The following is a 144,179-nucleotide window of genomic DNA, read 5'->3' on the forward strand; positions in this document are numbered from 1 at the left end:
TTGCTGTAAACCTTAACTCTGGTTTGTGGTACATGGAAATGGATTTGTTTGTCGTTTGGTGGACTTGACCTGTGAAGATATCTGGATACCCCAAAAGGACGCTGGAGGTGGTGGTAGTGTTTGGGGCGGGGAGGTGGGAGAGGGGAGTGGAAAGGAAATTAGCATGAGTTCTTGGGTAATCATTTTCCTAGATGATGTTTATGAAGCCTTTGCTATGTGGTTGAAGTTTTAATGCTTTTCCCCCTATTTAATCCTCACTACGACTACCTGTCAGACACAGATGAGGAAAACAAGGACTGACAATCTGAACCCAGGTTGGTCGGCTTTCCAAAGCCCATGACCTTAACTGCAAGCTAACCTGCTGAAGTGGTGTGAGAATCTCTGGGCTTCCTCGAGCAGCTGAAACAATGTGGCCGCTCTTGTGAAACCTGGCTCGTTCCGACTGGCTGACGTTTGCCATGCTTGTCCTGAGCTTCTCCAGAGAAATGCTGTCTTCTGGCAGGAAAAGATAAAAACTGCTGATACAAATGAGTCACCACATTTGCTATAATTAACAGTGATGCAAGAGCCAGATGCAAACCAAGTGGGGCCTCAGGACCTGACTTTCAGGCGGCCCCAAACTTTGAGCTGCTCTTCAACACAGAAAAATCCCTGCGGTGAGCTGCTGTCTGTTCAAGATACATTTTAAATGAAGAAATGAAGCCTGGAATGCATGCAAGTTCCCAGATAATGGAGTGGAGAGGAGCGGCACCAAATTAATCTCCTTATTTACAACTGAAAAACTATCCACCAGAACCAGGAAGAGAGTTTATAGTTTATAGATAATGTAGATCTTTGCTTTCACACTCGGCTGCCCTGGAAAGCCTGAGCTGTCTCCAACCTGCTGAGCTACTTCATAGCAACTACAATTGCAAGTTCAGTTGTACTAGGTGTTCAGTTTATACCCTCCTAATTGCAGTGTGTACCTGTGAACTTAAAAAAAAAAAAAAAAAAGAACAGTTATTTGCATCTCTCTAGGCTTTTTTTTGCTGACATGGAATAAGAAGTGATGCAATGATAGCCTGATGAAAATGACTCGGAACACACAAGTCCCCCCATCCAGCCATGAGCCCTTGTGATCACAATTACTTTATGATGAGAGGAGGGGGCAGTGCTCTCTGGCTGCTTCTAGGGTCAGTAATTGCCTCCTGAGTTTCAACAGAGAGAAACAAAGAATGGTCAGGACCTGATTAGTCTTAAGTGGTCACTGATGTCAGTGTCAGCACCTTACCTGTGGAAAAGAGGCTCAACTCTCCCCAAGATGTGAACATAATACAGCTGATAGAATCTTACCACTTTCCTTTTGAATAGACTTTAATTGAGAGCAAAGTGAAAAATGCAGGTTACATTTTTAGTGTTATCATCAATATGTTGGAAGATCAACACCAAAACAGTGATACATCTAACATTTATACATATCCTAACTTTAGCTGTCAAAGAGCAAATCATTATCAGATATATATATTTACACAATAATTTCAAGCAACAGTAAATAATAAACTCCCTCCCTTAACAAATAAAAACAAAACACACACACATACACCCAACCACCTTTAAACAATGGATTTCCTCACACCATTAAGTCTCATTTTTTTTTTTTTTCACATATACTTGGAGACCCAAAGTTATTTAAGTTACTTAAGAACAGTCTTATCAGTGGAAATTCTGGACCAGCCCTTATGTTCTTTTAGAGTCATTTTAATTTTTACAACTTGAAGCCACATAACCAGCATGGTCTGTATACTCTAAGGACACCCCAAATGATAAAAATGAATTCCACTTCCTTTGTGTGAGGAGATATGTACATCTCTGAAGATGTATATGATTACAACTCAAAAGTCAAACAGAAACACAAAAACAAAATCTCAGATCCTCAAGCACGATTTCTTAAGAGCATTGTGCTAACATTAACAATGAATTAACTGAATGCTAAGATTCTTTTAGATATCTCTGCAGAGGTACTGGTTAGTTCTGATTCTTTTTTTTTTTTTTTTCAGCTGCTTGAAATGCTTGAGTTTTAAAAGTTGCCTGGTCCAGGTTAGCAGCCTGCCTAACCTCCGGAATGTCGGACAGGACTCACCCCCAGTGCCTTGCTCTCTGATTTATTTCTCGCTGTTGCTGTTAGTAAATGGAAACCATGACAAAGTTTACATTAGCAGACACATCCACATGCCTGGGCCCATAAATATTCTATGATGGAAAATGGTACAATGACTCCATTCCTCTTGAAAATGAGTGTAAAGTGAGAAGGGGCAGGGGAACATCACCAACAGTGGCTCTGCTTACAGTGGAAAATCCAGACCAAATGGTGACGGGCTTTTAACTAACCGGACACTGAGAGCCACTTCTCCAGGGCCTTACGAGTCAACTCAAAGTTGGCTAAGCAGAGACCAACCCCTTTGGGCAAACCTGGTAGAATCCAGTAGTACAGGCATCTTGTCTCAGACGTTGGATGAAGAAAGATCAACCGCCATTTCCTTCTCCGACAGGCGAGTGAGGAGGAATCTGAAAGTCAGCTTTGAGAGGAGCGCGCACTCGGGCCTGCCTGGGGCGCGGGACGGCGGCCGGTGGGGACCCCTCAGAGCGCCAGCTGCAGCTTGCTCATATTTCTCTGGTGCATGTTGTGATGGCGGACCAATTCGTCTGACCGGGCAAACTTTTTCTGACAACTGGGCCACCGACAGCTGAAGGGCTTCTCACCTGTTGACACAATGGCCAGTCAGAGACACTTGCCGTGGAGAGATGGAGCTGCAAGTTCAACTACCAGAGGCCTGAGTTAAATCATCACAAGGCACCCACTCCACATTCCCTCTAGCTTTTTCCCTAAGCTCACACATCTAGTTCATCTCACGAGGCGGCCTTGACGTGGCAGCACCTCTGGGGCCTCAAGGATTAAAATGCTGTGACAATTACGAAATGTCACTGAGTCAGAAGACTTGGGAAATGGGAGAGACGGAGCGAATCAAGGTAACGGAAATGTCTGGGCGCTTCATATTTAATCAAGGGGGGAAAACACTTGGTAAAACACAACCCCTGTCATTAGACGGTTTTGTGAATTGTGCAAACGCTTCCCGTTTGCTGTTTAAGGAGGGCACTGAGCTTAACTGGAAGGCAAGGGCCTTAGGATCATCACGCAGGATACTGTTAATGGACCGCCACCCAGTAGCACAGCTGCAACTAGAGCTTTAACATCTCTGTCTGTATACATATTCTGGACGGGCTGGGCGTGTCAAATAAATCACTGACCTCAGTACACATGGTATTTGCTTCTTTTACCTTAAAGGGTTATTTAGAGAGTAATACCCATTATATAGAAGATTGGAGGTGAGGCATGGTTTCAAGATTTTTTCAAAGCTTGCCAAAAAATCGAGGCTTCTCCATCTAAGGAGGCCTCAGAAGTTTCTTCCAAGTCTCATTTTGGATGGGAAAGATAATTAGCATTTCTGAATGCTTATCTATGTACTAAGCTCTGTGCTGGGTTATCATATATATATATATATATAAATTATACATAATATATATAATTTCATGTACTCTTTCCAACAACCTGTAAGGTAAGCATTATTATCCGCATTCTACAGATGAGGCTGGAACCTCAGGTGAGTGCAGACACAGGCAAGACTTCTTAAACCTGGGTCTGTCTGATTCCAAATCCAGGTCTGTCTGTAGGACACACTTCCTGGGCCTCGGCATAATGGAAATACAGCTGTGGCTTTATCCTAAGTAAAAACATCACAGGAGCCAATTCCTCCACCTGGGGAGGTTCTCAAGATATAGCTAGTCCTTCTCTGAGAAATACTGAAAGGGATAAGCACTGAGAAATATCCCAGGGGAGGCACTGTCCCCGGGTCAGAACTGGAGGCTAATCAACTATAGCTCCCAGTTAGATATTCAACAGTCTGCGAGTGACATAGGTCATTTTGTACATCGACAGATACGCATGAGGTGGGGCGCAGGGTACCTCTTCCCCACCAAATTATGAGCTCAGGACTAAGGCAAAGAAGTGACATTAAAGGTACTCGAGTCAGGAAATGAGCTGTCCATCCCACTGACTCTGGGCCACAGGTACTCTGACTGCCTACAAGTACAGCCTGCTGGGGCTGAGAATCCAGGACTGCACGGCGGATCACGCCTTATACTTCCCTCGCCTCCCACTCACTGTCCCTCGGCCCTTCCTGATCTGGCTCCTGTCCCCTGCTCCCACGGCCAACCGTGCTGTCAAAGGTCACCTCCTAATGGACAAATCCTAACCGCTTCTCCTGTCGGTCATCATCCTCCTCAAACTCTCGAGGGAACTCAACTCTGCTGACCAGGGGGTCTCCTCCTGATTCTCTCTCCTCCCTGGGCCACAAGGTGAACACAGACTCTTTCCCCAGTAAAGAAGCAGTGGGCAGGTGGGCTGGGAAGAGACAGATCTGGGGTTGCTACTTACTAGCTTTGGGATTTTAAACAAAGTTATTTCATCATTCTGTGCCTCAGTCTCCTCATCTGTAAAATGGGGATGAAATGTTACCTATCCTACTTATCTTCTAAGGATGTTGTGAAGATAAAATGAGATAAACTAAGCATTGGTCCTCCCTCTAAAGCTAGAAAATACACAACGAAGATGGTGCTATTTTCATTCTGAATCATACCAGCCTTGTGGAGAAGCAAAAACTTTCAGCAGCTGTGAATAAATGTCTTTTCTCTCTCTACTCCTTTTGTTTGTTTATTTTTACTTTTTGGCCATGCAGCATGTGGGATCTTAGTCCCCTGACCAGGGACTGAACCTGTGCTCCCTGCATTGAAAATGCTGAGTCTTAACCACTGGGCCAGAGGGAAGGAGGGGAAGTGCCTCCCTCTATTCTACTATGAAGGAAATAATACCCACACACCAATATGAGTCTGGCAGAAACCATGCCTGCTCCTGGGGCATTAACTTTTAGCAGAGCAAAGATTCAGGTCTCTGAAAACAGTGTTATAAAATGCAAACTTTCAGGAGTACAAGTGATTGGCTTGCTAGAATTTCTGCTATTTTCCTCCAAGGCTGATTATCCTATCAAACTGAGCGATAAAGATGTGATGCAACAAACTGGGAACAGCAGGGACTTAGCTTATCTCTTCACTTCATTCTGGACACTCCTGAAAGCAGTTCTTTTCACATCTCTTCTGCTCCATACCTCCCACCCCCATTCCTTCTTAAACAATGTTATTATTTAAAGACATCCATGCACTGTTCTTTCTCCTGAATCTAAAGCTGTTTAGAACTTTTCCACTCATCTTTTCCAATCTCTCGCATCACAAGCAACCCCATTCAACAGTAGTTTAAAAAAATAAAGAAAAATAAATGTGAAGAAAAGTTTACGCACTTGTTTTACCTGTATGAGTCCTGGTGTGGGTCTTCAGGTGGTCGGAACGGGAGAACTTTCGCTGACAAGTTTTACACTGGAATGGTTTCACACCTAAACGGACAGAGAAGGTCTAGCCGCGGCCCTAACCGTGTGGGGGCATAGCAAGGCCCACAAGGCCCGCTTCCCGGTGGCCTGAGGAGTTGGGCATTTCCAGCCATACCTGCAGTGTCTGGCTCGCCCTCAGATTTCCCCAACACCCCAGGCCCAGCAGGAGCCACCTAATACCGCACAGTAATCCTTGAAGACCTGTTGTCTTGGGAACAACTATTGCTTAACCACAAGTGTCCAGCTTCTCAGAGAAGTTTCAGCTGTGTCTGAGACTGAAAAAGTGAATCACACACTACAGATGGGACTTTGCTCTCCCCCCACCCGTGTTCTTTACTGACACTCAGTGTATCATCAGCAAATTGCTAGTGGGAATATCATGATTCTGTGGTTTTCAGGGGAAATGTGGGACGTTTCCTTTTCTTTTCTTTTTTTTTTTTTTTAAGAGAAGGTAAATCCCCAGCAATTAGGAGGGAAAATTATTGGAGAAACTTAAAAAATGGCTGACCCTCTCACACCCATATTGAACAATAAAAAGAATCACAAAATCAACAATGACCCAAGGGAACACACTGCCAGCAACGAGAAGGGAGCCTACAAACCTGTGTGTCTCCTTTGGTGTCTTTTGAGCTGGTCTGAACGAGAAAACCTTCGTTCACAGTCCTTGAAGTCACACTGGTATGGTTTCTCACCTTGGGGAAGATACGTATTCCATTGGAAAATGATATTGGAAATAAAGATCTCATTAGAGGCAACTTCTCTTATTGGGACTGAAAGGATCCCAAAATGCTGAAAGGCATTTGGGTGGAAGGTTTCAGGGATATGCTGTCAACCTTAGGGGGCTTCCCAGGTTGCTCTAGCAGTAAGAAACTGGCCTGCCAATGCAGGAGATGGTAAGAGACACAGGTTCAACCCTGGGTCAGGAAGACGCTCTGGAGAAGGGCATGGCAACCCACTCCAATGTCTTGCCTGGGGAATTCCCAAGGACAGAGGAGCTTGGCGGGCTATTTTCCTTAGGGTCACAGAGTCAGACACGACTGAAGTGACTTAGCATGCATGCATGCCAAACCACAGGGTTAGGAGGAAGTCCCACCTACATGTATATATTCATGGGCAGGAGGCATGGAATTAGGGGCTGGGTGAATAAGGCTGAGTTGGAAGCGAAGGGAACTCGGGTTCTGGAGTTTGACATGGTGGGGAATATCCAGCTCTTTCAATCTGCTGGGTGAGGTGTCGTTTCCTCACTGTGAAACGGGGCCAATAACCTGACAGCTTCCAAGGACTTGTAAACAGATTACAACAGACCATCCACAGAAGGGCTTAGCCTAGAGCCTAGCACAGAGGCAGTGCTCAAAAAATACTGGCAGCTAATATTTAAACAAATAATAAACCAAAGCGGTCGTAAGTCCAAGACTTGAGTTTGTGGCAGAATTCTGGGATGGATGTCCCCTAGAGCTGGCCCCGTGGAGTAAGTACTTTATGTTTTATGGCCTAAAGCTCTGGTATTCTCTGCTACTGACTTCCCAACCCTGAGTTAGGTATAAACAACTCCAGGGTTGTAAGATGTTCAAATTAAACCAGGAGCCAGAGCCTTAGAGTTCTGGGTATCCCTTTACTCGAGAGAAGACAGGAATGGGATTACACAACCTCCTGCCTCACAGTGAAGCCCTGCCCCTGTCTTTGCAGGAAAAGTTCAGCCAAATCCCAGGAACTGCGCCCCCTGAGTGCACTGAGCAACCCTGGACCGTCCCACCTTCTTATGAGAATTCTGAGTCACCAGCATTCTGGGATGGAGAGCAAGCGATCCCAGGATCAGCCGGTTCTTTCTGTTGTTGGGCAGTTCCTGGTTCCTTTCCAGCCTCAAGACCTCCTCTGCTTCCCTGATTCATCCATACTCCTGCTCTATAGAGCTCACCATTCCTGAACCCTGCCTTATACTTCGCTCACACTAAACATCCTCCATCCCCATCTCCAGATTCCTAACCCATCATAAACTCTATGGCACGTCCCTCTCAAATGCTGTTTCCTCTGTGATGCCTTCTTGGAAGCTTCCTGTTCACATAGAAAGCCTTTCCTTCCCTCATTACAGAATGGCTGACATGGGGCCTTGTCAGATCCACCGTCTGCCACAGACTGGAAAATCCTGAGAGCAGGAAACTTTCCTCAACTTTCTATTGATATCCAGCCTAGTGCCTTAACTTCAGCTCTTCAAGCTGGAAAAAGCAACACTTCTCTCCAGTCTCATGTCTTTTTTCTGCCTTTCTGCTTATGCTCATCCTTTACTTTCTCTGCCTGACCCTGCCTACCCTTTATTGGTTAATCCAAGCCCTTCCTTCTTCAAGAAACAAACGATGCTCACTCAGAAAAATACCCTCTGAATGAATCTTTACAGAGCCTCCAGATTCACTCAATCATCACACAGTCTCTTCTCCCTTTTCACTTTTGTATGTCTTGCCTCCAAAACAGACCATCGACTCTTTGAGCAAGGGGCTTGTGACTTGGAGTTAAAAGGCATGAGTTTGAGTCTTCCCTATATCCTACCCACCGGATAATTGTTTTGTTTGTGATAATAAAATGAAATAATGAATGTAGAGAATTTGGCCCATGGAAAGTATTTAATAAAAGGTTCTTAACATAATAGTAGAGAAGACTATATACATGGACATCACCTGATGGTCAACACCAAAATCAGATTGATTATATTCTTTGTAGCCAAAGACAGAGAAGCTCTATACAGTCAGCAAAAACAAGGCCAGGAGCTGACTGTGGCTCAGATCATGAACTTCTTATTGCCAAATTCAGACTTAAATTGAAGAAAGCAGGGAAAACCACTAGATCATTCAGGTATAACCTAAATCAAATCCCTTATAATTATACAGTCAAAGTGAGAAATAGATTTAAGGGCCTAGATCTGATAGATAGAGTGCCTGATGAACTATGGAATGAGGTTTGTGACATTGTACAGGAGACAGGGATCAAGACCATCCCCATGGAAAAGAAATGCAAAAAAGCAAAATGGCTGTCTGGGGAGGCCTTACAAATAGCTGTGAAAAGAAGAGAAGCGAAAAGCAAAGGAGAAAAGGAAACATATAAGCATCTGAATGCAAAGTTCCAAAGAATAGCAAGAAGAGATAAGAAAGCCTTCTTCAGCGATCAGTGCAAAGAAACAGAGGAAAGCAACAGAATGAGAAAGACTAGAGATCTCTTCAAGAAAATTAGAGATACCAAGGGAACATTTCATGCAAAGATGGGCTCGATAAAGGACAGAAATGGTATGGACCTAACAGAAGCAGAAGATATTAAGAAGAGATGGCAAGAATACACAGAAGAATTGTACAAAAAAGATCTTCATGACCCAGATAATCACGATGGTGTGATCACTGACCTAGAGCCAGACATCCTGGAATGTGAAGTCAAGTGGGCCTTAGAAAGCATCACTACGAATAAAGCTAGTGGAGGTGATGGAATTCCAGTCGAGCTATTTCAAATCCTGAAAGATGATGCTGTGAAAGTGCTGCACTCAATATGCCAGCAAATTTGGAAAACTCAGCAGTGGCCACAGGACTGGAAAAGGTCAGTTTTCATTCCAATCCCAAAGAAAGGCAATGCCAAAGAATGCTCAAATGACTGCACAATTGCACTCATCTCACATGCTAGTAAAGTAATGCTCAAAATTCTCCAAGCCAGGCTTCAGCAATATGTGAACCGTGAACTTCCTGATGTTCAAGCTGGTTTTAGAAAAGGCAGAGGAACCAGAGATCAAATTGCCAACATCCGCTGGATCATGGAAAAAGCAAGAGAGTTCCAGAAAAACATCTATTTCTGTTTTATTGACTATGCCAAAGCCTTTGACTGTGTGGATCACAATAAACTGTGGGAAATTCTGAAAGAGATGGGAATACCAGACCACCTGATCTGCCTCTTGAGAAATTTGTATGCAGGTCAGGAAGCAACAGTTAGAACTGAACATGGAACAACAGCCTGGTTCCAAATAGGAAAAGGAGTACGTCAAGGCTGGATATTGTCACCCTGCTTATTTAACTTATATGCAGAGGACATCATGAGAAACGCTGGACCGGAAGAAACACAAGCTGGAATCAAGATTGCTGGGAGAAATATCAATCACCTCAGATATACAGATGACACCACCCTTATGGCAGAAAGTGAAGAGGAACTAAAAAGCCTCTTGATGAAAGTGAAAGAGGAGAGTGAAAAAGTTGGCTTAAAGCTCAACATTCAGAAAATGAAGATAATGGCATCCGGTCCCATCACTTCATGGGAAATAGATGGGGAAATAATGGAAACTGTGTCAGACTTTATTTTTTTGGGCTCCAAAATCACTGCAGATGGTGACTGCAGCCATGAAATTCAAAGATGCTTACTCCTTGGAAGAAAAGTTATGACCAACCTAGATAGCATATTCAAAAGCAGAGACATTACTTTGCCAACAAAGGTCCGTCTAGTCAAGGCTATGGTTTTTCCTGTGGTCACGTATGGATGTGAGAGTTGGACTGTGAAGAAGGCTGAGTGCCAAAGAATTGATGCTTTTGAACTGTGGTGTTGGAGAAGACTCTTGAGAGTCCCTTGGACTGCAAGGAGATCCAACCAGTCCATTCTGAAGGAGATCAGCCCTGGGTGTTCTTTGGAGGGAATGATGCTAAAGCTGAAACTCCAGTACTTTGGCCACCTCATGCAAAGAGTTGACTCATTGGAAAAGACTCTGATGCTGGGAGGGATTGGGGGCAGGAGGAGAAGGGGATGATAGAGGATGAGATGGCTGGATGGCATCATTGACTTGATGGACATGAGTCTGAGTGAACTCCAGGAGTTGGTGATGGACAGGGAGGCCTGGCATGCTGTGATTCATGGGGTCGCAAAGAGTCGGACATGACTGAGCGACTGAACTGAACTATTATTGGGAATAGATACAAAAAGATGGCACTCTTTCAAGAAGGGGACTTCAGTGATGTTAAATACCCATCCCTCCTCGTCTTCTGCACGGAAGAGTTTCTTAAAGGCTCCGGCAGGTCTGAAGGTCATGGCTATCTTTCTTACTGCCTTCCCTTCCCACAGACATCTAACCCTTACTGTTTTCTAAGTGCCTCTTTTCCATTATAATTTCTACAACCATATTGCCTTCAGTGTATTCTCTTGTATTTATCTAGGCAGAATTTTACTTTATCATTTTCCTTATAATCAGATACGTTGCAAATGATCTCATTTGGGGAAATACATAACAACACAACATGCAACTTCTCATCTTCAGCTTAAAGCAGGCGGTCTGCTGCTGCTGCTGCTGCTAAAGTCGCTTCAGTCGTGTCCGACTCTGTGTGACCTCATAGACGGCAGCCCACCAGGCTCTGCCGTCCCTGGGATTCTCCAGGCAAGAACACTGGAGTGGGTTGCCATTTCCTTCTCCAATGCATAAAAGTGAAAGTGAGGTCTCTCAGTCGTGTCCGACTCTGTGCGACTCCATGGACTGCAGCCTCCCAGGCTCCTCCATCCATGGGATTTTCCAGGCAAGAGTACTGGAGTGGGGTGCCACTGCCTTCTCCGATAATCAGATACTTTTCAAATGATCTCATTTGGGGAAATACATAACAACACAACATGCAACTTCTCATTTTCAGCTTAAAGCAGGCGGTCTACTGAGTATAAACTCAGGTCTATGCCAGAACTGTAGCCTTCACTGTAGCCTTCAGACACAATGGCTTAGCAAAGACCAATGGTCTAAAGAGATCTGAACCCAGCTCATTTTCTTCTTCAGCTTCCCCAAAGAAAAGTCCGCAGTAACAATAAAACAATGAAAGTGAAAGTCATTCAGTTGTGTCTGACTCTTTGTGACCCCATGGACTATACAGTCCACAGAATTCTCCAGGCCAGAATACTGGAGTGGGTAGCCACTATTCTTCTCCAGGGGATCTTCCCAAGCCAGGGATTGAACCCAGGTCTCCCACATTGCAGGTGGATTCTTTACCAGCTGAGCCACAAGGGAAGCCCAAGAATACTGGAGTGGGTAGCCTATCCCTTCTCCACCGGATCTTCCCAAGCCAGGAGTCAAACCAGGGTCTCCTGCATTGCAAGCGGATTCTTTACCAACTGAGCTATGAGGGAAGCAATAATAAACAATAATGGTACTTAAAACGAAGAAGCTACCTTAAATCGTGGGAAAAAATGGTACCAGCTCCCCAGTAGGAAAGCCTGCGCTTTGCCCTGATTTCCTGTAGGAAAACTCAGTCACATTCCCATCTAGTGCCCACAAGGCCAACCAAGAACAGACATTTGTGAAACCGATGTTCACATTCCCTGTGGCCAACAACCAAACGTGGCCAGTTCTTTCCCAGAGGCAGACCCTGTAACCTGTGGGAAAATCCAGTTTTCTTTAAAACATCATCAAAAATCATCTTTTTCAGGGGGGTTGAAAACAAAAATTAAACCTAGAAGCCATTTCCCCACTCCTACCTGGTTGGTTATTACTAACCCAAGCAGTTAAGTTCTTCTTTGGACCATCTCATTCTAAGTCTCCAGAATAATCTTGCACATCAAGTTCCTAGAATCATCTAACTACCAAGCCCCAAGGCTAGCTCCTCTCCCGTAAGAGATGCTAATACTATTATAAAAGTTAGAGCGTTTATTCAGACTTACTGACACAGGGAACTGGAAGAGATGGTTCATATCTCTAATTCCTTTCATTCAATTTGATTTTAGAAGTTAATCTAGTCTCAACAATTGTATAAGGGAGGCTATCATCTCCATTTTCCATGTAAGGCAGATGAAGTTTGAAGCGTGGTTAGTAACTTGCTCAAGGTCACACCACCTGGTGGTGAAACCAGACTTCAAGCCAGGTCTCTTTAATTCTGTGAAATTCTCTCTCTACCTACTCTGCTCTTCCCTTTTTAAATAAAGGATAGAACTTCAGGATACATAATGGTCTGGCAGCCTTTTTCCATCCCCTGAAAGTAGTGTCTACTTTGCATTCCAGAAATCACCTGTGTCCTGGCAGTGACAGCAGGAAGCAGGGGCTGCCAAGCCGCCCCTGAGCCACCAGAACCAAGACTGGACGGTGAATGCACTTACCAGTGTGCTTCCGGCTGTGCATCTGTAAGTGGGACAGCTTAAAATATCTCTTATTGCAGCCTGGGTAAGCACACATGAAGGGGCGCTTCTCACTGGTCTCAGATGCCGACCGGACAAGAGTCGGGGCCACTCCAGGCACACGCCGCACATCCTGCAAGCAGAGTGTAAGATGAACAGAGGCTTTAAGCCACATGTGAACATTCACATTGGTCCCAAGGAAAGTGAGCTTTGAAGTATTCCCAAAGGAGGGATAGTGGATGTGATGCCTGAAACCACTCCCCCCAACATCTGAGGTGCCCAAAGCAGACATCGCTAGTGGATGACAGAGCAGCACATTCAACAGTGCATTGCCCTAAGATCATCACTGCTGATCAACCAGAACCGGGACCTGAGATGAAGTCAGTCTTAGGGCTGCTGATCCAGAGCATCTGGAAAAGAAATGCTGCACACTGGGAGAGTTCCCAATCTTTCCTGTCTCTCAGCTTCTCAATCTTGAAGCAGAGAGGTCTGGAAGTCAAAGCCCCAGGTTCTACTCTATTCCCTCCCTCTCGGACACCAGGCCACATGACCTCGGGCCCTATCTGCAATGGGTTGGGAAGTCCTTATTAGAGAAAAATGAGCCCCCAACTGAGCAACCTTCCACGTGTGAGTCAATGACAAGGAAGAAGAATACATCCTGGGAGGTGAGGGTTCTGTCTGTGAAGGGAGCTGAAACCACAGGAAGCCCACAGCGTTGCCAGCACGATACTTTACTAGAGACACCAGGAAGCACCGTGTGTGTGCCTTCTGCCCACTCTATGTCCATCACAGGGCATTCTGTGGATCACCTTTATCCTGTAGGAGTGTGTGTGCATGGTTTGGTCCTCCATGAGAAGAAGCTAGAGGGAAACAGTGAGGCAAATGCCCCTTAGGCTCCGGGGACCAGTGAGTCATAAGCAAAAGCAACGCAAGTGCCTGAGGGGCCACTGAACCCTCCTCGTCCTCACACAGATGTGCAGGTCAGGGCCCCTAGAGCACATCCATAGTTTGTCTTAAGACCCGGGACCACTTCTAAGCTTACCCACTCCTGCCCTGGGCACTTCCCCCACCACCCACAAGCATACGTTCAAGTTCCTATTTCACCTCTTGCTGCGCGATCTTTTTTGAAGTAAACATACAGTAGTACCATACGGCTGGAGAAGGCGATGGCACCCCACTCCAGGAGAAGGCGATGGCGCCCACTCCAGTGTTCCTGCCTGGAGAATCCCATGGACGGAGGGCCTGGTGGGCTGCAGTCCATGGGGTCGCACAGAGTCGGACACGACTGAGCGACTTCACTTTCAGTTTTCACTTTCATTCATTGGAGAAGGAAATGGCAACCCACTCCAGTGTTCTTGCCTGGAGAATCCCAGGGACGAGGGAGCCTGGTGGGCTGCAGTCCATGAGGTTGCTAAGAGTCAGACACGACTGAGCGACTTCCCTTTCACTTTTCACTTTCGTGCATTGGAGAAGGAAATGGCAACCCACTCCAGTGTTCTTGCCTGGAGAATCCCAGGGACGGGGGAGCCTGGTGGGCTGCCGTCTATGGGGTCGCACAGAGTCGGACACGACTGAAGCGACTTAGCAGCAGCAGCAGCAGCAGCAATACCATACGGCTGTACTACTGACGGGCCACAGTGTCTTAAGGCAAAAGATGGAATAAGTTTAAATGAGGAGGCAGCTGTGTCTGATTGGTCCGCTCTGGAGGAAAATTAACACAGACCACGACAGTAAGTCTGATAAACTGGGCTTGGTGAAAAGGAAGGGAAAAGGAGTTTCGTACAGGTCCTTTAATTCACCCCAGAGGCAGCGCACCGTGCAACAGGAAATAAAACAGAGTTGTCAGTGTCAGCCAGTCCTGGTGGAGAAGGCTGACATTACTTGTCTGACTTCCATCAGATGTCCATGTTTCTGTCACCCTCACTTTTATTCTCACCACTGGAAGGCTTGGGGATGAGGGAACACGCTGTTCTATCCCCATGATGCCTCTGGAAACATTCTTCAGAACATCTCAGAGCACTTGCTCCACACATCACATGGGAACTTGGCCCACACACAACTTATTTCTAATGTGCTGACTACTCTGGAGAAAGTATCTCAGCCGTTACTCATGTTGTTGCAACCACAGAGTCACACGCCAAAAGGCACAAACACAAACCCTTGGTAACTGTGCGTGGTTCTGAATGCCCAAAAGAGGCTCCGGGAGATGGCCTTCCGTCCAATTTCCATTTTACTTTCCTTTCCTCACTCTCCCTTAGCAAAGACGGAGTCTACCTTTGGGCACTTGACCGTGCAGAACAAGTCTTAGAAGTCCACAGTCCAGGTCATTAATTCAAGCTCATTTAGCCCCAACGTAAGATGTGCATAGCCTACCCTAGAGAAGGCGAATTAAACAGTGAAGGAGGAAAGAAGGGAATTCTGCAGAAAGCACCCTGGTCTGAGTGAGGCGGCTGCATGCACACCGGCCTCTGGAAAGGAGAAGACCCCCCCGCCTGCCCCAGTGGAAGAGGGGGATCCCTGCTGACACAGGAGCCTATGGTTAGGGACAGACTTGCCAGGGCCAAGCGGCCAGCAGCGAGGACATGAGAGGCTGTTGGGAAGGAAAGAGGCAGCCGGGGTCCCGTGTACTCACCTGAATGCCCCTGAAGACGCCGTGGGTGTGTATCCGGTACTGGGCGCCACAGAGGATGGGTGTGGTGTGGTTGTCACTCTCGTACCCCGTGCCGTGGCTGCAAACACAGAGAAGGGAGAACACGACTCAGGCTGCTTCACAGGCATCAGGGCAACGCACCTCTGCAGTGAGACGAATGTCCTTTCAGAGCCCTTGGCTTCTGCCTCCCTCCACTGGGGCTGCCCTGGAAGCAGTGCTTTGTGAAAGGCAGAGCTGCCCGATCCTTGGGTGACCCCCAGGCAGTCCCTTACCCCCGCACTCTCCAGGGCACACCATCTGGGTCCATGCCTCTCTCAGACAAGCCAGGGAAAAGTCACAGTGGCAGGAGTTCATTCCCAGCAAGTTGTTTACCATCAAGACAGCAGGGCTGACAGCTGTGAATATCTCAGGAATGAGCAGATGCCTCAAATTTCACATTGAATGCAAGGGATTTTTTGTCGGCACCTCATGACTCAGTTTTTACCAGATAGCACCAAGAAAGCGATGACGCTTACAAGAAGAGATGTCGCATCCTTAGAAGCGGGGATTACACATCTGGGGCTCTGCTCCACTTCAACTGCAGATCAGGTTTCCAGACCAACTTAACTCTTTACAGCCAAGCCAGATCCTAGGTGGACACTTCCTCCAGCATTAGACTGACCAGTCCCCGAGCCAGAGCTCAGTTAGCCTTGGACTACTAGCGAGAGCTGAGGGATGGAGAAGGTTGGAAAGAACACCTTGCAAGGGGTGGATGCTCTGCTCTAAAAATATTCTCTCCTTTGCGTAAAAGCTGATCTCTGTTCTTCAGTTGTTTTACTTTCAAATGAGGCCAAGTGGACTTCCCCAGGAGTCCAGTGCTTAAGATGAAGGAGGAGTGGGTTTGATCCCTGGTTGGGGATCTAAGCCCCCGCATGGCTGCAGGGTGCGGTCAAAGATTACGAAAACTACAACCACCACCACCAAATGAGGCAGGGTGAGAACTGCAACCCACAGGGCAGCACATTATAATCGCAGCTAGACTCACCATGGGGAGCTTTTATGAAATGCCTCTGTAAAATGGTGAAGCTGCTTTGAACCATGTCTGGCAGTTCCTCAAAAGCTTAGATGTAAAGTTACCATGTGACCCAGAAATTCCGTGTCCAGGTGTATTCCCAGGAGAAATGAAAATATATTTCCCCACAGAAATTTGTAGCCATTAGCAGCATTACTCGTAATAGCCAAAAATGAGAATCAGCCCAAACGCCTGTCATCTGATGGTGGATAAACAAAATATGGCATATTCCTAAAGTGGAATATTATTTGAGGATAAAAGGAATGAAATACGTGATGAAGTACGCGACAAACCTTGAAAACATTACGCTAAGAGAAAAGTCAGTCACAGAGGACCGCTTGCTATATGGTTCTCTTTACAAGAAACGTCCAGAAGAGGCAAATTAGAGATAGAAAGTAGATAGGTGGTTGATTGCTGAGGACTGAGGATTCTGAAGGGAAATGGAGGGTGACTGGTAACGTGAAACTGAAAGTCACTCAGTGGTGTCTAACTCTTATAGTCCACAGAATTCTCCAGGCCACAACACTGGAGTGGGTAGCCTTTCCCTTCTCCAGGGGATCTTCCCAAAGCCAGGGATCAAACCCAGGTCTCCTGCATTGCAGGCAGATTGTTTACCAACTAAGCTATCAGGGAAGCCCGTGATTGTTAAAAATGTCCTCCAATTGTGGTACTGCTCATACAAGTCTGTGAATACACTAAAACCCCCTGAATTGTACACTGCAAATGGGTGAAAGGTACACTGTGGAAATACATAAAGCTCTTAAAAAATTAAGGTGGGGGAAAGGCTAAACTGGGAGATGGACTGACATACACACATTACCAAATATAAAACAGATAATTAATAAGACCTACTAGGAGCTCTATATTCTGTAATGGCCTAATGGGAAAAGAATCTAAAAAGAGTAGATACATGTGTATGTATAACTGATACACTGCTATACAGCAGAAAGTAACATAACATTGTAAATCAACCATATGCTTAATAAAAATTAAAGTGTGCCAAAAAATTAAATCGCAAGTATTTATTTTTTTAAAAAATTACCTCTGGGGACTGGGGTCCATGCATTTTTTTAAGCCTCTGGGTGAAAGTTAACTGTCAGAACTGAGAACTCCCACGCTCTGCCTCTGTTACTCTAGAGAGTCCCAGGGGCCCGATATAGGAGGCAGGTAGCCCACTCCATCCAAGGCTGGCTCAACTCTCACTCACCCAGGGGAGAGAATTCCTGGAAGGGAAGAGTGTCAGGACGACGCACACGTCCACACACCCTGCGGCCACAGCAGCTGTGGCATTTCACCTCTGGTTCTGGCTCCAGGCTTTCAAGAAAGAACTGCCTGTCTCCTTCCTACAAAGCGATGAGAGCAGTTGGGGGCGGTGGGTGGCAATTCTGCTCCCTCTAACCTCCTATACCTCATCTCCACATCCTTCAGGTGATTTTTGACATATCTGGGGGGAAATGTCCCAAAGAGCTGACCCAGGGTCAGACGACACACAAAACTGGGAGGAAATGCCAAACTCAGGTAATGTCTGCCTTTTGGAACTTTAGAACGCGTTTGCCAAAAGAAAAAGGTCCCGTCTGGCCTCCTTACAACTGCATTCTATCGATGGTGGGGAAGGGAGAGCTGATGAGAATGGTGGCTCGGCAGCAAAAAGAAGACAGAACGAGAATGGTGCTACCAGAACATTCTGCCGCCCAGGCTGCCTTTGCTTGGTTCAGCCTTCTGCACGGAGCCCAAATGTGACATACATGTTTTTTAGGGCTCAGGGACCCAACAATAGAAGTCTGAATTATTTTCAAGTTCCAGTATCAAAAGGGAAGGTCTTCTCTGGTGGCTCAGTGGTGAAGAACCCACTTGCCAATGCAGAAGACCTGGGTTTGATCCCTGGGTTGGAAAGATCCCCCTGGAGGAGGAAATGGCAACCCACTCCAGTGTTCTTGCCTGGGAAATCCCATGGACAGAGGAGCCTGGCAGGCCACAGTCCGAGGGGTCGCAAAAGAGTCGGATACGACTGAGCAGCTAAACAACAATAACAAATCAAACGGGAAGAACCTGGAACCTCCAGTCTCAGCAGCTCATCTCTGGATGTCACCTGGATTCCTGGAGGTGAGAAATACGGGAAACCGACTTTTCTCAGCCTACTTGTCCCAGGAAATGAAATGTTGCCCCACTCAAATGGGATGCCATGATCCTCACAACCAGATGCAACCAACAAACAAAAGCAGCAAGACTGTACCCGCCAAATGTGCCACTAGATTCTTCTAGCAGGTCCGTGAACGAGAAAAACAGCCAGGTCCGTTCTCATTGGCCCCATAAAACACACACACCAATGCAATTCCACCTGGTGGAAACTATGCCACCTCACACTCTTTCCAGCACGGCCCACCCAGAACACTGAGTTCAACCCGTGGGCATTCAACTTGGCAACAACTCTCTCTGGTTAAGAAAAGCAAAGCCAATTGAGGGGCTTGAACCATAGATTAATAGAGGCAGAAAAGTCATCTACTCTGACTTCCTCCAGCTCCTCTTTACCAGGAGGACAACATGACTGGTGACTAGTTTTCAAGGCAGCCCACTCCACTTGTGTTCTTCCCGACCCAGGGACGGAACCTGGGTATCATGCGTTGCAGGCCGATTCTTTACTGTCTGAGCCACCAGGGAAGTCTAACTGTTGGGAAAGGCCTTTCTAAACTGGGCAGAAATCTGCCTCTTCATTTATGTCTCCTAGAGACCCAGAGTATCACTATTTTACAGCCATCTGTGTGTGTCTCCTCCACTGTACCATAAACACAGCCTTGAAAACAGAGACCAAGCTGCTCCTTTCTGCACCTCTCAACTTTAACTCAAGTAAGGTGCACAGTCTAAAACAGTTCCTTAAGATGGACCGAATCTAACTCCTCTTCCACATGACAATCCTTCAGGCATCTGAAGACAGCTCTCCAGACTACAGACCTGGGGCTCTCTCAACTATAACAACACGAACTGGCATCTAATTTCCATGCCATCCAGAATGTCCTCTTCTTCATCCCCTTCATTTTATTAAGTCCCTCTCAAAGAGTAGGCTTAGAGTGGACCTTAGTCCCGGAGAACTGTATTTATATAAGGGACTGAGAAGGGAGGATCACAGAAGTCTTGAGAATCACCGAAGTGACAAACACCTAACACTGGAGAGCAATGCCTCACCCAAAGAAATTTCATTCCAAAATTGTTTAAGTCAATATGCTAGTCAATATGATGCATTATGACCACCAGCTGCCAGGGCTCAATCCCTGGGTAGAGGGTCTGGGGCTTCCCTTCTCAACCTGGACAAAGCATTGCTGCTAACACACGTAAGAGCACATCCTCTCTTAGCACTCAGGTCACGGTGATCTTCTTAGTCAAATGAAATCTCCAACTCCCATCCTAGCATGTACCACAGTTAAGCCAGGTAGTCCAACCTTGAACCTGAAGGCATGATTTTTGTCTTTTATTGCAATTCAGGACCACACATTTATCCTTCAAATTCCATTCTATTTCCTTTAGAGAGTCATCCTCAACTGTTGAAATCTTTTTGCTTTGGCTTCCAAAGCATTTGCTTTCCATCTTGTTACACGTTATTTCAATATTTTAAAGGTACCTTTTCAGTGTTTTCATAAGAAGAAAGGCTCTTCCTTGTTGCTGCATATATTTACAGTATGTAAAACTGGTCTCTGATATTCAGGCAGTGAAAAGATTCTAAAAGGCCTCTCCATGAGACGACCTGAGGGAAGCTATCATAAAGAATCTAGTCATTTAGATGGGGTTAAGTCCAAGAGCGCAAAAGTCATCAGCAGGAATCAATCTGAGAAAGGGCTCAGGAAGACAGCAGCTGCCGCTGCATCAATAGCCATTGTTAAGAACCAGCTGCTAATTTAGATAGTCAAGTGAAACCAAGCTTTATCCCCAAAGAGATCAGCCAGTACAAGTTATAGTAAGTATGTTGTGGATGAACCAAACAGGAATGAGAGTAGGACTCCTGGAGGTCTGAAACCATTAAGCCTTTCAAGAAGGGCAAGGAGTTACCAGCCTAGAGAAGAGATTTCTGGGGCCAAAGATGCTCCTTTCAAGAAAGGAATCACAGAGCCCCAGAGGTGGGGTAAAAACTTGTCATGACCCAGAGACAAGGGTATTATTATTCATGGAGACAATCGGTATCAGAAGGCAGGTTCTAGAGACAGCATGAATTGCACCAGTCCCACATCTCCCTTGGGGTCGAAATGCACACACAGTGATTCCTTGCAAACCAAATAATGAGAGGAAGGTAAAGGAGCCCTGGCACTATGTACAGCGTGGCACGTGACCCAAGCCTGAGAGAGGCTGGACTTTCTTAGGAAAAAAAAAATGGTGCATAAAATGTTTTCATGCTTTGTTGCCTCGCGAAATACTCTTTGATAGATAAAACACTGGACTCGGCTGAATGGCAGAGAAAAAGGATTTGATGACTCTTTGGCCAAGATGAACAGGGGACGCACAGGGATGGACAGTGAGGTGTCACGAGGGCAGCCATGGGGCCAGCAGGTGAGAAGAGTCGGTGGGTCTGGTGCAGGCAGGGGACCATACGGAAAAGGAAGCTGAGAGTAACCCAACTGCTGCTTTCTTCCCACCCTGGAGCACTACACGAGAAATCACTCATCAGGCTGATAAAGACACTTAACTCCGCTCCTCAGGTTTTGTTGTTCAACTAGGCACAAATCACTCACTTAAGTACTTAGCTTATAACTATCCACCAAGACATCAAAAAATAACTATTGTGTCTTTTTGCAATAAAGATCAACTACATTAGTGAACTTCCACAGAGACTAGTAATTCTAGAAACAGACTTGAGCGTTGCCTTGTGCATGATTAACACATCTTTGTTCTAAACCCTTGTTTTCTTCCCTATGTACTTTCCAAAATCCAGCTTAATAGCTTTACCAACAACTCATGCTAATCTCACTGCTCTATGGTTTCCAGCATCTACTGCGGGGGCGGGGGGGGGGGGGGTTTCTTCCTATTTAAAAACTAAGATATTTGCCTCAGTTAAGCAAAAACTAAGGCAAAGTCTCAACTCTTCAGTCACCTCTCTCCATGAATTTCCATGATTATCAGCCAACGGTCAATGATTTCGCTAAACTGTTCAGAATATGGATTTGGTCTTTTTCCCTTAAAGCAAAGCCACAAACTCAGGTACCTACAGGGGCCAAGCAAGTGAGAAAAATAAATGACGAAGGTCCTGGAAAGAAAGATGGCATCAAACTGACAGGGACAGCCAGCCCAACCACCCCACCCCTGCCCAAAGGAGGCAGCGAGGAACCTGATCTACCAGCCAAGTACTATTGATAACATAACCCCAATGTTGCCAGATATTTCCATTCTCCAGAAAAGTCAGAAATCACAGCTTTTATGTGAGATCACTTGAGTTTTAAATTCTGGGAAATAACTGAAATTGTAAAGAATCACTGTCAGGTCAAACAAAATCTATCTCTGGCCTAAGGGCAATCAATTTGTAACCTCTGCTTTAAAGGTTGAGCAGTGAAGTTTAAACTGCAAGCTGGAAAACTCCCTCTGGATTCTGTTGCCTCCTCCTACCTGGCAACAGAATGGAGCTGGCGATGTGTCTGATTCTTTAAGTACTGAGTCATTAGAATCTTCCAAACCCTTGAAAGTTTGAAAGGATGCATACTTGAACAGCAGGAATGGTCAGTGCTCCTAGACCAAAATCCAGAAGTTATCATCTATAGGGGTCAGCGGTTTACCTCTAAACATCACTGGCCCATTTCAAAGTAGGCTTAAGCACTGACTTACAGACAGAAAACTGCAGTTCTTGCGCAGTAAGTTGAAGTATGGGGCTTCCCTGGTGGCTCAGACAATAAAGAATCTGCCTGCAATGCAGAAGACCCAGGTTCGATCCCTGAGTCGGGAAGATTCCCTGGAGAAAGGAATGGCAACCCAATCTAATATTCTTGCCTGGAAAATTCCACAGACAGAGGAGCCTGGCGGGCTACAGTCCTTAGGGTAGCAGATCTGGAACAACAGAGTTGACTAACACACATACACCCACATACACACAAGTTGAAGTGTATCTGTTTTCCACAGATGCTGTAACAAATTACCACAAATTTGGTGGCTTGAAAGGACACAAATTTGTGCTCTTACAATTCTGGAGACCAGAAGTCTAAAATAAGCTTCACTGCACTAAAGTTTATGTGTTGGCAGGGTTATTTTCTTCTGGAGAGTTCAGGGAGAATCGCTTTCCTTGTCTTTTTGAGCTTCCAGAACTCACCCGCATTCCTCGGCCCCTCCTTCACATCTCTACATCACTCTGACCTCCTGCCGCCTTCACCACATCCCCAGTCACTCTTCTGTAGTCCAATCTCCCTCTGCCTCCCTTTTATGAGGACACTCATTACAGTGAGGGCCCACTCAGGTATTCAGGACAGTCTCCCCATCTCCAGATCCCTAACTTAGTCACGTAGGCAAAGTCCCTTTTTGCCACAGGAAGCAACATTCACAGCCTCCAAGGATGAAGACTTGGATATCCTTGGGAGTCATTATTCAGGCTACCATACCAAAGGAACTGGATTTGTTGGTTTCTTTCAGATATATTTGACAGAGCTAAATTAACCTAGATTCTTTAGATTAACCCAAAAGATCAGTCTGAAAAAACATGGGTTTTGCATCTGAATGCCTGTGTTCCAGCCCACGTCTATCATTTATTTACTCTGTGGTCATGGGTGAATCATCTAAACTCTGACTCAGATTCCTCCTCTGTAAAATGAAGCAATAACCAATTTTATATACTTGCTTGAAAACCAAAGAGCTAAGCTATATGAGGAGCAAAAGTAAAAAATCACTCAGTAACTTTATCCTAACAAAATGTTCAGGTCTACAGTTATATGCATGAGGTTACTAACAACCCCAGAAATTATTTCTCATATGCTTCTTTTAAGCCTGGTAATTGAGATCTGGACTTCCCTGGTGGCTCAGACAGTAAAGTGTCTACTTACAATGCGGGAGACCCGGGTTCAATCCCTGGGTCGGGAAGATCATCTGTGTGTGTGCTCAGTCACTCAATCGTGTCCGACTCTTTGCGGCCCCATGGACTATAGCCCACCAGGCTCCTCTGTCCATGGGGATTCTCCAGGCAAGAATACTGGAGTGGGTTGTCATGCCCTCCTCCAGGGGATCTTCCCAATCCTGGGACTGAACCCAGGTCTTCCACATTGTAGGCAGATTCTTTACCATCTGAGCCACCAGGGAAGCCCGATTAAGATCTATAAAACACTTTTTATCCTTAGCACAATGCTAGGAGTCACTAAGGGCATCACTTGAGGCAAATGACTTAGCCTTTCTGGCCTCAGCTTCGTGCACAATGAGAAAAACAGTACTCCCCATCAAACTGTTACAAATGAGATTAGGTAAGTAAAGCACTGCTTGGTGCATGATATGCCCTCAACAAATGGCATTTAACAGTGCGATCCCCGTTTTAAAGCAAAGAATACTGAGGTTTAAGGAAAGATCGAATTATGTGCCTAAAGTCAGACAGATGGCAAGCAGCAGACAGGGCGTTTGCATCCAGGTCAGTGTAGCTCGTCTTCCTTCAAAGCCAGCTGGACAATTCTGGTGGTGCAAGCCCAACCTGGGTTCACTTCTATCATCATGACACCTGAATAATCCCTAGCTCCTTTCTCCTGGAGTATGAATGAAATTATCCATGTCTGAAGGTTTGAAAAATGCAGTGGGAGTGGGATAGGAGAATGGGGGCTGTGAGGGGCAAGTTGAAATATGTACTCTTAGCACACCTGAGCTTCTGCTTGGAGGCACAATATTTATTTGGTATAAGAAAGGGCAAAGTACGCTGAAGGAAACAGTCTGCTTGTGTGCAATAGAGCAGTTGACGGTGAACAAAATTTTTACAAGAAAATTTCTTTCTACCTAACTAGGAAAATAAACTAAGCAGAAGAAATTACCAGCAGAGCATACATCTCATGACTCCACTTTTGGCTGTGACACGGACTGTACCTTTTCCTAAACAGCTTTAAAATGCATTAAAATGTATCCTAAGAAAGTTTGCTTTTCCTAGACAGCTTTAAAATACATAATCATGTGACCTTAGAAAGTCTGTAAAAACAGGAAAATGTCCCTCATATAACACAACTTATGAGCCCTCTTCCTGCTAAAAACTTGTACACTGAGGTTCGACCCAGAAAAAACTTAATGTTTTAAGAGCAGCTTCTTTAGAAATGATTAATTTTGATATTTCACAGGCACAAGAAGATTAATAAAAAGGAATTGAGGTTTTACAGATGAGGAAAACCAGAGCTGCCCTGAAATCCCTTATCAACAGAAGAAGTTTTAAAAAAAAGAGAGAGCCTTTTGAGGGCAACTAGCATTTGATATGCATATTCAAAAAGGGGAAACCTCCACCTGTGATTTCTCTCTCCCACCTCTAATCTTTGGCCAGGTGAATAACCCCCCATTCTTCACCTCCTTCTTCTTGTCTCTGCAGAATTAATCAGATTTAAAGGGAAACACCTGGGAAAAACTCATACTCCTGTGTATCTAGAAAATGAAATTTACTCATCAACCCTTCTGGCTCCATCTTTGCTACTTAGGCTTATATATGAGATGCTTAGATGCCTGATTTTTTTTTTTTTTTTTGGTGTTGAAAATACACTGTGCAAAAAGAAAATATACTTTGTTGCAAGCCTTGAGAACCATCACCCTTGTCTAGTGTGCCAGTTTTGAGGGAAAAGAGCAATGGAATCACGTTTTAAAAGTTCACTTCCTGAAAGTTTAAACATAAGAGATGAAACTGAACATACCACCATTCCTCAATTATTCTTGCCAAAAAAAGAGGAACCCAAATCTAATCAAGGCTTCAGATCTAACTACTTATTTATAGGAAAAACAGGGCATGGACATCCCAAGTTAAAAGACTTTAAGAGGAAGCAATCTGCCAAGCCTGATTGTGAAATATTCTACTGACCAATTGACCTGCTATCTTCAACAAATCAGAGTATGAGAAAAGAGAGGAGGTGGGGGCAGGGAGGGCAGTTACAGCATAAAAGAGACAAGCTGCTGCTGCTGCTGCTGCTAAGTCGCTTCAGTCGTGTCTGACTCTGTGCGACCCAAAAGCAGCCCACCGGGTTCCCCCGTCTCTGGGATTCTCCAGGCAAGAACACTGGAGTGGGCTGCCATTTCCTTCTCCAATGCATGAAAGTGAAAAGTGAAAGTGAAGTCGCTCAGTCAGGTCCGACTCTTAGCGATCCCATGGACTGCAGCCCACCAGGCTCCTCCGCCCATGGGATTTTCCAGGCAAGAGTACTGGAGTGGGGTGCCATTGCCTTCTCCAAAAGAGACAAGAGAGAACAATTATTAACAAAAAACCCAACAAAACAATAACCCTATGCACAAATGCTCACCATACACACGGACCAGCCAGAGGCAGTCGGACTTGAACTGATGAGTCCTAGAGGCTTAGGGTCAAGAAGTCCCCTGGGAAGCCTCCGTGGTCACAACAGAATGCTTGGGTTTAAAGCTTTACTGAATGAAAATATAATTTCCCTATAGCTGGAACAAGCATACTGAAAACAAAGACTGAAAGATGCAGTTTCTTTAACTAATCCAACATAAAAAGCAGAATATAAAAATGAAACAATCAAGTTAAACTTGACTGAGTTTAAAAAAAAAATAAGTAACTGATAATTTACGAGTATCAGATTTCCTCAGTAGTCTGCAAAAAACAATCAGCCATATTTTTACTTGAAAAATTTATTTTCTTCCTGCCTTCAGGTGTTTCATTTCAGTTCAGACCTCAAGAAAAAGACCTATTATTTTTTATGTGTAATTAAAATATTTGTATATCATTTTCCATTAAAAATTATACTATACTAATAATTCTTACTATTATGCTTTTTAATGAACATTTTTTCATGAGCATTAGAAAGTAGGCTCCCCATCCCGACTCCATCCTTATTTTCTATCCAGGTCTTGTACATCCCTGCAGCATCCCGCTCCACATCATATCTGGAGGGGAAGAGGACCCACTCCGCTTTCACTAAGTCTGACTTTTCAAATCCCTCGAGTGTCCCTTTATCTTTTTGCCCACCTTCCTCTGGAAAAATAGACCTCTTCTCCATTCAGGGAGCGACCCCTCTCGAATCCACCCTCAGGCTCCAGGAGTGAGTACATGCCTAGGACTTGGCCAATCAGATCACCGTATTCTCTAGCTACAAGACCCAATCCTGGCCAATCAGAGCCTTCCCTGGGTCCTTTGGTGGAGAAAGACCAAAAGGGAGGCAGTCTTCTTATGAAACTGTAGGTGCCAAAAACAGCTATTTTTGTCACAACAAAGAGAGCCTGTCTGAGAAGAGAGCCAACACAAAGGAGAGCAGAGGCAAAGGACAATGAAAGTGTCCTAAAGACACTGTCTCAGCTCCTGAATCCATACGCGGGGATTTAAAATACAGTAAGCCACTAAATTTAAATTCCCTCTTTGACCTAGGCCAGTTACAACTGAAGTTGTGCCACTTGCTATAGAAAAAGCCCTGCTAATATATAACAGTTATCTAAAAGTAACCGGATTTATTTTTCAACAAACATACCAAAACACGATACCTATAAGTGAGTACTGAGAAAGGTTCTTCAAAGTATTACCTTCTGGAGAATGACCACTTGTTCCAACCATGTTAGCTATTACTACTGAAACTTGTTTGGATTCCTGTTTCAAGAGCTTCATTACAGTCACAGTTCATGTTTTCACTTTCATGCAGTCTAGTCGTTGGCCACGATTTAATAGGGAATATAGGCTGAGTGGTTAATAGCCTGATAACAACGTTTGTAGAAATCAGCCATTATGAACCATCAAGCTTTCCTCACCATTTGAAATGGTATACAAACCTCCTCCAACTGCCTTTTCTCTCTTACTTTACACTCAGAGCAGAGCTAAAAGCAATTTAAAATCTAGTTTCCCACAACAGTTTGGGGAGAATACAGCTCCCCTTCAAAAGAAATCCCACTCTACTTACTGACTGCTACTGCTGGGAAGAATATTTTTAGGCATGCTTCCTACTTCAACACATACAAACACAGGAACTCATGTTCTCCCAGACGACCTCACCAGACCATAAAAGAAAGAGCTGGGTCTCCCCTTACATGTGTCTGGTATTGAAGTGCTAGTTCATCAGAGTCCCAATTTCATCTAACTCACTGGGTTCTATATTCTCAGTGCTTTGGCTCTATGGCCAGAGACTGCTCCTAGCTTCACCCTAAGAACAGGCGTCCCAAATTCACATGATAGACAAATTCTATGTGGGGAAAATTAGCAGGATCTTTTTCAGCCTGAGTTCTCAAAGGCTCCCACCCAGCTTGCTCATACACTCTTAAATTAAATCTGAAAATTTTTATTCAAGTACTCTCAATTACCAAAAAAAAAAAAAATCCTCTCTAAAACCTCAGAATCAAGCTCAGGGGTGTTAAGACTAAGCCCTTTCCTGCTTCTCCAGTTGAAATGGAGATTGGTACATGTGAAGGCCAGTGTACATAATTATCTCTTTCAAAGGCACCACATTACAGCTGACATTAGGGCTTCCCTGGTAGCTCAGATGGTAAAGAATCCATCTGCAATGCAGGAGACCCTGGTCTGATTCCTGGGTCAGTAAGATTCACCTGGAGAAGAGATAGGCTACCCACTCCATTATTCTTGAGCTTCCCTGGTGGCTCAGCTGGTAAAGAATCCACCTGCAATGTGGGAGACTTGGCTTTGATCCCTGAGTTGGGAAGATCCCTTGGAGAAGGGAAAGGCTACCCACTCTAGTATTCTGGCCTGGAGAATTCCATGGACTGTGTAGTCCATGGGGTCACAAAGAGCTGGACACGACTGAGCAACTTTCACTTTTTCAGCTGACATTAGTAACATAAAGTATTTCAAGGTGAAGAAACAGAAGAAAAACCTTGTAATACGTTAAAAGGAATCACACTCGTTCTCAAACAAATGTTTGAAGCCAGAAGCATTAAGATCATGAATCTTTTCAAGATTAAAAAATCTTGAAAAGGAGGAAATTCAAAATAGGGACATCTGACATACATAGAATGAGACAAGAATTGATAAAGGTAATAAGGATGGATTATTCAAAGCAGTTTGGGGATAGGACTAGTTAGAAATAAATTTAGAAATAAATTAAGGTGGAATCCAGTTGTCAAGTAAGTTCAGAATAAATTAAATGTTAAGAAGTCAATCAAAAAAATATACCAAAAGATAGAAAGTAAATTAAAAAAAAAAAACAACTTGGAATTGGAAAAATCTTCCTAGGCATAATATAAAAGCCAAAAGTTGAAACTATGAAACATAAGCTGATCATTTTTACTATGACAATAAAAATTTTAACAGAAAAACATTAATAATGTTAAAATGTAATACAAAACAGAGGAAATATTTGCCGTATATATGACAAGCAAAGGGTTAATATCCTTAGAAACAAAGAGCTCTTGGTAACCAATATTACCACTAGATGAACTATCTCAGCTCCTAGGTGCCCATGAAGCCTCTTCTCTTTCAAGGACCCTGTTCTAGCAATTCTATCCCCTCCCATCATTAATTTCACCCTTCCTGATCATGTCTCAATAGCAAACAGGCAAGTGCTTCCATCTAAATATAAATAAAACAATTTTTAAAAACCCAACTTTTCCTGACCCTCTCTCCCTACTGAGCTAGAACCCCACTTCTTTGCTTCCTTTTGCTGCAAAACTCCAGGGAAGTGTGTTGTTTTAATACAATGTCTCCAGCATGTCTCCTCCTAGTTCTAGTGCACGCATGCTCAGGCTTGTTCACCTCTTTGCGACCCCATGGGCAGTAGTTCACCAGGCTCCTCTGTCCATGGAATTTCCCAGGCAAGATTACTGGAGAACGTTGCCATTTCCTTCTCCAGGGGCTCTTCTCAACCCAGGGATCAAAGTCACATCTCCAGCATTGCAGGGGATTCTTCACCTGCTGAGCCGCCAGGGATCTCTTAAACTCATCTCTATCAGGCTTCTGCCCTTTCCCTCTAATCTTTTTAGAGGCAACTACAGTTAATAGTTCAGTAAATGTTTCCAGAATTTTTTTCTCTGCAGATACAAATATACCCTAATATGTTTAAAAACTAGTTATCTCTGTGTGGTGAGATAACACATGACTTTTCTTTTTTCCTTTATAATGTTTTGGTACTGTCTGAATTTTTTCATTATATAATAAGCCTGTGTTACTTTTATAATAAAGGGGGGAAAAGCTGTTTTCATTTTGATAAAGTTACTATCTTAGCCTTAAGAACACTACATCTGTAGCTTTGCTTTTAAAGTGAAGAGTTAGAAGTAAAACTAGAATAAATGAACGTGTTCACTTTCAATAGGAAAAAACCCTACTAACATAGGCAGCAGCCCCTCATTCCAGAGGTGTATTTATTTGGATGACATTTCATGAGTGCAGCTTCTATACTGATGTTTTTCTAGTTAGAGATTATAATGGGGGATGGGAGTTGATGACAGGGAGAATAATAAATGGTAAAGCAGAGGGTCTCAAAAAGGCCCATGATGGAACCATAGACATGAGAGGTCCAAAAGACTCCTTGAGGTCATGAAAGAGATCCTCCATTCACCTTATATACCTTGTGAAACTCCAACACACACCTTTATCAACAGACTGGGACCCTCATTAACCCCTTCCTGCACCGAGTCCACCATGCTCCTCATTCCCAGCTGGACCCCCTTCATCACCACCTTCCTTTTGTATGATTCCTGCTCAGTTTCTTTCTTCTCCTGACCTGAACAGATCTGTTATTTATCCTTCTGTTTACAAGATAAAACTCATTCCCTGCTTTAAAACAGAATAGTTAGAAACACAGTATGGAGGCGCTAAGTCTATAAAGCCCCAAATGCTTTTTAAAGCCAAGTATTTTTAAGAGGTTGAGAATATTTTCAAAAGCGCTCTCATGAAGGTCAAAACACAGAACTCTGCAATGGCCTACAGAACTACCTTTGCTGAATCAGATCTAAGTCGAAGCCAATCATTTGTTATAAAAAAGAAAAGGACACAAATGGGAAAAGGTCTGAAGGGTATGCGACATGATATTAACAGTAGTTTCATCGGGGCTGCTGCAGGAAGTGTTAATCTCCTTTCCTATAAAATTGGATTTTCTGTTCTATAAATTTATACATGAATGGAATATATGCCCCAAGAGAAAAGGGGGAAAAGATGAAAAGCTAGAGGAGGGAAAGAAGCAGCAGGGAAGTGAAGTGAAGACAAAGAAACCGCTGCACCAGTCCACGCTGAAAGGAACAGGAGAGACGGGACTAAATCAGTCCTCATCTCTATCCTGCAAACCCAAGAGAGTCCCCTGCTTTGTTCTGGGAAGTCCAGCTAACGGACTCTAGCCAAGTCCAGCACAGTTGAAATGCATAAGTGTAACCATATAAAAGAAGAAATTAACAGCTTTATCCTGGGAGTGGAGGTGGAGGAGTGCCCTCAGGAATGCTGATATTCCTAGAGCCGCTTCTCTCCACCTTTGTGTTTGCATCACAAGCTCCAGGAGCCCCTGAAAAGCAAGCTATCCATTTTCAAGAAGTAAATCTCTTGGACGGATACCTTCTGTTCACGGGCTGGAGAGGGAAGGTGCTGGGCTATGTGTTGGAACTCCCAGCCAGAGGAGACAGCTATCTCTTCTGGCACAGGTTCTCAGGGATGAGACCATGTCTAGTGGGGATTTTCTCCAGATTCGACAGCCTTGGCCCTACCCAAACACGCAGCTTTGTTTTCACCATACATCACTCATCCTGAGATCTTTCATTTTTCCTTTCAAGCATCCACAGGTCAAATACTGTGTGTTCCCAACAGTCTGAACTTCTTGGACCAGCCAAGGGGACATTCATTTTGCTCAGCACTCCTTTCACATTGCTATTGTCTTCAATTTCCCACTCCCCCTACCCAAGTCCCCAGAGAATAACTTCTTCCTTGTTTTAACAACTTGGACCACGGTCAAGGTTGATGTGTTTCTCCATTTTGCAGGATATTTTCTTCAGAAGAGACAAAACAGAGGCTGACAGAGGAGCTGGGCTTGGGAGCAGAGTTAGGAAATCAGCAGGCATTATGAACGCACAAAAAATGCTTCGAAAGAAATACAAAGCAGACAACATTGCAAGGTGCCACACACAGAATTGTTCAGAAAAGTGGACTAGCGCTGAGAAAGAGTTCCCTGCAATTTTTTCTCCCAATGACCCACTTAGAAAATTTAATCTCATTGTTTGTAGGTAAGGAAAGCGGTCAGAGTGAGCAAAGTAGCTTCATAAGGTATCTTCTCTTTGACTTAAACTGAAATACAACATTCTCCCACTTGACGTCATGAAAGCAGCTCTGATCCTTACGGGCGTGCAGAGATGAACGTGAGTAAAGGGAGAAGGAGAGAGAGGAGTAAATCAGTGGCAAGATTCTTTCCTCCCCCTTGTGTGGGTGCTTAGTTGTTCAGTTGTGTCCGATTCTTTGCGACCTCATCAACTATAGCATGCCAGGCTCCTCTGTCCATAGGATTTTTCAGGCAAGAATACTGGAGTGGTTGCTATTTCCTCCTCCAGGGGAATCTTCCCAACCCAGGGCTCCAACTCACATCTCCTGTGTCTCCCACACTGCAGGCAGATTTTTTACTGGCTGAGCGATCGGGAAGCCCCTCCTCGCCCATGTTTCATGTTTTCTTTTTATCTTGCCCTTGCTATCCCTAAAATTCTATCCCCACCCAGTATAACACTGCTTCCCAACATCTGATGAAAGATGTCTCTGTGGACTTGCTTAGGACACAAGGAAACAAGCTTATTCTTTTTAAAAAAGTATGATTTTCAAAGAAAGAAGATGTGAACAAATATTTAGTGGGTATTAGTCTCAGGTACACAATCTTTTAATAAAAATGTGATAATGCTTCTTTTTTATGAGCGATTTAGAAATTATATCTTTTTTCCCCAAAAAACATGACTCAGACGTCCAGTTTCCCTGTTACCGATCTACGCTGTCACCTTGACTTTTCACACCACTGATTTCAGATAGTGTCCAGACACTAGTTATGGATTAATGCAAAAATACAGTTAGTTCTCTTTGTCTTTCTTTGCAGAGTATCTTTTCCCAAATTTTCCATGAACAGCCTTTTCATACCATGACAAAGGGAAACAAATTTGGTACAGAGAATAAAGACACCTACTCAGATTATGTACCCCCTGGGGAAAACCACTTTCTACTGGGATATTAGTTTCGATTGTATCCAGTTCTCAGCTGTTCATGGGCTTGAAGGAAAGAGCTAAGGAGTTGCTATTTTCAGAGCTAAAAGAGAGGCAAATTGTGGGTCATGATACATTAGTGAGTTGTAAAATCACAACCAGCATTTTTTAAGATGATGTGCAATAAAGTAGAAAACATCAGTAAGTAAAGCATGTAGTATTGTTTTGTGAAAATGTGTGTGTATGTGTGTGTTGTGTACATTCAGTCTCAGTGTAAAGGTATTTTAAACTGTGGTCACAGTCTAAAAAGTTTAAGAAACTCTAAGCTAGAGCCCAGATCCTGCAGTCAGACAGAAGTGGGTTCCAACATGGCTCTGACACTCACTCGCTAAGTGAACTTGGTTAGGTAGCGTAACCTCTCAAGCCCTCATCTGAAAGATGTGTGTGACTACAGGATTGTCGTGAAAACAAAAGAGAAGTACATAAAGCCCTTCACATCTGGCCCAATAAGGTTCACACCCATCTTTAGATAAATATTCAATTCCCACACAGAAGCAAACATTTAGCTGACTTACAGTATGTGCCAAAGAGATCAAAAACCCAATGTGAGAGAAGATAAACTAGACAATTGTAACTTTTTGTTCTCCAAAGAGTTACAGTACTCTTATAAGACTATCTATTGGAGTCACTTGATTTCAAGAATCCTTTTCCAAAATGTAAACACCAGATCAATGAAAACTCTTCTAGTTTTTGTTTCTTATACAGGATTGAACAAATTTATTCTCACTTTGAACTTCATCCTTATAGCTTCTGACTCTCTAGCAAGTGACTAATACCATGTGCCTGAAGATTTTAAAAGATACCAAGATTATCTCACCAATGGAAAGACCCAGATTAAAATATATGCCAAGATTCCTTATACATAATTCTTGTAATTAAGTAAACAAACCAAGCCTATATTCCATCATGAAGAAATTAAAAAAACTGAAACATACTCCTCACTTCGCAATCATGTTCTATCTATTCTTGGCATGTAGTTTGGGGAGAGTTACTGAATTCTGAGAGGAGGAGAAGAAAAGTAAGGGATTCAGAAAGAAAGGCTGGGACCAGGAAAGATAACATAAGTTGCAAGTAGGTGGAAAGATACAATGCTGAAATTGTCATCAACCCTTGGATGGAAGTGGGGAGAGAAAAATTCCCAATAAACAGCAGACTTTTATACTTCGGGTCTAGAGAAAGGAAGTGGAGATTTGGTTAAAATAGTTGAAAAATTGGAGTGTGGAAAGAAGGCTTTAATAGTTTTAGAAGATGAAAAACAACTTTGCTGATCACCAAAGGATGATCCAAAAAACAGCACAGAACCAACAAAAGAAAGAAGGGCCAGAAGAGGGAGGCTGGTTCTGGTGTTTAAGCAGAGAAAACAAAATCAAAAGAAACAGTTACAAAAATGTCCCAGGGTGCAGGCTGTAAGGCTCTGGAAAACACAGATGTTTAGGAATTCTAAAAAGTCTTTGCAGAAAAGTCTGACCATAGATTTGGGGTAAAAATTAAGTTCTCCCTGAGAGATTTAAAGGTAAATAGAGAAAAGGCAAGTTAAGTATGGCTGAAAGATTTGACCGATGTAACAAGAATATGTGTAATACCACAAATTAAATATTTTTTTTGAAACATTTGCCAGGAAATGAGCAGGGTTCCTAAGGCATCATTTCTTAAGTTGTTTTCCAGGGGTATGCTGATGAGAAATGTCACCACCTCCATTTTTACCCACATACATATCTACAGTAAATAAGAGGCAGAGAGAGAGAGAGGGGAAAAAAATGGATCACTTCTTCCCATCCCTGTGCACCAGCGGCTGCCCTGATTTCCCGCCGTCAGTCCTAACTCCTACATCACCCCAGCTGCCAGTCAACAAGGCCTACATGGTTTGCTTTGCCAGCATCGCATTGTCCACTCACTTGCTCTGCCCTTCTGTCCATTTCACTGAGCTGGAGCTCCCAGCAGCAACTCTAGAAAAGAAGAAGAGGTGGGAATGGGGACTGGAGCATGCATGGCTCTAGCAAGCCCAGATCCCACAATCCAATGAGAAGCCACTAAATACACGGAGACGAGGTGCCAGCTGTCTAGTCAAGAGTGCTGAACTGTGACCCTGATCCCACCCGGGCTGATGGTGGGGGTGGGGAGTAGAAGGCCCCACAGGGAGACTGGAAAGAGCCTTTGCTTTGGAATCAGAAGTGGACTTGGAATCTCAGCTCTATCGCACACATGGTATGATGTGAGCTTGGGAAATTACTTAAATCTCTGAGCTTGATGAACTTCTTTGAAAAACAGGATAACAGTGCCTAGGAGGCATGATAATGCCATTGGGAAGACAGGATGAGGGGACCCAGATGAGTACCTGTTACACAACAGGGGCTTCGTGACTGTCGTATCTGACGGCCTATCCACTCAGATTCAAAACTGAAAGTGACTTCTTTCACTGTTAAGTCCCACCTTGATTTTTTCATTTCCAGGTGCAAAGCATTGCCGCTACCTATGTTTGACTGCTGTGTTCTCTGTATTCTGGTTGTGTATCAAATGTGATAAAAGCCTCCTGAGGCAACAAGGTGTGACCACATCTGACTTTGGATGGTCCAAATCACCTTCAGATACAAGCTTAGATCTTGGACTTTGTAAACTCAAAGCATTTCTCGGGAAGATGATGTAATGATTAACCTCGGTGATATCACAAGCCAAACATAAATATTAAACAAGGTTGAATGGACACAACTTTGAGGAACTCTAAAACATTCAATAAGGAAAGGCCATATGGAGTTTTCCCAGTATTCTCAACCCACACATTCTAGACAAAAACATCCCCTAACCATATTCCTAAAAATTTAATACTGAACAAAACTGACCAACTGGGAGAAGGAGGCAAGCATCCTAATTCTGTAGAGAGCCACGCCTATTCTACAACTGTGCTGTCTTCCCATGGAATAAGGACCTTGAAAATGGTTCAAACAGGTGTAAGTTACTGTTGAAGGGAAACAGAGTAGAGAACTTACCCCTTCAATGTGGCTCCTAAGTTCATCTGATTCCAGGTCATGCATTCAAGTTGGGAGGTCATCTGGTATAAATTGTCACTGTCAGAAAAACGTCCAGAGTTAGAAATTCATAGTATACAACATATATATATGTGCAATTTTTTTTTCCAAAAAGCAATAGACTTTTAACTTTTCTTTACAGTGAAAGCCTCCATATTTTCCAGAATGGGCAGAATACATGAGTCTAAAATGATTTTCATTTCATCCCACTGATCTCCATGTCATTCACTTCACACACAGCAAGAAAGGATGTGAGAACAATTTGGAAGCCTTTAAAAAACCTTAGTAGAGCAAACACTGAACTTTCTAAAGAGGTATTAAACCTCTGAAGGGAAGAGGCTAAAGGGAGTGAAACTTTGAAAGGCAACACAGGCTGGATAGCTCAACATTAAAGTTAAAAGCCTGGAGCTGAAAGTAGAAAGACAGCAGATTAATTATTCGTGAAAAGGCCATTAACTTGTTTTAATCAAAAGGATAAGTATCATGTGGATTATGAGGGCCTGAAAAGTCAAAGAGTGATGGGTGATGGATGGTCTAATACTCAAGGATGTGACAAGCAGAAGGAAGAGGATGATAAACTCTAGATACAACTCAAGGAATCATTCTCTATAAATTTTATGGTCATGGTATAAGTCAAACGGAGTTTTTTTTCAAAGGCCCCAACCCAGACCTTTATTATATAAGGGAAAACAATGGCTGATCATTTACATTAAGATCCCAAAGGAAAACTGTATCACCATATAAACCAACCAAAACTTATTCTCTTTTTTTCACATACAACTTTTAAAACCATGTTTATTGCATACGTCTTAAAACACTTCTCTAAATGCATTATAGAAAAGCGTATTTATTTCCTAAAATAACACTCTTCTCAAAAGTATCCTGCATGGTATAACTCAACATCTTTATTACATGCTTTTATTTTTACTAATTCATTAATTTCATATTTATCTCCTTCCTAGAAAATTAACATACCAACCGATCACCAGAAATCTCCTACATAGCCAAGTTCTATTAGGGATACATTTAGTCCTGAAGTAAAATGGTTAATTATGAAATTTGAGGCCCAAGAGATGAATGGTTTTGTCTGGGAACCTTTGGTCTAAACACATTACAGACCATTTCCATTCCACCTTCATGGCAGAAGGGAAAGAAGGTAAGAAACTTTCAGTATCTAATGTGTGTGATACCAGATCGCAAATTCTGGACAATCTCCACCTTGTCACCGCATTCCTTTGGGCTGCTTCATCCAGCGGGCAGAGGCAACACCAAGTTTAATTAAGAGAAGGTTTTGTCAGGCCAGCCAAACAGGGAACCTGTGGAGGGGTGAGGGAAGTAACAGCATGTATCCCTTGGAATAAATGAACCCTGTGCTCTCTCTCAACATCGCTTGATAAATCACGGTAGAGTCCATCTGCCTCTCATAGAATGACTCTGAAAATTATTTGGAACTCCTTAGTGGCGGGCACACAGAATAAGGAGGAAGTCAGATTCCAGGAGGGAATTTTACATATGAAATGTGAAGTGACTTCAAACTCCAAGTATGTGCAATTTCATTAGTCAGTGCCTATCTGGACCCCATCATTCATCCCCATGTCCAACTGGCTATTATGCTACTACAATATACTACATATCAATGAAAAAAAAAAAAAGATTAGTTTCTCTAGCAGCTTCTCTGTTCGCAGCAGCGGCCGGTGCTGGTCTGTGCCACTACATTTCGCAATTCCACGAATTCTTGCTGTAAGGCCAGTGTAATTAATTCCTGAAGGACCCCAATTTTTATTAGAAGTGCCAGCCTGCTGCATTTAACACAGGAGTTTCTTGAACTTTCTTTGGGCTGACAGTTCATTAATAAGCGGCCTCCTCCACAATCTCTACTGGTTTTTGTTCTCCTGTGCCTTTTCATCAAGCAATCCATTTATTAATCTTGCCATTAATCTCAGCCAACCGGTATTGTATTCCCCAGGCAGCTCTCTGTTTTTGTCACTGATTTTTTAAAAATTGTTCACCAACTAAAATCACTCAGCCCCAGATGACAATTTTCCTAGGTCCTACTGGGATTGGGATCTTTCTGAAATTATTTCATCCTTGCATAAGACTAACAACACTGTAATTTTCAAGAGGTCTGAGAAGCAAGATGGGTGACAGGAGTTTACACATATGGGTCAATGAGTCCCAAATATCTAACTTTATGATTCTGGAATTTTCTCACAGACTTAAAAAATAAGTCCAACAGATTCCTAAAGAGAAAATAAGTTTTTAAGTACATTTTCTTGGCCCCCAGAAAGCAAACCTTCTTAAATACAGAATCTATGCCTCATATATGTATCTTCTGGCTGTTTAGAACCTGAAATATGGAGAGTGCCACAGGCTGAAATAAGAGTTGGGCTTTTGGGGTTAAATAGAATATTTTTAAATTTTCTGTTTCTAATTTTTTAAATGTGGCTACTGGTAAACTTCAAATTAAGTAGATGACTTGCATTATGTTTCTATTGAACAGGGTTCCTCTGAAGGTTTTAGGACCTTGAGCAAATCAGTTCAAGTCTCTGCACCTCAGTTTTCTCATCTGTTAAATGGGAATTTTAATCTCAATCAGTCTAACTTTACAGGGATGTTGTGAAGCTCTGACAATAACTCTTTCAAGACTACACAGATAACATATTTCACTTTTTCTAATCCATCAGATTTTGTACAGTCCACTCACACATCACCGATATTCATCACAACAACTCTGTGAGGCAGGCATAACTGTGACTGCCTTATGGTCGTCATTTATCAGAGGAGGACAGAGGCTCAGAGACTTGCCTAGTGCTGACCTGCCTGATGCCCCCACCTCTACTCTGCCCTGCCCCTTTAATGGCTTCTTGGCATTATTTGAGCTCTGAGCCTTGTTCTCTCACTGCTATTTAAACAACAGTAGAAACAATATGATAATAGTGCAGACAGGAGTCTGGAGGTGAAAGAGGATAGTGTGCCAAGGTCCCAGGAGGACCCCCACTGCTGGATTTCAGTAGTCCTGACAGTTCAGCCTGCAAATCCTCTTAAGAGGACAGAAGGTAGAAAGGGCCCAAGGAGAAGGGCTTTCAGAAAATTCCCAAGCCAAAACCAAAAAAAAAAAAAAAACAAATAGATTTCCTGAGGCTGGCCATAGAATCAGAGCACAATTTTAACCACATCCTGCCTTCTGCTGGCTGGGGCTCCTCAGTGGCTCAGTCAGTCAGCTTGGTTGGCACCATCTTCCAACTGGAAGTCAATGACAGTAATGACAATAGCTGCTGCTGGGAGAGGACAAAATGTGAATCTGAGCTAAAAATACCAGGCCCAAGCTCTGATCTCTTCAGGCGATCGGTCAACACCCAGCTCTCATCATGAAAACCCACAGAAAGAGGCAGCACCAGTTAAGGAATATATGACCCCTGGCAAACAAAGCATCTAATTACTAAATAACCACTGGAGGTGTCGACCACCTCGTTCCCAGAGGAGATCAGATAAGCAGGTGGTTTGGCTCACAGCGACCACAGTGGTCACGTAGGCATTTCAGCTCCCCATCTAACTCTGTCTGCTCGGAAAGGAACGCTGAAATTGCCGGCTGCCAAAATATATTCCAAAATATATGGTCATGGTGTCTTTTATATTTTCTTTCAAGTAGATCTTGAAATTAAAAAAAAAAAAGTTACTGGTTTCCTATGTAAGAAATGTTTGAAGTTGAAAGCAAGGGAAAGAGGAAAGAAACTTCTATAACTGGGATTAATGCAAGTTGGAGTAAAATAAAAGGAAGTCAGTCCTAGCAAAAAGGGGAACTTAAAAGGAAATCAGTAGTAGATCATATAGAGTTTGTTTTGGCCTGGACTCCAGGATTACTGAGTTCTCGACCTCTGCACAAAGAGAAAGGAAGAGAAAAGCTCTCTGCTATTATCTGGACCAGAACTCCCTCACTCTTCAAATGCATGTGTAATTCAAGTACATTTTCATCTTTAAGTGTGTTTAAGTATATTCAGAAGAATGAGGTAGAAACATTCTTTTTGCCACTGGAATAGGGCTGCCGAAGACTGATTACGACCGGAGTTGCCTCTGCCAGACGGCGGTTGTTGTTTAGTCACTGAGTCGTGTCTGACTCTTTGTGACCCCTCGGGCTGTAGCCCACCAGATTCCTCTGTCCATGGGATTTCCCAGGCAAGAGTACTGCAGTGGGTTGTCATTTCCTTTTCCAGGGGATCTTCCTGATCCAGGGATCAAACTCACGTCTCCTGCACTGTAGGCGGGTTCTTTACCACTGAGCCACCAAGGAAGCCCCCTGCCAGATGGTTATCAGCTGGCAAACCAGCATCTTGGTGGAAGAAAAGTGTTTCCCGGGGTGAAAAAAAAAATTCCCAATGAGAAAAAGGCACATGTAAGTGGCATCTGTGCTCAGAATTCATGTTCCCAGAGTTTTCTGTAATAGCTTTGCCCCAAACTTCTACCTGATAACCAAGGCCCATGCACAGAGGCTGCAGCCAAATTTCCACGCAGACCTTTTCCTGCGTTCTTCCCTCCGAGGCGCCATGGAGGCGGCCTGTTCAATAATTTCTGCCCAGCAGGCTATGGTGAATAATCATTTTACAGTCAATCTCTTGGTATTGTCATTTCTCTCTAGCTCACCAGTGAACCAAAGAAAAACCCACCGGGACTTTAACTTCTATTCATAAACACTTGATCAGCACAAAAGTTGCAGGAATATTTGAAACTAGGTTTTTCCCGCTCCCTGGAGACAAGTTCAAGTCAAACCTTTCTTTGATAACACTGCCCACCACCCTGGAAACCACTTCAGACTTTCTGCCTTCATGTCTACCTATATGGGAAACAAGTATTGTCTTAAGTGAAGCTTGTACAGCATATCAAGTATTTTTAGACGTACATGTAAAAAGAGACATTATTAATTATGATTTTATTTCTTCAGGTGAGCGCTCTTCTCTGATTTAATTCTACATTGAAGGCCAACCTAAATGGCAGATCATGTACTTCCCACTGACTGGATTCCCCAGAAGCTCTATAAGCTGCTAGAAGCTTCTCTCACATGAAAGACAATCTGTATGGTAATAGACTCCACTGTCAACTTCATCACTGGTGAATCGTCACCATTCAATCAAAAGTATTCAAATCAGCAACTACTGCTTCTGCATTTGAAGTTTTACCTGACAAGGGGCCAAAGGAAATAAGCATTCTCGTTTAAATTGGTAGCACAGTTACTAAAAATGTATACACAAACCTAGTAAAAGAACAAAATGAAAAGGAAACTATAATGTCTAAAAAGATTAGTGCGTGTGGGAATATTTTTCAGGCCCAGAACTCCTTTTCAAAGTAGCTGTGAGAATCAACCCATGAAATGGGCATGGTCAAGGACTGCTGGCTTTAAGGGGCTCAGCAAGCAGCAGGAGAGAGGGGACTTGTGGAAGAGGATTCAAGGGAAGTGAGTAGGGAAAGCCCTGCTAGCTGCCTGTTATAGGTCAACATCAGGAGAAAACTGTGCTTAGTGCAGTTGGACTTCACTACTTCTTCCCCTCATAGGAGCATGAAGGTCCCACCTTCCCTGAGACCTTGTTCTGGGCAAGCACAAATCAGGGTGGCCCTGGAAGCTGTTGCTCCCCCTGGGTCTGGATGGATGAAGAGAAAGGTCTCTGCCCTTTCAGCGTGTTTCTTTAGGCGCCTGCACTGAACTTCAGTAGTTCTCACTACTGGTAAAGGCAAAGCTGGAGGAGTCGGGAGTTTGAAAGACGGAGGCTTGGTAAGTTAAAGACTTTTTGGAGTGAAAGCTCAAGTTAGCTCTTACAATACTGACTGATGAAAATACTGCCTCTGATCCACAGAGCGATTCTGATTGAAAACTATGGGTAAAACCAAAGGATAATGGGGTTTCTTTCACAGATGTGAGGAATAAAGACCTTCCTCGAGCAAGACCTAGGGCAGACAGCACCTTTGGAAAGGAAAGCGCCCTTAAGCATCAGGACAGGCAGGCGGGTGCCAGGAGAGAGGATGGATGCAGAGCCTCACACCTGTTCTGTCCCATACTGCGTCTCACCAAGCAAATTCACCTCCAAAGGCCTCAGTTTACCCCCCTGCAAAATGGGGGTGATAACCTACTGAAACTCTCAAAAAGTTTCAGATTAAATGTAAGTCTTACATTTAATTACAGATTAAATGTAAGATTAAGTGCTTAGAATGGTTTTGGGAGGTAGTAAGCTTATATAAGCATTTGCTTTTATCAATTATTAGCAAAGGTGCTATACAAGGGGAATGTTTCAGGTGGAGGACAGTGAGTGACCTGGAATCCCTGTGGGCTTTAAAGACAAGAGAGACTGAGAATCAAATCCTAGTTCTGATTCTCACTGCTAGGTAACTTGGGCAAGTTACTTTGAGTCTCTGAACCTATCTCTTCTTTAGCAGAGTGGGGATGGGAGTATCGACCTCAAAGGTAATCAGAAGAATTAAATGAGTCAGTTGAATGAAGCTGTAGCACAGTATGCCACAGCATAAAATATGCAATAAAGCCTAGCGATTATGTAATCGGGGCTTGCATGATCTTTGGGCTCCAGAAGGGCTGAAATCTGGCTCCAGAATCCTTAGTGACCTTCAGAATAAGCTCTGCCCACCCTCAATATGAGGGATGAGGGGGGCAGAGAAGGATGGAGAAAATGATCTCTTAACACTTTCCATAAGTAGACTGGGGTCATTTTTTATACACTACTCATCACATCTGTATATAGCTGTACATCCTCAGATCTGTTACCTGAAAGAGAGGAGTCACTTTACAGTTCTCTCCAAATAGAGAATTTTGAGAATTTTCTCATAGCAAATTCACATTGTGTGGTGCTTATTTAATGTCAGTGTATATACCAAATACACTAACCCCAGGCTAAATCCAAGACTGGGGAGACAGAAGGAGCTTTGGAAGGGCAGGACAGAGTCCTGGCAGGCTGCCTTAGCAAGTGCAACAAGGCAAACAAAATACAAATTCAAAAAATACAAGCAAGCCTTTCCTAGGAGGTCCCAATTTTAGACAGAAAAGGGAACAGAGCCAGGGACCAGTAGAAGAACCACTGAATATCTAAGTGATTAAAGTTTAGTTGTATTTCCTATGTTTTTCAAAAACTGTGTTCACAAAAGCATTTAAATAACCTTTCAAACTTTTTTAGAAGTAGGAAAGAAGGAAATGACACAACAGCAGTAATGTGGATGCACATATTCTAAAACATCCCTACACCTGTACATCCATCATTAATGCAGGAGAAGTATCTGATTTTGAAAGGTGATTAGAAACGTTGTGAATTTAGGGTGGATGGAGCTTCAAAGACTCAGGCAGCACCAACTTCAAGGGAGCCTCAAAGACTCAGGCAGCACAACTTCAAGGGAGCAAAGTTTTCCTACAGGGGTCACAAATTTTTTTTTCAGGAGATGTTACTACTTAGAAATTTTTCTATAACAAGAGAAAATGGTATTTTGATGACATTCATACAAAAGTGAGCAAAAAAGTTCCAATTATGTAGAAAGAAGAAAGGAATAAGCAAATAACTCTGAAAGATGAACCTGACAAAAGTGCTTTATACAGCAGCCAGTTAGAAGATGGATTCGAAAATGTGAAATTTTTATGTATAAAATGCAATCCGAGTGACTTTTCCTACTTTCATAGCAACCACAAATTCAGACGCAAGTCAAAATCCACCACAGGGACTCAGTTTGGAGAACTGCTGTTAAGCCAGAGGTTGTGATCACTTTATCCCTGACTCCTTTCTAGGCTGTTCAGCCCCTTCTTAAAGACCCACAGGGTGGACTTAGGCTTGAAAGAGGGGGGAGTAAGAAACGTGTGTAGCTGTGTCACTACTGAATCAGACTCCAAAGCCCCCCAGTCCCCAACCTCCAAGGAGGTATCCCAGCCCATTTAAACAGCACCCATTCCAGCATCAAGGTCTTCCTCTCTGCGTGGGGTGAGGCATCAACCAGGAGCCAAGGAGGAAGGACTGGGCCAAAGTCATCCCACCAGGAACCATTCCAAAGCCCATCCCACCCCAAGGCTAGAATAAGAGCAATGCCAATCTGGAAACAGGCAGAAGCAGCTCCTTAAAAAAGATGGCAATGATCCTACCATCTCAGTTTTGCTTGGGGAGGTGCTTTACAACAGAGATTTCAGATTCTGTACCCATTCCAGTGAGCTGAACCACCAAGGGCAAGTGCAGAGATGTCTGCCAGGAGCAGATCCCTGAGCCTGCTGTACCAAGAACAGAACTGGGTTCTGCCAGCTAGGGAGGGAGACAGGAGGGTGAGAAGGTGTGATCATTCAATCTCTACCTGGGCAAGTGTTAGTAGCTCAGTCGTGTCCTGACTCTTTGCTACCCGATGAACTGTAACCCACAAGACTCCTAGGTCCATGGGATTCTCCAGGCAAGAATAGTGGAGTGGGTTGCCATGCCCTTCTCCAGGAAATCTTCCTGAACCTGGGCAAACTGCATGCTTTTTTTTTTTTTTTTCCTGCCCTCTCCCTCTTAAAAAAAAAAAAAAAAAAATCTAGTGGAGGTCGGGCGTAAAAAAAGAAAAAAATAAATAACAAAACGTGATCTTGAATCCAAGATCAGATTAGATATGCCGGATTTCCCCAGTCAAAAGGAAAGGTTTCCGAAGTCTGTGTACTCTAGGCCTAAAGAAGTAGGTGGGCTGGACCCAGTCCTTCCCCAGAATGGGAGAATCAGACCAGTGTTCTAGGCTCGGTTTCCTAAATACTCCGGGGCGTTGGGTTTGGGATGAGCCGCTGCGAGCTCGGAAACGAAGACCCCTTCCCCTCCTCCACCTGTGGGACTGGAGGGCCCCCAGGCGCGGCCATTCCTTCCACCAATCTCCCAGGGCAGGCGCTTTTCCTTCCTTCATTACCTCACTACCTCCTTCCCTTGACGTCAGCCCCGGGTCTTCCAAAGGAGGGGAGGGAAGATGGAGATGAGTCTGGGGCAGTCGGTATCAGGATCCCCGCAGCACCGGGTCGGGGGTAGGGGTGGAAAATGAGGTAATGCGCGCCCAATCCCCGGCCTCAAAAGGCCGCTAGCGGCCACTTCCCTCCCGGCTCCGGCGGGTGTAGTTACTAGGCAACCCTATCGGCGACGCGGGATGCCGGCCAAGTTCACCCAAAGTTGAAGAATAAATTTGGGGGAAGAGAAGGTGGAGGGTGGAGCAAAAGCAGAGGAGGCACGAGGGGCAGGAAAAGAGCTTGGAGGGAGAAGAAGCTGGTTTTCCGCCTCCCGGGATCAGGAAGAAGGGCGGGCGCGGACTGGAGCTGTCTCCCCGGAGGCACCGCAGCCGCCCGCCTGCAATCCCGCATCCAGTCTGGGGCAGCGGGGCTCTGGGGAAGACGCCCCCAGGGCGCTGCCGCACCCGAGACTCTGGGGGACTGGGGTGGGGAGAAGGTGGTGGCCCGAGTGTACGCGCCCTGGAAATGGTCCCAGAGAAGGCTGGCGAGTGTGTCCAGCGCGCGAGGAGGGGGCTAGAAAAGGGAGACAAACTGGCTGACTGGGTGGGAGTGGACCCCGTGTTTAATCCTTGATCCCGAGGAGGCTGAAGTCCTCCTAGCAAAGAGCCCTTACCAAAAAATAAAAATAAAATCCTCAAAGTTCTGCTCTTCAGCTCCAAACGGTAACCGCCCTCATTGATATTCAAAGACCACCAGGAGACCGGGAAACCTACGTCTTTCAGATAGGAACCAAGAGATGGGCTTTAATTTGCTTCAGGAAGCCCAGTGGGTTCGAGGCGCCCGTGGCCTCCAGGACTCGCAGGCGGGGCCGCCCGGCGGCGGACACCGCCCTCCAGCTCGAGCGCCCCCTCCGGGGTCGCGGGGACCCAGACCCGGTGCGGAGCGCCTTCCTACCTGCTGTAGGGCGTCCTCAGCAGCAGGGCCTGGCTGCCTGTGCAGCTGTCGGTGGGCGTGTGGCAGCCGTAGACTGGGGGCGGCACGGAGTACTGCTGCTCCCCTGCAGAGAGCCAGGAGAGCCGGGTGAGCGCGCGGAGGGCTGGGGGTGCGGGGCCGCGGGCGGGGGCTGGGCCCCCAGGCTGTGCAGGGCGCACGGGGGCCTGGATGCCGGGGCCGTGCCGAGAGACGGGTGTCCAGATCACAACGAGCTAAGCTTCTCCCTTTACCTTCTTTTTTAAGCAGTCACCGCACAGAACACGGAAAAAGACCCTCTGGACATTCGCAGTGTCGGCGGAATGGGGCTAACATACTAGGGAGTGGGAGAAAACAATCTTTTCTTTTGAGATTAGGCTATTCTAGCTGTCCTCTTCTCCCTTCCCCAATTTGCTGTGAGTTGGAAAGTCCTGGGGAGGCAGGGGTGGCATGGAAGAAGGGGAGAAGGCCCCCACCCCCACCCCCACCCCGGCTTACCCAGAGAGCCCTGCTGGCCCATGGGGTCCTCGTGCTTGAAGGAGTGGTTGGGGAACTGCGCCGCGTGGTGCGAGGGCGTGTGACCGTAGCTGGGCGTCCCGTCGAAGGTCACCGTACTGTATCCTGCGGACAAGGCCGAGAGAGAAACAGCGTCAGCGGGGAGTCAGGGACCCTGTGAACCAGAAACCGGGCGAGGAGCACCCAGCCCCGCATTCGGATCCCGAGTCAATCAGCCCCCAGGGAAGCCAGGCCCACTGTGACCTCGGGACGTGCTCCCCGCCCTTTCCCGAGTAAAATCCAGACCTCCCCAGAGTTTCCCAATTTATTTACGCCCTTGTCTTTCACGACGTCCGCGGCTTCTGCACCGAACCTCGCCAGTATGAAAACTTTCAGCCGCTCGGCGGAGAAAGTCGTTCTCCCCCCAAAACAAAACAGCTCGGTTCTCCCGCAGGGGCAGCGGCGGGCGACCAAAATGGATCTGCTCGGCTGACCCGGCGCTGACTCGGAGCCGTAAATCAGAGGCCCGCGCACCAACTTTCATTAATTACTCGGGGCCAGTTAAACGGCCTGGGCTTTAAATGGGGGAGAGTAATTACTGAGTAATGTTATCTGTCTGAGGCTGCGCGACCCGACACCACTGACACCCAAAGCCCTCGGGAAAGCTGGTGAGGGGCAAAAAAGAAGTGGCCTTTCAAGTTGGGCCTGCGGGCCTCGACCCTGCGCCTTCCTCGGACCCAGCTCGCGCCCTGAGGATCGGACTGTGACCATCATTGCAGGGGCCGACTTCCTCGCGTCCCAGGCCGGGAAACCTGTTTGTTTCAGAGTGTGTCTGACAGTGTACCTCCCTTTCCCTACATGGTACGCACGGGGTCCAATGCCTCAGTTTCCCTGCCGAGAAACCGAAGGCAATGTCGCGGCATTCTTCCCCAGCTTTCCGAAGGGGGGGGGGGGGGGGGGCGGGGAGAACACGTGTTGGTGGTTGAAAAAAACGTAGTCTCCTGTGATTACTGTCACCAAAGTACTTGAAACATTTACCCCACTGGCTTCTGCAAAACTGTAGCTGCCTCTGGGGGAAAAGCATCGTCCAGCTAAGATCAGGATCAGTTCTGAGTCCTGAACCCAATGGTGGGGTCCTTTCCTGTGCGCAGGCTCCGTAGTCTCTGAACTGAGGTCCTGGCCAAGTGAGGAATCATATTAGTCCAGAAGCTCACATCGGCTCCCTGCAGGGCCACTGGGCTGAACCTAGTCCCCCCACCCCGCCCTCGCTGGGCCCCGCCTCCTGCACTGGGCTGAGCCTCCAACCAGCCCCCTCCTCAATTCTTGGGAGTGGGGTGAGTCAAACAACCCCCATTCTCCAACTCTTGGCCCAGGCATAATCAGGGCTCTACAACAAACGTCCCTGAAGACTTAGATTGAACAGTGAAAGGTAATACCCACGTCTTTTAAACGCCCCCCTACCACCCCGCAAAAAAAAAAAAAAAAAAAAAACAACCATAAACAAGCTTCTACAGTCCACTTCGGGGAATGTGATGTGTTAAAGAGTCGGAGGGAAGGTTGGAGCAGGTCTTATTAAACGAATTGTACAAGTCTCTCGCACCAATTGGCGCCACAGGTTGACAAGAAGCCACCAGCTTTAGCAATTTGCATGACCCCAGAGGCCTCTATTTCTGGCCTGCTAAGTGGGCAAAGATAACCCCCGGCCCGCTAGCTGTCAGGAGTGGGTGAGCACGCTGGCGCTTCCAGGCACTTCCTTTTGGGAACGGAGGCCGCGCTGTTTGAGGCCTACCAATCAGCTGACAAGGGAAATTTGGCTCGGAGCGCCCAGTTTTACAGGGGGAAGGCCGAATTTTGAAAGAACTGTTTTTTAAATAAAGAGGAGAAACAGGAGCGACAAAGAAGTTGTCTCTAGATGAACCCTTCTCCATTCCTTAGCCGGTGGCCGGAGCACCGTGCTGTCCCCGGAGGCGGCCCCCCGCCACCATCGGTGCGTGGCGAGGGGCAAGGGGTTTTGGGAGGCCGCTCCTGCATGGATCGCCTCGACTCCGCGCCCCGCGAGGCTCCCAAGCCCCCCCCCCCTCTCCGGAGAGGGGGTGCACATCGGTAAAAGCGCCCTCATAGAGGAGGGGAGAGGGCCCTTTAAATTAGAAGCTTATCGGATGCGGGACTGATTAGAGCGCGTGGTCCCGGGGCCTTGCACTGAGACAAGCGCGGAGAGCCCGGAGGCGGGGGCCGGGGGCCAGGGGCCGGAGGAGAGACAGCTGCCGGCCAAAGGGGACAGCTTATTCAAAGATTCCTTGTATTGTTACAGGCCTTAGAGGGAGAGGCTCGAGCGGCCAAGGTAGCGCCTTTCCCACGGTTCCTCTCGGCCCGGCAAAGCAGCGCAACCTTGACCGCGTGGAGCAGCGACACAGGCTCTGCGCTTCTCTCCCCCGCCCGCCGCAGCGGAGGAGTCCGGGAACAGCCTGGCTGGGCCAGGCCCCCGCGGGAGCTGACGGGTGGAGGGCACAGCAGGCTCAATCAGGAAGGTGGTCCCCAAGGGCTGAAAATGATGACTCCGCAGCTGTGGCAGCGGCAGCGTATGGGGAAGGCTATCTAGCAACGAAATACCCTCTCCAAAGCGACCCGAGGGGGGCGCCCTTGGCCCTAGGGCTGTGCTGGTGTCCCCGTGTGACACTAGGTGGCCCAGTAATAACCAGGTATCCTCCAGGGACAGGGTTCTGCGCGCCAGAGGGGCTGGGGAAATCGCTCAAGACTCTCAGGCAGTCTTCCTCTTCCCTTCCCAAGACTCTCAGGCAGTCTTCCTCTTCCCTTCCCAAACTTCGCACTTAAGTTTGGGAATGCAAGTCCTCACCCTCCTGACAAATTCCCCAAGGGTCACACACAGACTACAGTGGGTTCGGTGCCCGTCCAGGAGGGAAGAGGAAATCCATCTCAACAGGGGGGCCAAGATCCCCAGAAACGGAGGTTGAAATAACCTAGAATGGTCTGGGTTTGAGTCCAGGTTCTGCCAGAGAGAGATCTCCCGGACACCTTATCTCTTAGAGTCTAGATTGCCTCCAGTGTCAGGCTGTGAGCTTCTTGCAAAGGCTAAGACATTCTCTCTTAACATTCAGTCTCCAGTGCCTGGCACAGAATAAGTGCTCAATAAATGTTTCCTGAATGAGTATTTATAAGCAAGATTAGAATACCAGGTATTATATTTAAGAAACTCGAAAAAACCCCAACTGAGGTATGATACCTTGGAGTGGGGGGATATGCAAGAGTGCCAGCAATTGTCTACTCCCCTGAGCCATTAAAGGTTGCCCTGCCTAGAGACTGGGATCCAGAATCTTGACTCCTCTCCCCTGGAACTGGCCTTGGCCAGCTGATGGGCTGTGGGGAAGGAACTCTTGCCCTTGCTTTCCCCAACTCATGCCTCCTGCCAAGACTCTGCATTTCTAGGGGAGCTGCAGGAAGCCCAGAAATCAAGAGAATAAATCTGAAATCTCAGGGCCCAATCTTGTTGACAACGCCAGGGCTGAGCCATGAGTGGCTTCTGACATTCCACCCCAACTCCCAGCTGCCAAGTGACTTACAGAGACTGGGCGAGCATGACCCTTTATGTTTTTATCACAGGAGAAAACCCAAGCCTAAAGACAGGAACCAGCTTACAGGCTGTGGCCTGGGTCTGTGGCCTCTCTACTGAGCAATTTCCCAGGATGTTGGGGCGGGGGAGGCTCCTTTACCTATCAGTCGTTGTCCCCAGCTCCCAAGCCCCTTCTCTTTGACATCTCAGGCCTATCCTCTAGAGAGGAATTGAGATTTTATTCCCCTTACGTGTAGTGCTGGCTGGCTAGGAAGCCCACAGTCTCAACCCTGAGACTTGAGTTGATGGAATTCTGGGCATCAGATGACCCTGTAGAAGCTTGGACACAAGGACCCAACCAAAGCCAAAGAGTCCTGGTTCCAAAAACCCTACAGAACCTAGATGGACTCAAAATGATAATGGTATTTTGCACACGGGGTACTTAAATGGTTTCTAAGGTGTCTTCAAATAGCTCACAACCAGAGACTCACTCATCTCATACACCTGCCTGCCAGTCTTGCCCTTTTAGGTCCAGCCAAGTTTAAGCGGCTGCTGCCTTCTGTGTTTAGAATCCCGGTTGGGGGAGCGGGGGGCGGGGTCGGACTTATGTGGCATAGAACTTCAAACCAGAGTCAGACATCAGGTTGGGCATCTTATAAGATAGAGAAACTGAGATCTGGAGATTTACCAAAGGTTACACCAACGTGCTAATTAGAGGTGGTACGATCAGAGAACAAGAGACTGCAATCCTCACTGAACTGTTCCAATACTCCATGAGTTCCAAACACTAGTTTTCCTTTACGAAAGACTTAGAGTGGAGGGACCTCATGGGTGGGTTTGAGGTTTGAGGACATGGATCCCAGATTCCCCGAACGAAGAGAGGAGGGTGGTTTCGGTTTCGCCAGGGCTTCTGGCGGGCCAGGTGCTCTCGGCTGGGTGTGAATAGGGTCGCGCGAAAGAAGATACGCGTTTAGAACTTGCGAGGGAAGACGAGAAGAACATCGCCCTTCTTCCGCGCTCCTTGGGCGCCCCAGCACCTCTTGCAAACAGAACGCACTCTTCTGCTGCCAACCGAAGCATTCCAGAAACAGACTAGTCCTAGGCCCGAGCGAATTTTTGCTCTAGGAAAAGCATCCGCTCCTGCGTTTTTAAAGCATTTTCTAAAACATCGAATCAACCAGAATTGGTTTAGGTTGACAACAGCGCATATGTCTAACAAACAAAATAAAATGCAGAAGTTCGGCGTAATTGATTCTACTTTGGTCCCTGAGAAAAAGCCGGCGACGGCTCAAGATGAGAAACCTACGGCTGTGTCCCTTGCTGTATGAGGACTGAAAACGGAACATAAACCTCTCTTTCTTTGTTTTAACTTTCAAGTCTCGCAAAAACCTTTCTCCAGCTACAACCCGGGTTCAACGACTAGGAGGCGCCTGAGGCGGGCTGGAAGGAAGCCGGCGCTCTGGCCTCATTTCATCGCCTGTGGTAGGATCCCGTCGCGGAGGGTTTGGAATCGGATAAACGGGGTTCTCCTCCAGCCCTGGAGCTCGCGTGGCCGCACCTGACCTGGCACCCAGGAGCTATCCACTTCTACACTACTATACACTGGAGCCAAACGCAAACAGGGACATGGATCTAGGAAAGCCACTATTTTGTCCCCAGCTCATTCATTTACTCATCCTAGGGCTCCAAGGTACTTATGGTGCCTCCATTAGGGCCAGAGGGGCTCCTGGCATTTTTGGCGGGCAGACGCAGCAAGGGCTGCTCACCACGCGCTGGTCCCACTCCGAATCCAGGGTCTTAAAACGCAAATGCTTGCCGACAGTTTGGTGGTGCCTTAGGCGACAAAACTTCTTCCCGAGGTAGAGCCAGGCATTGAACAGGTTCCCGCTTCCCATCCCCACGGGGATCTGAGAATTTCCTGGGGTCCAAGGGCCCCCAGATGACCTCCCGGCTCAAGCGAAGGGTCAGGTTCCCCGCCCTGGAGGATGTCGGGAACCCACGCCGTGGACTTCCTCCTCTCCCCGGGCCTCCTGTCTCCCCCAGCTGCGGCTTCCTCTACCCTCACAGTCCTTGGGGAGGTGACCGGGTAAGAGCTGTGGTCAGGGAAGGGGTAGGACAGGGCACTCCCCTGTCCTACCCCTAGCCCAGCCGCCACCGCCCCGCGTGTAGGGGGCGCTCCCCAGCCCGCTTACCCTGGTTGCGAATAGCGGGCTGGCTCTCGAGGCAGCTGGGCAGGTAGGGCGCGTTGGGGAACATCCTGGCCTGGCCGGACGACGCCTGGCTGGGCGGAGGAGGACCGAAGGGCCCGTAGCGACAGGCTCCAGCCGTGCCGGTAAACTGGCCAGAGAAGTGGACGGTGAAGGCGCTCAAGCACTGCTCCTCGTGCGGCTCCGCGCCTCCCCAGCTCGGCTCCTGTTTGATGAAGGAGTGAGGCGGCGGCGGCGGTGGGGGTGGCGGCGGAGCCGGCGGCGGCGCAGGGCCGCCCAAGGACCCGTAAGCCGAGGCGCCCGGGGGCGCAAAGTCCAGCACTGGCGCCCACTGCGCCGCGCCGCTCACGGGCAGGGCGCAACCGCCGCCGCCGCCCAGCGAGGGTACGGCCGGCAGCAGCGCGTTCAGGTCCCGCACGTCGGAGCCCATCTGCTGTGACTCAACCCCGGACGTTCCGCGGGCCCTCCGGCTTTGCAGACGCTCGGCGCTCGACTCCGCCTCGCCTAACTTGGCCCAGATGCCTTCCGGACCCCGGATCCCCGGCAGCTGGGGCTGCTGAAGGCACCCAGGCCCGGGCCGGAGCGTGTGCGAAGACGCCGGCTCCGGGGCACACGTGGACGCCGGCTCTTGCCGCAGGAGGAAGTCCAGGATCGCGGCGAGGAGGCGGCGGGGCCCCGGCTCCTGGGCTGCCGTCCGGGCTCTGGGTGGGTGGGTGAGTGAATGAGTGGGAGGGAGGGAGGGAAGGGGGGAGCGGATAGGCGGTCGAGTTGCGAGAGCCCCCGAGTGTGGGCGCTGCCTTGAACTCCTTACCCCAGCTGCCTGGCTGCCCCCAGCTTCTCAAAGCTCAAATAAGAGGGGCCGGCGGCGGGGGAGGAGGAGGAGTCAGGAGTCTCGGCGGCTCCATTCACACCGCAGCCCTAGCGGATCCAGGCAGGGCGCGCGACTCCTTGGGGGCGTCCTCGCAGTGCGGGTGGGGGGCGGGCCAGAGGGAGCGTCCCTCTCAGAGACACCCTCCTCTCCTACCCGCCACGCGCTCTTCGCTGGCCTGTGGGACACAGGCCTCCCCCCCACCTCCCCTTCTCGGCCTTCGCGAGTGTGGGCGCCTCGGGGCACTGGCGAGCCGCTCCAGGTGAGCAGGGAATGTCCCCCCTGCATCCCTGTGTGGTGAGGGTGGGGATGGGGTTGTTAATCGGGGAGGGCGGGTTGGAGGGAGGGGCAGGGGGCTCCACGAGGGCGGAACTTGGGAATAGCTGCAGAGAACTTTTCCTGGACTTCAAAAAGGAGGATTCCTTGCTTTGCGCCCGCGAGTCCGGCTCTTGCTTCTAGAGCCGTCAGACTGGACTGGTGGTCATAATCTCAGAGTCACTGGGGAGTGGGGTGGCTTTTTGTGGATTCCAGAGGCCAGACTCAGGCGTAGGTGGGTGACCTGGAGGTTGCATCAATTTAATAAACGGAGCGTAATTCCATTGACTGGTGACATGGTGAGGTTTGCGCCCAGAGAAGGGCGGTTTCCACGTACCTGAAATCGGTGCCAACGACACTTCGTCTCCCTTTCTAGTGAGGAGTATCTAACTCTTCGACGGTGACGCCGGGAAAACAGAATGGCGGCTAGTTTGGGAGGAAAGAAAACCCTTAGGGAAATGCCCAGATTCCGGTTGGAGAATCCTGGCGCCGAATGTGGAGGGTAGGGGGTGAGGAAGGTTTGGATACAAGTCCTTGGAGGTGAGATTGGCTCCCGGAGCGGCTCCTGCTGAGCTCTGCCTCCACTCATTCCAGTCGGGAGTACCACTCTGGATGCGCGGTGACTGCCCAAGAGGCACAAGCCAGGTTAAGGGGACGGAGAACCTCAAGCGGCCCAAGGCAGGGTTCTTACCGTTGGGAGCTCCCAGAGCCTGGCGCAGCCAAATCAGGTTCCTGGCTCTACCTAGTCATTCTTTGGGAGTCCCGCGCCCCAGAACAGGTGTTTGAGGTTTTGTTTAGTTTTGTTGGTTTTTCTAAAATAGCCGGCTTCTATCGGAAAAGAGACCCTAGGCTAGAAGCGCCGGGAACCTGGATTGGAGTGCGCTTCAGGGGCGCGTGGAAACGCCCAGGAGGCAGCGGCGACGGCGCAGCCTGGGACTGCCAGGAGCGCCGGGCGCGAAGCAGCCGGGTGCCGCTTGGCCTCTGACGTGAGACTGGCCGCGGATGGGGCCCGAACATTTTCAGCCAAGCTCTCTGCAACAATCAAGGTGGTTGCAGTTTTATAAAGAACCTGGGCGTTTTTAAAGCCTTGATTTACTCACAAGGAGCTTTGGTTGTAATTAATTCGCACTAAGTAAAAGCCAGGAGTTCTGGGTGCGGACCCGCAGCGTGTGTGGCACCTACACGCTAAGTACAGGTCCTTCCTCTGGAGGTCGCTTGTCCTGGAGGCGCAGGAAACCTTGAGGGCAAAGGTCGGGAACAGGCGCTACCCATTTGATGGCCGGACCACGTTCGCAGTGATAGACACCTTTCTGCGCGACTTTGGTGCCTGACTTTTCGAAGTTTGCGCTCAGAAGCTTTTTCTTTCTTTTCTTTTTAAAGAAGTGAAAAGGCTCTCGAGGCCAGCTCCTTCTCGTCCACACTCGTTGTGGGCCGCCCACTCCTCTCCCGCACGCCGCATCTGTAAACCTGAGCGGGGCTCCAGGGCTGGGCAGAGGACATGGGCTTTCTGTCTTTTTGATGGAGAAAGGCCCCTCGCGATAAGACTTCTCAGGCCAAGTTGCCCCCTAGGACGCCCCAAACCTCTGTCTCACACCCTTCGCTCTTACTTATACTTCGAAGTCGTTTTTTCTTCAGGAGGACTCGCTCTAGTGCTGTGAGGGAAAGCGAGCCATTTATGAAAAGCCAGGGATTTCCACTTCTAAACGGGAAAGCTTGAGATTATTTCTTTTTTATCCTTCTTTGCAGTTTGTTGGGGGTATTTGGAGAAGGGTGGCTTGATTGTGACCTTTTGTGGTTTTGAATCCTAGAGAGAGCAAGGGCGCTTAACTCTCTAAGGGGGAAAAAAAAGTTTTTGCCTGGGGGTGTGGTGAAAGGAAGGGGAGGGGGGCTAGGAAATTTAGGACTCTACTTGTTGCCTGAAAATTCTTGAGGGAGGGAAAAGCAGTGATGCGATCCCCATTTCGACTCTGGGGTACCCCCTCGCCCCGACTTTGTAGTCCGAAGCGGTGGGAGGAGTCCCCTGCAACCCACAGCGCAGAGAAATAAGTGCTGTGCATCCGAAGCCGCAGCCTCCCCCGAGATGAGGTCTTCGAAGGTCCCTCGGCCTCGCCCGCGTCCGTGCCCTGAGCCCAGGCGCCCCAGAGCCAACTCTGGGAAACCCGCAAACTATTGCGCTCAGCCGGTGCCCTACGCTCTCCACTTCTCCCTCCGCTAGACAACGTTCTCAGCGGGCGCTCGGCGGTTCCCCAGGCGGACGCGCCCGCTGGGCTAGCCTCTGTGCCCTGAGCTGGGCAAGCAGTCTAGTGGGAAAGAAGGTCCAGCCTCTGCCCTCCCCAGCAGGCAGGGCAATCGGCGGCATCTCCAGCAGCTCGAGACCCGCCCAAGGTCCCAGGGATCTGAGGGCTGCGGAGACCTGGCCACTTCTTTCTCTCACACACCTTCCCAACCCCAGATAGCGAGGAGACCTCTGGCAGAGGATGTGGTCTGAACCACCGATTGGCAGAGCTAGAAATTCAACTCCTGTTCTACAGAAAAGGAAACTGAGGCCCAGGCAGAGGGAGGAGAGGCAGCTGTGGCGTGCAGTGGCGTGCAGAGCAAGGGATTGGTGAACAGAGAAAGGGATCGCAGCTCCCCACCAGGTAACCAGCAGCTTGAGGATTATAGACGCGGTCTGTAGCCGCTGGGAGCCTCAGTTTCCTTAGTGGTCACATGGAATAATGAGTTATCAGTACCCACCGTCAAGGGGTCTTCAGGAGTAGACAGAAAACAGTGTTGGCCTACGTCCTCGATGAACATTACAGTTTCTTGTTATTATTGTCCAAGGACATTGAACAAATTAGTGGCAAAACCGAGCTGGAACCCAGGTTCCTCTCAGAACTTAACCCACCACCCTCTGCCTCTTTAGAGCTAATGGAATGGGGAGTAAAGGAAAGGAGATGCTGGAAACCTACGTGGCTTTGGTGTCATTGGTAAAGTTCATCCTGGCCTGGAAGGGGTTTAATTATTCCAAGATTTTAAAATCGAGGCTGAGTGGGAGGGGCAGGGAGGTCTTCTAACTCCCATCCCTACCCCCACCCCCACTCTGACCCCGGCGCTGTCAACTGGATCTGACCAAGCGCCCAGCCTGGCCCTGCAGCCGCGGCCCCAGGGACCAGACCGTACTCCGGAGCCGCGCTCCGGGCGTCACCCCCGCGGCCGCCGACAACTGAATAAACACACCGAGTCGCTGCGATCTGTCAAGGGCTGGGGCCGCCTGCCCTCGCCCGGGGCAGCAAACAGCAAAAATGAGTGGTGGGCTGCGCGGGAGGAACCAGCGCTCGATTTTAGCGCCTCGCGCAGAGGCCAGTGCCAGAGCTCCACGCGTCTGACCGCTGCTCCTCTCCTCCCCGCCGACTCCAGCTCTTAGCAGTCTGCCTACCCCAGGCCGCGGCAGGCGCTTAGGCTGGTTTCCATCCCCGCGCCGGCGGTGGAAATCCCAGATTCATTTATCTAAATTGAAAAAAAGAAAAAAGAGAAGGGCTTTTGTTATTGTCTACCCCCCGGCTTCCTCCGTTCATTTGAAAATTAACTGGACTTTTTGGCCAATCCACCATCTCCAGTTCAGACTCAGTTGGTTTGGGGTCCCAGGACCGGTGCGCGCTACCGGGTACGCAGAGCAAACTCCCCTTTCCTCCACCCCCGGCTCGCAGTGTCTAAAGCGGTCAGGGTTACCCGTCTGTTCTGATGCCACCGCGAGAGGGTCCCCAATGAGAGGATTCCGCAGCGCTGCCTCTATTATTATACCGTAAATCTTTTTAAATTCTGGAACTAATTATATAGAGGATATGTCTCAATTTGTTCTGCATTAATGCCACAGTGGGGATGGAGGCCGGGCCGTGGCCAGAGCAGATACGCAGGCCTATGAAATTGATGAGCTGAGAGTTGCTTCTAGTCCTGAGCGCACCATCTGGAATTCCAGTCTGAGGTTACAATTAGAACTCCTGACCCCAGATTCAACTTTGCAAACAACAGGAGAAAAAAAAAAAAAAAAATGGGGAAAAGAAAAAAGACCAAGAGGAAAAAAAAAAAAACAAAAAACCCAAACTTACTCTGCACCTGTAAAAAAAAAAAAATATCCTCACACAATCTTAAAATCTTCTCATCTTAGAAGATTCTTTCCAAGAATTTCTTTTAACCTATAAAAGATAATGGAATATATTTTATAGATTGGATTTTATCTTATCCCCTTTCCATCTCCAGGCTGCACTCGATTTAATAGTTGTCAGTTTTCCCTCAATGTTGGATTTAATTATATAGGAACAAAACTTTCCTCAGTAAATTAGCTTGCTAAATATTCTGTCACTTTTGTGATTCTGCCTTTGAGAAATAGCTTAATTACGGAAATCTATCTGAATCTAGGATTCTTTTTTTAGTTGCCCCACCTTAACTGTAATCAGAGATGTTATTTGTGTTGTAATTTTATTTGTGTTCTAAATCAGTTGTGCCAATTTCTTCCTTCTTTCTTTAGTAACACGCTGCTTTATTTTCCTCTCACTTTGACCCCCTGAAGAAAACGAAGGATCAGGCAGTAAGGGGGAATCTGTTAAATTTATTAGCACAAATACTTAGACAAAACGAGATATAAATCATTCAGATGAATTAAGCCATAAAATATCCCAATGAACTCAGTCCCTCGCCAGGGTCCTGGTGTATAAATGTTCATATAAAACAAGGTATCAGTATTATCTTTCAAACTGAATACGTTGTAAAAATATCCAAATGTTAAGCAAGGAATATGGGGGCCATGGCAGGGCACGAAGGGAATATTCTTTAGAGAAGCCTGTTAGCACTGTGGTGCTCAAGATGTGTGACAGGAAGGAAAAATCTGAACAGTTTGCATTTGGAATATTCAGAAAAGACGTTTTTTCTTTTTAAGGATATATTTGATCAGAAGCATAGGAGTAAGGAAAGAAGAGATAAAGAACAAAAGACGTTGCTTTCTATAGAATGTTTAGCTTCAAAAAAAAAAAAAAAAACTGCTCAGAAAGGCACTGGCTCTTCATACAGATAACGGATGAGCCATTAGTGCAGAGCCACCTGGGCCTTCGTCTGCAAACCCGGATATGCAGCTGGTCAGCAGGAGAAGGATGTGTGTTCACTAGAGGTCGACTGGGAGAAGAGGTGTGGGGGAGCGAGGGAAGGGAATTGCCAGAATTCCTAGCAGAGGTATACCCAAGACAAAAATCGATAAAATGTTTAAGGAGCAGTGGCTTGAAAAACCCATAACCAAGGCTCTCTGTAAATCTTGGCAAAGCAGGGCATTTTGTTGTTGTTTTGTTTTCAGAATGATTACTCTGAAGCTTTTTTTTAAAATCATGGAGTCAACCAGAAAAAAGGAATAATCTCCCCTTTATCTCCAGCAGGGGCATCCTTATCCTTTCATTTCTATTCATTTTTTCACCACACAGCAGCTATTCATTGGCACATCTTATATGACAGGCATTGTAGCAGGGACTGAGACTAAAGCAATGTGGGGACAAGGTCTGCCTTGCTCCCATGGATCTTACATTCCAGTAGGAATGACAGCCAAGCTGCAAGTCACGTGCTTTCATATCGTGATAACTGCTATGAGGAACGAGGAGGCCTGGGGATGGCAGCACCAAATCACTCTCCCTTCATTCTGCCCTCTACCCACACTGCCGTATTTTAATGTGCTTAGTAAGTATCCCACCCTATTGCCAAGACACAGGGAGATTCTGAAGGATTTGGAATACTTGGTCTAGATAAGTTTCTGCCTACCAGGCGGCTGGACTTTGCGGAATCAGTCAGGTAGCTGTTTAGGTGGAGCTGCATTAAAATTGTCAGCGCTAGCTGAGGGACTGAAAGGTACTGAAACTCTGAAAAACTTGACTTTCTCCTTTTCAAAGGTAAAAATAACAATACCTATTCAAGTTGTGAGAACCAGATGAGATAAGGCGTGTAAACTTTTTAGCCCATAGGAAGCACTCCATAAATGGTGGCTGTTATCTATATTAACATACAGTCTGGTTTTCTTTTGCTTTGCCTTTTGCTTCTAACTATGAAGAACTAATGAGTTCTAGACTTAGAGCTGGTATTGGTGTTAGTTAAGAAAAGGTAGCAATTTTTGGTCTTGTTGGATCAGGGAGAAGGCCAGGAAGGGAAGCCCTTTGCTTAAGAGTCTGATCTCAAGCAAGGATGTTGCCACCTTAAAGTAAATTGAAATCATTGTGCCCTACACCTGGGCCCTGAAACGAGAAATATGTAACTTTCCTTCAAAATCAACTTCTCTCCTTTCAGTACAGAAGGCTTAAGGCTAAAGTCAGCTTGAAAAGTTTAGGATTGCCTTCTTGTAGTCACATTTCAGGTATGTAGCCAGGTCCAGAATAAAGAATCCCAGGCTAGCTACAAGAAAACCTGGACTCAAATCCTGTCTCTGCCAATGACCATGGCCTTGGAGAAATAACTTAGGCTCTTGATTTTTCAGTACCCTTATCTGGAAAAGGAGGATGGTGAAAACAATGAAATAAAGTATGCAGAGTGATCTGAAAACCGTGAAGTGCTAGGCAATGCACAGAACTATCAGGGTGATCTGTAACATGAGAACTAACAGGGAAAGGAATACTCTTGGAAGCACTGGGGCCCATCATTTGCTCTCATGTTTTTCTTCATTTGTAAAGTGAGCCTTTCTCTTGTGTTTGTTGTGAGAACTCAATGAGATACGTGTACACAATACTTGGCAGAGAGTGTGTGCTATGCGGATGCTGCTGGTACTGTTATTGTTACCCTTCTCTGGTCATTTTCACAGGCTCAGAGGTGAGCCTTATGCTTTCACAGCAGTAGCTTCTTCCTCTGGAAGCACAAACTAGTATAAAGAATTTGGCTTACGGATAAGATGGCTGGGGCTTAAGTCCTCCTCTGCTACTTGTTTTCTGTAGACTTTGGGTGACTTTCGTCTTCTCTATGAGCATTCACACAGAAACAAATTCCTATCTTCTTTTAAACTACCTGGGGCTGCATAGATATCTCACTCTTTCATTTGTGAAAGACTTTGCAGTCAAGGCATTGACAGTGTTTCCTTTTTGACTATGAGCTCTTTAGGGTAAAAATTAGAATTTTATTTGGTTCCACTGGGATCTTTGCAGAATATCTAACATATATCAAAGATGTTGATCATCCCATGCTTTTTCAAAATAAGCAGGAAACTGTTTTCAGCCAGTGGAGAGAAAAAGCAGTTTGACTGTCTTCCTGGAGTTACCACACAGCATTTATTAATAGTTCTATAAACAGGCTTGAACATAGTATTAGCTGGGCTGCTCAAGATATTATAAAAGTTTATGAGAAGTTGCTTAGGAAAAACAAGATAGAGTCATTAGAAATCTGATACTGGTCAATAGTGCATTTAATTCCAAGTCTCCATAAGTCACGAACAGATGAAACTTCTATTGTGATCACTGTTCCAGATCTGAAGGATCCCCCTCTTCCCTTTTGTAGACATTAAATAGATTAAGAATGCCTAAATTTTTTTCCCTCTACTAATATAGAGGCTAATTACAACATTTCCCAAGGGATAATAAATGTTAAACTCTAATCAACAGATTGACACATGATAAATAAGAAAGAAGCACATAGCTTTGACTTTCTATTTAGGGCACATGTTTATCTTTAATTATCCCCAATCTGGGAATGGAGTAATTGCTGTTATCTATTTATTATGTGTTTCTAGAGTGACATCACATTTTGATTTTGCCCAGGGCAGCTTCAGTTTAAGCTGTTGTCCCAGCTTAGTTATTATTTTCCCTTTACTTCCAAAAGCATCCTGGTTTTGATGGTAAGTGATAAGGACTCCACTTGCTTAAAATTTTATTTTATAATAAAGATGGACTTAAGAAAGCTGTCAGAGCAAAGGTGAAAGATAGGAGTTAAGTGGAGCTAGTGAGAAGGAAAGACTGGATTGATGTTAGAAATGAAAGAATGAGAATAGCTACTGTAATTGAACATAAATCTTAGCTCTGAGCTTCCTGACAGCCAACTCAAAAAGGGAAAATAAAACTAGTTACATATCTCTCTTAATGCAATAGAAGGAAGAAACCCAGTTTTTCAGAAGAGACCAACTTTTCTAGCAACAAAAGGAGCTTATTATTTAAGAGGAACTTATATCACTGAATTTTCTGTAAGAGTCATCAGCAATGGTTAACAATTTCAACAATAATGTTTCTAAAGTTGCAGAGACAGTCTCTAACTTGTGGCTTCTCATTTCAACTCAATAGTGTGGTATTAAAATTATAGTTCTATAAAGCTTTTTTTAAGAGGGACAAGGCAATAATATATACTCCTATTAAAATTTTCTGATATCTAACTTGATTCAAATTAACCTAGTGTTAATTTTTAGAAACTCCCACTGATAATTTTTAAAAACATCTTTTATTCATTAATCATCACATAACTTAGAACATGAACCAAAGTACTGCTAAGGACCTGATCATTGTTCTCCAGAATCAGTGATCTGATTTGGGAAGAACTGTAGGGCAGTGATTAACTGAGGTAATTTGCCCCCCGCCGCCGGGGGTTGGGGTGAGGGGAAAGGACAGTTGGCAGTGTCTAGAGACATCTGTGATTGTTACAACTCTGTGGGAGTAGGAAGGTGGATGCCACTGGCATCTAGTGGGTAGCTGCCAGGGATGCTAGTGAACATTCTTAAATGCACAGAGCATTCCCCCCGCGACAAAAAATTATTTAGCCTGAAATAGTAAGTGCTGAGGTTGAGAAATCCTGCCCTAGAATATTATCAGTAGAAGAGATCGTTATTTCTAGCTGGGATAGAAAGGAAAATTCTTCGTAGAGGAGCGGGCCTTGAACTAGAGTACCCCACCCCACCCTACCCCAGAGGAGCTGGAGGATCCCTGTCCCCAGATTCAGGAAATGGTGGCAATAGAAATAGGCAGGTAAGAATGTTGTGAGTTGAGCCAAGTTGTAGAGATGCCATCTACAAAGGGAACTGTGGGTACACTGATTTGGCTAGAAAAGAGAGAGAATCCATGTGGAGCAAGTAAGAGAAAGCCAGAGAGTACATGCAAATTTAGGGCAAAGAGTTTCTATTCTAATGTTATTCTCCAAGATCCCTAAATATTGCGAGTGCATTTTAAAAGCCACACAAATCAGAGGCAGCATAAACTTTTATGTTCACGAAGATCATCTTTTGGACACGGGTGTATGGTGTATATATAGATAGACACATGTCTGCTGCTTCTCCCCCACATCGTTTTTCATCATTTACATATTAGAGATTCCTTGGAACTCAGTTTTATATCACATTAAATTTTTTAAAATGGGTGCCTGTTTATTAAAAATACAACCCATCAAGGCACAGAGAATTCTGAACCGCTGCTGTAATTAATAGAACACTGCAGGAATCGCCATTAAGAAATATTATTCTGACCTCGTTTTCTGTGTCACGCTGCAGATTGTCCTTTTCTTAAATCGTGGAACAATTTGTGAGAAAAGACCACAAAGCTGGGCCCCTCGATATTAGCCATCTCAGCCCTCAAAAGTTCAGCCAGGAGTGGGACAAAACCCTCCTTACCGTGTCGACATGTTTATTTCTGGCGTAAGAAAATATAGATGTTCCCCAAATTTGGTTTTCCAGTCCATTCATTTGCCTGAAGTCATATATTTTATTCTTTCCTTTGGTGACTTGCAAATAAATTAACATGATCTGCTAAGGTCTGCCAACATATATGCGTTATTGGAGAAATCTAAGATGTTGAAAAATGATTGCAGTTTATCCTATCCCAGTACTTTCTTCTTAAGGACCAAATAAATAGTATCAGCTAGTTTATACACCTGACATGTTTATTGCAGTATTCCCACTGAGTACTTCCCATTGTCATGTGTTCTCACACATTGTTTTCACAAATTGTATTTTGAAAGAAGTCAAGGGAAATTCAGGCCAGAGAAACAAGGTGTTATCTTTTGGAAAGGATGAGCCCACTCTATGGAAGAGGATAATCCATTCAGAGGTTTAGAGAGCCAGCGTCCTCCGGTGGGTGTGATAAATCCACAGGGTCTGAATCCAGGATTTTGCACTGGGACCTTGAAGTCAGCAGGAACAGTTTCATCCTCGTCCAAATAAACACAGTGTATCATTATTATTATTGGAGAAGCATGAACATCTGTTAGGTCAATTTAGCCCCATCTCCTCAAGGCAGTTGTATTTGCTAAACACAGTTCTAATTATGTCTATCACAGATAGATCTAAAGTGGATCTATTAATGCCATAACTGCTCCTTGATCATCTCTGTTTGAGGCTGGATTTAAAAAAGAAAAAAAAAATTCACCTGCTCCTCTCAGATAGGTTACGTGCATGGAGAACTCCGTAGAGACTTCAGTTACCTTGTGGAGTCTATTAACAGAACCGTTTTCAAAAGATGAGAATATTTGAGACAGCTGGACTTTTTCATGTTGCACGTGCTTTAAGTAATCATTTGGGGCAAGAGGAATCTAAATATCACCTACTAAGAAGTTTTTCACCATGTCCTTTTCCTAACTCAATATGGTGCCTTACCAGGTACCACTCATTGCATACAGGATATGGAAGATAAATTCTCTCTGTGGTAAAGCAGCAGTTTGCAGCAGGTTCCAGCTGCAAGGAACTTTAAAAAGCTTCTAGCCCTACCCCTTATTTTTCAGATAAGACATTACATAATTAACCCAAGATTACACAGCTAAGTAGTGGTAGAGCTGTCCCCAAGGCCAAGCTGGTGGTGGATGAGAACCATCTTTGTATAATAGCATTCACTCATCCAGGGCTTCCCAGGTGTTGCGGTGGTAAATAATCTGTCTGCCAATGCAGGAGACCCAAGAGACATGGGTTCAATCCCTGGGTCGGGAAGATCCCTCACAGTAGGAAATGACAATCCACTCCAGTATGCTTGCCTGGAAAATTCCATGGACAGAGGGGACTGGCAGGCTACAGTCCATAGGGTCACAAGGAGTTGGCCCCAAGTGAGCGATTAACACGTATTATTTATTATCCACTCATCCACACTTACTGTGTGCCTGTTATGGGCCCAGCAACTGAACTGGCAAGACACAGTTCTTGCTCTCAACTTGCTCACTGGCTATGCTGTAGGACTCAATCACAGTGGAGGCAGGATGTGGAATTTGTACTATAAGAAGTCTCCCTGTAACAGGTCTCACTTAGATCAAGTCCAAGAATTCTGTTAAACTCCTCAGTATGGTGATCAGGGAGACTAAAGGGCACTTTGTTGGGTTTTAGAGAGAGGGCCTCTAGTGGCCTGTGACATAATTAGCAAACCACAATATTATTAAAATTAGGAAAGCATCATTGTACTTTAAGGAGGACTTGACAAGATACCTAATATGCTGACAGCATCTTTTCACTTAAAAGTAGTCAATGATGCCTCATACAGGTTTAGAAACAAAGATACCCCAAGGGGGAGCTCTTCTGGTTTGGAACTGAATTGAAGTGAGTGGCTGATCAAATGCCAAAGCACAACAAGCCTCTTTCAGAGTTGCATTTGGTAGCATAGTCAAAGGAAGATAACCAGGAAGCCACAAAGAAACCATTAAGTCTCTCCACCGTGTATTTTGATATTGTTGCCTATTCAAAGCTGATGAAATCCTGATAGCATTTGGAAGCAAGGAGCGGCGGTGGGAGGGTTGATTGTTACACAATATGCAAACATCACAGACATTTACCGTTGATCGAAGATCAAGTTCCAAGATACACAACAAAATAAAACAAACAAACAAAAAAGATTTTCTTCTAATTTGAATCCCAAAGGACCTGAAAAGCATTGCAAACGTGTTTAGTAAGGCATTAAAAATAATTATCCCGAAGAGTAATCACTCCCTTGGTTGTTTTAATGTATTTTTGTCCACAAGCAAGAGTTTTCTAAATTGCTGCATTGGCTTACTTTGCAAGGTCTCTGGAATAAAAGTACTTTGGGTGACCCCAGGATACCTGGCAACCGTCACTAAGGATGTGGATGAGGCTGAGAAAGATAAAAACAGATGATGCACTTTTTGATGTCAGACCTGAAATATTGTATAATTACAACAGAATAAAATGCTGAAGCTTAGAAACAAAGAAATAGCTCCATCAGGGAAATTAGCAAGCTTATTTAAGAGAATGTGGAACATGATTTCTTTAAAGGGTACTATAAAATGACTCTTATGCTCCCCAGATGGCCCTCTGGGTGATTTTTTTATTTAATTAGTTCTCCACCTCCTTCCCCTCTCCATCCCTCCTCCTTCCCTCCTCCTCCTCTCCTTTGTATAATAGTTATTATCTGCCATCATTTATGAAGTGCGTAGGCTCTCTCATGCTTCTCTGTATTTTCTCATAACACCCATTTTAATTAGCAGTTATTATCACCATGCCCAAGATGAGGAAATAGACACCAGGAAGTTTGGGTTGTCCACGGTTGCCCGTCCAGAAGGCTGTATAACCAGGGCAACGGTCATCGTTCTGTACAGTCTAACTTCTGAATACTGGAAGGAAGTAAAGTGGTTAAACCTCAGGGATCCACTTCAGCACCAGCGCTTGGCACAGAGTTTATCCGCAGAATCAGACTTCATGTCCTAACCAATCATGACAAGATCCATGGGCCAACGTAAAAATAAATATTTTTGCCACAGAATCTGTTTCCACCACACAGTGTCAACTAAAGTCTGACCCACCCACTTCCTGTTTATGTCAGACTCTGGCATACCCTGCTTCATACAATGGCTGTGTCCCTGAAATTAATTCTTTTTGTTACATACGTGAATTAGTGTCAGTGTACTGTGAGGGATGTGCTATTTCAAGAAATGTGCTATTTCAAGGAGTCTCAAGTTGATTTTTTTTCTCTCCTGAATCACTCCTGTCTTCCTCTTTGTTTCTCTCCCTGTCTCCAGACTTGACTTTTCATATGCCAGGATGGTTGGGGAGCAGAGGCGAAATGTGGGCGCACACCAATACTGTCTAAATAAGGCAGGCGGCAGCTATACTGAAGAATCTACCTAAGTTTTTAGCAAGAAGACTCTCAAAAGATCTCAGAGCTAGGCTATTTCTGGTGATCACAGGAAGAAGAAAATGCACCTATAGAAACCCAGAAGCTCATACGTACATTTAGCTATTCACACGAGCATGCTTACACACAGGCACACAAACGTATGCACGTTTCTGACATTTACAGACCTGGGCTTTCTCATTTTTACCTCCCCTGAAAAAGCAACTTCTGTTTATACCTCATCTCCGTTCCACACTCCCCTTCACACAAACAATCCTCAAGTCTTGAACTAAAGGAATATTACAAATTTAAAAAAAGAAGATGACTTCACAGGGGCAAATTGGGAACTTGCAATTACACTAAAAGACAGAACTGCATCAAAACTGACTTTCTGGAGGTTATCATACGTTGGTAGAAGAGAGGGGTTAAGTATCCCAGGCAGGGAGTCAAGCCCTCAAAAGGAAGACAACCAGAACCCTCATCCAGGTATTCGAGATCACAACTCTGCTGAGAAATACATCGTGATTTCAGTTTCCCCTTTACCTCTGGCAAAGAACACTGTGGTCATGACCTGGGAACAGTGGGCAGAACTTGGAGCCAGGTGCCAGAGGATGCCCCACCCTGCCTGTCAAAGAGTCCACCTCCCACCAAAAGCAAGAGCAGCCCTCTCAACCCAAACCACACTTCAGGGTTGGGTATGTCGGTCCCTGTGTGGTTCCATTTCCTTTGGCATCCCTTCAGGATTCACAAGGGAGGTTTTGAGGCTTATGAGGGTGGTATCTCTGCCCTTTGGGTCACTTGGCCCTTAGAAGTATGGGCAACCTTTGGCAGGCTAGACATGGCACATGGCTAATAATTAATAATAACTACTTTTACTGTGCCTGCATGCATGCTAAGTCGCTTCAGTTGTCTCTGACTCTGCGACCCCATGGGCTGTAGCCCGCCAGGCTCCTCTGTCCATAGGATTCTCCAGGCAAGCATCCTGGAGTGGGGTGCCATGCCCTCCTCTGGGCAATCTTCCCATCCCAGGGGTCAAACCCACTTCTCTTATGTCTCCTGTATTGGCAGGTGGGCTCCTTACCCTAGTGCCACCTGGGAAGTCCTCATTAAATGACTGGCACTGCAATACATTTTTTCCTAGGTTGTTTCATTCGATCCTTATAGAAACTGGGAGGAAAGTCACATAAACATCCCCATTTTATCTATGAGGCATGGAGAGCTTGTCACTTGTCCAAAGTCCCACAGGTACAGGATGGCAGAGCTGGAATACATATCCAGGTTGACATGATGCTGAAGCCTTTCATTGCAAATATACTGCCTTCAAGCAGTGAGGGAAACCATCTACTGTCATCCAGGCAACTGCGTAGGTTGGGGTCCTTCAGGAAACAGGGCACACTCCCATGGGGTAATTGAGGAATGTCTAATGAAGAGTCTATTTAAGAAGGTATGGGCAGGGTTAAAGGCAAACCAACAGGGGCAGGGAAACATCCCAGCCGTAGTCACTGCAGGGATCCTGTTCCCATCCCTGGGGCTGAGGACGGGGGCAAGCAAAGAGAGTGGTTCCTCGAACCCAGAGAAACTGAAGTTGTTGGAAAGAGTGGAGAGGCCCACCTTTCATGAACCCTGGCCTTGGGTAAGGAAGCCAACCTGAGCTGACTTGGCCGGGAAGGAGCCGGGGACAAAAAACCTGATCTCATCTTTCTCCCTCCAAGCTCTGCGAGGACTTTCGATTGACCAAATCCTATGAGAAATGGAAGGTAAGAGAGCCCGTTCAATTCAGTTCAGTCGCTCAGTTGTGTCCGACTCTTTGCGACCCCATGAATCGCAGCATGCCATGCCTCCCTATCCATCACCAACTCCCGGAGTTCACTCAAACTCACGTCCATCAAGTCGGTGATGCCATCCAGCCATCTCATCCTCTGTCGTCCCCTTCTCCTCCTGCCCCCAATCCCTCCCAGCATCAGAGTCTTTTCCAATGAGTCAACTCTTCCCATGAGGTGGCCAAAGTACTGGAGTTTCAGCTTTAGCATCATTCCTTCCAAAGAACACCCAGGACTGATCTCCTTTAGAATGGACTGGTTGGATCTCCTTGCAGTCCAAGCAACTCTCAGGAGTCTTCTCCAACACCACAGTTCAAAAGCATCAATTCTTCAGTGCTCAGCTTTCTTCACAGTCCAACTCTCACATCCATACATGACCACTGGAAAAACCATAGCTTTGACTAGACGGACCTTTGTTGGCAAACTAATGTCTCTGCTTTTTAACATGCTATCTAGGTTGGTCATAACTTTCCTTCCGAGGAGTGAGCGTCTTTGAATTTCATGGCTGCAATCACCATCTGCGGTGATTTTGGAGCTCAAAAGAATAAAGTCTGCCACTGTTTCCACTGTTTCCCCATCTATTTCCCATGAAGTGATGGAACCAAATGCCATGATCTTCATTTTCTGAATGTTGAGCTTTAAGCCAACTTTTTCACTCTCCTCTTTCACTTTCATCAAGAGGTTTTTTAGTTCCTCTTCACTTTCTGCCACAAGGGTGGTGTCATCTGCATATCTGAGGTTATTGATATTTCTCCTGGCAATCTTGATTCCAGCTTGTGTTTCTTCCAGCCCAGCATTTCTCATGATGTACTCTGCATAGAAGTTAAATAAGCAGGGTGACAATATACAGCCTTGACGTACTCCTTTTCCTATTTGGAATCAGTCTGTTGTTTCACGTCCAGTTCTAACTGTTGCTTCCTGACCTGCATATAGGTTTCTCAAGAGGCAGGTCAGGTGGTCTGGTATTCCCATCTCTTGAAGAATTTTCCACCCGTGGATGCAGTCAATTCAGGTTAGCCTCCAGGGGCCCAGGGTAGGGGGAAGAAAGGTGGAGATGGACTTGGACGGGGCTTGAATGTCTGCAAATAATTTTAATCTAGCTTTTTCTTGACTGATATTTGGCTAGGTAAATAATGATAGGTTGGAAATCATTTTCCCTTGGGATTTTGAAGGCCTTGCTCTTTGCTTTTTAGCTTCTAGAAGTTGTCTTTGGGGAATCCAAAGTCATCTGATTCTTGAGCCCATGTATGAAATATGCTTTTTCTCTCTGGTGGGTGGTAGGATCTTCTCTTCAGAAACCCCCCAAGCTTCCCGGTTCAATTCCCAATAATCTTTGTTTAAAAGAATCTATCTATTAAATAAATTGTCCCAACAATTATTTTAGAATGACAATTTAAAGAGAATTTATAAAGACAGAAGAACTGTCTTACCCTTTTTCATAGAAATCCCTTTCCCCTTAAGTAGCATCTAAAACCCAATCTAACATAGGTACTGAATTATAAATTCTGTTTTAAAATACATATTCTGGGCAAATAATGTTCAGAGAAGAGGAGAAAAAATTCATAGTAGTGGGAGCATCCAAAATCATAGTGTTTCTATTCAACATCTAAAAAGGCCTCAGTCGCCCTAGCCTCACATGAGAACTGCTGTTGAATAAAAAAGGCTGAAGCTAGCACTGAACTGTGTGCGTTTCTTCAGTAATAACCTGAGGCCACCTACTCTCCAAAATGCAGATTTATCAGGCATTTCTCTTAGAAAAATGATCTGTTTTATTCTTAAGGATCTTATTGTTTTACATGAGGATATTATAGCTGGAAGAAGAGATTGCCCTGTTGTAGAAAGCACCGCCTGATAAATCGTGACCCCCTAGCATAGAACAATTGGTGATGGAAATTCTTCTGTGGGTTGTAGTCTCCTGATGGAGCCAGAGTTGGTTAGCATGAGACGATTTCCACGGTCAGTTGAGCACCAAAGATGAGACTGGCTCTCGGCCACAAATCAGACTGCACAGTCAACAAGACCTGTGTCTGTCAACCCAAGGCTGCTCTGACTTCTGATTTTTTTTTAACAATAGAAATGAAACTGCCACAGGGAGGAGAAAGAACAATGGTGTTTTGACAAGTGGAACAAAGATAGGGCTTGGCTGACCATTCAGGTCCGAAAGAAAATGAAGGCACAGGAAGACTGATGTTGGTTGGCCTCCTTGCCAAGAAGCAAACATTCCGGGGGAGGTTTCCACCGACTTGACCAACAAGCTCAGCGGTGGCTATTTGGATCTGGCGATTTTGTTGGCTATTTTCTGGCAAAAGAGCACTTTTTCTAGGACTTCAAACAGAATGAGAGTAAGAAGTGCACAATTAACACATATAGATGTAATATCCTTGAGACTTAAGGAAGGAGGATCTGGCGAGAGCTTAGAATCACTGGAAAATGTTGTCCTATTTCCTTAGAGAGCCTCTAGAATGGTTCGGATGGAATTCTGGCCTGTGGAAGGGTGAAGCTAAGAAACCTCTAGTTGTCCTTGCAAGATTTGTAGTCCTCAAAAAAATGGAAATTAGGAAGCATTCATTCATGACTTTGAAAACTTGTTTATAAAAGCATATTATAATGTACCAGTAAAATGAGCTGAGAAGAGGGTTTATGAGAAAGTTCACGTGAGAAATGCAGCTATTAGCACGCATGCCATTCCCCACCTTGACCCCAGCAGGAATGTGTAAATGGTGACATATGGAATGTAAGCGTCGGTTGAGATGTTTCATAAATCTGCCCAGCAATGGGCATCACAAGGCCCTGGGTGAGAACAGGCCCCAGAAAGGGAGAGACGGTGAGTGTTGCATCTAACTTTAAGCTACTAATCAGCCTAGAATCTGCTCTTTAATTATATTGATTATTTTCTGACGGAGTGATACTTTTTCATGGGACCTACTCCAGGACTAGGTAATATGTTCTTCCGCCCATCTATCCATCCATCTACCCATCCACCCATTCATCCAGCCATGCACCCATCCATCCAGGAAATACCTACTGAGAGCCTTCAGCATGGAAGGCAGCATGCTGGGTACTGCCAGTACAGTGGAGGACAAGAGAGACACTACCTTGCCATTGCAGAACCTGCTACATGTTGGAAAACAGATATAAAACAAATAATAACACAAGCAATTTTATAATTACAATTTGGATAACTGCTATAAAGGAAGACAATAGCTTATACTCATAGTACAGTCTTCCAAACCTTCTGCATGAATTATCTCATTTAATCCTCATGGTGATACTCTGCAGTAGAAGCTCTCAGAGGTATGGAGGTCTGCATGTCCTGCCCAAGCTAATGAGAGATGGGCCTAGGATAGTAGGTCACAGCAGTTAAGTCCAGGCCCCAAGTTCCTGACACTACCCCATGTTTTATGACCTGAGTGGGGAAGGGGTGCTGATTTAGATTTATGGGTTAAAGAAAGTTTCTTCCAGGATATAATTTTAGGCTGAGCCTAAGAATATGTAGGAATTAATTGGACACAAGGAGGTAACAAGAGTATTCAAGAATTGGGGAATGGCATATCAAAAGGCCTTGAGGCAGAAGGAGTTGGACTTGGAGGCTGGATTTCTGGTAGGGGGAGTGGGATAAGAGGCAAGACTGGAGAAGAGGGCAAGGCTTAGAGCACAGGGCACCTTTGCTGAGAATCTAGAACTATATCCTGAGCAGAGTGAGAGCTCCTGAAAGACCTGACTTTATCTGGGACTCAGGCTGGTATTGTTCTAATCCCAGCTGCTACTGCTGGGAAAGGACAGGTATTCTCCTCGTGGAAGAATGAAGCTGTTGCAAGGCTAGCAACTCACCCCTCCTTCCCACTGTCTTCTGTAGGAGTAAACGGATGCAGCACACTTGTGTTCTTATCAGACCTCTGTCCCCTGGTGCAGTTAAAAGATAGCGATGTCAAGAAAAGACTCGCACTCTGGACTTAATGTTTGTGTTCCCACCCCTACTCCCAAATTTCCTTTGTTGAAATCCTAATCCCCAACGTGATGGTATTCGGAGGTGGACCCTTTGGGAGGTAAGTAGGTCATGAGGGCAGAGCCCACACAGATGTGATTAGCGAGAGGCCAGAGAGCTGGCTTGCTGTCTTTTCATTATGTGAGGACATGATGAGAAGTCAGCATTCTGGAAGAAGGCTCTCACCAGAACCGGACCCTGATCTCCGTCTTCCAGCCTCCACCACTGTGAGCCATGTGTTTCTGTTGTTTATAAGCCACAATCTATGGTAACTTGTTATAGCAGCCCAAACTGGAAAAGACTCTTGCGAGTCCCTTGGACTGCAAGGAGGTCAAACCAGTCAGTCCTAAAGGAAATCAGCCCTGAGTATTCTTTGGAAGGACTGATGCTGAAGTTGAAGCTCTAATACTTTGGCCACCTAACGCGTAGAGCTGACTCGTTGGAAAAGACTCTGGTGCTGGGAAAGACTGAAGGCAAAAGAAGAAGGGGGAAGCAGAGGATGAGATGGTTGGATGGTATCATTGACTCAATGGATGTGAGTTTGAGCAAACTCTGGGAGGTAGTAAAGGACAGGGACGCATGGTGTGCTGCAGTCCATGGGGTCTCAAAGAGTCGGACATGATTTAGTGACTGAACAACAACAAGCCCAACTAATTAAGACAACTGGTAAATCCAGAAATTCATTCAGCACTGAGCTCTGCTTCATATTAACCTCAGTTTACCACCATAAATTTTGGCATTGCCCAAAGTGTGGGACCCCATACAAGTTTTTTAAAGGTTCCCTCCAAATTTCCATGTTAACAACAGAATTTCCTCACACTCTTAAGACAGATACTCTATTATTCTATGTATTTTTTTTAATCAGCTCATTCATTCATTCATCAAAGATTTGCATATTTGTGATAGAAGTGAAAGATATAAAAGCAAAGAAGACTGAAGTTCCTGTGCCCACACTGCTAGAGTCTGGTTTCAGGGGAGCACTCACACCACAAGATGCCATCATTCCCCATTGCAGGCAGGATAATGGCATCCCAAAGAAGGCCACTGCTTAATGCCTGGCACCTTTGACTATTACCCTACATGACAAAAGAGACTTGTAGAATGATGAAATTAAAGATCTTGATATGAGGAGATTATCTCAGATCATCCAGATCAGCCCTATGTAATCACAAGGGTCCTTTTAAAAGTGAAAGAGGGGGACTTCCCTAATGGTCCAGTGGCTAAGAATCCATGCTCTCAATTCAGGGGGCCTGTGTTTGATCCCAGGTCAGGGAACTAGATCCTCTATGCCACAAGGAAGAATGAAGATCCTGATGTGTTGGAACCAAGACTTCACGCAGCCAAATAAACTAATAAAAAAAAAATTTTAAGCGACAGAGGCAGACGAGAAGGGCAGAGTCACAGAGAAGTAAGGATAGAAGCAGACTGAGAGTGATGCAGTTCTTGGATTTGGACCACAAACCTGGAAATGTAGGCAGCCTCTGGAAGCTGAAAAAGGCAAGGAACAGATTCTCAACTAGGGAAGAACCCCCAGAAGGAGTACAGCCCAGCTCATGCCTTGAGTTTAGCCTAAGGAAACACACTTGGGATTTCTGATGGCTGTGACTATTAGATAATAAATGTGTGTTGTTTTAGGGCACTAATTTGTGGTAATTTCTTGCACAAAGAAACAAACGCACTCCCCACTCCAGCCATGACTTGGCCCAGGACAGACATCTCTAATCCCTCATAGTTTCCCACTGGGTCCAGATGTAGCCTTGTGATCTTTCTCAACCCAGCGGCCCAGGCAGTTCCTCCCAATCAATCAGTGAGATGCAACTCACTTGCCATCCTGTGGGGTCTGTATAAAAATTTACACCTGCCTGTGACCCTTCTGTCATTGTCACGTACGTAAATATTAATCACTGGGTATTTCTTTTTTTGGGGGGGAAATATGTATATTTTTTAATTTATTTATTTTAATTAGAGGCTAATTATTTTACAATATTGTAACTGTTTTGCCATACATTGACATGAATCAGCCATGGGTGCACATGTGTTCCCCATCCTGAACCCGCCTCCCACCTCTCTCCTCATCCCCTCCCTCTAGGTCATCCCAGTTCACCAGCCCTGAGCACCCTGTCTCATGCATCAAACCTGGACTGGCGATCTGTTTCACATATGATAATATACATGTTTCAATGCCATTCTCTCAAATCATCCCTCCCTTGCCTTCTCCCACAGAGCCCAAAAGACTGTTCTATACATCTGCATCTCTTTTTTGGGTATTTCTTGATAATTCTTTCAGATTGGATTCCTAAACTAGTTCCACCACTTAACTGTTTTGTCCTTGGGCAAATTACATACATCTCTGTGCTTCAATTTCTTCATCTCTAAAGTGAGAATAATCATATTTACCTCTAAGGTTATGAAGATTAAATGACTCAGATATTTAAGCATTAAAAAAAAGTACCTGAAATAGATAACTAATAAGGAACTTCTGGCGGAGAAGGCAATGGCACCCCACTCCAGTACGCTTGCTTGGAAAATCCCATGGATGGAGGAGCCCATTAGGCTGCAGTCCATGGGTTTGCTAAGAGTCAGACATGACTGAGCGACTTCACTTTCACTTTTCACTTTCATGCATTGGAGAAGGAAATGGCAACCCACTCCAGTGTTCTTGCCTGGAGAATCCCAGGGACCGGGGAGCCTGGTGGGCTGCCGTCTATGGGGTCGCACAGAGTCAGACACGACTGAAGTGACTTAGCAAGCAACAAAGGAACTTCTGGATAGCAGAGAACTCTACTCTATATTCTGTAATGACCTATATGGGAAAAGAATCTAAAATAGAGTGTGTGTGTGTGTGTATAAATAGATTCATTTGCTGTATGCCTGAAACACAACATCGTGAACCAACTATACCCCAATAAAAATTTTTTAAAAATTGTGCCTGACACAAAGTAAGTGTTCAACAAATTTTAACAATGCTGCTCGTGATTGTTATCGTTATTCCCTACAGGGGTTAACATGAGGCTTAAAAGTCCTTTGCAGTCATTCTGCCTACAGTGTGAGACATAACACTTAACAGCCCAGGGTGGGTACAATATCATAGGAGCTAACTGAGGGAAGACTGAATTAGAGTGAAGATGGTCAAAAGGAAGAGAACTGTGTAGACTTGGAGATATTGCAGAGGTCAAGATATTGTAGCAGCAAGGTCAGTTGATGAACTGCATTTAGGGGCTAAGGATGTGCCAAGCATGACAAAGTTAGAAGCCTTACAATGGCCTGCTAAAACAGCATGAAATAAATCCTTATTTTGCTTTCTGCTCTCCCCACCCTCCATCTTTTCCTACTGTGATGCCTCTTTCCTTTCTTCCAATAAAGAAACATCAGAAAAAGAAAAACTAGGACCAAAAGGCATCTCCAAGTTTAGCAGGAGTATGAACTACTTGGCCCATATATAATAAAAGTAGGAGCATTCAATCTGGATTTTGGCTCTTTGGTGTCCATATGTCAAGAAAGCATCATATTTGGGTAGGAAGTGGGGGTATAAGACAGGAAAGAAAGAAAAATTAAATAGAATTAAGATGTCTGAGTTGATTTTTAAATAAATGAGTTAGCATAAGCAAATGGGTTTTTTATTTTTAATGTCTGTAATGAAGTTGAGCTGAGGGTGTAGGCAACAGACAGAGGAGAGAGGGGGCCTGGTGGCTGAGCAGGGTGTGGGATGGGGCTGGGGGCTGAATGATGAGGAAGAGGGAGGTATCCTGGAGCTGGAGTCAATAGAAATCCTTTCCAGCCCTTTGCCACCAATGCACATTCGAGCATGGCGCCTACTCTGCAAGGATTCTGTGGGCCAGCACCTGTGTTCATGGGCTCTGTAAAGTTGTAGGGAACTGTAGGGTAGGATTCCCCGGGAGAAGCCCATCTTACTGACATGTAAGATGCCTCAGGCATCTCAAGGGCCCCACCAGCTTAAGGGTGGCTAGAGGGAAACACCTTCCCCTGCAAAAGACCTTCACACCCTTCTGCCTTGGCCTCCCAAAGTGATTCCTATTAAAGACAGCGTTTCTGAGCTGGCCAGCCAGGAACTGCTGACCAGTGGAGTTTATTTCTGCATGAAACAAAACATGCCCCACCCCCACCCATCACTTTCTTTCCTTCTGCCTGAGTCCATGACTTGGCTGTGCTTAGCAGAAGGGAGGCAGGAAAGGCACACTTGAAATTGTAGCGAGCATTTGAGCAGACTGAATTCAATTTTGGATACAAATGTCAAGGAAAGGCTCCTTTGACTCCTGCTCCTTGTTTACTGAGGCGCAATGCAACGCTCCACTGAAAAGCCTGCTGAGCTGGCCAGCGTGGGTTTGATGATGATACAGCACGGGGAGCCGGAGAAAGATGACCTTCCTGAGGATGCCTGGAAAGGTGCTGCCCAGCTTCTCCGTGCTCCCTGGGACCAGGACAGAAGGCAAGAGCCCGGGAGCTTCTCAGGTCCCAGCCTGGCCACAAATAAGCTACATGGCCTCTTCCCATAGCTTTGGCTTGATCGTCTTGGTACATAAAATAAAGGGACTGGAATAGATGATCCCTAAGATCTTTTTCATGTTTTATGATTCTGGCATTTCAAGTATTTACAGGTGCTGACAAGAAATGACAGTCAAAAATGTAGGATAAAATTTGGCGTAACCATTTGGGAGGATAATTTGGCTTTAGCGTTCAGATTTTTTGATGTATATACCCTTTGGCTCAGAAGAGTCAATTCTTGGGATGTATCCTGTGGAAATAGTAGCATAATAGGCAAGCACAGATATTTATAAATGTAAAAAAACATCAGAAACAACTTATGTGCCCTTTATAGGGAAGTGATTCAGTAAACCTACTACACAAGCATTATTTAAAAAATACAGATCCTCATGTAATGAAAAGGAAAAATATCCAAAATACAACTTTAATTGAAAAAATAGATTGAATAAAATATATAGCACAATTTTCTGAAATTAAATACAGATATGTGTAACATACATATGTGTGTTAAATTATACATTTATGTATATGTGAATGGAGACAAAGTGAAGAAGGTTCCACACCAAACTCACAGCGTTTCCCGCAGGACTATGTGCTACAATATGGTAGTTACAAACACATATGGCTACTGCGTACTTGAAATGTGGCTAGTGAAATAGAGGGATCGCATTTTTAAGTTTTATTTTATTTTAATTCAGATTTAACTTAAAATCTGGTACTTCAGTTATTGGAAAACTTTGTAGTGTTTGCAACAACTTGGATACGTGAATCTTTTTCAGCTGTATATTTTAAGACACCTCAATCCTAGGTCGTTTTTCAATGAAAATTTAGTATCCAAATTGAGTCATAAGTATAAAACATATACCAGATTTGTACCAAGAAAACTTGGTACAAAAAATAACGGAAAATATCTCAATCATTTTTAGCTCATGAATAATTTGATATTGCTGATTACATGTTGAAGCAATAATATTTGGATAATTAGGTTAAATAAAATATATAAAACTAATTTCACCTGTTCCTTTTCACTTTTTCATTGTGACTGCTACAGAATTTTAAATTGCACGTGTGGCTCACATTACATTTCTGTGGGACAGGGCTGCTTTGGGTACTGGGAGAGAGGAGAGGGCTAGACTTTAACTTTTTACTTGATATACTTTTGAATTGTTTGATTTTGCTATAGTAAGCCTGGGTAACTTTCATGATTTACAAAGAAAGATAGTTTTAAAGTATTAAAGTAAAAAGATAATTTCCAGGATATATTTTGATATGTAAAGAACATTCTTGAGAACATACTCTTAATTTGTTTCTTTGGGGATGGAGTGTCAAGGTCTCAAATAAATATTTTGCCATCAAGTTCTTAGAAAATGGAACTTTCACTTCAGTGTCTCTGTGATTTACCAGCATCTTCTAATTGACTCTCTTTCTGGATGACTGCTATCCTCAGCCAGGATACCTCTGCCTGACAACCATCCCAGCTGTGCTGGCAAAGGATTGTTTCTTGAGAGTAGGAGTTAAGCCCAGGAGGGTTAGAAAAAAAAGAGAAATAACCCTTAAAATAATCTCCCTTCTTCTCTCCCGCTGCCTCCTCCCGTATCAAGATTTCCCAAGGCTTTGGGGATCTCGAGTTCTAGGCTGAACTTCCTACCTCACTAAATGACAAGGCCAGGATGTTAATGTTCCCCGCGCAGACACGTCTGCATTATACATAAAGATGTCTGTGTTACACATAAACACGTTATGGCTGTAGCAATATCACTTTCAAAGGAGCGTTAATCCGCTGAAGTCATCGAGTCAGAAAACATTTGCTTCTCCATGTCTTGTGTCTGAACTGTGTGTGAGAGAGGAAGTAGGAGGGAGCGAGGAAAGGATGGAGGAAAGAGAGAGAATGCATTTTATAGAGCCTTACTTTGCAGAGGTCATTTAACTATTCATCTGGTTTCTCACTTGTCTGCTATGGTGTCACTCTCTTACGCTATTTAGTCTCTGTTAAAAAAAATTGATTATCATCTTTTCTATACAAACTTACAGATACACAGATAACCCCAATCAACGTTTTGGATATGAAGTTGTTGAGTTTAAATGGATGCCACAGGGTGACGTGAGTGAAGAAAAAAATCAGCTGTGGTTCTCATAAAGCTCAGGAAATTGCTAACTCAGTGCTTCCCTAAAACCTGTATTACAGCTCATGTCTCCCTAGGACGTATTTGCCTGTTTTGATTTGTCTTCCTTGCTGGGCACCTCTATCTCCAACACCTAGCACAAGGCCTGGCAAATACCAGGCTCTTAACAGAAATCTGTTGCTTGACTGAAGGAAGAAATGAATGGACCTAGCATTTAAGGGTCAGCCATTATCTAAAACATTTATAAAATTAGAATATCAGCTCGAAAATGGACTTGTAAAAATTTTCCATCTTTTTGACATTGTTTTATTAAATGCCTATTATAGACTGAAAGCTGACTAAACAAAGTCAGCTGTTAAACACACATAAACACACACACAGGGTCCCTGCTTTTGTGAAGTTTACAACCTGGGGAGAGGGGAGAGATAGGGGTCCGGCATAAATACATAAAGTCACAAAGTACAAATGGTGATAGGTGTTCCCAAGGATACTATCAGGAATGGTGAGAGGATAAAGGGTATGGGGGAGTGACACCAATTTAGCCAAGTCCATTTGTCTCTTCTCTGGGTAACTGACATTTAAGCTAAAGCATGGGGAATGAGAGTGGGACTTCCCAGGTGGCTCAGTGGTAAAAAATCTGCCTGCCAGTGCAAGAGACTTGAGTTTGGTCCCTGCATCTAAAGATGTTCTGGAGGAGGAAATGGCAACCCACAGTAAAGCGTCTATCTGTAATGCAGGAGATCCAGGTTCGATCCCTGGGTTGGGAAGATCCCACTCCAGTACTCTTGCCTGGAAAATCCCATGGATGGAGGAGCATGGTAGGCTACAGTCCATGGGGTCGAAAAGAGTTGGACACGACTGAGTGACTTCACTTTCACTTTTCAGTATTCTTGCCGGGATAATCCCATGGACAGAATACCCTGGTCAGCTATAGGCCATGGAGTGGCAAAGAGTGGGACACGACTGAGCACACACACACACACACACACACACAGGGATGAGAAAGTGTCAAATATTAAGCTAGTAAATAAGCATATTTGGGCAAGGCGGGGGATGGGGTGGGTGGTGGGTGTGGGAGAGAAGGAAGAGCCTTCCCCACACCCCGGGGCAGGGTCTGCTGCTTCTGTGACTCTCTACCCAATGTGCTACAACATTCAAACTTGATTTGATTCATTTGGAATTTAGAATCCATGCTAATTTGCATGCTTGGCTAGGTGTCAGTGTCTATAGGAACCCATGTGTTCAAAGTGTAAAGAGGGTGATTTCCTTTATGTGACGTGGCATATGATCATGAAGGAATGTCCTGAGAGTGGGCTAGTTGGCGGCTGGTGAGTTTTATTCGCTTCTCTTCAAGATTGTCTGGGGCCTCTTCCCATTAGCATCCATATTTCAGATCTGCTCTGTCTATTCAATTTCTCTTTTATATATATATATTTTTTTGCTGACAGTAGTTACATGTGGGGGGTGGGGTCTGAGGATTTGCAAGGAGAAGAGTCTTATTTTTCATCTTATTCTCCCTTTTGAATATTTTTAACTATGAGTTTTTTATAACTTACAAAACTATTAAAATTGTACACTACAGATACAGTTCTGTTTAACACGCCACCTTATGACCATTGCTGGGAATTAGTTTTCTTTCTTGTTTTCTGATTATTAAGGCAGTATAAGCGCAATGCAATTAGTTTGGGAAAACTCAGGAAAAAATAAAAAATAAAATTTGTCATAACTGAATGACCTAGAGATTACTACTAATATTCTCTTGGTATACAGAAGTCCCTGCTTAGTCAAGATTTCACTTCCCACAATTTATGTTACTCATAGTCAACCACATACCAAAAATATTAGTGGGAAATTCCAGAAATAAACAATTTATAAGTCTTAAACTCTGTGTAGCCTGATAAAACTGGGCCCAGAGCTCGGACATGCCCTGGATGTGAATTATCTCTTTGTCCATGAAATCTTGCTCTTTAGTCACATAGTAGGCATCTTGGTTATCAGTCCAACAGTCAGGCATCACTGCTTGTGTTCAAGGAACCCCTACTAGTTAATAATGACCTCAAAGCTCATTAGTGTAGTGATGCTGGCAATTTGGACATGCCAGAGTAAAGTGATAAAGTGCTTCCTTCAAAGTGAAAAGGTGAAAGTTCTAGATTTAATAAGTAATGGAAAAAAATCTTTACCATGCTGAAGTTGCTCAGATCAATGGTAAGAACAAGTTTTCTATCCATGGAATTGTGACGAAGGAAAAAGAAATTTATGTTAGTTTTGCTGTTGCACCTCTAACTGAAAAACTTAGGGCCATAGTGAGTGAGAGTGCTGAGTTAAGATGGAAAAAGCATTAAATTTGTACACTAGGATATTTTGAGAGAGAGAGACCATTCACGTATTTTTTTTTTTTTACAGTGTGTTCTTATAATTGGGGCTTCCCAGATGGCTCTAGTGGTAAAGAACCCTCCTGCCAATGCAGGAGATGTATCAAGGGCTGGATCCCTGGGTTGGGAAGATCCCCTGAAGGACGGCACGGCAATCCACTCCAGTATTCCTGCCTGGAGAATCTCATGGACAGAGGAACCTGGCGGGTTATAGTCCATAGTGTTGCAAAGAGTTGGACACGATTGAAGTGACTTAGCATGGATGCATTGTTATAATTATTGTATTTTATTATTATTGTCCTTAATGTATTACTGTACCTTATATATTTATAAATTAAACTTTACCACTGGTTTGTATGTACAGAAAAAAAAAGTATATCTGGGATCCAGTACTATCCACAGTTTCAGGTATCCAACTGGGAGTCCTAAACTGTAACCGCCTTGGATAAAGGGAGACAACCGTATGTCTTTCCCAATGCCTCTTAAAAAATAGGATCCGATTCTACTTGTTCATTTATAACCAATTTTTTAAAACTTGGTATATGTAGGCACCTTTCTATGGCAATAAATCTCAAGCTTCTGAATGGATATATAATAATTTATAATTATATATATTTGGATGAGCATTTAGATTTCAATTTTCAGCACATAATTAACTTTTAATCTGAGTTTTCATGAAATTTTTTGTATCAGCCACCATCCTAGGATTATACTTGATTCCTCAAAATTCATCCAACTTGATACTTACTTGGTAATCAAGAAACAGAATTTTCTTTGCAGGTATATGTTCCACTGGGTGCAAACTTGATACATGAAAATCTAAACTTCAAAATTATTCCTTAACTTCACTAAGCAATTTAAATAGCAAATCTCACTTCTTTCACTCAAAATGCCCTTTCGAAATGTATCAGCTTTTCAGAAGTTTGGCAATGAAGGTAGGGAGGGATGTCTGGTGAAATGTCTAATGGTTTATTTTAAGACCACCTCAGGTATTCTGTGCAGAGGTGGGATGGGAGGGGCAGGGGGCGAGAGTGCACTGATAAAGGCCAGTGCTCTGATCACAGGTGTTACCAGCTGACTTGACAAGTCAGACAGGTGATGGGGGTGGGACAAGAGGCAGAATTCCGGGTATCAGAATCAGACGTGGGTAGGCTGGAGGGATTCTAGCTGTGGAAGCCCCCACATACTTGGACTTGGAAAAGGGATCCTCAGCCAACTGTGTGTATGTGTGTGTGTCTGCTCAGTCATGTCTCCTGCGACCCCATGGACTGTAGCCTGCCAGGCTCCTCTGTCCATGGGATCTCCCAGGTAAGAATACCAGAGTGGGTAGCCATTTCTTTTGCCAGAGCATCTTGCCGACCCAGGGCTCGAACCCGCATCACCTGCACAGGCAGGCGAATTCTTGACCGCTGAGCCACCAGGGAAGCCTTCCTCAATCTATTACTCTCCAGCAAAACAGAACAGCAGCCAGGGCTGGACTGTCTTCATGCCAGATCAGCCTGTCCGTCTCCAAGTCAGCAAATACACAAAGATCCATTCCACACTCAAACCTGACATTCCCCTTAGTTACAATCCTGTGATTTCCAAAAAGATTATTTTCTGTTTCTTTTCAGCTATAGCAACTTGCTCTCTTAAATAGCTTCTTTATCTGGTGGGGCAATTACAGCCTGTGACTAACAGCTGCAGTTCATAAACATGAGTTTCACTGTTTGGGTCAGTAGTTCTTAGTGTTTTCTGAATGGCAACTCCCCCAGCTGATCTTGGCGTTAAGAGAAGCACCTACCATCCGCACTCCGGTTGGTACTCAATAATGCAGTTTACTGTTGGAGGATTCTGTTTCCCCATTATAAAAGACGTGACATTTTTATTAAAGTTGAAAGACCTTAAATCTAATACCAAATGTATTTCTGTATGTTGGTTTGACTGGTGGTTTTAGCTTTCCTCATTGAGTTTTTCCTTATATTCCAAATGGTCTACAATAGGCAGGTCTTTCTTTTTTTTTTTTGAAAAAAAATGCCCTTTCAAAAAGTCATTCACAACTATAAAAATTTTAAGAGAAAATCTGCAGGACCTAGGACTTGATAAAGGGTTCTTAGATATGACACCAAAGGCACAGTTGATAAAAGGAAAGAAATCTATAAATTATACTTTGCTAAAATTAAAAGCTTTTGCTCTGTAAAAGATATTGTTAAGAAGATGAAAAGACAGGCTCCAAACTGGGAGAAAATATTATTTGCAACAACTGCACATTAGCATCTCAGAGGATGGGAAGCCCATTTATTGAGCCCTTACGATGTGGCAGGCCCTGGACCAAAGCCTTTACATTTATCAACCCGTTTCAGTCTCACAGCATTTCTATCAGGCAGGAGCTGTTACCATTCCTATGTTAAAATTTAGAGGCAGAGGCTGGAAGTTTCAGGGTCTAGTCCAAGACCCTATCCCTGGGGCCAGGATTCAGTCCAAACCTGTTCATCACCCAAGTGTGCTAAGAGCCTGCCTTCTGGAGCCAGACTTCCTGGGTTCAAATCCTACATACCTCCTTGGTAGCTATTTGACTTTGCCTCCATTTCCCCAACTGTATAATGGGGTTAATAATAATACCTACCTCATAAGGTTGTTGTAAAAATTAAAAACATGAATCTGTCTGTGGCTAAGAGCTATGTGCTTGGCACATAGCAAGGGCCATGTGAGTGATCACTATTGTTATGCTGGTGTTATTATTTTACTGACTCTTAGGAGAAAAGTAAATGACCCAAAGAGACATAATTTCATGTTGTCTCAAGAGATTTCTCCTGGCCAAGTAACACAAGACAGGCTGCCTCCAGGCTGCTGCTCCCAGCCCCAGGGCTTTCAGCAAAGTGAAACCGGCCATTTCCAAAGTCAAATTCTTCAGGGCAGCATTAAGTCTTTGTCTTATCGGGAAAGGGCTGAGGGTAGGAGAGGACAACTCTTTTATGTAAGAGCCAGCAATGGATTTCCTTTGAAGAAACTTGCCTTTTACAAGTATTTGTTTCGGAGTATTCAGTGATCTTATTTTGTATATCTCTGTTGCCGCAACATACCATGGACTGTCAGTATCCCCTTTATTACAGAAAATACAGTCCTTAGTGCCTTTCAATCTAATCAGATTAGAGAAACAATTCAGAAAACTCATCTTTATGATTCTCTTCTTCTAGAACAACTCAGGTACCTAAAATTACCAAAAGATAACAAGAGACATCACCTGCCTGACCGTGGTTATAGAAGTAAAGAGTCCAAGAGCTGAGGCTTTCTTAACTCCTCCAAATGGGTCACAATTATGAGACAAATGATGTCTTCAGTCAGGGCCAGGGAGTTCAGTTTCAACCCCAATCAACAGTCCTATGAAAGACTTCTCTTTGAGAGACTCAGGTTTCCTTTTGAGATGGGAGCTGAGGGAAGATGGAGCCCAGCTTAAGTGCCCTGGGTGGGTCTCATAGAGCTCAGGGGGATACCAGTAGAGCCCTTTCTGGGCAGAACACTGGAAATGGAACTGCTGGCATAGCACCCTATGCCAGATGTATATCTTGATGCAAACTCCAGGTTATCTTGGCCTTCAGGAAGAACAGGGCTTACAGCTGATCTAGTTTAGGAAGGAGCTCTCTCACCAGGATCCCTGAGTACAAAGAACACCTGATTTGGGGTGAAAAACCCACCCCAGGGCTGGTGTCCTTGAAAAGTCCCCTTAGAATCTCTAGAGTTTTGTTTTCATTTCTATAAAGACTCATAAGTCTTTAGGATTTGGAAACTTACCTGGATATGATTTTATCAGCATCCTTTATCCTATAGGTGGTACAGTGGTAAAGAATCTGCCTGCCAATGCAGGAGATACAAGAGATACGGATTTGATTGGAGATATGGATTGGGAAGATTCCCCTGGAGAAGGAAATGGCAACCCACTCCAGTATTCTTGCCTGGAAAATTCCACAGACAGAGGAGCCTGCTGGGCTACAGTCCCTGGGTTTGGAGAGTCAGACATGACTTAGCGACTGGAAAACAACAATACACTAATAGAAGGCACTAAACTCCATATCCCAGTCACCTCTTTGAACTCTTCATTTTATGATGAAGAAACTGAAGCCCAGAGTCACACAGCGCTATAAGGGCCTGGAACCCAAGACTTCTGACCCCAGCCTAGTTCTCTACCCTCTGAGCCACCCTGCCAAAATGACAATTTAAAGGATGACTTCCTGATCACTCCTTCTCTCTTTTACAAGGCCACTGGGTCACCACACTGCAGATAATTCACTCCATAAGCCAACTCAGAGCTGTAGGGAAAGAGCAAATTAGCCAAGACAGCAGTAGTCAGGCTCTCTCACCCCCACGGCCTCTCACTCTTGGCCCACGTTTTGCAAACAATGATTGTGTAAGAGCTGAGATCATTTGTATAGCACTGTGCCGTCTCATAACCTATATAAGCACCACCTGAAATGCTCTTGTAGTCAAGTTGTGTTGAGTCGAGTCTCATAGTAGTCGTTGCTGCTGCTGTGTCAGCCATTAGAGGGTAAAGCACGTCTGCTTTGCCAAGGTGACTTAAGAATTTCTGCAGTTCCTACGGCTCCTCACATCTTCTTCCTGAGCTCCGCCCTGCCTGCCCTGCCAGTGAGACAAGAGCACTCTGAAGCATGTCTCATCATGAACCAGGACTTCGGTTCAAATGGAGAAAGAGGATTCAGCGAGTTTTGGGGGGTGCGGGGTTGAGGGGGTACTGAACTCATTAAAAGACACTGCAGAACAATCCTGCTGATTCAGGATGACGAAAGAATGGTCTTTCTGATTATCCAGTGGTTTTGCTCATATTTATGGAATGAATGAATATATGGAGCTTTGAAATGTAATACCAGCCATTCTACTGAATTTAATTCCATCTTTCTTCCCCTGGTATGTTAAGGTCATAATGAGTATGGATTTCCACTCTGGAGAAGTCAACTGATGAAGAACAGGGGTTGGCAATCTTCCCGTTGGTGTATTTTTGGTAAATTGCTGACTCTGATGCAGAAGGTGAGGATGATCAAGCTGACTCTTCTCTCTCTCTCTCCTTTAAAAGTAAATCCCTCACATCAGTTTGCTTATCTTTCACTTATCCTTTTCTCATAAAAATATCTTCGGGAATGTACACACACACCCAAGTCAAGTTATCTGATCTCCTGTTGACTGGAACATAGTTACCTAATCAATAGGACCATCACACACAGGATTATGTCTTAAACTTTTCTCTTGAATTCCTGGTTAACAAGGCTGAAGATGTGCCATGGGGCACTTGATTCTTTTTACTTCATTTAGGAGCATGGATGCTGAAGCCAAGAAGCAGAAATCAGCCAACTGACAGAAGTGGCAATTAGACACAAAACAACTTAATGATGGGTTCAAGAAGATGGGGTCAATTTAAAATTTTTTAAATTTATTCTTCAGTTACAACTGAATATATTTTTGAGCAGGCAATGAATTAAAACACAAAGAACAGTAAGCAGAGAAACATATGTCAGGTAAATTACAAACAGAGACTTTTTAGTGAAACTATTTTTTAACTTACTGCAATTCAACTCAAGATAATATTTTTATATTTTCAAGTTAATTTTTACATCACAAATCAAGATTTATCTATGTTCAGATAGGTTCTGCTGGCTTATGTCCAAAAGGCTTTGCTCTCTGGAGAGAAGTATTCCTTGCTTTTAAAGCACTTATTAACACTTTTTACTTGTCAGGAATTATGCCCAGTATCAAGGCTATGAAGGACTAGACACAGCCCCTATCCTGGTGGGGTGGGGAGGGATTGTCATGGAGACTATATGCTCAAACATTTTCCCGCCTTGCCATCATTTTCCATCTTACAATGCCACCAATCTGAGCTTTATAGATAGTTTCTCTGTACAGTTTCTGTACACTTGATAATGATCCTTAATTCAATTCACCTGATCTCTCAAAATCTTGCCATGCTTTATTTTTTCCTTTCTTTAACTTCTTTTTTTCCCCCTGGGTTCGTTCTTCCATGCCAGCTGTCACTGTGACACGATGAAGAGCTAAACTGAGAAGGTTCTGCTCACCTCTGATTTCCCACACTGGGCTCAAACAGTAAGAGTTTTGTTATGAACTATCTTCCCAAATTTGCCCTAGCCCATTTATCCCTAGATTGTTTTCTTTTATGTTAATAAACCATCATTTTATGTGTGCATGCTAAGTTGTTTCAGTTGTGTCCGACTCTTTGTGACCTTATGGACTATAGTTTGCCAGGCTCCTCTGTCCATGGGATTCTCCAGGCAGGAATATTGGAATAAGTTGCCATGCCCTCCTCCAGGGGATCTTCCTGACCCAGCGATCAAACCCATGGCTCCTGCGGCTCCTGCATTGCAGGAGGTTTCTTTACCCCTGAGCCACCGGGGAACCCCTCATTGTTATATGCTGAAGCATTATTTGTAATAGTTAACGGGAAAAAAAGCACAGCAGTTACCTATATCTCCATCCATGGAAAGGGGGTTAAGTAAACTATGGAATAGCCATATGATAGAACCCTCTCCAGGCTTTAAAAAGAATAGAGGGAGGCCTCTAAAAAAGCTGAACTCATAAAAGCAGAAATTTTAAAGTGGTGGTTGCCTAAGGTTGGAGTTTGAAGGAAATGGGGAGATAGTCATCAAAATGCACAAAGATTCAGTCCTGCATGATGCATAAGTCCTGGAGATCTAACGGACAGCATGGTGACTCTAGTTACTGTATTGTGTTCTTGAAGTTTGCTGAGAGAATAGAGCTTTCCACCACATAGAAAAATATGCTAACTATGTAAGGTAATGGACATGTTAACTAGCTCAGTTATGGTAACCATTTCACAATGTATATATAAACACCAAATCATCATATTGAGCCCCTCAGATACATACCACTCTGATTTGTCAAGTGTATCTCAGTAAAGCTGGGGGGAGGGAATGAGAGGTCTGTTGGAGCAAGTATCTATGATACATTGTAAAGTTAGAAAAAGGCAAGTTGCAAAACTAGGTGCCATGAGACTGGGCTTGAAAACACATATGTGAATCTGTATAACATGCGCCTGAATACACACAGAAACACAGTATTAAATGGAAAAACTATAGGAGACCCAGAGTACGTGACTGGGAGCTGGTGATGTTTAGTGGGTGAGTTAGGGGAGGAGCAGATGAAAGGAGAAATGTCACTTTCTCATGCTACACTTCTCTTATCAATTATGTTGACAATAGATATACTTTTGCAATAACTGAATAAATAGAAATGTCTTATTTTCCTAGACATTTTAAAACCGTACATTCTTCTAGGATCGCATAGCTGTTGAGTTTCCACTCCTTTTGATAATACACTTATCTCTTTTATGGCTTCAGGGAATTAAGGCCCCAGACGGACAAGTCTGTGCCCTCACTTTCCTATTTGCCCCTTCTGCGGGTTCTCCAGCCCCTGGGATCATGAGCGATTCACAATTACTCACAGCTTCCAGGTCCCCTACGAGATTTGTAGCCATTCTGCACTTGTCCTTTGCAACCAGTGTCATTTTAAAGCTTCAGAGTCTATCTTCTGCAGAGCTCTGGAACATTCCTGGGGTAACAGGGTGCTAGCAATATTTCTCTGGGCTCAGCAGTCTGCCCTTCAAGTCCGTGAATGGGAAACCTCTCAATAACTCTGCCTGAGTTATTACACTGTTTAATATAAGGGGCTTGAGCATCCGCCGATTTTGGCTTCTGCAGAGGCTCCTGGCACCAAATCCCCATGGATAACGAAGGCCAATTGTATTTTGTTCAGGTGTATCATTCACTGTTTCTTGGTCACATCATAGGTGGACTTGGCCCTGGAAAATCTATCCACCAGTCCCTGAAAGCAAGCTAAAGAGGGATTATTCTCATCTCACAGACCAGGAAACAGCCATCCAAGGTTGACTGGGGCTGCCTAGACCACATGGCAGGGTGGTGGAAAAAATATTGGGATTAAAACCTAGAGTCCCAAGTTGAAGTTCTCGGCATACTATTAATATATTGGGTTGGCCAAAAAATTCATTTGGATTCTGTAATAACTTATGAAAAACCTGAATGAACTTACTGGCCAACCCAACATTTTCTTTAAGCAAAATTTGAACTCCCTGAGCCCCAGTTTCCTTGTCAATAAAATAAAAATTATAAAACTTGCCTTCTATAGCACTGCTGTTACATGAGTGTGTATACAATGTTCTGCATTTTGTAAAGTACGTATAATTTATTATATAATTACATAAGAGGACCAACAACCAGGAAATTCTATATGAATTAGTTATATCTTCGTGGCTGCATATCCACCTAGGTTTCTGTCGGATTTTCTTTTGCCCAAAATAGAAATTTAAAATTTTCTTTGAAGCATCTTAGAAGCCATTCCTTTACTTTGAATAGTCTTGTTCTTTAAATTCAAGTGTTTTTTTATACTCTAAATATTTCTCTAAATGGGTTTTAAAAGGGGCACAAAAGTATCAGTTCCAGGAAGAACGCAACAACACTCTCCCAGAATGCCATGCCAAATTGCATAGCACTCTGAAAGCAGATTAAAGTTGTTTCAAATGCTTCAAAGAGAAGAAAAAAATCTAATCCCCCAAGGTTCCCTTTAAATCCATATTCCTTAATTTCAGTAAATTTCCCAAGTCTTTTAAAAGACCCAAATATCATTTTACAGTTTGGAAGTAGTAATGGAGAACAGTTCCTAATTTTTTAGAATGTTCTTTCTTTCCTCCCTTTAAAAAGTAAAGCTCAGTAAAGCTGGTCTTTCTCATAAAGGAGCCGGCCCAAGTTGAAGACAGCCCGCCTGGCTTGGGGGGAGTGGGCGCAGCCATCTCCAGGGCCCTGAGCCTGGAGTTTATGGCTAATGGCTACCTGGAGAATTCCTTCAAGAAGCAGAGTCAGGCATTTTCCCTGTTATTTCTGGGCGAGATTTGCATGTCTGTCATTGTGGGAAGAACGCCCAGTCTCCTCACTGTGTAACACTGAAGGAAAGAAAGTTTCCAAATGAGAAGAAAAACAAGCCGGGCTGCAATAGAGGCTAGCAGGACCATTTTCACTGCTTTGGAAAAACTGCTCTTCTTAAGCCATCTTCACCTGCCAGGAGAGGCAAACTGTTTTCCTGAAACACTTTTTGTAATTCTTCCCTTTCTGACCTATGAAAACAGTCATAAACGCCCCAATTACCACAATGAGTATTCATTGAGATTAACACGTACCAAGCACTGTGCCAAAGGTCCCACATGCTGTATTTCATGAGATCTGCTCAGCAGCCTTGAGGCAGATACTATTATTAGCCCCATTATACAGATGAGAAAGTTGAGGTCTAAAGAAATAACTAAGCACTCAAGTGACACGCAGAGGCTTAAATGGTTGAGCAGGGACTCCAAACCAGATCTTTCTGACTCCAAAGTCCAGGTTTAACCAGAATAACGCACTGCCTAAATACAGTCCCAAGCCAGTGCAGCCCCAAGTTCGTGTTGAACACGTCTGTTCTACCTCAAATCTGAACTGTTATTTTAATTAACAATAGCTGCCTGTGTCCAGCTAAGTGGTTTACATGCCTGGTCTCATTTAAGGCTTCCCAGCAGATTCAAATGATATTAACTACCCTGGAAATACTTTCTGCCTCTTCTGTCACTCTCTTCTTTTTCTCCTGTTTCTTTCTCTCTCCCTCTTCATCCCAGAAACATCGAGTGCCTTGGGTTGTATTTTCACCTTGCCTTCAGCCTGGCTTAAAATGCAGACTGTGCAGTGAAGGAGATAGGTGCATCTTTTCAGGTGCTTTCCGCTTTTGTTTGAGGGGAAGTTACAAGTGCCGGTCGTTGCTCTCCGACTTCAGGACACCTCCGCGTGGATGGTGCCAGAGTGGTGACCTCAGACCACAGCTTGAACGCCCGATTACAAGTAATCCAGCTCCAGAGGTGATAGCATGACCTCTCTTTAAAAAGGAGATAAAAATAGCCAAGAAACAACACTTTACTCAGTTCTCTGAAAGGCTGGCATCCTTCCAGGATAGACTTATGTACTTTTTGTACTTGGAGGAAAAAAAGAGATGGGATTTGATCCAAGAATGGTCCTACAAACGAGAGAAATATGGAGCAAGCAGCTGGAGCAGAGCAGCCAAGTGGTACCACCAGCTGCAGGCCCATTAATTAACATTCCCTGGTATGTAGCAGCTCCAGTGACCTTGATTCTTGTTGAATTCACCGAGATAACTTTCACAGAGTCTCTACTTTTCTCACTGCGGTGTATTTATCCAAGGAGTACCTTGCATATTTCCCCCCATCTCTCCAAGCAGTAAATTTATTCTAATTGCAAAGAGATACAGTAAAAGCCTGATTGAACGCTTGGCAGTTTATAGAGATTTATTTCTGGGGCTTAAGGGGGTTTTTAGAGTGTGTGACTAGAGCAGGGTTGAGGGGAGCTGAGGAAAGGAGCCCAAGAGAAAATGTAGATTTAATGGATCTATAAAATGACCCCGCAGTAGATAAATGCTTGTTCCAAAGAAGCTTAAACAGCCTGACCCAAACCAGGGTCTGTGACAGCCAGTCCGACACGAGGTGTCTGAAGCATTGCATATTTCTCTTTGGGTTTTCAGGTTTCCATATGAAATTTGTTATTCCCCAGGCAGAGGTGAGAGAGAGGGGAAATCTGTTTTCCAGAGGGAAGAAAGCATATTTAACGGCAAGTTTCTAAGTACTGAAAGCTATGAAGAAAGTAAACCTCAAGCACCTGCCCTTAAAATCACCTTGCCTTTTCTCTAACTTTCTGGAAGCTCAACTCTGAATTTTCAGCCTAGGATCCTAGAAGGTGGATCATGAGAACCTGTCCTTCGTAGCAAGATTTCTGCATAGGAACCAGCAGCTTTCCAAAGGGCAGTTATCCCAGGCACTTTCAGCTCATGGTGAGATAGGGGGCCACTATCCTTTGACAGAGCCTTCAGCTTAGAATAGGCCATGCATGCACATATTGCTAAACTTTTCCACGAAATCCTTCTAGGCTTTTGATCCCATGAGTGACATTCATCTTTTTTGCAGCTGCTTTGCAAGTTTCACTGAGGATGAATTTTAGGACTTTCAACTGTTGAATTTGTTATATTGTAAATCTAATCATTACTAAAATGGAGACATTTGTTCAGGGGAAAGAAGCAAAACAGAAAAAGCTCTATAGTAGACACCAGTGGGGAAGTAGTTTGGAGAGTGAATGCACTGGTCTCTTTGGCCAGGGGCTAAACAGGGATTGGGTCAGCTTCTTGGGGTTCCCTGTGTCAGCTTTAATAATATAATAGCACCAGTTATTTGGGGCTTCCCTGGTGGTTTAGCTGGTAGAGAATCCTCCTGCAATGCGGAAGACCTGGGTTCAATCCCTGGGTTGGAAAGATCCCCTGGAGAAGGGAAAGGCTACCCACTCCAGTATCCTGGCCTGGAGAATTCCAAGGACTGTATAGTCCGTGGGTCACAAAGAGTCGGACATGACTGAGCGACTTTCACTTTTCACCAGTTATTTTATCAGCAAAAGTGAGTTTTTTCGGTAATAGCCAGAGGAATTGCAACTCAGAGTATTAAATTATGGAAGACTGTAGGCAAACCCAGGGAACAAAGAAGGGAAACTAGCTTTTATAGGGGAAAGGGGAGACTTGGGAGGGAGGAAGCTGGGAGTCAAAGCATGGAAGCTTCTCATTGGTTGGACTGCTCCAGTCTGGGATTGGCTGCACAATCTTTCAGGGAGAGAGGTTTTTTCCTTCCCGTTGGACAGTGAAGTAGGCAACACTTGCCTGTGGGAGATGTAGGAGAGCTATAAGGGTAGTCTCTTCCTGTTTGAGGTAATTGAGGATCCCTGGAGGGCATGAGAGCGCCCCCTATAGGCCTGAACTGCCGCTAATTGTAGCTGAGTTTTCTTTTAATTCTACACCAGCCTGTTTCTTCTTCTTCTTCTTCTTCTTCTTTTTTTTTTTTTTTTTTTAGGAATTGGCATAAGGGAACCCTAGGGGGAAGAATTAAACTTTTTGAATGTTTAACACTCATACAAAAAAGCATTTTAACGTGTAGTTTTAAAGTTAAAGCCCAAATCAAGAAGTGTAATATTGTGAATTCTCTCCTCACAGCATCTCTCATGCTCCTAGAGATAACCACTATCACACATTTTATGGGAATCATAGCTTTGTTTTTTAAAACAATTATTTAGCACCTAAGTATGCATCTACATAGAACAGAGTTTAATTTTATGTGTTGGAACTTGATAAATGGAATTAATGCCTTGTTCTTTTTGTTCTTTTGCTCAACCTCGTGTTTGTAAGAGTCATCCAGGTTGTATGTAGTTATAGTTCGTGTTTATTATAGCACAATATTTTTCATTTAGCCATGTACCATTGATGAACTCTCTGGGTTATTTCTAGTTTGGAGATGTTGATAATGAAGCTGCTGGGAGCATTCTTGTGCATATACACAGGGAGCATGAGAATTTGGTCAGCTTGCCTGATTGATGTCAAACAATTCAATTTAAACACATCTTGAATCGAGGCTTGTCTGAGGTTGAATGGCAAAATGGACAAGATTTGTCACTTGCTCATTCAGTAAATACAAACCAAACTTCTGTTGTAGGAATAGGAAATATATGACCCAGGCTGCCTCTCTTCCCTTCTGTGCTCAGAGCAGACATCACTAGTTTATAAGAGTGTGCTTTCCTGTTAAGCCTGGATGTGGCTTCAGTCATAGGCAATGTGGTCCTCAAGGCACATTGCTAACGATTGAATGTGAGGGGGTGTGATGGTTAATTTTCTGTGTCAACTTGGTTAGGCCACAGTACCTAGATATTTGGTCAACATCATTCTAGATGTTTCTGTGACATGGAAAAAGCAAGAGAGTTCCAGAAAAACATCTACTTCTGCTTTATTGACTATGCCAAAGCCTTTGACTGTGTGGATCACAATCAACTGTGGACAATTCTGAAAGAGATGGGAATACCAGACCACCTGATCTGCCTCTTGAGAAATCTGTATGCAGGTCAGGAAGCAACAGTTAGAACTGGACATGGAACAACAGACTGGTTCCAAATAGGAAAAGGAGTACGTCAAGGTTGTATATTGTCATCCTGCTTATTTAATTTATATGCAGAGTACATCATGAGAAACGCTGGACTGGAAGAAACACAAGCTGGAATCAAGATTGCCGGGAGAAATATCAATAACCTCAGATATGCAGATGACACCGCCCTTGTGTCTTGTGAAAGTGAAAGTGGAGAGTGAAAAAGTTGGCTTAAAGCTCAACATTCAGAAAATGAAGATCATGGCATCCGGTCCCATCACTTCATGGGAAATAGATGGGGAAACAGTGGAAACAGTGTCAGACTTTATTTTTCTGGGCTCCAAAATCACTGCAGATAGTGATTGCAGCCATGAAATTAAAAGATGCTTACTCCTTGGAAGGAAAGTTATGACCAGCCTAGATAGCATATTCAAAAGCAGAGACATTAGTTTGCCAACAAAGGTCCGTCTAGTCAAGGCTATGGTTTTTCCTGTGGTCATTTATGGATGTGAGAGTTGGACTGTGAAGAAGGCTGAGCGCCAAAGAATTGATGCTTTTGAACTGTGGTGTTGGAGAAGACTCTTGAGAGTCCCTTGGACTGCAAGGAGATCCAACCAGTCCATTGTGAAGGAGCTCAGCCCTGGGATTTCTTTGGAAGGAATGATGCTAAAGCTGAAACTCCAGTACTTTGGCCACCTCATGCGAAGAGCTGACTCATTGGAAAAGACTGATGCTGGGAGGGATTGGGGGCAGGAGGAGAAGGGGAAGCCAGAGAATGAGATGGCTGGATGGCATCACTGACTCAATGGACTTGAGTCTGAGTGAACTCCGGGAGTTGGTGATGGACAGGGAGGCCTGGCGTGCTGCAATTCATGGGGTCGCAAAGAGTCTGACACGACTGAGTGACTGACCTGAACTGAACTGAGATTAATATTTAAATCTTTGAATAAAGCAGCTAACCCTTTATAACGTGGGTAGGTCTCAAAAAAGATTACATGGGTCTGTACCACTGAGTTGAAGGTCTCAATAGAGAAAAGACTGACCTTGCCCAAGGAAGATGGAATTCTGCTACCAGACTGCCTTTGGACTCAAACTGCAGTTCTTCCCTGGGTCTCCAGCATATGGCCTACCACCCCTGCAGACTTTGGACTTGCCAGTCTTCATAATCATGTAAGCCTATTCATTACAATCTCTTTCTGTGTATACATGGACATCTTTTTGGTCCTCTCTGGAGAACACTAATACAGGTGGCATACTGTTTGCACAGGACTGCCTGGTGGCACAGGAACAAAAAGCCTGTCAAGGTAATTTAAATAAAGGAGATTTACTGTTGACAGGTATAGAACCTCTGAGAATCAAATACCAGGAAATAATTTTAATATTTAGTGGTACCCCCTTCAAAACCAATTCATTATAACACTACTTATATCTGAGATATTTTCCAAAATAAAATTGCAGTGGGTGTCCCAGTTTTTGAGGGTCATCAGTTGCTGTCAGCCAATGAGATCTAGAGCAAAGGAGCTTTTCTGAGCGTTCGTAACACAGTACTGTGGCTGCTTCCAGCTGGTGAGCTGAGTTGCACGGGTCCTGCAGTGTATGTTGCGTATTCTGTTCTGGGCTCCCTTTCTGCCATTGCTTTTGTATTCTGGCAATGTTATGACCCGGACTGGCTGACCAAAGGAGCATAGGTGATAAGACTGTGTCTACTGTAAAGAAATAAAAGGGAGAGTATCATGCTAGATATTAGAACACAGATTTTCACATGTATCCCGATGTTCATTACAGCACTCTTTACAATAGCCAGAACATGAAAACAAACTAGATGTCCATCAACAGATGAATGGATAGAGAAGTTATGATACATGTATACAACGGAATATTATTCAATCATAAAAAGGAATGAATGTGAGCCAGTTGAACTGAGGTGGATAAACCTGGAGCCTGTTATACAGAATGAAGTCAGAAAGAGAAAAGTAAATATTGCATGCTGCTGCTGCTAAGTCTCTTCAGTCGTGTCCGACTCTGTGCAACCCCATAGACAGCAGCCCACCAGGCTCCCCATCCCTGGGATTCTCCAGGCAAGAACACAGGAGTGGGTTGCCATTTCCTTCTCCAATGCATGAAAGTGAAAAGTGAAAGTGAAGTCGCTCAGTCACGTCTGACTCTTAGCAGCCCCATGGACTTCAGCCCACCAGGCTTCTCCGTCCATGGGATTTTCCAGGCAAGAGTACTGGAGTGGGGTGCCATTGTCTTCTCTGAAATATTGCATATTAATGCACATATATGGAATCTAGAAAAATGGTACCAATGAACCTATTTTCAGGGGAGGAATAAAGATGCAGATGTAGAGAATGAGTTTGTGAACACAGAGGGGGAAGGAGAGGATGGGACAAATTGTGAGAGTAGCATTGCCATGTGTGAAACAGAGAGCAGGAGCTTCCCTGGGGGCTCAGTGGGAAAGAATCTGCTTGCCAGTGCAGGAGACTCGGGTTTCATCCCTGATCCAGGAAGACCTCACCTGCTGCTGAGCACTAGGCCTGAGCACTACAACTATTGAGCCTGTGTGCTAGAGCCTGGGAGCCACAGCTACCGAGTCCACATGCAGCAACTGCTTAAGCTCGCATACCCTATAGCCCGTGCTCCACAAGAGCAACCACCACAGTGAGAAGCCCACGCACTGCAACCAGAGAGGAACTCTCACCACAGCCACAGAAAAGCCCACGCAGCAATGAGGACCCAGCACAGCCCAAAATATGTACAATAAGTAAATTTTTAAAAAATAGATGGCTGCTATATAACATAGGGAGCCCAGCCCAGAGCTCTGTGAAGAAGAGAGGGATGGGTTGGGTGGTGGGGGAGGCGCAAGAGGGAGGAGATACACAGACACACACACACACACACAAATATATATTTATGGCTGATTCACATTGTTGTATGGCAGAAAGCAACAAAACTTGTAAAGTAATTATCCTCCAATTAAAAAAAAAATAAAAAGAAAAAATGAACACAGGTTTTCCAGACGGTGTAGATTCTCCAAGTTGGGAAGTTGACTTACAAATAGTACTTATACTACAGAGTGCTAAGTTCTGTAATATCAAGGTATGCAAATGTTATGGAAAAAATAACCATAGACTGAGGACATTGAAGAGTGGATAGAAACTTACCCGAAGAAAGGGTGTAGAGAGGACTTTTCAGGCAGAGGAAACAATATTGGCAAAGATACGGGGAGATGAAAGAATGCAAACTACTCTTTGGCTGTCTGGCTACAGCAGCGCCTTCTTTTCGTGTTTTGATTTCTCCCAAGGGGCAACAGTGAGGCTCCATGAGAGAACCTCAGATGCTCTGGGCTCAAGCCTCCCATTATTTCCACAACTATGGGGAAGGTGTCACATATTTTGAAGCCAAGGAAAATATTACTTTATAGTAAAGGGAGAAAGAAAAAATTTAGAGGAGGTTAGAGAATGGAAAATTGAAGCACAGAGTCAGCGATAAGAAGTCAGTTTTATATGACACGTAGCAATTGCTCCTGGAATCATCAGGAGTAATATTTATAATCAGGATAAGCTAATGTTTTGGATGGGTTCCTGCGATTCTTCTGTTTCTGACAAGCCAGGTTACCTCTGTCTGCTGCAAACCTGAGAGAAACTTGTCCTCACATGGCAAAGACTTGAGAGTAGGGATGACATTCAAAACATTTAAGCAGCGGATAGTAGATACCTGAGCCAGTTGGGGATGATTGGAATGGCCAGACCCAGTGCATATAGGCTGAACTTCAAACTTGTCTTAGGGACCATTGAACCCAACACTTGTTTTACAGAAGAGATGGAAGGATTTACCTGAGACAATGTAGTGGCAGGGCTAAGAGTAGAACCCAGGTTTGCTATATTCATCCCCTAACCCTCTCTACTGCGACCTGTGGCCTCAAAGCCTGGGTAAGACCAGCGGGGCGCCTGTTGGTTTACCACAGACTAGACTCACACCCAAGGCTGCCCTTGGGAAGCATGTCTGAAGCTTTGTACCTTCACTTTGAGAATTACAGCTCTTACCCTGTTCATGAGTGGGGCTTCCCTGGTGGCTCAACTGGTAAAGAATCCACCTGCAATGTGGGAGACCTGGGTTCAATTCCTAGGTTGGGAAGATCCCCTGGAGAAGGGAACGGCTACCCACTCCAGTATTCTGGCCTGGTGAATTCCATGGACTGTATAGTCCATGGGGTCACAAAGAGTCAGACATGACTGAACAACTTTCACTTCACTTCACTTCACCCTGTTCATGAGTAATGTGCTGAAAATTCTTTATCCAGTAGTCAATAAATATCTATTGTTTATTTGCAAATAAGTTACATTTACAAATATGATATATTACATAACACATTACAAAGGATTCAGGGAAATAGTTTTAAAAAATGCCTAACAAGTGTGCAAGATGTTGCTATTATTTTCCTTCATGCTTGTGCTCAGTCCTTCAGTCGTGTCCAACTCTGCAACCCCATGGACTGTAGCCCTCCAGGCTCTGCTGTCCGTGGAATTTTTCAGGCAAGAATACTGGAGTAGGTTGCTATTTCCTCCTCCAGGGGATCTTCCCAACCCAGGGATCAAACCCACGTCTCCTACATCTCCTGCATTGCAGGCAGATTCTTTAGGGCTAACCCACTGGGGAAGCCAGATCAGCCTAATTCTAACTCCAAGTCCCCATCCTGCCTAGTCTATGAGAAAGGTAGCCACCTCCCTCTCTGCAATCCACAGGCTCATGCAGAAGTCCAGGTTTTTATGCAACACCAAGGCCTGACCTTATCATCATCATTCATTTACTTAACAAATATTTATTGAACACCTAACCACATGCTAAGACCTGCTCTAATTGCTGATAAGTCAAATCCCTGCCCTCTGATCCAGGCCGACCAGGTACTTCTGTACTTCCCCTGGGGCTCAGGAGGGACTCCAGGGAAGCTGGGGTCCAGCCTCCCTGGGAACATGTGCAGCCCCTCCCCACCAGATGCTGACCTTCCAGACCCTGCCAGGAGGCAGAGGATGAATCCCCTCTAGATGATTCTGCACTTTTTCCTGACAGGGAATTTCTTCTTGCAGACTCATCAGTTCTCAAAGACATCCTCCCTCTGCCCTCTCTCTCCAGAACATCCTTCATCATCTCTTTAAAATAAATGTTATGTTTGGGGCTTCCCTGGTGGGTCAGTGGTAAAGAATCTGCCTGCCAATGCAGAAGACGTGGGTTCGATCTCTGGGTCTGGAAGATCCCCTGGAAGAGGGCATGGCAACCCACTTCAGTATTCTTGCCTGGGAAATCCCATGGATAGAGAAGCCTGGTGGGCTACAATCCATGGGGTTGCAAAGAATTGGACAGGACTGAGTGACTGAGCACACACACATTATAATATTTTTACATTCTTTAGTTGCAGAGCTTCATAATAATATTTTTAAAGATTAGTTAGCAGATCCATATAAGAACTCTTGTTGGCCAGTTGCTAAGTTGTGTCCTGACTCTTTGCTACCCCATGGACTGTAGCCCACCAGGCTTCTCTTCCACAGGATTTTCCAGGCAAGAATACTGGAGTGGGTTGCCATTTCCTTCTCCAAGGGATCTTCCTGACCCAGGGATTGAACCCACGTCTCCTGCATTGCAGATGGATTCTTTACCGCTAAGCCACCAGGGCAGCCCGTATGATAAGGATGTTTATAATATTAGGTGTAAAAAGCGTGTAGTAATTGTGAGTGATGTTCACTGATACTTCCAGTTCTCCTTCCTAGGCACCTCCTTGGAGTTAGGTGTGGCCGGGGGGAACTTGCCTTGACTAATTAAAAGTGAATGATGTGGGTCACTTCCAGATGGAAGCCCATAACAACCAGAGTATGAGTCACCGTATTTTCTCGCTCCCATTACAGGATTGATGTTCTTCCAGAGAATCAAAGCCCCATCAGTCTGAATCCCTGAGTACGGATCACATGGAGCAGAGACGGGACTGACTTGGGATGGATGTGTAGCATAAAAAGAAACAAACCTTTGTTTTTCTAAGCCACCGGAGATTGTTTTTTGCTGCAGCATAAGGTAACCTATGCTGACTGATTCGAAGCAGGAGGTAATTTCTGGCAGTATAGATAACTAGATACTCAGAAGCCCTTCCAAGTACAAAAGAACTGGATTTTTTGTTTGTTTCTTTGTTGTTGTTTTTCTTTGCTACATGGCTTGCAGGATCTCAGTTTCCCAACCAGAGAATGAACTCAGGCCATGGCAGTGAAAGTGCTGTGCTAATTATTGGACCACCAGGGAATTTCCTGGATCACTTTTTAAATGGACTGTTGGGCTTGTAAGTAGTAAAGTCATTGTTCAGGGACAGCTCTTATCCTCAAATATGAGCTGAAACCAGAACTGGGAACCAAGAGGGCTAAGAAAATAAGAATACTGGGTTATCCTAAGGGCTGGAACCATTGCGGCACAGCATGAACCCGAAAGCATCAGAAGAACGGGAAGCCAAGAGCCTGACACTTCCTCCTTAGGCCAGGACCCTCCAAAAAGGGTGAAGTATGTTCTCAGGTTGGTGTTTTCCTTCTGTTCCCAACAGAATCAAATACTCAGTGGGAAAGCCAAGAGTCACCAGGTATGAGTTTGAATCCAAGATCACCAAGCACAGAAGGAGGCAGACCCCCAAGAGAGAGTGAGTCACTGGAAAAACAAGCATCTAGTTTAGACCCCGAGAAATTTGGATGTATATTTTCATTTATGAACGTGTTTAGAGCAATTATTAAGTGCTGGCTTCCCTGGTGGCTCAGATGGTAAAAGCGTCTGTCTACAATGCGGGAGGCCCAGGTTCGATCCCTGGGTTGGGAAGATCCCTGGAGAAGGAAACGGCACCCCACTCCAGTGTTCTTGCCTGGAAAATCCCATAGATGGAGGAGCCTGGTAGGCTACAGTCCATAGGGTTGGTAAGAGTCGGACACGACTGAGCAACTTCACTTCACTTCTTCAGTTAAGTGCTAGCTCTGTTGTAAAGTTTTTTTCCCAATTTTAACTTATTTAATTCCCATAACAACACTATGAAGCAAGTACTACTGTTATCCCCATTTTATAAAGGAAAACACTGAGGCACAGAGAGACTAAGTAATTTATTCCGGGTCAACTTTTCTTAAATGGTGTGTGTATGCTAAGTCGCTTCAGTCATGGCCAACTCTTTGCAACCCCATAGACTGTAGCCCACCCATCTGTCCATGGGATTCTGCAGGCAAGAATATTGAAGTGGGTTGCCATGCCCTGCTCCAGGTGATCTTTCTGACCCAGGGATTGAACTCATGTCTCTTATGTCTCCTGCATTGGCAGGTGGGTTCTTTACCACTAGCACCACCTGGGTAGCTTTAGTGGTAGAGCTACAATCTGGATTCAGACAGTTGGTTCTAGAGTCTGCACTCTTCCCACTACATTCTGTTGACTTACTAACATAGAATGTCTACATTTGACAAATTTAAATAAATAAGAAGTGGAAAACCAAAGATAAGAAAACAACAAAAGATGATTTGGAAAAGAATAAAAAAGAGACAAAATAAAATGGTTGAAAGTAAACATTTAATGAACATGTTAAATATCTGAAGAGATAATTGGTGAATTCAAGAATATTTGAAGAAAACATTCAAAATGTAGCACAGGAAAAAAGGAATGGAAAATAAAGAGAAATTTATTTTGATTCATTTTGATGTTTGGCAAAAAAATTTTAAAAAAAAGAGAAATTTAAAGATATGGAAGATAGAATGAGATGTTCTAATAATTTAATAACCTAATAATTAAAATTTTAATTGCAGGTTTGAAAGTAGAGAGTAGAGAGGCTGGATAATATAATAATATCTGAAACAAAGATAGCTGAGAATTTTTCAGAACCAATAGAAAGACCTAGGCTTTCGAAATACAGTACATCCCTAGAAAGATAAATTAAAAAGGAAATTTATGCCTTAGATGTGTTATAAGGCAACTGGGGAACTCCAGAGACACTGAGAAAATCTTAAAAGCAACCTGCAGAGAAAAGGACTGCAAAGGACTAACAATTAGACTGTCAGGCTTATCAAGAGTTATAGTGGATGCAGGGAGTCTGTGGAATAATTATTCAAAGTGTTGAAGAGAAATAACTATCCATTGCACATCCAGAAAAGCCACATTTCATAATGAGAGTAAAATAAAGTTCGTTTCAGATAAACAAAAACTAGCACACGTTTACTGAAGAAACTCACATCCATCTTTCAAGATTCATCTCAAATGCTGTTTCTTCCATGGCACTCTCAACTTTGAATCCCTGTAGCATTTTTATTTGAGCCTTTCTCATGGTTGTTCCCAAATTCAGACATAGACTGAAATTATGCATGCCTTTTTATAATTCTCTCTTGCCCTTGCCACTTCTCTGACCCTGCTCCACTCCCAGAAATGCCCCAGGACCTCTTTGGAGTCTAACTCGCCGTAACTTTTTGTATAGTTTCTATCATGATGCATGTAGTCAGGGCATGATCAGTATTTATTGAAACCTACTGGCCAGTCTTCTCCCATGTGTTTCATGGACCAATTCCAAAAGATCCTCATTTCTAAGGGGTTTTATAGCCAAACCTTCTCCAGAATGCTGAAATTCACAATTTAATTAGTTTAACCCCACACTTCCCCAAAGTTTTGCCCACAGTACAACTCCTTCCACTCTTTACTCCGTGACTATCCCAAGAGACTGGTGTTTCTAGGAATACATTTAGCAAAAATCTGCAGAAGGAAATTACTTGAGTGTCCAAGGCTTGGAGTCAACATCTTGGATCCTGCTTCTACACAGCTAATTGTTTAATTAGTTCTAAGTCATTTATCCTCAGATTCCTTATTTATGACTCCATTAGCAGGTGACCCCCTCTAACTCTAAAATTCTATGAATTAAAGGGCATTACCTTTTATAGTCAATTGGTCAGTCATTCTACACATACTAAATTCGTACTAATGCCAGTATGTAAAAGGCTGGGCATGCACTGGTGAACAAGGTTGGCAGTCACTGCTTTCAAGGAGTTACATTGAGAATGATTTTTAGAGCTCACTATTAGAACATGGTTTTTGGATTTCCAGAATCAAATGTCTTACAGTTAAAAGCTGGGAATTTACTGCTTCATAAATTATGTACATCAGGCTGTGGAATAAATCTTTAGAATCTTAAGGAGGCTTATAATTCTGTTTCACCTAGGAGCTCCATTGTAAGCATCAAAAACTGAATAGGATCACTTAGATGTATCTAGTCTTCAAATCTGCATCTTTAACCTTCCTTGTAAAAGGCTTAATCCTCTATAGTTTAAAAAGCAATTCTAAATGACAGAGCATCAACTGAGCACTGTTGTGTATAGGCACCATTCTAGGCCCTTTACATGTATTATCTCATATAATCCTTACAAGAAACCCAAAAACCAAGTACAATATTATTCCCACTTTATAGAGGTTAAATAACCTGCCCAAAGTTACACAGCTGGTAGAACTAGGCTTTGACCTCAGGCAGTATGGATTGGCAGTCTGTACTCTGAACCTCAACTCTAAACTCTTACTATTCCTAGTCATCAAATACTGTTCAGTAGGTTTTCTGCTGAAAATTTAAGGGTTAACATTGCTGAAGAGCTGAACAATCATATGGGATTTTTAAACGTCTAACTCCAACCAGGTAGTGTACTGAGGAGGTAATGAAAACTTAAAAAAAAATTTTTTTTTTTTGGCTAAGCACTAATCTTTGTGATTGTAAGTGTATCCATGTGCCAGAGAATATTGAGATAATAAGTTAACATAAAGTTGGTGGTACAGTTTTAAACCTGACAGCTCTGTGTGTCTGATACGTTTTCTGAAAGTAATTTTAAGATAAGACTCCACTCTCAAACTTAAAATTCATTCTTCAAAGATTGCCAATACCACATAGTATTTATGGTATTGTATCAATTACATAGAGAAAAACTATAGCGCTAGGAGTACAGGATGGTTTTAATTGTAAAATAGTAAAATAACAAAATACAATCAATGAAACGTGAACCACACAGTGTCAGTGAGAATTCTTGGCATTTAGTTTTAGAAGCCATTTTGCATGGAAATGGGTAAAATATAAACACAGTGCTTTATCTAGGATATGACAAGAAACTTCAAGATTGTAGTGTGCATTAAGATAACATTCCAAACCTATCCTTTCAAGTTTTCAGCCAAGAATTTGTTTTTATAATTTCTTTGGCAAACAGCTAACCTCTACTTGAGAATATCAATTTTCATGCTCATGGTCCCAATCCCATTGTGTGTAACAGTTAACTTGCTGTGTGACCTTGACTAAATCACTCCCCGCCAACCCAACCCAAATGGAGGAATGGGATCTCTCCGGCCCCTTCCGGTTTTAAAATTCTGTAGTTCTAGCCTATGGATCATGACATAAACACCATAAAAAGTGCTTGCTCGAAGACTGGATTTTTTAAAATTTGTTTTACTTAAGCATTTTTAAATGAGCAGTCCTATAGCCAGCTGTAAGGAGACTATGAACTTGGGCAGCCAGGGCCTATGGGTGGTTTACTCAGGTCTGATGCTGGTTGGCAGCAGCTGTGCTATCTCAAGTCACCAAGCACCTGGTGGAGTTCACAAAGACAGTCCATCCACATGCTTCCTAGACTCCCCCAACACCAACGGGGTCTGAGAGATTCTGGGCAAAAGAACCGCCATGGGCAATGAGACGACCTTGGGCACCCTCCAAAGACGGAAGAGGTGTGGCCCTCCTGACCCCCTGCTCAGATCCCTGCCCTGAAGACCCAAGTGCTTACGCCCCCAGCTGCTGCAAGTGTTGGCTGCTGCTCGCCCCTTCAACTGAGACCCTCTCTGGAGATAGCCCTTGGCTGAAGAGAGCTGCTCTGCCCAAACCCACACCCCTGTTCGGGGCAGCCTACATCCAAGGACGGCAGATTCCGCCAAACAGCCAACCTCTTGCCCCACTGAGGTTTAACGCTGGTGGGCCAGGCCTGTGCTGGGGCTCCTGTAGGGTGGCCTTGGCTGCGGCCACAGGTGCTGCATAATCGTGCATCTGCTCCCTCGGCCAACAGATGTCGCCCCCGAGCACGCCCCTTATACTTCCGGTTACCAAGATCTGTGTCTCAGAATCGGCTCCAGAAATCAGAAACGCCACAGGGACTTAAAGACGTGAATTGGATGTGCTTAACTGTGGGTCCAGGAGTAAATGTCTTTTCCAGTAAAACGGAATAATAACTACCTCATAGAATTGTTTATTATATGAATACGAAGAAATGAATCCAAAGCACGTTAGTGAGTGACTAATAGCAGCAATTTAGCATTTATTAAAGGTGAGATGCTGTTTTATGTACTTTACTACATAAGAACTCTATGAGAAAGATAATGTCCCTGATTTACAGATTAGACAATGGAGACATAGAGAAGTTAAATAATTTCTCCAATGTCACGTCTAATAAAGTGAAGAATTCAGACTCAGGCTACTGCAGAAACCACATTCTTATCTAAAAACTCTGCTGCTTCCTACTGAGAAAGGAAAATTGTTTAAATATTTGGATGATGGTAAACAAAAGCCCAATAATACTCCCTGATTCAAGATGTAACTTGAAAACAAAGCAATAATAAAAGAAAAATTTTACAAAGAATTTCTGTACTCCCATTGTTTATTATTATTATATTTAGTATTATTAATTGTAATTATTTATTATTGTATTGTTTATATTTCTGTGTTGCTATAGATAATTTATTTTTGCTTCAGATCAGTCATTTTTCATCAAGAGAATGGGTAAAACAGGGTGGGGGACCTATCTGATGTGACAATGGTTGCTCTATAAAATAATATCTTTGTGCTATCTGTTTCTATTTTAATGAAACATGTACTGAGTTTCTAATTTAATGAAATGTGCTAGGTGCAAAGTCAAAGAATAAATAAAGCAATGATATGTTTCACTGTTAGATGGTAATTTTGTATACTAATAGGGTTTAGGTTATATCATATTTCCAACAATTTAAAATATCCCCCTCCCTTGGGTCCTTATAATGAATATACATTGTCACAGAGGAGATGGGCACTGTGACAAAGGACCCTGCTGTGCCCCTCCTGATCCCTCTTGGCAGTTCACACTCGAATTCACTTCAGACTGGTTGTCTGTTAGCATCTGATGGAAGGCATTTGTTTCACATTTCACTTCTAATCCAGAGGAATTTATACCATAATTTTTATCTTAGAGGATAATGTGTTAACAATGCTTTTTGGATCCCTGTTACACTTCTCAGGTCAGGAAAGTCTCTTTTACTCTTTAAGGCACAAGTCTGTTAAAGCTTTTATGATTTGCAAACAAAGTGTTTTTTCATCTGCTATTAGATAACTAAGGTATAAGAGAGTTCCTTCTACACCAAATAAATTAAACATCTAAATAATTTATAGCTCCAGGTATGTTTGCCAGACTAGCATAACTGAATAAAGCCAACAGATTAAATGTTCCCTTGGCAATCGGCAAGGGTATGAGATACAGCACCTGGGCTGCCCCATTGGGTCTCATTATTAAATCACAGGCAAGAGCTCAGGATCCCAGGGTCCCAAGTGACGGGTAGGAGCAGACTGAAGGACAGAGCTTTTGCTGCCCCCAGGTATCACAGCAGTCATTACTTCTGATCCTTGGAAGTGAAACACTCTTAATACAATGGAGATAAAGGAAGGGTAGGGCAGAAGAAGGGAGGAAGAGAGACAGACTGACTGACTGCATGTTTCAACGAAGAAAGACTAATTACTTACATAACACCAAGTTGTAAACTCATCAACTTAACAGCATTTATTTGCACCATCTCAGAGCAAAAGTTAAAAAGCGGGAATACTTTGTATACAGGACCACTGTTTATCACTCTCAAGGGTCAGAACAAGAAGTACTTTCAAAAATAGACTGTATTTCCTTCATTCTTCTTTCCAGGTTTTGACTAGCACCCGCCTTTGTATGGAGAAGGAAGGTTTGGTTTCCAGAACTGATGGCAACAGCAGAGAAACATTAGAGCTCAGGATTTAGGGAGTTATGTGTAATATCCAGTCTACTTCTTGGGAAAGTTTTATATGCCAGAAACCAGTCATCTCATCTTTAACAAAGGGAATTTATTAATCAGAATATGGTTTTAAATTTGTACATTGAATGATGGGAGGGTTCAGATGATGGGTGGAAAGATTAGGTGGGAGGCAGTAAATGTATATTTAGTGGAAATCCCACTTCTAGATCCCGTTCATTGCACCTGGTAGACAAACAGGGTCCCATTAAAACTAAATAAATACATCACTTTCCTCTTGAAAGGTCTCTTGGAAATCTAAATGCTTTAAGAAAAATATAGAAGGTAGAACTATGCTGATACTTCTTAAATATCGTTTGCACAGCTTCTCTGAAGATGAATGAGATAGAGAAAAAGAAAAGACCAAAACATTCCAGGTATATTGTATACTGAGACCTCCAGTTATTGCTAGACTTCTGGTCCTGTGATAGTCCCTTTGTGAGGGGTGAGAATCAGAGGGTGGGAGGATAAAGAAGGTGCGTGCAATGATTTAGAGTGCCTAGCTTCCCTAGTGGCTCAGACGGTAAAGAATCTGCTTGCAATGCAGGAGACATGGGTCCAGCCCTTGGGTCGGGGAGATCCCCTGGAGAAGGAAATGGCAACCCACTCCAGTATTCTTGCCTGGAGAATTCCACGGACAGAGGAACCTGGCAGGCTACAGTCCATGGGGTCACAGTCAGACACGACATAGCAACTAAACAACTACAACAACCTCCAAAGTATCTAAATTTAAGGTAAAACTATTCTGTTGTATTCATTGCTGAATTCTCGCGGAGTACACTAACCTTTTCCTTTCCATTTAGGAGGAAAGGGTGGGAAAGAAGCTTTGCCTAGTGCATGAATATGGCCTTGAAAATGTCCTATTGTTGAACTATTGTTGTCTTGTTGAGTCTGCAGCCAGGAAGGCAGAAATCACTGCGGCAAAGCAGGTGTGAACGTCCCCCCACTTCAGAGGCAGCGCTCTTTGAAGCTGGAAAATCAAGGACACTGGTACCTTCAAGGAAACAAGGATATAATTATCACAACACCCAATTGGCCAGTGGCCTTCCATTCCTCAGGCCTGCCCTACTCCCTTCGCTGGCATCCGCCCAGGTCCTCACAGACTGAGCTCTGTGTCCCAGATCGCTCAGCCGGAGGAGCAGCCCACTCCCGTACCCTTTGAAAGTGTTCTTAATCTCTTTCTACTGCGCTGCGCTTGCTGACATAAATCCGCCAGCCCAGGGGGCCTCCAAGCCCCCCACAGAGGGAGGCCCTTCAGGCCAAGTGGAGTCTGAGCAGCAAAGGCGCAGAATTTATGCTTCCTCTCACCTGTGCGGTCTGTCTGCGGCCCCGACTCTAGGCGATTTTTGAAGGTTTGATTAGAACCTTCCAGCTCCTCGCCAAGTCTGCCATCATCACCTTAGTCACAGAAGCAGACTTCTCAAGGCCATTGGAAGTGAATAACAGGGACTGTCAGCTTCATTATTATATTTGAAATGTTGAAAGCAGAAGCCTAATAAAATAAGTTCAGAAAAACAAAAAGAGCCATAAATTATCATTTGAATGGAGTGGCTAAAGAACTCCTTTACTCAAAATACCTGGGGGCTATTTCTCAATTATAGCAATAATCCAGTATTTGGTTTCCTTCCCTTCACTGTGCAAGAGCCTTGGCTGTGTTCTCTTAGCACAGATTCTTCTCTGCTTTTGTGATCAAGTGTCTAGAATCAAGAGTTACACAACAAACACTCCCTATCCAACTCCTTCACACTCACACACACACACACACACCCACCCATACTCCCCACCCAGCCTTGGTCCTAAAATGTTAAGTCGCTCAGTTGTGTTCAACTCTTTGCAGTCCCATGGACTATAGCCCACCAGTCTCCTCTGTCCATGGAATTCTCCAGGCAAGAATACTGGAGTGAGCTGTCATTCCCTTCTCCAGAGGATCTATCCGAACCAGGGATTGAACCCAGGTTTCCTGCACTGCAGGCAGATTCTTTACCATCTGAGCTGACAGGGTCCTTAGGGGTCTACTGAAGTGTACTAATTCTTTTTGATTGCAAAGAATTTATCCTACATTATTAACAATCAATACTCATCGCAAATTTACATTTTATTTATTTTAAGGGTAAATTTTTATTTCCTTCACTTCACAAAGACTACCTATGTTAAACATATATTTAATGGAAAAACATTATAATGGAAGCATTATTTTCTGTAAAATCAGAAGCAAGCTAGGGATACCCATATCACTGCTACCTTTACAGAATGTTTTGGATATTCTAGACCGGTGGGTCTCCACTGGTGGTAACTTTGCTTCCCAGGGGACATTTGACAATGTCTGGAGCCAATTTTGGTTGTCACAACTTTGGGGAAACTGTTGGTCTAGTGGGTAGAGGCCAGGGATGCTGGTAAACATCGTACAATGCACAGGACAGCCCCCACAACAGGGAACTCTCCAGCCTAAAGTATCAACAGTGCTGAGCTTGCAAAACCTTGTTCTGTACAATGCAGCAAAACATAAAACATAAATAAGAGAAATAAAGTTTAGAAAATAACTAATTTTTATTCATTGCAAATTATGTGTATCACCTAGAAAAGCTATTAAAATCAATAAGCACACAGTATTAAAATTCATAAAATAATAAATAACATAGCTGGATAAAATATTTTCCATTATGTGAGAGACTAAGAGTCTTTAAGTTTTCCTATGGGTCTATTTATCTATACTATAAACATTTTCCAAGAACAAAAGGATTAGTTTATAAAAGAATATTCATAAGGTATAAGAAGACTTTTGCATTTCAAAACTATGGAAACAACTAAGAAATTTTTAATAATCTAGCCTATAATACTGCAATACAAAACATCATAGGAAACCGAAGTGGACATGTCTTCCCAAACCTTAAGCTGGACTTAGGGACTTTTTTAAAAGGTTGTCTAGAACACGAAAAAATGATTTGAGGGCAGTGAATACACACACACACACACACACACAAACACACACACATGCTCCTTTGGTAGATAAAAAGTTTCCCAGTATTCTTAAATGAGGACAGTATTCAAATACATCACAAAAATCAAGACAATCTGTAACAATAGATTATTATGATTCAGCAGAACATATTGTAGGTAGATGAAAGTTTCTTGAGAGACAGACCCGTATTTTATTGATTTTTCCATCTTCATAATTGTAAATTAATGAAATAAAAAAATAAAAGCAGTGAGAGATGATCTGTGAACTTGCTAGTAAAAAGTCAACTTACAAATCAAGCAGTTGTAAATCAGCATCTAAGAACCCACATCTGAAAGGCTGAATGAATAGTCAGCATTTTAATATAAGGTTTTGTCTCATGTTCTAACTGTAATATATATATATATATAGTGAGCCAACAGGAATCAACCAGGGATGTTTTACTAATAACAGTAAACTCAAGTTTTAAATGTTGAAGACTTGAAAGAATCTATAAATACTACATGATATATCTAAGTCTATCAAATATTTTCCTTGATCTCTCAGCTCATTTTCATAAGCCTTCAAATTTTGAGGAGTAGGGAGGGAGGACACAAACAAAGGAAGGCCAGATGAAAAGTAACAATTGGGAAATAATCAGAAGCCTTCACTTTATCCCTTCCATTCGATCTCATAGCCTCTCCCTAGAATCCTTGGTCCTGAATATATTTAAGAATGTGTATTCCATAGTTCCAAGAGGACAAAAGTCTCACAATCCAGCTTCATATAAATCTCACAATCCAGCTTCATTTGACATGATGTAGTGGAACAGGTTCATGGTCCAGGAAGTCCCAGACAAGCTCACAAGGGAACGTATTCCAAAAGGTCATTGTCCTTTTTGATAGAAATTTCGAAGGTTAGGGACAAGAAAAATAATAGTTACGGTTCACTGAAAACTGTGCTAGACATCTTCTTAAAGATGTTTTAAATTTTTCTGGGCTAACGCTTTTTACAGCCCTCATCTTCTGATGAGGAGACAGATGTTATGGAGGGAACATGGGCAGGCCACCCATGCCTGAACTGGCAGAGCCAGGATGGGAATCCACACCTAAATTAAGTCTAAGTTCTCTCCAGAGGGTGTAGGTGGGCTCAGTAGTTGCTGCACTGAAGCTTAGTTGCCCCAAGACATGTGTGATCTTAGCCCTCCAACCAGTCCCTCAAAACCAGCTCCCTGCATTACATGACAGATTCTCAACCACTGGACCACTGGGGAAGTCCCCTGGAGGTTTCTGACATTTTCTGTCGTGGACAGATAAACAGGTTCATCTTCCTGATGTGTTGAAAATAGACTGAAATAATCAGGATGAAACAAGGGCGAACAGTGATGGGAATATGGTAATAATCAGGAAGGAGATGGTTATAGCCAAGGGGTAGCAATGATAATAATTCATTTAAAAGGGTCTTATTGGCTTGGATATATTTTCAAGGTATAGCAAATAGGATTTCCAAGCAGACTGAGCAGGGATATAAGAAAAAAATATAAGACAAAAAGCCAGGAGACAAGAGGAACCCTGAAGTTTTCTGCTCCAGCAAGTAAAAGAATGGAATTGTCACTAATAGAGATGGATAGAGAGGTTCAAAATGGTTGTTACACTTCAAGAAAAGGTAGAGCAACCTGGGCTGCAGGTATAAATTGGTCTCAAAGCCCATGCGCTAGCCAATAGCTTAAGAACTTGGAATTTGAGAATTTCTACCTGTTTATGGGTGTGAAAGGAGAGCTTTCTAGAAGTTACAAGAATGAAAAACCTAATTAGAAAAATCTCCAAAAAAGTCATGGTTTGAATTATGATTTTTAAAGTCCTGATCCAAGCTTTTTCTTATAGGCCTTTTGCTAGCCTGCCACCTCAAATTAACTCTGTATGTGCCCAAGTTGATTCTGGCCATCACTCCCAATTGGAATGGAGGTTTCCACAGTAAACTTTAGAGAAACGGTGGTTCTTTGCTTGTTGACACTCTTTCAGGACCACCAGGAACTCAGGCATTCCTTCCACTCTTCAGTTCATTGGGCTACTGGCTGCCTTGGACCTCTTGGCCATTTCAGAGTTTTTCTAGGTTGACAAAAGAGGAAGATGGCAGGTCAACCCAACCATTCAAGTAACTCCGCGATGTGTCAGGAGATTCATCGGTGTCCTTATCACTTGTGTTTTCTTATCTTGGTTATAAGTCAGCCTATGAAAGGGAAGAAGCAGTTGATCATCGTAGGAATAAAAGACTGAGCTAGACTCAGGGGCAGATGTCTTTTCTCATGAACGTAGGAAGTTTCCCCTAACATCTTCAGTACTTGTTGCTTGGAAGCTAAATATGAGATTTGGATTCAACATTTATTGATCTCCTACACAGCAGAGATTAAGAGGCCTTCTTTGTGTTACTCTGATTTAATCCTCATAACACTGAGAGGTGGCATTACCTATATTACAGTGGGAAGAAATGAGGCTCAGAGAGGGTGAGCAACCAGCCCAAGGCCACGCTTGGGCCTGGAAGTGACAAGAACTAGCCTTCCCACCCAGGTCTTTAGGGGCTCTTAACTCTGTGCCACATTTTTTGCCTTTTAACGTGAGCAAATAGTGAAAGGTTCAAACCCAAAACAGATAGTCTGTAAGCACTGCTGCTGCTGCTGCTAAGTCGCTTCAGTCGTGTCCGACTCTGTGCGACCCCACAGACGGCAGCCCACCAGGCTCCGCCGTCCCTGGGATTCTCCAGGCAAGACCACTGGAGTGGGTTGCCATTTCCTTCTCCAATGCATGGAAGTGAAAACTGAAAGTGAAGTCGCTCAGTCGTGTCCGACTCTTCGAGACCCCATGGACTGCAGCCTACCAGGCTCCTCCGTCCGTGGGATTTTCCAGGCAAGAGTACTGGAGTGGGGTGCCATTGCCTTCTCAGAGTCTCTAAGCACAGTGGTAGGCAAAGATGATTTGTCTTCTCTTTAGAAAGGAAATATCCATGTGGGAGAAATTTCACCTTTGAATATGGAAATTACACTCTCGTTTGCAAGAGAAAGTAGAAAAACCCTTTATTCATGCCTAAAAGATGTGATAACAAAGACTGGAATTTTCTTTTTACTATTTGCTTAAAAGAGTATCCAAATTCACAACATAACATAAGATTGTGTGTGTGTGTATCTATGTGTGAGAGAGAAAGAGAGAGAGGGAGGGAGGAAAGGAGGGGGAGAGAGTAATAAATGCTTACTCTGGGTAGGTACTTTGTTAAGCATTTTCCAGACTTGATTTCTCTTAAACTTTGCATCAGTCCTATGAAGCAAATACTATTATCTCCCCTGTTTTACTGATGAAGAAAGTGTCTTTCAGTGTAAGGTTTGTGTACCTACCTGTACTACACGAAGCTTATGAGACCCAGGATTCCAACCCTAGTGAACATGAGTACTCCTCATTTTCTCTACAGCCCAATACATACCATTTGAAAACTGTTGAAATGGCTACTCTCAAGTTTCTCTCATGAGCATGTAAATTGGTATTTTCCAGTCTGGTGCTTTTGATTCAATCATAAAAGTAAACATATTCTTTTGGCCCAACAATTTCATTCCTAGGAATTTTCCCCAAGAAAGTAATAAGGTGTCTGTGGGCCAATATTAATGTGTAAGTTCTGTATGTTGTATGTATTTATGTTCTGTATGTAATGTATTTATCATTAAATTATTAATATTGTTACTGTGTTATTTGATTCAAATGTCTAACAGGAACCAGGCTAGATCCATTATGGCACATCCCAATTAAAATAATATGAAGTCATTAAAAATCAAGATACATTGTGAACACAAGCAAGTACTATCTAAATTGTGCAATATATATATATGTATATATACATATATATATGGCGGAGAAGGCAATGGCACCCCACTCCAGTACTCTTGCCTGGAAAATCCCAAGGATGGAGGAGCCTGGAAGGCTGCAGGCCATGGGGTCGCTGAGGGTCAGACACTACTGAGTGACTTCACTTTCACTTTTCACTTTCATGCATTGGAGAAGGAAATGGCAACCCACTCCAGTGTTCTTGCCTGGAGAATCCCAGAGACAGGGGAGCCTGGTGGGCTGCTGTCTATGGGGTCGCACAGAGTCGGACACGACTGAAGTGACTTAGCACCTTAGCATATATATATGGTATATAATAGGGATTGAACACACACCAAAAGAAATACAGTAAACTTTCTGAAAAGACATGCTGCTGCTGCTGCTAAGTCGCTTCAGTCGTGTCCGACTCTGTGCGACCCCATAGACGGCAGCCCACCAGGCTCCCCCATCCCTGGGATTCTCCAGGCAAGAACACTGGAGTGAGGTGCCATTGCCTTCTCCCTGAAAAGACATGACCTCATTTAATTTGGCTTAAGTCTGGCAAGAGGCTATTTTAGCCAGAAATTCAATGTAGTGTCTTTGTGAGGTTCTGTAAGGATGAATACATCTTCCCATTGCTCAGGGAACAAAGTCCAGACTTCTTAACTTTTGGGCTGTATAGCCCTTAAATGACTGGTCTCTGATCATCTATCATCCATCTTTCTGCATTTCTCACTATGCTCCATGCATACAGGTCCTTTTTCGTTCTTTGGTTGTACCTGCTCAGTCCTACTCTGATGCAGGGCCTTTGCACAGGCTGTCCCTTCTGCTTGGAATGATTTTCCCCTTCTTCTCATGGCTGGCTTTTTTCTTCAGGTCTCAGCTTAAACGTCACCTCTTCGGGGAGTCTTTCTTTGACTATGAAGTGTAGAGTCAGCATCTTCTGCTATTGTTCCCCACAGCCTCCTGCTCTTTTTCTTTTTTAGCATGTGTAATAATCTGTCACGGTGTGTTTATGTGTTTTATTTGTTCCATGTCTGCCTTCCCAAAGAAGCTATGCCCCGCGAAGTTAAGAGCCACCTCTGTTTTGTTCACCACTGTATACCAGATGCCTGCTCAGAGGTTATTCATGGTAGGCACTCAAAGACTTGCTGAATGAATGAATAAATGAACAAAGTTAACAGTAAGTCATTAGCCTCTGATTCTGTATCTAGCAAAGTGCTGGGAACATAGAAACTTATTGGCTAAAGAAGATAGGGACAAGGTAACAGGTGGCTGATAATCAATGTGAATCAGTGTAGCACACAGGCTATAGGAAGTCATGCAAGGAAATGCTTCACTTATTTCTAAACCATTTTCAAAGAATGGCTCGTTGGATCTGAACTGTGTCCTGCATCCTAGAAGAAATGTGAACTGGAGAGCAATATCCCTGAGCACAGATCTCCCACTTTCTAAAAGAATCTAGGGCCAGGCACATAGACTGATGCAGAGTCATTGCACCACTTTGCATGGACTCACAGCCTCTTTTGCCTCACACAGTCCCTCAAAATCTGACTTCCTCCTCTATGCAAAGAAAGAGGACTTGCCGTCCTGCAGTCTGAGGGACTGTGTCCAAATCTGTCCAAATCCTGAGAGAGTGATTCACAAGAAGTCGTGTCTCCTAAAGAACCACATGAAATACACTAAAATAGTGGGGGGCGGGGGGAAGAGCAAGCACTTTGTGTTGAAAGAGAAACTTTTATATGTAAAATTGTGTAGGAGGCTTAAAAACAATTATAGGAAAAGCAAAACAGATAATCCTACATATTAACTGAATATTTCCCTCCCTACAGATTTGAAAATAGCAACATGTATCTGATTTTATAAACAGAACACATAAGGCTAGCTTAGGGCATCAGTTTCCTAGGGAGTGCTGTCTTCAGATATGAAAGTGGGTGTTTGTGGTGGGGGCTGAGATGGCATAAATATTTTCCAAGCCCTATTCAAATAGCAACTTCTGTCTGTTACCAAGCTATCAATTTTTCCAACAGTTGATTGCAAATTCACCTCATAAATCAATCTGTACAAGAGGTCAGAAGCCAACCACAGCCAATTAAAACCTCTCAGCAATAATTCATCCAAGATCTGAGTAAGGATTTTTTTTTACAAGTCCTAGGAGGCTCTTGTTTATTCTAATCAGATCAGTAGAGGAAGAACTAAATTGGGTAGGACCCGCATTTTTCTCTTATCCTGGGACACAAACTCAGATGTTTTTATAAGGAAAGGAAGAGCAAGAGGAGAATGATATGAGGAAAGAGTGGGCTGAAGAATTTAGAACTCTTTCTCCACACAAAGTAGTGTTCCCAGGGCTCTCCCCAAGGCTTGATCTGCTTCTGGTTTCCCCTACTTGACCTGGGGAGCTTCTATTACACCCTCTTTGGGGTCTGAGTCCTGTCAGTAATGTGTCCGACAAATAAATACAGCTAACTACATTTAGTGAGGGGCTGTGATACATCAGACCCTGTGGAGGACTGAAGGAAATGCAGTATGCTTGCTGCTTTTTAGGAAACTTCAGACCAAAGAGGATTAACCAGGTGTGAGAAAGTGCTGGAAAAAGTAGGAGGCTATATGTGCTCGTGCGTGTGTGCTAAGTCGCTTCCCTTGTCTCTGACTGTGCAACCCCATGGACTGTAGCCCACCAGGCTCCTCTGTCCATGAGATTCTCCAGGCAAGAATACTGGAGTGGGTAGCCATTCCCTTCTCCAGGGCATCTTCCCGACCCAGGGATCGAACACAGGTCTTCTGCATTGCAGGCAGATTCTTTACCGTCTGACCCTACAGGGAAACCCAGATGAAAGGAGAGCTTTGCCAAGCACTAACATGCTCTCGGCAACCCACTCCAGTGTTCTTGCCTGGAGAATCCCAGGGACGGTGGAGCTTGGTGGGTTGCCGTCTATGGGGTCGCACAGAGTCGGACACGACTGAAGCGACTTAGCAGCAGCAGCAGCATGCTCTCTGGCCCCTGACGCCTGCTCAGTGTTGGCTATATATAACTAAGAACAATACCGGACTCTAGGCCCTGCCATAGTGCTCCCTGCTTATCAGCTCACTTTGGTTTCAAGATGCTCCCTCCAGTTCCAGGTCTAACCAGACTCTTGATTGATCACCCGGGGGGTCTGCAATGACACGTACTGGAGGTTAGGCCTGAGGAAGTGCAGGCTCCCACAGTCCTGTTGCCCACAGCCTCCTTGGCCTCCTCCCTGGGGTAGCACAGCCCGTTGGGCAGCCCCTGCTCTGTCCGAGGGGCTCAGTGAGGCTCAAAACTCTTCCACCTGATTAGCAAGCCTCTCATTTAATCCCCACTTCAGCCAGCCTCAGATGCACAAGCAAACCTTCCAGCTCCTTTTTATAATAGAATGCTTTATTTTCTAATTATAAATATAAACATAAAAGCTTATTATAACAATTTGAACAGATGTGAAGGGTATAAGAGAAAAATTAATAATCTCCCTACCTCCACCCCCTTATCTCTCTCCTTGCTACCCCCATCCTAAGGTAACAAGTGGAAATTATTCTGTGAATGTCCTCCCATGACTTGTAAATATCATAAAAATACTTTTGAAGTGTTTATACAAACACATGCAATCATATAGTTTGATGATTAAGTATTACATCTGCAATATTGCTTTCTTTTCCCATACTGTCCAAAATATTTTGGACATCTTTACCTCCCTGGTGGCTCAAATGGTAAAGAATCTGCCTGCAACACAGGATCCCTGGGTCTGGAAGATCCCCTGGAAGAAGGCATGGCTACCCACTCCAATATTCTTGCCTGGAGAATTCCACAGACAGAGGAGCCTGGCAGGCCACAATCCATGGGGTCACAAAAAGTCGGACATGACTGAGTGACTAATACCTAGAAACTCTAGACAGCTCTGTGAGTTCTTTACCCACAAGTTCTGCAGAACATTCAAAAAGTAAATAGAAATATCAGCTTTGTCTTCCTGGTGACTACCTCTTAGGTTTCAACCTCTTCTGTCCAAGGCTTTAAGTTCCAAAAACCTGTGAGATGGGGGAAGTAAATCAAAGAGTCATAACTTTTATTTCTCTGTAAAACCAGAGTATTTGTGGCTATTTATGGTCCATTTCCCTGTCCTCGAGTTTCTCTTGTGGCTCAGCTGGTAAAGAATCTGCCTGCAATGCGGGAGACCTGGGTTCAATCCCTGGGTTGGGAAGATGCCCTGGAGAAGGGAAAGGCTACCCACTCCAGTATTCTGGCCCGGAGAAATCCATGGACTATCTCTGAGAGTCACTCTAGTAGCAAGTTTGAAAGTCATTTCTGGACTTCCCTGGTGGCTCAGATGGTAAAGCATCTGTCTACAATGTGGAAGACCGGGGTTTGATCCCTGAATTGGGAAGATCCCCTGGAGAAGGAAATGGCATCCACTCCAGGACTATTGCCTGGAAAATCCCATGGACAGAGGAGCCTGGTAGGCTACAGTCCATGGGGTCGCAAAGAGTCGGACACAACTGAGCGACTTCACTATAGCCCTGTCCTCAGATATTCCCTTTGTCTTCAACTTTTTTGTAGATTTGGAGACATGTGCAAAGAAAAGCTCGCAGCAAAAGACACTATCTCCCTCTCAGAGATCTCTGCAACTACCAACACATGGTCCTACCTGAGAATGAGGAAACGAGTGTGCAGACAAGTTTTGCCCACTCTGTGGTTACCCTGATCCAGCCCTCAAACTCATCAGCCAGGAGCACAGGGCCCTTCAGAAAAACACATCACAACAAACAGGGTGTGACCGAGACATTCAGCTGTTGAAACAGCTGGCATTTTAGTGAAACTGGCTGGGCAAGTCCAAGAGTAGTTAGGAGTCACCTTTCTCATCAAGTCCTAGGCAGTTTCTGAGAAAATGAGCATCAAGCCAAATCCTGCCCCATACCAAGGACTTCAGAGAGACACAGAAGGGAAGAGGAGACGTTCACGGTGGTCGTCTTCCCTTCCTCTGAATTCATCCCCAGCAATCCTGGCAGGAAAAAACCATCTAAAGGGATGAGACTGCTCTTAGGATGACTGACTTAGGTTCTCTCTCTCAACTCTTAGGGACAAGAGACCAACACGTCTTATATCCACCCTGCGTTGGGACAAGAGCATAGATAAAGAGACACAGCTGAGTGAATCAAGATAAGAGCTGAGAAAAAAGTAATGTATCTAGGGAGAGAAAAAGGTGCTCTGACACCAAGCTTAAGCCCCTAAATCCTGCCCAGCACTAACAAGGATAAGGAAGCTTCCTGTAGCTAGAAAGAGGCAGCCCTCACATAGTTACTTATCACTGGCCCACTGTATTTATTATTGTCTGAGAGATAGAGAAAGTGACCATGTTTATGGCAGGTTAAAGGGAAATTGGAACATGGGGTTTGTGAGACTCCTGGAGCTGATGGAGACTAGAAAGAAAACATCGCACAGCGTGGAGACCCACTCTGGTAGACACACATGCACACTCCCCAAGCATGCTCTGTGTATGTTTACCACTGGACTGTGAGCTAACTGAAAATAGGGCTGATGGTTTACTCCATGTGCATCTTCTCCCATGTACCCCTTCAAAGGAAACGAGCTTCATGAAGCAGGAGCTCAGTAAATATCTGTGAAGTGAACTATCTCAGAGAATGGAATCTTCTCTGATTGTCAGTGAAAACAACCTAATCTTCAGCTAACACTGTTCCGAGTCTGAATATTATTCAGGGACAAGACCAGCCAGGACACAAGAAAGAGTCAAGCAGAAGTTAAAGAAGATGCTGTTTCCAACCTTGACAATAGATTGAGTAGATCAGTTTTCACAAAAGAGATGACTCTATTAAAATATATATATATATTTTTTTTACTTTCCCATTTACACTCTTTTAACGTGATGATGAAATCTCTATTCTTTTTTCATTTTTGACATGAGGCTTAAGATATGAGTAAATATACCCCAGCACAGTGCCTGGTATATACAAATACCCTCACCTATCCCCCACCCCCAGGGCTGGTTTCCTTCTCCTTTTCCCTACCCTGTGGACTTTAATGCGTGGAAGTTGGAGTAAACTGATGCAGATTCTTTCTGAGAGCTCAATTTGGCAGGAGGAGGAGGGATGAGGGCCCAGGAAGAGCATTAGTGAGGAGCTGGGGAAATGGTTCTGTTTTGGTGAATTTGCCTGCAAAAAAGTACACATATGAATGGCTGCAACTTCAAAGCCACTTGATGCTTTTAAGCCAGGATGAACATATTCAAGAAAAGTCTAGCTGATAGGGATCTAATTCGACTATCCTCAGAAAACCTATTCTACAGTATGTATTGTAATTTGTTATATCTAGTTCCTCATCTCCCCACTCTAAAAAAAGAAAACACACTTACAGACTTTATGAAGAATCCTATGTTGACTTTCTTTGAACATGACCTAGAAAAACAAATGACAATAGAAAATGTCCCACAAACGCTGATAACAAAAAGAAATAAAACTTTTGCCCAGTCCTCCAACCCCCCACTTTTTGAATAATGAAATTTAAATTATTTGGTAATTTAAATTATTTGTGGCCTGTTATGACATTTACTTAGAGGAAGCATGCAGATTCATAATGTTAAATAATTAAATGTGTTCTTTTGTTTGAAAGTTTTTTAAATTCTACAATGAGACACAGAAAACAGAAAGAAGACATCTGAGATTCTGTAGAAATTTAATCTATATATATACATGGATTAAAAAATGGCATTGCAGGTAACTGCTTTCTGGCTAACTTAAACTCTGATATGATTGTTATTCAGTTTTTGAGACGTCTTTAACAAATTTGGCACGTCTCAAATTCGTGTATGACTCCTTAGAAGTGTTTGATTGAAAAGCTACAGAATTAAATCATAAAAGCCAAAGTGAGACTCTTAAGCCATTTTACCCTCTGATTTAGCTTGATTCTGTTAATATTTTTTCCTTCTAAATTTTTCTTTCCCAGCCATGTTTTTCCAATACCATCATTTTAGTTTCAAATACTATCATAACTGTGCTTTCAGAACATCAACATTTTGCACTGACGTTATAAATTAATTCTTTTATTCAGCAAATGTTGATTGAACTGCCAATACGGTACCAAGAAAGGAATTTTAAAAGATGAATAGCGTCACTGAGTCTACCTTTTCCTATAGCCGTGTTTTTAAAACCATAGTAATATTTCAGATATCTTTTTTTATATGCCCTAAAAAATAAAACAAAAACTAACCAGGATATAGAGGGAAAAGTAGATTGCAAATACTACAAATGAGTTGTGTAACTACACTATAGGAAGGAGGATGAAAAGAGCTGAGTTAAGTAACCATGGAAAACAGTATCTTGACTGAATATTGTCAGGCCAAAGACAAAGAGAACTACCTGTAAATATTGTCTTCTATTTAGTAAAGATGTCTTATTAAAAGTTTACTGAGACAAATAAATAAATAGGTTATAGATAATCATGGCCTGATTTCTCACTGTTAGTGAAAGCCGTTGCAAATAAAGAAAAGGAAAAGGTTAACATGAACCCTGTGGTGTTGAATTGAAATCCAAGCTATCAGTATAAACTGATAATTTTATATCAATGTTGGTGGCTCAGTCGGTAAAGAATCTCCCTGCAGTGCAAGAGACTGGGGTTTGATCCCTAGGTGGGAAAGATCTCCTGGAGAAGGGAATGGCTACCCACTCTAGTATTCTTGTCTGGAGAATTCCATGGACAGAGGAGCCTAGCAGGCTACAGTCCATGGGGTCACAAAGAGTCAGACACCACTGAGCTACTAACATTTACTTTTTTTCATATATGTATATATATACAAATCAAAACCTGATGAAAGATACGTACAGAAATATAGGTGGGTATAAATGGTACTGATGAGTATATATGAATGGTTTATAGTTACATAATTTCCTAGTTAACTGTGAGAGGACCTAGAAATGATGGTACCCAGTCTCAACATTCACATCCAGTGCCTAGATCTTGGTTTCTAAACATCAGTTTAGTTCAGTTCAGTTCAGTCACTCAGTCGTGTTCGACTCTGTGACCCCATGAATTGCAGCACGCCAGGCCTCCCTGTCCATCACCAACTCCCGGAGTTCACTCAAACTTGTGTCCATCAAGTCGGTGATGCCATCCAGCCATCTCATCCTCCGTCGTCCCCTTCTCCTCCTGCCCTCAATTCCTCCCAGCATCAGTCTTTTGCAATGAGTCAACTCTTCGCATCAGGTGGCCAAAGAATTGGAGTTTCAGCTTCAACATCAGTCCTCCCAAAGAACACCCAGGACTGATCTTCTTTAGGATGGACTGGTTGGATCTCCTTGCAGTCCAAGGGACTCTCAAGAGTCTTCTCCAACACCACAGTTCAAAAGCATCAATTCTGCACTCAGCTTTCTTCACAGTCCAACTCTCACATCCATACATGACCACTGGAAAAACCATAGCCTTGACATGATGGACCTTTGTTGACAAAGTAATGTCTCTGCTTTTTAATATGCTATCTAGGTTGGTCATAATTTTCCTTCCAAGGAGTAAGCATCTTTTAATTTCATGGCTGCAATCACCATCTGCAGTGATTTTGGAACCCCAAAAAATAGTCTGACACTGTTTCCACTGTTTCCCCATCTATTTCCCATGAAGTGATGGGACCAGATGCCATGATCTTAGTTTTCTGAATGTTGAGCTTTATGCCAACTTTTTCACTCTCCTCCTTCACTTTCATCAAGAGGCTCTTTAGTTCTTCTTCACTTTCTGCCATAAGGGTGGTATCATCTGCATATCTGAGGTTCTTGATATTTCTCCCGGCAATCTTGATTCCAGCTTGTGCTTCCTCCAGCCCAGCGTTTCTCATGATGTACTCTGCATACAAGTTAAATAAGCAGGGTGACAATATACAGCCTTGATGTACTCCTTTTCCTAGTTGGAACCAGTCTGTTGTTCCATGTCCAGTTCTAACTGTTGCTTCCTGATCTGCATATAGGTTTCTCAAGAGGCAGGTCAGGTGGTCTGGTATTCCCATCTCTTTCAGACTTTCCCACAGTTTATTGTGATCCACACAGTCAAAGGCTTTGGCATAGTCAATAAAGCAGAAATAGATGTTTTTCTGGAACTCTCTTGCTTTTTCCACAATCCGGCAGATGTTGGCAATTTGATCTCTAAACATCATCCTCCAGAAAGAGGAACCAAGGCTCCTCGGAGAAGTGGCTAGGCGAGGGCAGGGAAAATACAAATGTGAAAAAATGCAAAGTCCCAAAACATGTCCCTCAAGATATCTATTAACTTCAAAGGGAAAGATGGTAACTCTTCAGTAGAGAAACTCTTCAGATACTACCTTAACCAAATGATCAAAGTTAAAATTACCAGTTATAAAAATATACTGACATCATGGTCCCCTTGATTTGAGAAGGACATCACATAATTTCTAGTGTTCTGGTCAAAAATTCATAACCTTGCTCTCATCATGAGAAAACATCAGACATTCGAATTTAAAGATATTCTACAAAACAATGGTTATCCTTCAAAAATGTTAAGGTCATAAAAGATTTAGAAAGCCTGTCATACTCTCTTACAGACTTAAGGAGGCTAAGAATTAACAACCAGGTGCAATGTAAGATGCTGGAAGAGATGCTGAAACAGAAAAAGAACACTGGGGAGGGAAACTGGTGAAATTCAAATTGTATCAATGTTAATTTCCTGGGTTTGATGATTACCCTGTGAGTCTGTAAGATGTTAACATTTGAGGAAACTAGGAACACAGCTGCACTCCTCATGCAACTTGTTGGATAAGCTTAAAACTAGTCAAAAACAAAAGTTTTTAAAAAGATGTAAGAATATTTTTGCCCTCAAAGAGAACTTAGTGGGAAATAATAGTGGAGGAGACTGGGGGTTAGGACTCTGCCTACATAGTATAAAGCTGCTTCTGACAGCTCCAAGCTCTGTTTACCCATATGCTTACCACCTTCTAACATATTATGTAGCTTACTTCTTTGTTACATTTAGTGTTTACTGCATGCTCCCTTTCTAGAAGACAGATTCTCTGAGGGAGGGTCTTTGTTTACTGGTTTATCTTGAGATCCCAGAAGAGTGTCTGGCACAATGGAAGCAGTCAACATATATGTGTTTGATAAATAAATGATACATATTTGCAAAAGAATAAATGCAAGACAGCCTAATGTATAAAAGATGTAGCAAACTCAGATGCCTCAAGGCTCAGCCCAGTAACTTAAATACATGAAGGGGTGACTTTTGTGTACTGGTGTATCTCATATGACCCACGTAGTTCCTGGAACACAGAAAACAATAAATATTTGCTAAAAGAATTAATATGAGACATTTTTTATTAGTTGGATGCAAATTATACACCTGAAATTTTAGTAGTATTTTGATTATGTGCTGTGCTAGTCGCTCAGTTGTGTAAGACTCTGCGACCCTATGGACTGTAGCCCACCAGGCTCCTCTGTACATGGGGATTATCCAGGCAAGAATACTGAAGCAGGTTTCTATGCCCTCCTCCAGGGGATCTTCCCAACCCAGGGATCGAACCCAGGTATCCCCCACTGCAGGTGAAATTTTTACCAGCTGAGCCACCAGGGAAGTCCAGGAATACTAGAATGGGTAGCCTCTTTCTCCAGGGGATCTTCCTGACCCAGGAATCAAACTGCGGTCTCCTGAATTGCAGGCGGATTCTTTACAAGCTGAACTACCAGGAAGCCCTTTGATTATGTAAATATCACTATAATGGATTATACAAAATTTAAGGAAGATAAAACTAAATTTACTGGTCAATGCAAAGATATTCTAAATAATACTTTTTTATCTGCTCCATGCTAAGAATGTCACTTCCTCTATGATCTAAAAAAGAAAAGTTTGTTGAAGGGAAAAGATATTACTCAAAAATGCTGTAGTGATAGTATCGTATGTTGTTGGTGGCAATGGTAATGGCTGTAAGTTTCTAGAAAGCATTCAGAACTATAAATCAGGAGTCTAAAAAAATGTGCTTAAGTTTTCACATAGTAATTCCTCTTCTGGAACCTCTCTTCCAAATTGAACCATGTAGACAGTCATCACAGAGTTAATTGTACAATTGAAAGAGTAACCAAAAAAACAGTAACCAAAAGGTCAGGGGCCGCGGCTGAGAGGAGCTATCCCACGTCAGAGGTAAGGAGCAGCGGCTGCACTTTGCTGGAGCAACCATGAAGAGATACCCCACGTCCAAGGTAAGAGGAACCTAAGTAAGACTGTAGGCACTGAGAGAGGGCATCAGAGGGCAGACGGACTGAAACCACAATCACAGACAACAGGCCAATCTGATCACACGGACCACAGCCTTGTCTAACTCAGTGAAACTAAGCCATGCCATGTGGGGCCACCCAAGATGGACGGGTCATGGTGGAGAGGTCTAACAGAATGTGGTCCACCGGAGAAGGGAATGGCAAACCACTTCAGTATTCTTGCCTTGAGAACCCCATGAACAGTATGAAAAGGCAAAACGATAGGATACTGAAAGAGGAACTCCACAGGTCAGTAGGGGCCCAATATGCTACTAGAGATGAGTGGAGAAATAACTCCAGAAAGAATGAAGAGATGGAGCCAAAGCAAAAACAACACCCAGCTGTTGATGTGACTGGTGATAGAAGCAAGGTTCGATGCTGTAAAGAGCAATATTGCATAGGAACCTGGAATGTTGGGTCCATGAATCAAGGCAAATTGGAAGTGGTCAAACAGGAGATGGCAAGAGTGAACGTAGTGAACGTAGGATTCAGCAAACTAAGATGGACTGGAATGGGTGAATTTAACTCAGATGACCATTATATCTACTACTGCAGGCAGGAATCCCTTAGAAGAAATGGAGTAGCCATCATAGTCAACAAAAGAGTCCGAAATGCAGTACTTGAATGCAATCTCAAAAATTACAGAATGATCTCTGTTCATTTCCAAGGCAAACCATTCAATATCACAGTAATCCAAGTCTATGCCCCAACCAGTAATGCTGAAGAAGCTGAACAGTTCCATGAAGACCTATGAGACCTTCTAAAACTAACACCCAAAAAAGATGTCCTTTTCATTATTGGGGACTGGAATGCAAAAGGAGGAAGTTAAGAAACACCTGGAGTAACAGGCAAATTTGGCCTTGGAGTACAGAATGAAGCAGGGCAAAGGCTAATAGAGTTCTACCAAGAGAATGCATTGGTCACAGAAAACACCCTCTTCCAACATCACAAGAGAAGACTCTACACATGGACATCACCAGATGGTCAACACCAAAGTCAGATTGATTATATTCTTGGCAGCCAAAGATGGAGAAGCTCTATACAGTCAGCAAAAGCAAGACTGGGAGCTGACTGTGGCTCAGATCATGAACTCCTTATTGCCAAATTCAGATTTAAATTGAAGAAAGTGGAGAAAACCACTAGACCATTCAGGTATGACCTAAATCAAATCCCTTATGACTATATAGTAGAAGTGAGAAATAGATTTAAGGGACTAGATCTGATTGATAGAGTCCTGATGAACTATGGATGGAGGTTTGTGACATTGTACAGGAGACAGGAATCAAGACCATTAACAAGAAAAAGAAATGCAAGAAAGCAAAATGGCTGTCTGAGGAGGCCTTACAAATAGCTGTGAAAAGGGAAGCGAAAAGCAAAGGAGAAAAGGAAAGATATACCCATTTGAATGCAGAGTTCCAAAGAATAGCAAGGAGAGATAAGAAAGCCTTCCTCAGTGATCAATGCAAAGAAATGCAGGAAAACAGTAGAATGGGAAAGACTAAAGATCTCTTCAAGAAAATTAGAGATACCAAGGGAACATTTTAGGCAAAGATGAGCTCGATAAAGGACAGAAATGGTAGGGAACTAACAAAAGCAGAAGATATTAAGAAGAGGTGGCAAGAATACACAGAAGAACTGTACAAAAAAGATCTTCACGACCCAGATAATCACGATGGTGTGATCACTGACCTAGAGCCAGACATCCTGGAATGTGAAGTCAAGTGGGCCTTAGGAAGCATCACTACGAATAAAGCTAGTGGAGGTGATGGAATTCCAGTTGAGCCATTTCAAATCCTGAAAGATGGTGCTGTGAAAGTGTTGCACTCAATATGCCAGCAAATTTGGAAAACTCAGCAGTGGCCACAGGACTGGAAAAGGTCAGTTTTCATTCCAATCCCAAAGAAAGACAATGCCAAAGAATGCTCAAATGACTGCACAATTGCACTCATCTCACATGCTAGTAAAGTAATGCTCAAAATTCTCCAAGACAGGCTTCAGCAATACATGAACCCTGAACTTCCAGATGTTCAAGCTGGTTTTAGAAATGGCAGAGAAACCAGAGATCAAATTGCCAACATCCGCTGGATCATCAAAAAAGTAAGAAAGTTCCAGAAAAACATCTATTTCTGCTTTATTGACTTTTTATATGCCAAAGAAAAACATCTATTTCTGCTTTATTGACTTTTTATATGCCAAAGCCTTTGACTGTGTGGATCACAATAAACTGTGGAAAATTCTGAAAGAGATGGGAATACCACCTGACCTGCCTCTTGAGAAACCTATATGCAGGTCAGGAAGCAACAGTTAGAACTGGACATGGAACAACAGACTGGTTCCATACAGGAAAAGGAGTACATCAAGGCTGTATATTGTCACCCTGCTTATTTAACTTGTATGCAGAGGACCGCATGAGAAACGCTGGCTGGAGGAAGCACAAGCTGGAATCAAGATTGCCGGGAGAAATATCAAGAACCTTAGATATGCAGATGACACCACCCTTATGGCAGAAAGTGAAGAGAACTAAAAAGCCTCTTGATGAAAGTGAAAGAGGAAAATGAAAAAGTTGGCTTAAAGGTCAACATTCAGAAAACGAAGATCATGGCATCCGGTCCCATCACTTCATGGGAAATAGATGGGGAAACAGTGGCTGACTTTATTTTTCTGGGCTCCAAAATCACTGCAGATGGTGATTGCAGCCATGAAATTAAAAGATGCTTACTCCTTGGAAGGAAAATTATGACCAACGTAGATAGCATATTAAAAAGCAGAGACATTACTTTGTCAACAAAGGTCCATCATGTCAAGGCTATGGTTTTTCCAGTGGTCATGTATGGATGTGAGAGTTGGACTATAAAGAAAGCTGAGCACCGAAGAATTGATGCTTTTAAACTGTGGTGTTGGAGAAGACTCTTGAGAGTCCTTTGCACTGCAAGGAGATCCAACCAGTCCATCCTAAAGGAGATCAGTCCTGGGTGTTCATTGGAAGGACTGATGTTGAAGCTGAAACTCCAATACTTTGGCCACCTGATGTGAAGAGCTGACTCATTTGAAAAGACTCTGATGCTGGGAAAGATTGAGGGCAGGAGGAGAAGAGGACAGCAGAGGATAAGATGGTTGATGGCATCGCCGACTCAATGGACATGGGTTTGGGTGGACTCCCTGAGTTGGTGATGGACAGGGAGGCCTGGAGTGCTGTGGTTAATGGGGTCGCAAAGAGTTGGACACACCTGAGTGACAGAACTAAACTGAACCAAAAAATGTATATCAACAAGGTGAAAATGGGTAAGTACATAATAATATATCACTTTTAGGACCATCAGAAAGTGCTTATGCTAGAATGTTAAGTGAAAAAGAGGAGGATACAAAGCTGTATGCTACTGCCGCTGCTGCTAAGTCGATTCAGTCATGTCCAACTCTGTGCGATCCCATAGACGGCAGCCCACCAGGCTCCTCCATCCCTGGGATTCTCTAGTCAAGAACACTGGTGTGGGTGCCATTTCCTTCTCCAATGCATGCATGCATGCTAAGTTGCTTCAGTGTTGTCCAACTCTATGCAACCCCATGGACAGCAGCCCACCAGGCTCCTCTGTCCACAGGATTCTCCAGGAAAGAATACTGGAGTGGATTCCCAAAAAAGCTATATAGGTGGTATTATCACAATAATAAAAAATATTACTGAAAAAATGAAAATTTGCATGGTCCTAAAAGTGATTTCTCTGCTTCTTTATACTTTGCTTTTCATTCTGACCACAGTTAATGTATACTATACTTTTAAAAGCAGAAAAGATGCCAATGATAAAATATAAAAACATTTGATTGATTAATCTTAAAAATGCTATGAAATAGAGAAAAAGTCAAATGCCAAAATGAAATTTGTATAAAAACTTACAGTGTTACCAGAATAAATGCTAAATGGACCCAAGATCTACATGTATCAATAAAAAATAAAGCCAGAGCACTACCAAAAAGAAATTCCTTTATAATCTGCAGTGAAGAAAGCCTAACTATGTCTCAAAGGCTGAAAGTAATAAAAGGAAAAATAATAAATTTAAATGCATTAAAAACTTTTTATTGAGTAACAAAATAACACCGTAGGAAAACTACATCAGTAATAACAACAAAAGACAAAGATGGTGGTGGGGATATTTGCAACTTTTATTTATAACAAGGACTAATTCTCTAAAAATAAAGGGCTCTTAAGAAAAAGAGAAAAACTTAATAAAAAATGAGCATAAAACATGACCATACTATTTATAGGAAAAGATAAACAGATAACTCTTTAAGTACACAATAAAATGCTCAAGTTCTTTCATAATAAGAGAGCTCTGAACTAACACTGCCCTGAGACACCATTTCTTACCTATTCAGTTCAGTTCAGTCACTCAGTCATGTCCGACTCTTTGCGACCCCATGAATCGCAGCACGCCAGGCCTCCCTGTCCATCACCAACTCCCAGAGTTCACTCAGACACACATCCATCGAGTCAGCGATGCCATCCAGCCATCTCATCCTCTGTTGTCCCCTTCTCCTCCTGCCCCCAATCCCTCCCAGCATCAGAGTCTTTTCCAATGAGTCAACTCTTCGCATGAGGTGGCCAAAGTACTGGAGTTTCAGCTTTAGCATCAGTACTTCCAAAGAAATCCCAGGGCTGATCTCCTTCAGAATGGACCGGTTGGATCTCCTTGCAGTCCAAGGGACTCTCAAGAGCCTTCTCCAACACCACAGTTGAAAAGTATCAATTCTTCGGCGCTCGGCCTTCTTCACAGTCCAGCTCTCACATCCATAGCTGGCAGAAATCCTAAAGCTTGATAACACTGTGAGGCTGTGTGGAAACAAGTTTCTCATACAGTTTTGGTACGATGCAAAATGCTATGTTCCTATGGAGGAGACTTTGGCCATATCTATTAAAATTATACATGCATTTACCCTTTGGCAAGCAATATTCTAAGAGTCTGCTCTGAAAACAAGCCTCCACAAATTTGAAACAGCATATGCATGAAAGAATAGTTATTCACTGCAGCATTATCTCATGGCAAAAGATCAGAGATGGCCCACATGTCCATTAAAAGGGAGCTGTCAGGATCATCCACATAATGGAAAGTTTTGCAGCCATAAAAGAGAACGATGAACCAATACAGAGATGTCTCCAGGATATATTGTTGAATGAAACACAATGAAGATGCAGAACTGCATTATAGGAATAGTAATTTCTACCTTTTATGTAAGAAAGAAGGAAGACTTAATATTAAGATATTTGTATTTGCTTATTTTTCTAAAATAGAACTACAGGAAGGACAAACTGCAGTAGGATTAAAATATCTACTTATGAAGGAGAGGGGTTGAGGAAGGGAGTGAGACTTCTATAAGGATATAAAAAGGAAAGGACATTTTTTGTATCACCTGGACTTTTGAACACTGTAAATGCTTATATTCTAAAAAATTCTTATATCAAATGGAAAGAAACAAGCCCTCAAATTTAATCAAAACAGAAATAAATGATCTTAACTGTGCATCAAACTGATACATAACCATACAGATAAAAGAATTTTTAAGGTAACTTCTGAGTATAGTATTCTTTAATGGGCTTCCCTGGTGGCTCAGCAGTAGAGAATCCACCTGCAGTGAGGAGACCACCTGCAATATAGGAAACGCAGGTTCGATCCCTAGGTCAGGAAGGTCCCCTGGAGAAGGAAATGGCAACCCACTCCAGTATTCTTGCCTGGAGAATTCCACGGACAGAGGAGCCTGGTGGGCTACAGTCCACGGGGTCGCAAGAGTTGGACATGACCTGGCGACTAAACCACCATCCACCATTCTTTAATGGGATATATTGTAAGGACAAAAAGAATTGTATGTAAGTCTTACACTTTTCTCAGGTGTACAGACAGAAAGAGAAAAATATCAAGCAAGTGTGGCAAATATTGACATTTGTTGAATGTATATGGAGTGTGTATTGTTCATTGTACTACTTTTTTCTGCTTTCCTGTGTTTGAAACTTTTCGAAATGAAAGGTGTATAACATTTGTTAACACTGGCATAACTATTAGAAGATCTGGGCTTCTGGACTTACCAGTGCCACTTATTTATTTTGTGAACTAAAGGAGTCATTTCACTTTCTTTTTTTTTTTTATTGAAATATAATTGACTACAATATTATATTAGCTTCAGGAGCACCACATAGAGATTAGATATTTTTAGACATTATGAAATGATCACCATGATAAGTCTAGTTACCATCTGTCACCATACAAAGTTATTACAATACTATTGACTATATTCCCTCTGCTGCACTTTATATTCCCGGGACTTGTTTACTTTATAACTACGAGTTTGGACCTCTCAATTCCCTTACATATGTCACTCATCTCCCATTCTGCCTCCTCTTTGACAACCACCAGTTTGTTCTGTGTGAGTCTGCTTCTGTTTTGTGTTCATTCACTTGTTTTGTTTTTTAGAGTCCATATTTCACTTTCTTTTTCAGGAAAGTGAAGCTTTGGAACTCAGGGCTGCCTTGAGTCTCTTTCAGCTCTCTAGGTGTGATTGTATTACTCACAAGTCAATCTCTTACAACACTGAAAAACCTAGCCCCAGCATGATAAGAAGGGACAGCAGAAAGAAGTTACTGGTTTCTAAGACTGTTTCTTCAAAAAATTGTTCTGCTGAGCATGTCACCAAATGCCTGGTCATTTAAGATCTTTGGTCTATTTCTTGTAATAGGTCCTCTCCTGCCAAACACAGCCTGGAGTTGAAAATTTTGGCACTGTTTTATATCCACCATTAATGTGGGAAGAAAAAAACTCCTAGAAATGTGTTCTTTGTAGGAGTTGCTCCCAAATTTTCATAAGCAAATGAAAACCAAACAACAAATATTAGAGTTGAAAGTTATCTCATTAGAATGAAAATGTTTAGCACACAGATACTCCTTAATATCCTAACTAAATATAATCTTTTTATTAGTTGAACTTTTATTCTCTGGTAAGTCAGCTCAGACAGACACGTGTGTGTGTGGGTGTGTGTGTATGTGTGTGTGTGTGTACACATATAAAATATATAAAATTTAAAGCAAACGACTATAGACTTTAAAAATTTCAATAGAGACTATATAAGCCCAAAAGCAACACCACATCTATAGAAATAATCTGCCTAATTGTCCTTTTACTGGGATATAATTATATTTTATTGCAATCATTCATGGGTTCAAGCTGTGTGTGTGTGTGTGTGTGCGCACACGCATGAATGCACACACACAGGCAGTAGGAAGAATGTTCTCGTTAGGAGCAGCTATGTTGTTCCCAGAATGCCCCTTCCTCCTTTCTTCCTTCCTTCAGGGCACGTAGACCTGGGTCCTACCACATGCCAGGCACTGAACCAGGTCCTGGGAAAATGATATAGAGCAGTAATTGAGTTGAAAGCCCGGTTCAGGTTAGCCTGAGAGCTGCTCTTAGGGAAGTTCTGCCTCCAGTTACTCCTGAGAACATTGGACATATGGGCTGTGGACAGTGGCAGAGGCTGCAGTGATGCGGGAAAGGTGAGACTCACGGCAAATGTGTGAGGACAGACATCCAGGGTCTCAAAAAGTGTCGGGCCAGGGTTTGTGCTTTCGGAAAGCATCACAAAGTCCAGCTAGAGGTGGTGGTTCTCCTCCTCCATCCTCATCATTGGACTCATCATTGCATTCTCATCACTCTGAAACTCGTTTCCTATTTAATAAAATAGAATGAGGATTTAATAACAGAAGATGGAGTAATGTGTCTGGGACTGGCATGCAACTTATGCCAAAGTGAGGGGGAGAATCAGTGTTTTTTGGAAATGTTTAGACTAACCCCAATAAGCCTTTATTTCATTTATTCTTTATCACCCTCTATGAGACAGCTGTTATCAAATCACCCCCATTTTACAAATAAGGAAAGTAAGATTCAGAGAGTTGGGAGACTTGTTCAGGATCATATGAATAGCTAGTGGGTGTGGATCAGGAATTCAAACCCAAGACTGTCTAAGCCCAAATTTTATGTTCTTGATTCTTAATGCCATGATGCTTGTGGGAAAGGGAAAGTCTGGAAAATGTGCTTTGTTCCTTGACCCAAAGGAATGAGTTGATCTGTAAAGCTCTCATTTTTAATCCATTACTGTTTCATATTTCTTAACATGATTTCTACACACCAGGAGTTGAAAACTATTCCTATGGTAAATTTTTGGAGTCCCCACCACCCCTTTTGGCTTATACCTACCCTGCTTTCCTCATCTACATCACCCACCTCTCCCCTTTGACAACTGAACTTATGGGCTCTACACAAACCTTTTCTATTTCTTACATTTATTCTTGCAAAAAGACTTGATGTGTCCACACAGAGACTTGTACACAAATGTTCATAGTAACTTTATTAAAACAGAAAACATGGGGGGGAAAAATAAATGTTGGTACATGCATACCATAAAATACTGTTCAGCAATAAAAAGGGCAAGCTATGGACATACATAGAAATATGGACAGATTTTTAAAGAAATATTTTGATGAATGAAAGAAGCTAGACACAAAAGAGTACATACTCTATGATTCCATTTATATGAGATCCTAATCTATAGTGGCAGAAAATGGATCAGTGGTTGCCTGGGCCTGAAAAGTGGAGTTGGGGAGGGTGCGGACTGTGAGGGACACAGGGAGACTTGGAGGGTGATGGAACTGTGCTTTATCTTGATCGCACTGGTGGCTACACAGCCGTGTACATTTGTCAAAACTCAAGTTACGCACCTGAAATAGATCTACTTAATAATATGTAAATTCTACTTTTAAAAGTTGAATTTTTTGTAAAGCACCCTTGTGTCTATTTTTTTAAAAATTCTCCTTGCTCCATAACTGTGTGGGCAATTTGTGGTTGTGGTGCTGTAAAGATGTCCTAAGGAGCCTGAGTCTTTGACTTGCCACTTCCTACAAACAGATCTTTCTGGGAAAGATGAGTTGGGTCTGTTTGGAAGTCAGCCCTGTTTTTCCATCACCAAGGGGATTGCTGCGGAACGCCGCCCCCAAAGTTCATTATCTCAGCATTTAATGTTTTGTTTTTGTTTTTTCAAAATACAGAAAAGTAATTAGAAGACATGATGGGCAATAACCTCTGTGCCAAATTACCTTGTTTTAATTTGATGATGCTTTTGAATTGTTCAAGCTCAAATAATTAATTTAAAAACTGCCAGTCTTGTGATAGGATTTTTTTTTTTTTTTTTTTTGGAATGTGCATGCCAAGTATTATAAGGAATGTTTTTCAGGGTAAAATCTTAACCCCCTAAGACACACAATGACCACCGGACCACTGATCTGCTTCAAATATTCGAAAGCTAATAAGCCACAAATTCACAGGGGGGAATTATTGCCTCGCCAACCACTAGCAGTCTAGGTTTGACTGTTTCTTTAGTGACATTTATAAAACCCCATTCCTTTCATCAGATCATAAGAAGACGGAATCAGGTTTCAGATTCACTCAGGGTTGATAATTGAGCTCATTCTTGAAAGGCCTGAGAGCACTAAAGCACTGAGGTGAAACCATGGAAATTAGTGATTTGAATAGGAGAATCGTGAACTTCAGTAAAGAAAACATTCCCCATCGGGGCGTTCAGGGAACAAGCTTTGCTGACGCCTAGTAAGATTAATGAAGGCAAAATGAGGGAAAACACCGTGAATCTTGTTTTCTATGGGAGATAAGAAGGGTAAGGGGAAGAGAACAGAAAACCATCAACCTAATTTGCACCCTGAGCTCTGTCATGAGGGGCCCACACAGAGGGGCCTTCTCACTGAGGAAAAATTGGCCGGCAGCCTTGGGAACAGTTGGCCTCCCTAAATGACACCGGAGCAGAATTCCAGGCCATCTTTTGTAAATGTTTGTTCTGCACAAGGGCAAGGCGAACTTCCTAAGTGGGTAAGCTGGCTGAAGATCTGAGCAAGCTTAGAAAAGAAAGCCAGGCCTGCCCTTGAACTCCGGGAGCCTCGCACAGCAGCTCACATATGCTCCACCCTGGCGTGGGGCCCGGAAGTAGAGCCCCAGAGCTCCAGAGAGTTTGGGGGCATCCAAAGCCAGGCCTCGCATCTCCTTCCAAGGAGATGTTTCATTGAGGGCAAGTTGGGGATGACCCTGTTTAAATTGGTTTTTTGCTGATACAGCCTTACACCATGGCCTCCCAGCCCCTAAAAGGGTGGCTTGAGTTTTAGTTGTATCTATAAGATGGTTGAAAACCTCTGGGGTATTTCGTGGAAGATGGATCTGTGAGCCACACAGAACCTGTTAGACATCCAGACTATTCATTCATCTTTTACACCTGGCATCTGCCTGGCTGTGGAGTGAATGTGGGATATGTAGTGGGTACATGCTGTTGCTCAGTCCTGTCTGACTCTTTGTGACATCATGGTTTGTAGGCTTCTCTGTCCATGGGACTTTTCAGGCAAGAATCCTGGTATGCATTTCCATTTCCTCCTCCAGGGGATCTTCCCGACCCAGGGATCAAACCCACGTCTGTTGTGTCTCCTGCTTTGGCAGGCAGGTTCTTTACCACTAGGGCCACCTGGGAAGCCCTTGAATATGTAGATTTGACTTGAGATCTAGCCTATGAGCAAAGCCTGTCATCTAATTTTAGCGTTTACTTTTCTCCCACCATTACCTTTTCCTCTAGAAGGTGTTCCCTGAACTTCAATTTTACTGTTCCTGCTCCTCAGTTGCCCTCGTCTCTTCCTACTCTCCCCTCGTTCATGTCACCTGGGCCACCCTGGCCTTCAGGGAGTCCATAAACCCAGTAGGCACACCCTGCCTGAGGAACGGCCTTCTCCCAGATATGGGTGCATTCTCTTGACAAAACTCTGTTAGCCTTTCCCCTGCTTCGTTTTGTACTCCAAGGCCAAATTCACCTGTTATTCTTGGGTATTTCTTGACTTCCTCCTTTTGCATTCCAGTCCCCTATAATGAAAAGGATATCTTTTTAGGGTGTTAGTTTAGAAGGTCTTGTAGGTCTTCATAGAACTGTTCAACTTCAGCTTCTTCAGCGTTACTGGTTGGGGCATAGACTTGGATTACTATGATATTGAATGGTTTGCCTTGGAAACGAACAGAGATCGTTCTGTCATTTTTGAGACTGCATCCAAGTACTGCATTTCAGACTCTTTTGTTGACTATGATGGCTACTCCATTTCTTCTAAGGGATTCTTGCCCACAGTAGTAGATACAATGGTCATCTGAGTTAAATTTACCCGTTCCAATCCATTTTAGTTCACTGATTCCTAAAGTGTCGATGTTCACTCTTGCCATTTCCTGTCTGACCACTTCCAACTTGCCTTGATTCATGGACCTAACATTCCAGGTTCCTATGCAATATTGCTCTTTACAGCATCGGACTTTACTTCCATCACTGGTCACAGCCACAGCTGGATGTTGTTTTTGCTTTGACTCCATCTCTTCATTCTTTCTGGAGTTATTTCTCCACTCTTCTCCAGAAGCATAGTGGGCACCTACCGACCTGGGGAGTTCATCTTTCAGTGTCCTATCTTTTTGCCTTTTCATACTGTTCATGGGGTTCTCAAGGCAAGAATACTGAAGTGGTTTGCCATTCCCTTCTTCAGTGGACCACGTTTTGTCAGAACTCTCCACTATGACCCATCCATCTTGGGCGGCCCTACACGGCATGGCTCATAGTTTCATGAACAAAGCTAGTGGAGGTGATGGAATTCCAGTTGAGCTATTTCAAATCCTAAAAGATGATGCTGTGAAAGTGCTGCACTCAATATGCCAACAAATTTGGAAAACTCAGCAGTGGCCACAGGACTGGAAATGTCAATTTTCATTCCAATCTCAAAGAAAGGCAATGACAAAGAATGTTCAAAGTACTGCACAATCGCACTCATCTCACATTCTAGCAAAGTAATGCTTAAAATTCTCCAAGCCAGGCTTCAACAGTATGTGAACCATGAACTTCCAGAAGTTCAAGCTGGATTTAGAAAAGGCAGAAGAACCAGAGATCAAACTGCCAACATCCACTGGATCATCAAAAAAGCAAGAGAGTTCCAGAAAAACATCTACTTCTTCTTTATTGACTACACCAAAGCCTTTGTGTGGATCACAACAAAGGAAAATTCTTCCAGAGATGGAAATACCAGACCACCTCACTTGCCTTCAGAGAAATCTGTATGAAGGTCAAGAAGCAACAGTTAGACCTGGACATGGAAGAACGGACTGGTTCCAAACTGGGAAAGGAGTATGTCAAGGCTGTATGTTGTCACCCTGTTTATTTAACTTATATGCAGAGTACATCATGAGAAACGCTGGGCTGGAAGAAGCACAAGCTGGAATCAAGATCGCTGGGAGAAATATCAATAACGTCAGATATGCAGATGACACCACCCTTTTGGCAGAAAGTGAAGAAGAACTAAAGAGCCTTTTGATGAAAGTGAAGGAGGAGAGTGAAAAAGTTGGCTTAAAACTCGACATTCATAAAACTAAGATCATAGCATCGGGTCCGATCACTTCATGGCAAATAGATGGGGAAACAATGGGAACAGCGAGAGACTTTATTTTGGGGGGCTCCAAAATCATTGCAGACAGTGATTGCAGCCATGAAATTAAAAGACACTTGCTCCTTGGAAGAAAAGCTATGACCAACCTAGACCACGTATTAAAAAGCAGAGACATTACTTTGCCAACAAAGGTCCATCTAGTCAAAGTATGGTTTTTCCAGTAGTCATGTATGGACGTGAGGGTTGCACTGTAAAGAAAATTGAGCACCGAAGAATTGATGCTTTTGAACTGTGGTGTTGGAGAAGACTCTTGAGAGTCCCTTGGACTGCAAGGAGATCCAACCAGTCCATCCTAAAGGAAATCAGTCCTGAATATTCATTGGAAGGACTGATGCTGAGGCTGAAACTCCAATACTTTGGCCACCTAATGCAAAGAACTGACTCATTGGAAAAGACCCTGATGATGGGAAAGATTAAAGAAGGGGATGACAGAGGATGAGATGGTTGGATGGCATCACCGACTCGATGGATGTGAGTTTGAGTGAACTCTGGGAGTTGGTGATGGATGGGGAAGCCTGACGTACTGCAGTCCATGGGGTTGCAAAGAGTAGGACATGACTGAGCGACTGAACTGAAGTGACTGAGACTTGAGTGGCTGCACTTTGTGATAAGAATCATAAAGTTATATGTCTTTTATGGAATCAGTGAGAACTGATTAAAGAATCTCTCTTCATTTATTCAGAGCCTTTTCAAGAGTTATACCTTTGTCCTAAATTCCAGATCTCTTGTCTTGGTTTCTAGTGTCGAATGCCCATGTGATTTATCAATATGTCTTGAAATCATGAACTGACCTTTTGCCAGTTCTCATGGTGGATGTAAGAATGGCTTTCTTAATAAGGCATCTGGGGAGATGCTTTAATATCACTATCCTTAGTTAATACTTTCATGTTCTCACCGTTTTAAGAACTTATTGCATATATTTGACTTTTATTACTCCATACTTCCAAACCTGCCAGTGTTTCTGATATGCTAAGAGTGCCCCTGATTCTTTGAAAATAGAGGAAAGGGGGCCATAGGCTAAATCATGTGGCTATGCAGGCAGACTCTGGAAGCTGGGACCAGCCCTCAGATGACACCCAGCAAGAAAATGGAGATCCCAGCAAGGATTCTATTCCACCAACAACCTAAATAAGCAAGGACCTGGTAGCTCAGAAGTAAAGACTTGGCCTGCCATGCAGGAGACACAGGTTTGATCCCTGGGTCGGGAAGATCCCTTGGAGGAGGGAATGGCAACCCACTCCAGTATTCTTGCCTGGGAAATCCCATGAACAGAGGAGCCTGGAGGGCTACAGTCCATGCAGTCACAAAGAGTCAGACAGGACTGAAGTGACTAGGCACAGTACTCCAGAGGGAAACCCAGTCCTGCCACAATTTGATGTTAGCCCAGTGAGACACACATCAGACTTCTGACATGTATTACCTGTACATAAGTTTATGTAGAACTTCAGAACTCTAAGTTAATACATTTGCATCATTTGAGCTGCTAAGAAAAAAAGCCCATGATTTTATTGATTCTACATCCTCAACAGATAAAGAGGCATTAAAATATTCCAAGGTTGACCACATTCTGTTTTACAGTACATTATTATAATTGTTCAGTTTTATTATTGTTGTTAATCTCTTACTATGCTAAAATCATAAATTAAAATTTATCATAAATAGATATACATAGGAAAAAATGGTATATATAGTATTCAGTACTATCTGCAGTTTCTGACATCTATTGGGGTGTTGGAATGTATTCCTTTTGGAGAAGGAGAGACTACCATATTATTGGGCTGATATTATCATATTATTAGATGATGCTGGTGGTAAAGAACCTGCCTGCCAATGCCGGTAGACTTAAGAGATGCGGATTTGATCCCTGAGTCAGGAAGATCCCCTGGAGGAGAGCAAGGAACCCACTCCAGTAGTCGTGCTTGGAGAATCCAATGGACAGAGGAGCCTGATGGGCTAGGGTTTCAGAGTAGGACATGACTGAAGCGACTTAGCAGCAGCAGCAGCATATTATTAGTTTTTGAACCACAAACATGTATTACGTGTGAGACAATATGCAGAGACATTACTTTGCTAACAAAGGTCCGTCTAGTCAAGGCTATGGTTTTTCCTGTGGTCATGTATGGATGTGAGAGTTGGACTGTGAAGAAGGCTGAGTGCCGAAGAATTGATACTTTTGAACTGTGGTGTTGGAGAAGACTCTTGAGAGTCCCTTGGACTGCAAGGAGATCCAAACAGTCCATTCTAAAGGAGATCAGCCCTGGGATTTCTTTGGAAGGAATGATGCTAAAGCTGAAACTCCAGTACTTTGGCCACCTCATGCGAAGAGTTGACTCACTGGAAAAGACTCTGATGCTGGGAGGGATTGGGGGCTGGAGGAGAAGGGGACAACAGAGGGTGAGATGGCAGGATGGCATCACTGACTCGATGGACCTGAGTCTGAGTGAACTCCAGGAGTTGGTGATGGACAGGGAGGCCTGGCATGCTGCGATTCATGGGGTCGCAAAGAGTCGGACACGATTGAGGGACTGAACTGAACTGAACTGATGGCCAGCATACTCAAAAATTCTGAAACATGATGTCCGTGTGCCTTTATAGATCAATCTGAATGATGATCAGATAAAATCCTGGCTCTTCCTCATGGAAGAAGCTTGGGGGCAGAATCTTCAAACAATGGGCATCACACGTCAATATCTGAGCTGTTGGCTGGAGTCCTGATTCTTCTGGAACAGGCTGTCCTGGGGACAGGCAAACCATGGATCAAGACCTTTTGAATAGAACTTCCACATTTCAGAATTTCCCTCTTCTTTTTGTAGCAGGATGTCAAAAGCATTCTGATTAATCTCAAGATATCACAAGTGTGAGAAAGAAAGATTTTTAACTACTCTGTATCCACAGACCTTATCCTAAAATGGATTTGTCAATTTTACCAATGATCACAAATTCAATGAAAAAAAAAAAAAGCCTTATAAGTCTGTTTCAGTACACCACACATGCTGATATCATGCTCAGCATCTGTGCTAAACAAAGCATTCGTTCATTGGTTTGTTTATTTTTTCACATATTTATTTAACAAATGTTTACTGAGTACATACACTGTAGGAACTATGGGTGATATAAAGATGAATAAGGTACTACCTCTGACCTTAAAGCACTTGGAGGTAAGAAGAGGAGGTGAAACATGCGTTTAAAGAACTACAGATGTAAAATGTGATAAATCATCCAAACTAATTAAAGTGCAGGGAACAGAGATCTGGTTAGAGAAAAGGGCTTCACAGAAGAGTAAGCTGGGTCCTTGAAAAAAGTGGTAGGAAACAAGTGTGAAAATGGGAATGGGGTTGAGGATTGGGAACTAACAGAAATCAAGGCAAAGATGCAGAAAAATGCAAGACCTGCCTGTAGAAAAGTGAATAGTTCCATTTGACAGGAGCAGAATGTGTATCAAAAAGAAGGAAGCGACAGTTTCTCAAAAAACTATAACCACCATGCACGCATAGTCGCTCAGTCACATCTGACTCTTTGTGACCCCATGGACTGTAGCCTGCCAGGCTCCTTTGTGCATAGAATTTCCCAGGCAAGAACGCTAACAGTGGGTTGTCATTTCCTCCTCCAGGGGATCTTCCCGACCTAGATATCGAACCTGCGTCTCTGGCATCGCCTGCATTGGCAAGCAGATTCTTTACTACTGAGCTGCCTGGGGAGCCCAAAACTACCACACGACCCAGCAGTTTCATTCTTTATCTGAAAAAAAAATCTGAAAAAAAAACCAACTCACTAATTCTAAAGGATATATACACCCCATGTTTATAGCAGCATTATTTACAGTTGCCAAGATACAGAAGCAAAATAAGTTTCCATCAACAGATGAATGGATGAAGACGTGGTGTAAATATATGCATTAATATACAGAACGGAATACTACTCAGTCATAAAAAAGAATGAAACTTTGCTATTAACAGCAACATTGCTGGACTTTGAGGGCATTATGTTAAGTGAAATAAATTAGAGAAAGACAAATACTGCGTGATGTTATTGATCCATGGAATTTAAAAACTAAAATAAACTGCTGCTGCTGCTGCTAAGTCGCTTCAGTCGTGTCCAACTCTGTGCGACCCCATAGACGGCAGCCCACCAGGCTCCCCCGTCCCTGGGATTCTCCAGGCAAGAACACTGGAGTGGGTTGCCATTTCCTTCTCCAATGCATGAAAGTGAAAAGTGAAAGTGAAGTCACTCAGTCGTGTCCAACTCTTAGCGACTCCATGGACTGCAGCCTACCAGGCTCCTCCGTCCCTGGGATTTTCCAGGAAAGAGTACTGGAGTAGGTTGCCATTTCCTTCTCCTAGTGAATATAACAAAAAATAAACAGGCTCACAGATATAGAGAACAAACTGGTTATTATCACTGGGGAAAGAAAAGAGGGAGAAAAAAGACAGAGATAGAAGATTAAAAGATACAAACTATTATGTATAAAATAAGCTACAGGAATATAGTATACAGCACACAGAATACAGTCAATATTTTATAATAACAGTAAATGGAGCATAACCTTTAAAGATTGTGAATCAGTATGTGGTACACCTGTAACTTATATAATATTGTACAGGAACTATATCTCAATAAAAACAAGAGAAGGGAGTGGAGACTCATGATACCCAACTAGGGAAGTCGGAGTTACGTTCACAGGTGAGGTGACCACATAATTTATCATCCAGATCATTATTTGAGAGTAAAAGGTGCATAAAAATAAAGTTTTATATATATATGTATTTTAACACATTTCTTTGTGGATCAATACATTTTTTATTAATAAAGTATAATCGGATATTCATGAGTTTCCACTCTATTCTTTTGAACACCCACTCTGCTCCTGTCAAATGGAACTATTTTTTCACATGCTTGCTGGCCATTCATATGTTTCCTTTAGTTAAATTTCTGTTCACATCTTTTAAATTGGGGTTTTGTCTAATTCTTGAGTTGTAAACACTAATTATATGTGTTAGATACAAGTCTCTGGCAAGGTATACGTATTGTGAATATTGTCTGCTAGTCAGTGGTTTACGTTTAACGGTGGCTTAAGAAGAAGAGAAGGTGTTAATTTTAACAAAATCAAATTTATCAAATTTTCGTATGATTTGTTCTTTGCATGTGTGTCCTCTCTAAGAAATCTTTACTTTCCCAAAGTCACAAAGAATTTCTTCTATATTTTCTTCTAAAGATTTTATGGCTTAACTTTGACTTTTGGGTTATGATGTTTCCTGGTTTCCCTGGTAGCTCAGCCTGTAAAGAACCTGCCTGCAATGTGGGAGACCTGGATTCAATCCCTGGCTTGGGAATATCCCCTGGAGAAGGGAATGGCAATCCAATCTGGTATTCTTGCCTGGAGAATTCCATGGTACAGAGGAACCTGGCAGGATCTGGTATTCTTGCCTGGAGAATTCCATGGTACAGAGGAACCTGGCAGGCTACAGTCTGTGGGGTCTCAAAGAGTCAGAAACGACTGAGGGACTTTCACTTCACTATGATGTTTCTGCTATGATGATGAATAATTTTGTATGTATGGTTTGAGGTAAGGGATGAGGTTCATTTTTTCCATAAGAATATCCAGCTCAAACATTTCCATTTGCCAGGGCTGTGGGGAGGTGGGATGACCTCTTTTAGATTAGGTCAACAGCTTCGGTGATCAACTTTCTTGAAATATGAAAACTCAGTAATTTTTATAAAACTAACCCACCTTCCTCCTTCCTTCCTTCTCATTGTTGCTGTCATGAATGCCGCATGCTGTACCACCCAGATTCCCCCTGCAGGACCGTGGCAAGGTTCCCCTGGCTGCTGGGAATGTTGGCTGTTGACAGCTCACAGTTGGTTCCAGCTCCAGGAATTGCCCTTCACTGAAACATGCTGCCTATCCAATGTCATGTTCTTGCCCCAGGGGCAGTTTCCATCCTATAATTTGTCACTGGTAAGGGGGATGGGAGACGTTGGTGAAAAATAAAGACCTGGCTTCATTTCAAGCAACCCTGACAGGCTTTCCCAGCGCCAGGACTCTCATGGGATCGGCTGAGGCCAATATATTCAGTGGACTATTACTAGGCCATAAATGATTAAATCTTGCCTTTTGTGATCTAGAAACTATTATGCTAAGTGAAATGTCAGAAAGAGAAAGACAGTTACCACATGATCTCACTTAAGTGTGAAATCTAAAACAAACCAACAAAACAAAAACAGATTCATAGATACAGAGAACAAACAGGGGGTTTTCAGAATGGAGGAGAGGTGGGGGGAAATGGATGAACCGGATTAAGAGGTGCAAGCCTCCAGTTATATAATAAATAAATGACAGAGACGTAATGTACAGTGTAAGGAATAGGTCAATAATATCATAATAACTGTATGGAGACAGAGTGTTACCAGACTCAGCTTGGCGATCATTTCATAATACACACAGATGTTAAATTACTATTTAGAACACCTGAAACTACAAAATAGACATCAACTATATTTCAATTCGAATAAAGTGGAAGTCTGTCAGAAACATCCCAGCCTTTCATTCCACTGTTAATAAAAGTATGCCATCAGAACGTGAAACGCCTGGTACAAATACTAGGCAGCAGGCTGGGAAAAGAGGCGTAAACTCAGAGTGTTCAAGGCAAACCAACACTGTCGGCCACCCTAATTTATAAGTAATGGACTGCTACTGGAGCTGTGTACTCAAGAATATTATTTCACACCCCGTAACCTTGAATGGATGCAGGATTGCCCT

The 144,179-nt window shown here is 43.7% G+C and overlaps 1 protein-coding gene and 1 long non-coding RNA gene across 21 annotated transcripts; one reads left to right on the forward strand and one right to left on the reverse strand.

Annotated features, from left to right (window-relative positions):
• Positions 1-1,335: 1,335 nt before the first annotated feature.
• WT1 (WT1 transcription factor) lies at positions 1,336-52,567 on the reverse strand. Of its 15 annotated transcripts, none has more exons than XM_086340982.1 (10): positions 51,731-52,567; positions 45,974-46,096; positions 45,461-45,563; positions 35,542-35,619; positions 34,453-34,503; positions 15,202-15,298; positions 12,552-12,702; positions 6,077-6,166; positions 5,397-5,480; positions 1,336-2,739 (listed from the first exon to the last, which is right to left on the reverse strand). In XM_086340982.1, the coding sequence occupies exons 1-10, from the start codon at positions 52,173-52,175 to the stop codon at positions 2,618-2,620; spliced, it is 1,344 nt and encodes a 447-aa protein (XP_086197108.1). In that variant the 5' UTR covers positions 52,176-52,567; the 3' UTR covers positions 1,336-2,617. The 15 variants fall into 15 exon arrangements, with proteins under 15 accessions (XP_086197108.1, XP_086197107.1, XP_086197116.1 ...); XM_086340981.1 differs by having other exon boundaries at positions 5,388-5,480; XM_086340990.1 differs by lacking the exon at positions 51,731-52,567 and adding an exon at positions 47,009-47,461.
• On the forward strand, positions 52,546-108,348 carry LOC147358378 (uncharacterized). 6 transcript variants are annotated; one of them, XR_015142215.1, is made up of 6 exons: positions 52,546-52,875; positions 85,654-85,763; positions 86,759-86,834; positions 99,663-100,311; positions 107,375-107,561; positions 107,718-108,348. It is a non-coding gene; the product is annotated as an uncharacterized LOC147358378 (long non-coding RNA). The 6 variants fall into 6 exon arrangements; XR_015142214.1 differs by having other exon boundaries at positions 107,725-108,348; XR_015142211.1 differs by lacking the exon at positions 86,759-86,834 and having other exon boundaries at positions 107,725-108,348.
• Positions 108,349-144,179: the final 35,831 nt, after the last annotated feature.

The sequence above is a fragment of the Bos grunniens genome, chromosome 15 (assembly GCF_055505025.1).
Source record: "Bos grunniens cultivar Pamir isolate PY7600 chromosome 15, Bosgru_T2T1.0, whole genome shotgun sequence".
In the NCBI taxonomy this organism is placed as follows: domain Eukaryota; kingdom Metazoa; phylum Chordata; class Mammalia; order Artiodactyla; family Bovidae; genus Bos; species Bos grunniens.

What these genes read in the sequence shown, in the direction of transcription:
- WT1 (XM_086340981.1), bottom strand. Translation starts at nt 52,175, where the DNA reads ATGGGCTCCGACGTGCGGGACCTGAACGCGCTGCTGCCGGCCGTACCC. An exon ending in CTGAGGACGCCCTACAGCAG is followed by an intron (nt 35,620 to 45,460) that starts GTAGGAAGGCGC and finishes TTTTTCTGACAG; the next exon opens with TGACAATTTATACCAGATGA. An exon ending in ACACCAAAGGAGACACACAG is followed by an intron (nt 5,481 to 6,076) that starts GTTTGTAGGCTC and finishes CTGTCCGTTTAG; the next exon opens with GTGTGAAACCATTCCAGTGT.